The sequence below is a fragment of the Mobula birostris genome, unplaced genomic scaffold (genome assembly GCF_030028105.1).
Source record: "Mobula birostris isolate sMobBir1 unplaced genomic scaffold, sMobBir1.hap1 scaffold_807, whole genome shotgun sequence".
Lineage (NCBI taxonomy): Eukaryota > Metazoa > Chordata > Chondrichthyes > Myliobatiformes > Myliobatidae > Mobula > Mobula birostris.
Window position 1 is genome coordinate 47,849 of NW_027278524.1, and position 134,842 is coordinate 182,690.

Genomic DNA, 134,842 nt, shown 5'->3' on the forward strand with positions numbered 1-134,842 from the left:
GCATCATTTTCCAGTGGCCCAATATAAACTCTCACCTCCCTTTCACAATTTTATAATGGTTTATATTTTTGTCTAGTTTGCTCTCATATTTCACCTTTCCCCTTCATATAGCTTTTTGTTTAGTTGCTTGTTGTTGGATTTTAAAAGCTACCCAATTATCTAACTTCCGAATCACTTTTTCTACCTTATATGCACTTTCCTTGGCTTTTTTTTTTTACAGTCCTTATCTTCCTTTGTCAGCCACGGTAGCCTAGCCCCGCTGTTTGAGAACTACTTCTGCGGGACATATCTGTTCGGTACATTATGAACTATTCCCAGAAACGTCAGCCATTTCTGCTCTGGCGTCATCCCCACCAGTATCCTTCTCCAATCCACCTGGAGAATCACCTCTCTCATGCCGGTGTAATTCCCTTTGTTCCATTGCGATACTACGCATGTGACCTATGCTTCTCCCTCACAAATTGCAGTAGGAATTCAATCATATTATAATCACTGCCTTCTAATGGTTCCTTCACATTAACTTCCCTAATAAGATCTGGGTCATTACACGACACCCAATCTAAGATAACAGTTCCCCGAGTAGGCTCAACCATCAGCTGCTCTAAAAACCCATTTCATAAGCACTCAATACATTCCCTCTCTTGCAATCTCACACAAATCTGACTTTCCCAATCCTCCTGCAGATTGAAGTCAATTGTATCATTAAATTTAATACATAAATGCCTAACATTCAGGAGTATCTGGGGCAGAAGTGAGGATACATGCTTTTACCAAGGACAGAAGGTGTTTTGGAATCTGAAAGGCCTGAAGGTAGATAAGACTCCTGGACCAGAACGTGAACACCCCAGGGTTCAGAAAGAGGTAGCTGAAGAGATTATGAAGGCATTAGAGTCATAGAACACCACAACACAGGAAAATGCCATTCGGCCAATCTAGTCTGTGCCAAAGCTGCCGAGTTCCAACAACTTCCAACTGGACCATGGCCCTCCATATCCTTCTCATCCATGGACCAAAGCAAACTTCTCTTAAAGGTTGAAATCAACCCTACCATTTGCTCTGGCAGCTCGTTGCACACTCTCCCCGCCTCTGAACAAATAATTTCCCCCTTAGTTTTCTCTTAAAGTAATGAGTAATTATCTATACGAATTACTAGATTTTGGAACAGTTCTGGCAGACCAGAAAGTTGCAAATGTCACTCCACTCATTAAGAAGAGCGGGAGGAAGAAGAAAGAAAATTATAGGTCTGTTAGTCTGATCTCAGTGGTCAGGAATATGTTTGAGTGTATTAAGTGTGAAATTTTTGGGCACTGTAATTGGGGACGAATGATGATGGCAGTTATATACAGGACAAGGTCAGCAAGATTCCTTTAGAGGAAATCGTGTCTGACAAATCTCTTGGAATACTTTGAGGAAATAACAGGCAAGATAGATAAAGCAGAGACGGCGCATGTTGGTTGCTCAGACTTTCAGATGATCTTTAACAAGGTACCCCATGCAAGGCTTATTGAGAAAGTAAGGAGACAGGGGATCCAACAGGACATTGCTTTGTGGACTCAGAACTAGCTTGCCCACAGAAGACAAAGAGTGGTTGTAGATGGGTCATATTCTGCATGGAGGTTGATGACCAGTGGTGTGACTCAGGGATCTGTTCTGGGACCCCAAATCTTCGGGATTTTTATAAATGATCTGGATGAGCAAGTGGAGGGATGAGTTAGTAAATTTACTGATAACACAAAGGTTGGGGGTGTTGTGGATAGTGTGGAGGACTGTCAGAGGTTACAGCAGGATATTGATAGGATGCAAAACTGGGCTGAGAAGTGGTAAATGGAGTTCAACACAAATAAATGTGAGATAGTTCATTTTGTTAGGCCAAATATGATGGCAGAATATACTATTAATGGTAAGACTCTTGGCAATGTGGAGGATCACAGGGATCTTGACGCCGAGTCCATAGGACACTAAAAGCTGCTATGCACATTGACTCTGTGGTAAAGAAGACGTACAGTGCATTGGCCTTCTGTGGGATTGAATTTAGGAGCCAAAAGGTAATGTTGGAGGTTTATAGGATCCTGAATAGACCCCACTTGGAGTGCTGTGCTCAGTTCTGGTCACCTCACTACAGGAAGGATGTGGAAACCATAGAAAGGGTGCAAGGATGTTGCCTGGATTGGGCAGCATGCCTAATGGGAATAGGTTGAGTGACCTCTGCCTTTTCACCTTGGAGCGACAGAGGATGAGAAGTGACCTGATAGAGGTGTATAAAATGAGAAGCATTGATCGTGTGGAGAGACAGAGGCTTTTCCGAGGGCTGAAATGGCTGTCTCAAGAGGACACAGGTTTAAGCTGGAGGATGAGAGGTGACCTGATAGGGGTGTACAAGATGATGAGAGGCATTGATCTTGTAGATTGTCAGAGGCTTTTCCGAGTGCTGAAATGGCTGCCACAAGAGGACACAGGTTTAAGGTGCTGGGGAGCAGGTACAGAGGAGATTGTCAGGGGTAAGTTTTTTACACAGAGACTGGTGAGTGCATGGAATGGGCTGCCAGCAACGGTGGTGGAGACGGATACAATGGGGTCTTTTAAGAGACTCCTGGGCATGGAGTTTAGAAAAATAGAGGGTAGCCCCAGGTGATTTCTAAAATAAGGACATGTTCGGCACAGCATTACGGGCAAAAGGGCCTCTATTCTGCTGTAGTTTTTCTATGTTTCTAATTTCCATTCATATTTCTCTGTCCTCACTGACAGGAACATTGAAACAGCAGGAGGTGGCCATTCAGCCCCTCTAACCATCAACAAGATGACGGCGGCTCTCCCATCTCAGCCATGTGTTTCTGTCCGATCCTCATTTCCTCGAACCCTTCAGTCTCCACACATCTGCCCATCTCTATTTTATGTGAGGACGATCACTGAGTCCTCACTGCCCTCTGTGGTGGGGATTACAGAAATTCACCACCCTCGGAGTGGAGACATTTCCCCTCATCTCAGTCCCGGACAGTCCACCCCCTTTTTCAGAGACTGGGATCCCTGGTTCAACCGGTAATGATGTTGTGCATTTCAATGTGTTCACCTCTCAGTCCTCGATTCTCTGAATGAAAGGGTTATCGCATTTGATCTTTCTTCATATGATGACCCACCACTCCAGGGATCAGTCTGGTGAATCTTCATTGCACTCTCTATAACAAATACTCTCTAACCTCTTTGTTAACCCTCTATGGAATTAATTTCCATCTTGTGCAGCCCCGTGTTGCCCCAACCACTCACCTCCCACCCCTGTCACTATTTCCACCTTCCCATCTCCCCCTCACCTGGACCCACCTCTCACTCCCCAGCTCTTGCCCCATCCCCACCCCTCACCTCTTTTCTCGGACTATTTCCCGTCCACTCTCAGTCCAGAGGGAGGGTCTCGGCCCGAAATGTTGACAGTCCATTTCCCTCCACAGATGCTGCCCGACCCACTGAGTTCCTCCGGCAGTTTGTTCTTTGGTCTGTATAACCCGTGTTAGTGTGGGGAGCGGGATTTTACACCATATTCCCGGTACAATCTCAACAAAACACAAATAATTGTCACTTTGCCCGGACCATCGGCCCCGCTCGCAGGACAACAGTCTGCCGGTGTTTGCCCCCAATGTGGTGAATCGCCACCACCGTGGGCTCAGACATTTCCACAGATGAGCCCCTCCTGTCCCCACCGGGACAAACATCCTGTCCGCCCCCTCTCTCACCGTCTTCATCCTCTCCCTCCCCGGGGAACCGGCATCAAACCGACGGGCCGAGCGGTCTCCTCCTACCTCTCAGCGATACATCAGACTCCGGCCGCAGGAGACGCTTCACAAACGCCCCAACTTCCCTCGGAGGGAAATGGAAATAAATCAGAAAGCGGACATTAACTTTGGGATTTGTTCCGCTTTAACGGGGTAACGCCCTCTCGGCTGGTCCGCCTCCACTATTGGGTGTAACCAGTGATTGACATCGTTTCGCACCAATGGGAATAGCGCAGCTCTGCAATCAGTTCAATTCCTCTGCTGACTGCTCGGGGGGGGGGGGGGCGTGGCTCGTGCTCAGTAGCTCAGCCGTTAAACCGAAAAAGCTCGAGCACAGCAGCGCGTGTGTGACGTAAGGCACCGTGCTTGTGACAGCAGATGCAGATACGGGGAGACCATGGGTGACGTCAGGCGCGTGGGGGAGGGGCTGCTGTGTGACGTCACGTGAGGGGGAGCGCTTCAGTTTTAAACACCTTTTGTTGGGTCCGATCTGGAACAACAAAATAAAATTCGGGTTTCATCGGGAGCGGATCCGGTGTTGTGAGATGTGTCCGGCTGTGCCGTGTTGTTGGTGGAGTGGGCAGCGGGGTGTTTGTCTCCGGGCTCTCCTCAGCCCCGGTTTTCACTTTGCGACCGAGCCCGGGCCGTGGATCAATTCCTTGTGGTTCTGCAGGGGGTTTGGGGCGAAGGGACAGTCTGTCTGTCTGTCTGTCTGTGTGGGTCGGGGTTATGAGTGGGTCCCGGGACACATTAACTTGTAAACACCGGACCATCTGGTGAATTGGATCAGACAGCTTCGCTCGCCTGTCCTTTCAGGAAACAACAATTCTCTCTTCATATTAATGACTGTCTAAACTTGCTGTGAACAAGATTCTGTGTTACAAGATTGTGAGTTACAGAGTCTAGGACAGCTGTCACCGTCATGGGCTGCGAGTGCAGACAGGGATTGGGGTCACTGAGCTGTGCATCAGAGAAGGACACGGGTTTGTACAGCCTCCTGTGGGGTAGAAATGTCCACACGGTGAATTCGGATCTGCTGGCACATCGGGAGTCTGAAAGGGAAAGGGAATAGGGAAGGGGCTGAGCAGAGAGTTTTAACAGGGGAACCTGTTCAGGGGTGGAGGGGTACAGGAGCTGTCTGATAGATCGTTTTAATTGTTTTTTATAATCTCACAGATGGTGACTGAGGAAGAAGCTTGTTGACGGAGGATACCCGGAGGCGAGCAGCTCAGATACGGAATCAGGAATTGAATGAAATTGACTTTATTTCTTACATCCATCAGGAGTAAAAATCTTTATGTTACGTCTCTATCTAATTATGCAACGTGCAATCATAGTAATTTATAATTGTTTATAATAAATAAAACAGACAATGTAATATAGAGTACACTCAAATCAGCGTGAGTTCATTAGTCTGACAGCCTGGTGGAAGAAGCTGTCCCGGAGCCTGTTGGTCCTGGCTTTTCTGTTGCGGTACCGCTTCTGTTTAAATCTGTGCCCTCTGATCAGTGACACCTCTGTCCCAGGATCGTGGCCGACATGGGCATCAGTGAGGCCTTTGACAAGGTTCAAAATGGTAAGTTGCTGTGGAAAGTTAGATCACATGGGATCCAGGGAGAGCTGGCTAACTGGATGCACAGTTGTCTTGATGGTAGAAAGCAGAGAGTGATGGTGGGAGGCTGTTTATTGGACTCAAGGCCCGGCCCAGTGGGGTTCCCCAGGGTTGCACCACATTGCTGTCATTATTCATTGATATGTAATTATATTTGCATTTACACAGTTTGTTGAATTCTCTGCTCTACTTGATCTTTCACTGATCCTGTTACTATTCTATAGATTTGCTAAGTGTTCCTGCAGGAAAAAGAATCTCAGGGTTGTATGTGGTAACATATGTACTCTGATAATAAAATGTACTTCGAGCTTTTAACATTGCTACTTGTCATCTCAATCAATAATTTGGTTGAGAATGTACAGGGTATGGAGAGTAGGTTTGCAGCAAGTAAGTTTAAGCAAGTATTTTTTCTGAAAGATATTAAGTATAAACTCTCCGCTGTGTTTCCCTCTCCGCACTCGACCACCTCCTCCCCTTACTGTCTTCCCTCTCCACCCCCACATTGGACATAAATTCAGGGTGAAAGTGAATTCTTTTAGAGGAGTTTGAAGGGGAATTCTTCACTCAGAGGTTGGTGGGAGTGTGGAATAAGCTGCCAGTGGAAGTGATGGATGTGGGTCCAATTGAGACACTAAAGAGAAATTTGAGTGATGACATGGATGGGAGGTGTATGGAGGCTATGGTGCAGGTAGTTGGAAATAGGCAGTAAAAACAAAAACAGGTCAGCATTGACTAGAAGGGCCGAAGGGCCTGTTTCAGTGCTGCTGGGGTCTGTAACTCTAATAACATTCTGATCTGTAATTTCAACAGTCAGTGTTTTGCTGCTAACTACTGAACCCAGAATTACCCAAGCAAGAATTGAAAAACTCTTAGCTGGCAACAGAAAGTGTTTACAAGCTGTGATACTTGCCAAAGGGGGTGTTACTAAGTACTGACCATGCAGGTTGTCCAAACTTTCACTTCGGGCCCCTTTCCTTTTTCATTATTTTGAAACTGTAAAAGATGGAAATAAAAATGTAACGTTGCTTAAAATATTAAAGAAATGTGCCATGTTTAACTTTATGCCTTTTGGAAATCAGGTCATCTTTTACTCACTTAGCTATTCACAGTAACAGAAATTTTAACCAGGGGTGCCCAAACATTTGCATGCCACTGTATATATCCTGTGTCTTCTGAATTGCTTCCAGAAATTCCTGCCATTGCTGCTCTGTTTTCATCCCTGCCCATGTTCTTTCCAAATCAATTTCGACCAATTTATCTCTCATGCCTCTCTAATTCTCTTTATTCCACATCTGACTTTACCTTCTCCTTCTCTAATGTCAGGGTGAATTTGATCATATTAAGATCACTTGCCCTGAAGGGTTCTTTGAACTTCAGTGACCTAATTAATTCTGGTTCATTACAACACCCAATCCAGAATAGCTGATCCCCAAGTGGTCTCAACCACGAGCTGCTGTAAAAAAGCACCTTGTAGGCATTCTAGGAATTTCTCCTCTTGAGACCAACACCATCCTAATTTTCCTAATCACTTGCATGACAATCCCCCATGACTATTGTAACATTGCCCCTTTAGCATGCATTTTCTATCTCCCATTGTAATGTGTGGATCACATACTCACTACTGTTTGGAGGTCTCTATACAATTCCCACCACAGATTTTTTTTACATTTGCTGTTCCTTAATTCTACCCACAGGTTCTAGACCTACCAACCCTATGGCACCTCTTTCTAATGATTTTATTTAATATTTTACCAACAGAGCCACACAACCCCACTACCAGCTTGTTCTTTCAAGAAGCATGAAAGTATCTGATAAGCAGTTGTGATAAGAAAGACAGGCTAGAAAATTTAAATGAGAGGCCAACTCAGAAAAATGAATCATCACCATGGAAGAAAACATTAACCAGTGGAATAAGTATGACCCTCCATGGGAGACATCCCAATGATCTGAGCAGATGAGATGGTGACAAGGAAGCATCGAGCACCTGACTGAGAGTTGGAGACCTCTTCCCAGAAACAGAGGGGTTCCTAGCAAAAATATAGGTTTCCCCTGCCATCCGAAGGTACAGCATTCCTATGGAACGGTTTGTAAGCCGAAATGTCGTAAAGCGAAGAAGCCATTACCATTTATTTATATGGGAAAATTTTGTGAGCGTTTGCAGACCCAAAAACCACCTACCAAATCATGCCAAATAACACATAAAACCTAAAATAACAGTAACATATAGTAAAAGCAGGAATGATATGATAAAAACACAGCCTGTATAAAGTAGAAATACTTTTCCACAATCATTGCCAGCACTGTTCTCCGTAGTGAAAATCTCACACAAGCGCTCTCGGGAGAAAATCTCATGCAAGTGCTGTTGGCAAGAACACTCTCTCCAGTAACCTGTAAACTATGAAGCTGCCAAATCATACCAAATAACACCAAAAATACACAGCCGATATAAAGTAGAAATAATGTCTGTACAGTTTAGTATCACTCATCAGAATCGGGACAGCGCCGAGCACACTGATGGTGCTGTGTTAGGCTGAGTCGTCGCAGGTTGGGATGGTGCAGTGGCCCCCACACTCCGGGCCGCTGACCGATATATTGCCGCGAAGAATGCAGCAGTAGCCAGGAGGCATCTAGCACATCTTTAAGAAAAAAAGCCGAAATAAACATGCAAATTAATTAGGTGCCGCCCGACACGTAATTGTCGGCCCAGATCAGTGCCGATTGCATCGCCTCTGATCTGGGTCAACAATTATGTGTCGGGTGGCACCTAATTAATTAGCATGTTTATTTCAGCTTTTTTCTTAAAGGTGTGCTGTGTGCCTCCCGGCTACCGCTGCATTCTCCGCGAATCACTATCTATCCGCGGTCTGGGGGTTGGGGTGGTGGGACACTGGGGTGTCGTCTGTTTCCATCAGGCAGGCAGCTCATCTTCTCCTATGTCTGCCCACCTCGATGTCGAAGGTCGAGGTTCGTTGTCTGCTGTGGCTGATGTGGAAGGCTTGCTTGGCTGCTGAGCCTCGCACCTTTTTAGATCATACAGTTCTTTGTAAGCACTCAAATCATCCTGCAAATATCCCCTAAACCGACGTACCCTTTCAAAATTAAAGTCGTACTTTATCATTGCAGCAAAAATCTCACGCAGTTGCTTCACGTTTATTTCACTAATGAATTCGGTTTTGATTGTGATCCTTCCCTCTTCCAATTGCATCAGCTCTTCATCTATCAGTTCTTGGTCATGGGATGCCAAAACCTCTTCAACATCATCTTCGTCAGCTTCCACAAGCCAAACTCATGTTGTCCTTACTTCGTTCACCATGATCAAAACGCTTAATTATGTCTAATTTTACCTAAGTGTAACACCCTTATGAGCTCTTTCAGGCTTTTCCAATACCTTAGAACTCATCTCGCTAACGGCTGCTCAATGCAACGTATTTAAGCAATGCCAGCGAGAATGCCGTTCCGAATCCGGAGGGAGAGCGGCCGCTCGGGGCGCACGCTGCCTTTTATGGCTCGCTGATTTTTTCGTGCACTGATTTTTCTGTAACAGTGAAAACACCGTCTGTTAGCGAAAACAGGGAGCTAATGTAGGTCTTTTGTAACAGTGAGGTTTCATAAAGTGAACGTTTGAAAAGTGGGGTACACCTGTACAGGACAGGATGGTTAACAAAAGGAAAAAAAAAACAAAAGTAAATGAAGTACAAACAAACAAGGCAGTAAGTGCAGAAAATGCCAAGAAAAACCAGAAACAATCCAACACATTTCAGAATCCTGCAGCAGTTTAACTCAATGTGATAACTTACAAAGGTACAATCAAGTGGCAAATATCATTCACCAAAATCTTGCTTTAAAATTCAAACTCATGAATGCCCTCCATCACTTCATAAAGGCACCATAAATTCAAGCCTGATCCAGTTTTATAGTCAAAATCTTACAAATTATTTGATAATCAATACATTATTACAGATAGGATAATCCATAATAACCATCTGGATATAATATTACAGGATAAACAAGCAGGAACAACTCCCTCAATAAATAAAACCATTCCCAACACACATGTTCCTCGACCAGTGGAGCACCTCACCACAAGTATTGTTTGTGTCATCAGATAGACAACCGAAAGATTTTCTCTGTCAATCAGTTTCCAAATGTTGCTACTCTGTCATTCGTTGCCACGCCCCACTGCTGATTCCCTTCTCCTCGACTTCTTCAGTCTGCAGAAAGTTCAACGGAATCCTCTTCACCCACAGAGTGGTGACTGTTTTGAACTCATCACCACAGGGAGAGTGAGAGATGAACAATAGGGGAGGATTGAAAAGGACTGTTGTGGAACTGAATCACTGGCAGGGTCCAGCCGGCCTGAGTTGACTCTCTACTGTACACTAGTTGTGTTATAAATTCACTAAGTACCATAGACAGAGCTTAAAATAGAACTGATTTATTTGTCTCTTATCCAGAATATTAAACTCCAGTCCCATTAAAGGTGAATAGGCTGCAGAAGAAACTCCTCCCATGCCCAGTGACCAGGGTGCAGAACTGGGTGTGGTGAGCAGCAGCAATAATTGCAGAGTTCAGCACCGACAGTCACTCTCGAAATTGCAATCAGCAACGGTGATGGACAAATATCCAGCATGCAGCTTATTGAAACTTTCTCCCCAGTGTGAACCCGGTAGTGCGTCACAAGCTGTAAGGTTTCACAGCTAATGTAACGATCTCTCTGTAACGTTTCACTGCTGAGGTAATGGTTTCTCTGTAGCAGCAATGTTTAGGTTACAACTAGAGATAACAGGGTTTTGGAGTACAGGGTTATCCAATGACAGAAGTGTTCTTTCTTGTGAGTCTGGAAGAGAGATTTTCATGGTCTTTTGTCAGGGAGAGATGAGAAGACACGAATGGAGAGAGTGGGCCCTTTTATCTTTTTTTGTTTACTTCACTAACCACATAGTCAAAGTAAGAATTATAAAGCTCAATCACTTAATCACATATTGTTTACTGTTTGTTATTTTGGAGTACTGATTTGTAACAGGGAACACATCACACAGCATCCACCAAAACAAGATTTCTTAAGTTTGGCCAGGCTGAGGGACTATCAGCCCCTATATTAAGCAGCTAGCCGAAGCGGGGGTTATATAAGGTTAGATGACTAAGTGAATCGCTTCCCACAGTCAGAGCAGGTGAACGGCCTCTCCCCAGTGTGAACTCAATGATACACATTTGGTTGATTTGGCTAGGAGAATCTCCTCCCAAAGTCTGAGCAGGAGATCGGCCTCTATCCAGTGTGAACTCGCTGATGTCTCTGTAGTTGACATGACCGAGTGAATCCCTTCCCACATACTGAGCAGGTGAACGGCCTCTCCCCAGTGTGAACTCGCTGATGTACCTTCAGATGAGATGACATAGTAAATCCCTTCCCACAGTCTGAGCAGGTGAACGGCCTCTCCCCAGTATGAAATCGCTGATGTATCTTCAGTTGAGATGACAAAATGAATCCCTTCCCACAGTCTGAGCAGGTGAATGGCCATTCCCCTGTGTGGGTTGACTGGTGTGTCACGAGGTGAGATGACCGATTGAATCCCTTGCCACAGACTGAGCAGGTGAACTGCCACTTCCCAGTGTGAACTGACTGGTGTCTCTGTAGGGAGGATAATTCAGTGAATCCTTTCCCACAGACTGAGCAGGTGAATGGCCATGCCCCGGTATGAACTAACTGGTGTCTCAGTCGGTGAGGTGACAAAGTGAATGTCTTCCCACAGACTGAGCAAGTGAACGGCCTCTCCCCAGTGTGAACGTGCTGATGTACCTTCAGTTGAGATGAGGAAGTAAATCCCTTTCCGCAGTCTGAGCAAGTGAATGGCCTCTCTCCAGTGTGAAGTCTCTGATGTACCTTCAATTTAGATGACCGCGTGAATCCCTTTCCACAGTCTGAGCAGGTGAACGGCTTCTCCCCTGTGTGAACTCTCTGATGTACCTTCAGTTTAGGTGCTGAAATGAATCCCTTCCCACAGTCTGAGCAGGTGAACGGCCACTCCCCGGTGTGAACTCTCTGGTGTCCCATTAGGTCAGATGACTGAGTGTAACTCTTCCCACAGTCTGAGCAGGTGAACGGCCTCTCCCCTGTATGAACTCGCTGATGTACCTTCAGTTTAGATGACGAAATGAATCCCTTCCCACAGTCTGAGCAGGTGAATGGCCACTCCCCGGTGTGAACTGACTGGTGTCTCAGCAGTTGAAATGACAAACTGAATCCCTTCCCACAGTCTGAGCAGGTGAACGGCCTCTCCCCAGTATGAACTCGCTGATGTACCTTCAGTTGAGATGACGAACTGAATCCCTTCCCACAGTCTGAGCAGGTGAATGGCCTCTCTCCAGTGTGAACTCGCTGATGTACCTTCAGTTTAGAAGAGTAAGTGAATCCCTTCCCACAGTCCGCGCAGGTGAACAGCCGATCCCCAGTGTGAACTCGCTGGTGAGCCATTAGGTCAGATAACCAAGTGAATCCTTCCCCACAAATTCAGCAGATGACCCGCCTCTGCCCAGTGTGAACTGACTGGTGCATCCACAGGTGGGAAGACCGATTGAATCCCTTCTCACCCACAGAACTGGTGAATGGCCTTGCCCAGTGTGAAATTGCTGATGTACCTTCAGTTGAGATGACCGAGTGAATCCATTCCTGCTGTCTGAGCAGATGAATGGGTTCACCCCTGTGTAAAATGACGGGCGTGCCAGTTGGTCAGATGATCAAGTGAATCCCTCCCCACAGTCTGAGCAGGAAGGATGATCGAATGAATCCCTTGCTCCACTTCTTAAATATCTGGACAGAGACAGCAAAACTGGCGTGTTGTGTTCAAGATTCCCGTAGACAAATTCCTCGTCGTTTTTAACCTGTAAAAAGATTTACAAAATCCATCAATAGGTGAAGGACAACATTTCAGATGAGATCACTTGAGTTGTCAAGGTGTGATCTGGCATCACACTGTTACAGTGAATTTCAACCCAATTTGGAGAGAGAAATCATCTTCTAACTGGGCACAGTGCTGGTATATGGAATGACCATCAAATTCTCTGATGCTCTTTCTGTCTCTATGAGAATGGGGCATTTCTGCCATCTCCAGTCTGTGACCTGGCTCAGTTTGACTCTCTCCATTGGTATTATTCCCTGTTCCCACTGAGCTGCATGGGTGCCTGGCCCCACAGTAACTGAAACACTCTCACACAAATAGCCTTTGTTGACGTACAGCTGGGATTTTCTTTTATGTTCTGTTAATTTAAAGTGCCACAGTTTTAACACCATGTAAATGACTCCGACTCAGATGTATGGTTGGTCTGCACAGCTGTTAAAAGGAATTAGAGTGAATATTAGTATTATTTTAGGTTCTTGTCACAGTCATAGAAAAGTCCAACACAGAAAGAGACCCTTCGGCCTATCAAGTTTGTGCTGAACTATTTAAACTTTCTACTCACATATCCCTACCATCCAGGTACCTACATAAACCTCTTAAATGATGAAATTGAGCTTGCATTCACCAATTGTACGGGCTGTTCATTCCACATGCGGATGTTCGTCTGTGTGAAGAAGTTTCCCATCATGTTCCCCTTAAAATTTCACCTTTCACACTTAATCCATGGCCTCTGGTTGTAGTCTCATCCAATCTCAGTGGAAAAAGCCAGCTTGCATTTACCCCATCTATAATCCTCATAATTTTGGTACACCTCCATCAAACCTCCCCTCAATCATTTATATTCCAAGGAACAAATATCAGCAACAAACATCTTGTTCTGGATGCTTTTGAGGGGGATGACCTGACAGGGGACGCCCATGGTGACCGGGGTCTCTGGCACTGAGCTTGGCGCTGTTGTGCAGGAGAGAAGGAGGGAGAAGAGAAATGCAGTAGTCGTAGGGGATTCCATAGTCAGGGGAACAGACAGGAGATTCTGTGAGCCTGATAGAGATACCCGCATGGTGCGTTGCGTCCCAGGTGCCAGGGTACGGGATGTCTCGGATTGGGTCCTGAATATTCTGAAGGGGGAGGGTGAGCAGCCAGTAGTCTTGGTACATGTTGGTACCAATGACATAGATAGGACAAAGGAGGAGGTCCTGAAGAGAGATTTCCAGGAGTTAGGAAGGAAGCTGAGAAGCAGGACCTTCAGGGTAGTAATCTCGGGATTGCTACCTGTGCCACGAGCTAGCGAGGGCAAGAATAGTAGGATCAGGCAGATGAATTCGTGGCTGAGAGACCGGTGCAGGGGGCAGGGCTTCAGATTCTTGGATCACTGGGATCTCTTCTGGGGGAAGTATGACCTGTTCAAAAAGGACAGGTTACACCTGAACCCGAAGGGGACCAATATCCTGGTGGGAAAGTTTAACAGAGCTGTCAGGGAGGGTTTAAACTAATTTGGCAGGGGGGTGGGAACCGGAATAACAGAGCGGAGGAAGGGGAAAACAGAAATAAATCTAAGATAGTGAACAGTAAAGATGTCAGGAAAGACAGGCAGGTGATGGAGCAAATTTGTAGCCATTGGGATGAGTTGCAGTGCAATAAAGTTGCAGTGAAATCAAAGCAAAAAGTATCAAATACTGGTCTTAAGGTGTTGTACTTAAATGCACGCAGCATAAGGAACAAGGTGGATGATCTTGTCGTACAGGTACAGATTGGCAGGTATGATATTGTGGCCATCACTGAGACGTGGCTAAAGGATGCATGTCTCTGGGAGCTGAACGTCCAAGGATACACGGTGTATCGGAAGGATAGGAAGGTAGGCAAAGGGGGAGGCGTGGCTTTATTGGTAAGAAATGATATTAAATCATTAGAGAGAGGTGATATAGGATCGGAAGGTGCAGAGTCTTTATGGGTTGAGCTAAGAAATCGCAGGGGTAAAAGGACCCTGATGGCAGTTATTTATAGGCCTCCAAACAGCTGCAGGGATGTGGACTACAAATTACAACTGGAAATAGAAAAGGCTTGTCAGAAGGGCAGTGTTATGATAATTGTGGGGGATTTTAACATGCGAGTGGATTGGGAAAATCAGGTCAGCACTGAATCTCAAGAGAGAGAATTTGTACAATGTCTGCGAGATGGCTTTTTAGAACAGCTTGTTGTTCAGCCCACTCGGGGATCGGCTGTACTGGATTGGGTATTGTGTAATGAACCGAAGGTGATTAGAGAGATTGAGGTGAAGGAACCCTTAGGAGACAGTGATCATAACATGATTGAGTTCACTGTGAAATTTGAAAAAGAGAAGCCAAAATCTGATGTGTCGGTATTTCAGTGGAGTAAAGGAAATTACAGTGACATGAGAGAGGAACTGGCCAAAGTTGACTGGAAAGGGACATTGGCGGGAAAGACAGCAGAGCAGCAGTGGCTGGAGTTTATGTGAGAAGTGAGGAAGGTGCAAGACAGGTATATTCCAAAAAAGAAGAAATTTTCGACTGGTAAAAGGATGCAACTATGGTTGTCAAGAGAAGTCAAAGCCAAAGTTAAAGCAAAGGAGAGGGCATACAAGGAAGCAAAAATTAGTGGGAAGACAAAGGATTGGGAAGATTTTAAAACCTTACAAAAGGAAACCAAGAAGGTCATTAAGAGGGAAAAGATTAACTATGAAAGGAAGCTAGCAAATAATATCAAAGAGGATATTAAAAGCTTTTTTAAGTATATAAAGAGTAAAAGATAGGTGAGAGTACATTTTGGACCGATAGAAAATAATGCTGGAGAAATTGTAATGGGAGATAAGGAGATGGCAGAGGAACTGAACGAGTATTTTGCATCTGTCTTCACTGAGGAAGACATCAGCATTATACCGGACACTCAAGGGTGGCAGGGAAGAGAAGTGTGCGCAGTCTCAATTACGACAGAGAAAGTACTCAGGAAGCTGAATAGTCTAAAGGTAGATAAATCTCCCAGACCAGATGGAATGCACCCTCGTGTTCTGAAGGAAGTAGAAACATAGAAAATAGGTGCAGGAGTAGGCCATTCGGCCCTTCGAGCCTGCACCGCCATTCAGTATGATCATGGCTGATCATCCAACTCAGAACCCTGTACCAGCCTTCCCTCCATAGCCACTGATCCCTTTAGCCACAAGGGCTATATCTAACTCTCTCTTAAATATAGCCAATGAACTGGCCTCAACTCTTTCCTGTGGCAGAGAATTCCACAGATTCACCACTCCCTGTGTGAAGAAGTTTTTCCTAATCTCTGTCCTACAAGGCTTCCCCTTTATCCTCAAACTGTGACCCCTCGTTCTGGACTTCCCCAACATCGGGAACAATCTTCCTGCATCTCGCCTGTCCAATCCCTTCAGGATTTTATATGCTTCAATCAGATCCCCCCTCAATCTTCTAAATTCCAACGAGTATAAGCCTAGTTCATCCAGTCTTTCTTCATATGAAAGTCCTGCCATCCCAGGAATCAATCTGGTGAACCTTCTCTGTACTCCCTCTATGGCAAGGATGTCTTTCCTCAGATTAGGGGACCAAAACTGCACACAATACTCCAGGTGTGGTCTCACCAAGGCCTTGTACAACTGCAGTAGTACCTCCCTGCTCCTGTACTTGAATCCTCTTGCTATGAATGCCAGCATACCATTTGCCTTTTTCACCGCCTGCTGTACCTGCATGCCCACTTTCAATGACTGGTATATAATGACACCCAGGTCTCGTTGCACCTCCCCTTTTCCTAATCGGCTACCATTCAGATAATAATCTGTCTTCCTGTTTTTGCCACCAAAGTGGATAACTTCACATTTATCCACATTAAATTGCATCTGCCATGAATTTGCCCACACACCTAACCTATCCAAGTCACCCTGCATCCTCTTAACATCCTCCTCACAGCTAACACCGCCCAGCTTCATGTCATCCACAAACTTGGAGATGCTGCATTTAATTCCCTCATCCAAGTCATTAATATATATTGTAAACAACTGGGGTCCCAGCACTGAGCCTTGCGGTACCCCACTAGTCACTGCCTGCCATTCTGAAATGGTCCCGTTTATTCTCACTCTTTGCTTCCTCTCTGCCAACCAATTCTCTATCCACATCAATACCTTACCCCCAATACCGTGTGCTTTAAGTTTGCACACTAATCTCCTGTGTGGGACCTTGTCAAAAGCCTTTTGAAAATCCAAATATACCACATCCACTGGTTCTCCCCTATCCATTCTACTAGTTACATCCTCAAAAAATTCTATGAGATTCGTCAGACATGATTTTCCTTTCACAAATCCATGCTGACTTTGTCCGATGATTTCACCGCTTTCCAAATGTGCTGTTATCACATCTTTGATAACTGACTCTAGCAGTTTCCCCATCACTGATGTTAGGCTAACTGGTCTATAATTCCCTGGTTTCTCTCTCCCTCCTTTTTTAAAAAATGGGGTTACATTAGCCACCCTCCAATCCTCAGGAACTAGTCCAGAATCTAAAGCGTTTTGAAAAATTATCACTAATGCATCCACTATTTCTTAGGCTACTTCCTTAAGCACTCTGGGATGCAGACCATCTGGCCCTGGGGATTTATCTGCCTTTAATCCCTTCAATTTACCTAACACCACTTCCCTACTAACATGTATTTCGCTCAGTTCCTCCATCTCACTGGACCCTCTGTCCCCTACTATTTCTGGAAGATTATTTATGTCCTTCTTAGTGAAGACAGAACCAAAGTAATTATTCAATTGGTCTGCCATGTCCTTGCTCCCCATAATCAATTCACCTGTTTCTGTCTGTAGGGGACCTACATTTGTCTTAACCAATCTTTTTCTTTTCACATATCTATAAAAGCTTTTACAGTGATTTTTTATGTTCCCTGCCAGTTTTCTCTCATAACCTTTTTTCCCCTTCCTAATTAAGCCCTTTGTCCTCCTCTGCTGAACTCTGAATTTCTCCCAGTCCTCAGGTGAGCCACTTTTTCTGGCTAATTTGTATGCTTCTTCTTTGGAATTGATACTATCCCTAATTTCTCTTGTCAGCCACGGGTGCACTACCTTCCTTGATTTATTCTTTTGCCAAACTGGGATGAACAATTGTTGTAGTTCATCCATGCTATCTTTAAATGCTTGCCATTGCATATCCACCGTCAATCCTTTAAGTGTCAGTTGCCAGTCTATCTTAGCTAATTCACGTCTCATACCTTCAAAGTTACCCTTCTTTAGGTTCAGAACCTTTGTTTAGCTGTGGAGATTGCGGAGGCATTAGCGATGATCTTTCAAAAGTCGATAGATTCTGGAATGGCTCCGGAGGACTGAAAGATTGCAATGTCACTCCGCTATTTAAGAAGGGGGCAAGAAAGCAAAAAGGAAATTATAGACCTGCTCGCTTGACATCGGTGGTTGGGAAGTTGTTGGAGTCGATTGTCAAGGATGAGGTTACAGAGTACCTGGAGGCATATGACAAGATAGGCAGAACTCAGCATGGATTCCTTAAAGGAAAATCCTGCCTGACACACCTTTTACAATTTTTTGAGGAAATTACCAGTAGGCTGGACAATGGAGATGCAGTGGATGTTGTATATTTGGATTTTCAGAAGGCCTTTGACAAGGTGCCACACAAGAGTCTACTTAACAAGATAAGAGCCCATGGAATTACAGGAAAGTTACATACGTGGATAGAGCGTTGGCTGATTGGCAGGAAACAGAGTGTGGGAATAAAGGGATCCTATTCTGGTTGGCTGCCAGTAACCAGTGTTGTTCCACAGGGGTCCGTGTTGGGACCGCTTCTTTTTACATTGTACATCAACGATTTGGATTATGAAACAGACGGCTTTGTGGCTAAGTTTGCTGACGATACGAAGATAGGTGGAGGGGCCGGTAGTGCTGAGGAAACGGAGAGTCTGCAGAGAGACTTGGATAGATTGGAAGAATGGGCAGAGAAGTGGCAAATGAAGTACAATGTTGGAAAGTGTATGGTTATGCACTTTGGCAGAAAAAATAAACGGGCAGACTATTATTTAAATGGGGAAAGAATTCAAAGTTCTGAGATGCAACGGGACTTGGGAGTCCTTGTACAGGATTCCCTTAAAGTTAACCTCCAGGTTGAGTCGGTGGTGAAGAAGGTGAATGCAATGTTGGCATTCATTTCTAGAGGAATAGAGTATAGGAGCAGGGATGTGATGTTGAGGCTCTATAAGGCGCTGGTGAGACCTCACTTGGAGTACTGTGGGCAGTTTTGGTCTCCTTATTTAAGAAGGAATGTGCTGACGTTGGAGAGTGTACAGAGAAGATTCACTAGAATGATTCCGGGAATGAGAGGGTTAACATATGAGGAACGTTTGTCCGCTCTTGGACTGTATTCCTAGGAGTTTAGAAGAATGAGGGGAGACCTCATAGAAACATTTTGAATGTTGAAAGGCATGGACAGAGTGGATGTGGCAAAGTTGTTTCCCATGATGGGGGAGTCTAGTACGAGAGGGCATGACTTAAGGATTGAAGGGCGCTCATTCAGAACAGAAATGCAAAGAAATTTTTTTAGTCAGAAGGTGGGGAATCTATGCAATTTGTTGCCACGGGCAGCAGTGGAGGCCAAGTCATTGGGTGTATTTAAGGCAGAGATTGATAGGTATCTGAGTAGCCAGGGCATCAAAGGTTATGGTGAGAAGGTGGGGGAGTAGAACTAAATGGAAGAATGGATCAGCTCATGATAAAATGGAGGAGCAGACTTGATGGGCCGAATGGCCAACTTCTGCTCCTTTGTCTTATGGTCTTATGGAATATAGTCCTGACCCGTTCATTCTTTCCTTATAACCCAATTCCTCCAGACGTGACAACATCCTCGTGAATTTTCTCTGAACTCTTTCCACTTCTTTTACATCTTTCCTGTAGGTTGGTGACTAAAACTGTACACAATACTCCAAATCAGGCCTCACCAATATCTTGTACAATGTCAATATGACATCCATCTCCTGTACTAGAATGGTTGGGGGGTGGGAATCAAATTAAAGAGGCTAGGCGTGAGGAGGTTAGTTCACAACAGGGGGATGGGAACCAGTGCAGAGAGGCAGAGGGGTGTAAAGTGAGGGTAGAAACAAAAAGTACTAAGGAGAAAAGTAAAAGTGGCAGGCCTACAAATCCAGGGCAAGCATTAAAAAGGGCTACTTTTCAGCATAATTGTATAAGGGCTAAGAGAGTTGTAAAAGAGCGCCTGAAGGCTTTGTGTGTCAATGCAAGGAGCATTCGTAATAAGGTGGATGAATTGAAAGTGCAGATTGTTATTAATGATTATGATATAGTTGGGATCACAGAGGCATGGCTCCAGGGTGACCAGGGATGGGAGCTCAACGTTCAGGGATATTCAATATTCAGGAGGGATAGACATGAAGGAAGGGGAGGTGGGGTGGCGTTGCTGGTTAAAGAAGAGATTAACGCAATAGAAAGGAAGGACATAAGCCGGGAAGATGTGGAATCGATATGGGTAGAGCTGCGTAACACTAAAGGGCAGAAGACGCTAGTGGGAGTTGTGTACAGGCCACCTAACAGTAGTAGTGAGGTCGGAGATGGTATTAAACAGGAAATTAGAAATGTGTGCAATAAAGGAACAGCAGTTATAATGGGTGACTTCAATCTACATGTAGATTGGGTGAACCAAATTGGTAAAGGTGCTGAGGAAGAGGATTTCTTGGAATGTATGCGGGATGGTTTTTTGAACCAACATGTCGAGGAACCAACTAGAGAGCAGGCTATTCTGGACTGGGTTTTGAGCAATGAGGAAGGGTTAATTAGCAATCTTGTCGTGAGAGGCCCCTTGGGTAAGAGTGACCATAATATGGTGGAATTCTTCATTAAGATGGAGAGTGACATAGTTAATTCAGAAACAAAGGTTCTGAACTTAAAGAGGGGTAACTTTGAAGGTATGAGACGTGAATTAGCTAAGATAGACTGGCAAATGACACTTAAAGGATTGACGGTGGATATGCAATGGCAAGCATTTAAAGGTTGCATGGATGAACTGCAACAAATGTTCATCCCAGTTTGGCAAAAGAATAAATCAAGGAAGGTAGTGCACCCGTGGCTGACAAGAGAAATTAGGGATAGTATCAATTCCAAAGAAGAAGCATACAAATTAGCCAGAGAAAGTGGCTCACCTGAGGACTGGGAGAAATTCAGAGTGCAGCAGAGGAGGACAAAGGGCTTAATTAGGAAGGGGAAAAAAGATTATGAGAGAAAACTGGCAGGCAACATAAAAACGGACTGTAAAAGCTTTTATAGATATGTAAAAGGGAAAAGACTGGTAAAGACAAATGTAGGTCCCCTGCAGACAGAAACAGGTGAATTGATTATGGGGAGCAAGGACATGGCAGACCAATTGAATAATTACTTTGGTTCTCTCTTCACTAAGGAGGACATAAATAATCTTCCAGAAATAGTAGGGGACAGAGGGTCCAGTGAGATGGAGGAACTGAGCGAAATACATGTTAGTAGGGAAGTGGTGTTAGGTAAATTGAAGAGATTGAAGGCAGATAAATCCCCAGGGCCAGATGGTCTGCATCCCAGGGTGCTTAAGGAAGTAGCCCAAGAAATAGTGGATGCATTAGTGATAATTTTTCAAAACTCGTTATATTCTGGACTAGTTCCTGAGGATTGGAGGGTGGCTAATGTAACTCCACTTTTTAAAAAAGGAGGGAGAGAGAAACCGGGGAATTATAGACCGGTTAGCCTAACGTCGGTGGTGGGGAAACTGCTGGAGTCAGTTATCAAGGATGTGATAACAGCACATTTGGAAAGCGGTGAAATGATCGGACAAAGTCAGCATGGATTTGTGAAAGGAAAATCATGTCTGACGAATCTCATAGAATTTTTTGAGGATGTAACTAGTAGAGTGGATAGGGGAGAACCAGTGGATGTGGTATATTTGGATTTTCATAAGGCTTTTGACAAGGTCCCACACAGGAGATTAGTGTGCAAACTTAAAGCACATGGTATTGGGGGTAAGGTATTGGTGTGGGTGGAGAGTTGGTTAGCAGACAGGAAGCAAAGAGTGGGAATAAACGGGACCTTTTCAGAATGGCAGGCGGTGACTAGTGGGGTACCGCAAGGCTCAGTGCTGGGACCCCAGTTGTTTACAATATATATTAATGACTTGGATGAGGGAATTAAATGCAGCATCTCCAAGTTTGCAGATGACACGAAGCTGGGTGGCAGTGTTAGCTGTGAGGAGGATGCTGAGAGGATGCAGGGTGACTTGGATAGGTTGGGTGAGTGGGCAAATTCATGGCAGATGCAATTTAATGTGGATAAATGTGAAGTTATCCACTTTGGTGGCAAAAATAGGAAAACAGATTATTATCTGAATGGTGGCCGATTAGGAAAAGGGGAGGTGCAACGAGATCTGGGTATCATTACACACCAGTCATTGAAAGTGGGCATGCAGGTACAGCAGGCAGTGAAAAAGGCGAATGGTATGCTGGCATTTATAGCAAGAGGATTTGAGTACAGGAGCAGGGAGGTACTACTGCAGTTGTACAAGGCCTTGGTGAGACCACACCTGGAGTATTGTGTGCAGTTTTGGTCCCCTAATCTGAGGAAAGACATCCTTGCCATAGAGGGAGTACAGAGAAGGTTCACCAGATTGATTCCTGGGATGGCAGGACTTTCATATGAAGAAAGACTGGATGAACTGGGCTTGTACTCGTTGGAATTTAGAAGATTGAGGGGGGGATCTGATTGAAGCATATAAGATCCTAAAGGGATTGGACAGGCTAGATGCAGGAAGATTGTTCTCGATGTTGGGGAAGTCCAGAACGAGGGGTCACAGTTTGAGGATAGAGGGGAAGCCTTTTAGGACCGAGATTAGGAAAAACTTCTTCACACAGAGAGTGGTGAATCTGTGGAATTCTCTGCCACAGGAAACAGTTGAGGCCAGTTCATTGGCTATATTTAAGAGGGAGTTAGATATGGCCCTTGTGGCTACAGGGGTCAGGGGGTATGGAGGGAAGGCTGAGGCGGTGTTCTGAGTTGGATGATCAGCCATGATCATAATAAATGGCGGTGCAGGCTCGAAGGGCCGAATGGCCTACTCCTGCACCTATTTTCTATGTTTCTACTCAGTACTTTGATTTGTGAAGGCCAATGTGCCAAAATCGTTATTTCCATCCTGATTGAACTCTGACGCCACTTTCAGTGAATTATGGACCTGAATTCCCAGATCCCTTTCTTCTACAGCACTCCTCAGAGCCCTACCAGTCACTGTGTAAGACCTTGTTCCTACCAACATGCAACACTTCACACTTGTCCGCATTAAATTCCTTTTTCCGTTTCGCAACCCATTTTTTCAGCAGGTCCAGATCACACTGCAAGCCATGAGAGTATTTCTTGCTGTCCACTACACCACAAATATTGGTGTCATCCACAAATTTGCTGATCCAGTTAACCATGTTATCATCCAGATATCTGAAATAGATGACAAACAACAACAGATCCAGCACTGATCTCTGTGGCACACCACTAGTCACAGGCCTCCCGTCAGAGAGGCAACCATCTGCTACCACACTCTGGCTTCTCCCAAAGACAGCGTCTCATTCAATTTACTATCTCATCTTGAATCTGAGTGACTGAACCTTCTTGACCAACCTCCCATATGAGACTTTGTCAAGTGTCTTGCTAAAGTCCATGTAGACAACATCTACTGCCTTGCCTTCATCCACTTTCCTGATAACATCCTCGTGAGGCTCGATAAATTTGGTTAGACATGACCTACCATGCACAAACCCATGCTACCTATCCTTAATCAGTCCACATCTATCTAAATAATTGTATATCTGGTTCCTGCACATACGTTCCAATAACTTTCTCCCTACTGATGTCAAGCTCACCAATGTATAAATTCTTAGTTTGTTTTCAGAGCCTTTCTTGAACAGTGGAACAACATTGGCTGTCCTCCAATCCTCCAGTACCTCACCTATCACTGAGGATGATTTAAATATTTGTGCTTGGGCCCTGACAATTTCTGCACTTGTCTTCCGCAGGGTCCCAGGGAACAACTTGTCAGGCCCTGGTGATTTATCCACGGTAATTTGCCTTAAGACAGCAAACACTTCCACCTCTGTAATCTGTACAGGGTCCATGAAGTTGATGCTGCTTTGCCTCACTTCTATAGACCCTGTGACCATCCCCTGAGTAAATGCAGATGCAAAAATACTATTTAAAATCTCCCCCATCTATTTTGTCTCCTCATATGGATTACCATTCTGATCGTCCAGAGTGGGCATGTTTCTGTACTGACCTTCTCCATGTTTCTATGACAGAGAAGCTGGCCAAACTTGACTGGAAGGAAACTGGTAGGAATGACAACAGAAACTCCAGCCATTGCTGCTCTGGGAGCAATCCCGGAGCTGAGTGATAGATACATCCCAAAGAACTGGAAGCATTGTAAAGGCAGGAGGACACAACTGTGGCTGAAATGAGAAGCCAAAGCCAACGTAGAAACCAAAGAGAGGGCAAATATTAGAATAAAAAACATTGGGAAGCTTTCAGAAACAAACTGAAGACAACGAAAAAGAAATGTCAGATGAGCTCAGGGCATGGAATTATGATATTGTAGTCGCTAATGATCCTTGGTTGCACCCAACAGCCTGATGCATTCAGAGAAACAAAATATCCAGGGCCTCAATATCTCAGGAAAGCAAAGGTTCCCTGCACCAATTACCTTTCAACTTTTAGTTTGACGGGCACATACAAGCTCTACACCCTCGAAACTTCATTTCTGAAGAACTCCCGCTTACCAAGTAATCCTTTGCCAGAAACATCCTGTCCCAGTTCACACTTGTCAGATCCTTTCTGATGCCATCAAAATTGACCTTTCTCCAAGTTAGAATCTCAACTTGTGGTCCAGACCTCTCTTTTTCCATATTTATTTGGAATCTCATGGTATTATGATCACTAGATACAAAGTGTTCCCATACACTAATTTCTGTCACTAGCGCTGGATCATTTCCTGATAGCTTATTGCACACTTCTACTTTGGGAATTCTACTGGTTGAGAGCACATTTGACAAACTCTACCCCATCTGGTCCTTTTACAGTATGGAAGTCCCAGCCAATATATGGAAAGTTAAAATCACTTGGTATATCAATCTTTGTTTCTGGCATAGTCTTTGTAACTTTATTTCTCTCAATCCCTCAGACTGTTGGGGCAACCAAGTCCCAGTAATGGTAACAATATCATAATTCAATGCACTGAGCTCATCTGGCTTCCTGCATTTGATATACACAGTTCAGCACATTCGAAGCACCATGCTCAATCTTTTGATTGCTGACTTTGTCTGAAGTTTGACCAACATCTGACTGGTGTCAAGAAAACAACCACTTCCTCGATGTCACAGAAACAAAGAAGCTGGTTGTGGATTACGGAAGGAATGGAGACAGGCTAACCCCTATTGACATCAATGGATCTGGAATTGAGAGGGTGAACAGCTTTAAGTTCCTTGGCATACACATCTTCAAGGATCTCACACGGTCTGTACCGGCTGTGTGGGGAAAAAGGCACAACAGTGCCACTTTCACCTCAGACGATTGAAGGAGTTTGGAATGTGCCCCCAAGTGCGAAGAACTTTCTACAGGGACACAATTGAGAGCATCCTGACTGGCTGCATCACTGCCTGCTATGGGAATTGTAGCTCCGTCAATCGCAGGACTCTGGTGCGGACCGACTGCAAATCGCCATATAATGTCAACCCCAGCTAATGCTGGTGTTTCTCCTGTTTAAGTGGTGGTGAGGAAGGGACTGATCCCGGGGTCTGTGTAAATCGAGGGCCGATTGCATTGGGAAAGGGCTGGGACCGAGCCGGACAGCTGGGGGCTCCGGGCTCTCCAGCCTTGCATCCCTGGTTTTAGTTTTGTACCTGAGTCAGGTTTGCAGGATCATTTTGTTGTGGGTCCCCAAGCTGGGAGGGTGGATGGGGATGAAGCGGACCTGTCTGTGTGTCGGTGTGGGGCGAATGGTAAGAAGGGTGTGGGGCCACTGTGGGTTATCGGATGCAACATGACCTGGGTGGATGGGCATGGGGTAAATTAAGTTGTCAAAGAGGGTGGATCTGGTCCACTGGGTCAGACAGCTCAGCTCGCCTGGCCCTTCAGGAGGCCACAGTTCTCTTCATCTTAATTACTGACAAAACTTCCTGTTAACATTGACCTTGTCACAGATCCCCAGGGTCTGCAAACAGATGATTGGTAGGAAGCAGAGGGTTATGGTGAGAGGCTGTTTCTTGGACTCGAGTCCCATGCTTAGTGTTGTTCCCTGGGGTTACGCCCGTTGCTACTTGTCATCTACGTCAATAATTTGGTTGATAGAGTACAGGGTATGGGTAGAGAGTTTGCAGCAAGTTCAACAATTACTTTTTTCAAAGATGGTCAGTATAAACACTCCCCTCTCTTTCACTCAGAGCTGACCAAAATCTACTTCAGAGGATGCAAGATCTTGAACTGAGTAATCAGTGAGGGAACGGGAGTGGTTTTAAAGGGCTGGGCTGCTGACAGCACATTACCAGACCTGGAGTGATTGCAACTGGGTCTGACAGAGGCATAAATGGTTCATCTGGGCACATTCAGTCTCACTCCAACTATTTCTTACCTTCCTTTGTACAGGTATGTAATGTCTAAAGGACCAGTGTTTGAGTAAATGAGACTCACCAAACTTTCTCCTGACTGAATCACTGGAATCTCCAAGTCAGATGAGTTCTCTCCAGTTGATGCTCTCAATCCTCGGGCTGGTTCACTTGTTGCTGTTCCCTCGTCTTCAGTCGTGGTTTGCTTCCAGTTGGGGTTTTTCTTCCAATAAATCTCTCACCGCAGGTCTAACTTTAACATGAAAGATAATGAAGCACATTAACAATAAAAAGGGAAACCAAAAATTTCTGCTTAATGTTCCCTCACAGCCTAGTATCGGAGAGTGAAGACATTACCAGTGTTATTCGAACCCAAAGGATTGGGTAAAGTTAATATTCAGCCATTTGGGAGTGATCGAACTTTTTGTATCTTCTTTTGGGAAACTGTGGCATGCACGTTCGAGTTAAGCCCCTGCAAGGTCGGGAAAGTTTGTGCAGTGACCACCCTCCAGCCAAAAGGTCAGTTTCTTTAAGACACTTTATTTCTTTGTGATTTTGTCTGACAAGGCATCTCTCTGCTGTGGTTGACAGATTTGTCATTTCTTCGAAGGAATTGTTGTTTCGGGGAAGTCTCTCCTTAATGATTGTATACATCACTTGGACTTTTGAATTTACCACTTTAAGACTGTGCTTCAATGAGAACTGATTCTAAGTTTGACTGTTTGTTAGATATTGCCGCATAACTGCTAACTTCCAGTTATGTTCATCGTTTGTTTACTTTTCTATGTTTTTGAGCAGAGGTTAATAAATTTTGTTGTTTGTTTATAAAGCCTGACTCATTTTCATATCTATTGCTGCTGGTTCATAACAATACTGTACATAAAGCTGATTATTCCTGAAATTATTCTTATAAACCTTGTTATCAACAACGGTACTGAACACATTTCCAGGAATAACAAATCGGTACCAGAATAATTTATAGAGAAAAGTTGTGCTTTCTTTACTGTTCTACTAACACAAAACGAGCCATTTCCATTTCCAGATTAGATGAGGTCCATTTCAGGAAATATAAACCATTCCAGGGTGAATGTAATGAAAAGAAACTGGAATCACCAGAAACACACAGCAGGTGAGGAATAGGTGTGGGGAGAGGAACAAACTTTACAATTCAGGTTAATAACGTTTCGTCAGAATGACTTCAAACATTTTCATTTTTTAGTGCAGATCTCCAGCAATTTCAGATTCTGCTTGATTTCCCCACCGAGTGACAGACAAGTGACAGTGGAGGGGGGGGCGGTGTGGGTGGGATTTCCAAATACAGTTTGAACACCAAACTCAAGGGTCCAGTTCTACTGTTGTAAACACGGAACAGCCCAATTACTCACAGCTTCTCCCTGTGAGGATGGAATGGGAACTCATCCTCTCCTCAGATTAGCAGTCAGTGCTTCCAAAGGAACTCCAGAAACAAGCATCTGATCCCAGAACAGAAATACTTGCTCAACACCTCATAAGCCCAAGCAGCTCGATTCCCGGGTCCATTTTACCTGGATCAAAAACTGTGATATCCCAGGACCCAACCTCACAGAGTCACACAGCTGAATCTGCCACTCACCGACCCTGAGAGTCTCACACATTGTCCCCACATCTCACACTGGGTAGTGCAATCCGGGATTTCCCCACAACCAATGTCCAGCTGCTCGAAATTTCTGCTTCATTGCAGAAGGACGACCATCCAGCCCCATCTGTAGAAGCACTAACCAAAGTCAAAACCAAAACACCAACAGTTCCATATGCCTGGAATGTAGATCACAGGATTATAGCCCAAGCACCAACTCTCCCAGTACTCTTTGCTGCCAGTAAAATGCTACAGTGTGTCAGCCAGTCACAGTTCACAACTAGCACCTCCACACCAATGCACAACAGAACTGGAACCTGATGACCCTCTGGCATTCCAGCTAACAAAAACTGATTCTGGAAATAACTCAGTGAGGCCAAAAGTGTAAATGAACACTTCACAATGAAGACAAGGTTAGAAGAAAGATTGCTGATATATAACATTGAGGAGGTGGGATACAGGGTTGGCCGAGGTTGCCCAGATAGTTGGTATACATCACTGAAGTGGGGTTAGGAAAGTGGGCAGAGGTTGAACAAGATGGGCAGGAATGAGCAGATGGAACCAGGTGGGAGAAGGGATCAAGGACAATCACTGATGATCCTCCAACAATACACAGATATTGAATTAATCACACATACTACTGTATAAAAGATCCTAAAATGACCAAGTTAGAATAAACAATAAGAATTTTGGCATATGCTCTTTGACCCTCACCAAATTTTTATCAACACACCATAGAAAGTTTCCCACCCGGACTCTTCACACTTTGTATGGTAACTACTCTGCCTGTGACTGCGAGGAACTGCAGGGATCTTTGGATACAGATCAGCACATCACAGAAACCATTCTCCTCCCTGGACTTCCCAGTCCCTCGGTAAAGCAGGCAGTGAAATCAAACATCCCCACAGCCTGGGACGTTCTCCTTTCTCACCCACCCCAGTCGGGGAGAAGACACAACAGCCATAAAGCTCAAGGACAAATGTGAGGAGCCTCAGGAAGCCAGGCGAGTTAGGGGAAGTTAACGGGACTCAGGGGCCAACATCAGATTTCCCCAACACAACATGGAGGAAGCATTACCACCAATCCGGGGACTGAGAGCACACACCACATGATCTTGTGTCACAAAGCAGAGGGCAGGGCAGATCTGAGGCACACAGCCTCACGTGAGCTGTTGGCGGGACTCCCATTTCAATTCTGCGGAAATAGACAGCCTGGGCTCCTGGTTTGGATTGTTCAATGCAGATTAAGTGAAGTCGACACATTTCTGACGAGCCCAGATAACTGGGTACTAAATGAGTAATTGGCCCTCAGTTCAGGGTTCACGGCCAACATTAGATCCACTTCAGCACCACCCAGCCGGAGACTGTGAGCATGCGCGAAGAGCTTGTTATATCTGCAGTTAAATGCCAGGGGCAAATGGGATCATGTGACTGGTGGGGTCTCCCATCACCCCAGGCAGAGCACTCCAGCTACCCACTATTCATGTGGAAAGAAACAAACTTGCCGCTCACATCTCTTCTCACCTTAAATGTGTTAGACATTTCAACCCCCGGGAAAAACATACCATCTGTCTACTCCACTCGTAATGTTATAAACGTCCATCCAGTCTCACCCCAGCCTGCGCCACCCTGGAGAAAACAACACAAGTTTGTCCAACCTCTCGCTATAGCTCATGCCCTCTAATCTAGACAATATCCTGGCAAACCTCTTTTACACTCTCTACTATTATTCTGACATTTCACATTCTTAAAATAAAGTACTGATCCTAACTGACATAAGACTGGGAATGTTTTCTTGGATTAAATGTCAGGAATTGTGTAAAACTGAGTATTTGGCTATGGTGTATGTAAACTTCTGACTTCAACAGTAGCCATTAATATGAAAAAGAAAATTTGCTAGCATATCAAACAGAAAAAATGGCAAATTTTCTGTTCTCATTGATCAATCAACAAGCCTGAGCATTAAGACCACCCGAATAGTTTATTTGAAACGTGATAAGGAAGGTGATCCCCATTTTATGTTTTTAGATCTAATTGAACTGCCTGATCAGAAAGGTGCAACTATTGTTAAGCATCTTCTGAATTGTCTCAAGAACCATGGGTTTGATGACTCTTACTTGAAACAGAACCTTGTAGCATTTGCTAGTGATCGGGAGAACATAATGCCTGGTGTCAAATCTGGTGTTGCTACAATTCTCAAGGAACATTACCCTGATGTGACAAATTGGCGTAGTCTTAATAACAGATTAGAACTTGCAGTAGGTGATTCAGTGAGAGAAGTTCACGGAATAAATCATTTTCAATCATTTATGGATAAATTGTACTCTGTTTACAGTAGATCACCTCTAAATCAAAAGGAACTGTCTGAATGTGCCTCTCAACTAGAACAACAAATTTGCAAAATAGGCCGTGTTCTGGGCACCAGGTGTGTGGCTAGCTCATTTCGAACAGTTTCAGCAGTGTGACAAAATTATGAAGCACTGTGTTTTCACTTTGAAAAAGCAATGAAGAATGAAACAGGATCTGGGAGTGAGAGAAAAACCTATGAAGGTCTGTTGGAAAGATTCTTCAGGACAGTTTCTATTGGACTGAGCTCTAACGCATGACACGTTGCATGAACTTGGTTTACTGTCAGAGTGTTTACAGAAACACACTACTACGACTGTTTATGCAGACAAACTGACCCAATGGATCAGAAGATCACTGCATGGACTGAAAGACCAACCTGGTACAAGAACTCTAGAAGCTCAAGAGGCAGTTGAAAAGGGGAAATTTGGAGAAATTATCTTAACAAGCAACAACAAAATTGTCTCCATTAATTATCGACATTTTCTTACTCGTCTTATAAACAGTTTGTAGCACCTTATGTTCACGGCAACATTTTTGAAAGGTTCTCAAACTTCTAAACCTCAAAGTATGTATTAATTCCCAGCCAAATGAAATGTGTGTCCTTGATAAAGATAACTGGCCTGCTGAAATACTGCTTAATATTTTTTTTTCAAGGCAAGTCGTATCTTTTTGTCATTTCAACCATAAACTGCTGGTACAGTACACAGTAAAAACGAGACAATGTTTCTCCAGGACCCTGGTGCTACATAAAACAACACAAAACTACACTAGACTATGTGAGACTGCACAAGGCTACCCTAGACTACGTAAAAACATTAAAAAACTGCACTAGACGACAGACCTGCACAGGACAACATAAAGTGTGCAAAAACAGTGCAGGGCAGTACAATAATTTATAAACAAGACAATAGGCACAGTAGCGGACAAATAACAATATAATAATAAATGATGTGAATGTCAGTCTAGACTCTGGGTATTGAGGAGTCTGATGGCTTGGGGGAAGAAGCTGTTACGCAGTCTTGTCGTGTGAGCCCGGATGCTTCGGTACTTTCTGTCTGATGGAGAATGATGGAGAAGCTGCAATATCATCTCTCTGTAAGAGATTTAAGCTTTCTTCTTCCTCTGTAATAAATGCCTTCAGAGATTATGTGGAGGATCGTGGACGCCGCATCCCCCAAGATTTACGTCCATTACTGAGCTGTTCACAAGTTATTCCTATTAGTACTGCTGAGTGTGAGAGAGGATTCAGTCACATCAACTTGATAATAACAACAACACACTCAAGGACTCTCATAGATCATGTATCAGCACTTATGTTTGTTAAACTACACAGACCTCCTCTAGTTCAGTGGAATCCTGAGCCGTATGTCACAACATGGCTGCAGTACCACAGATCAGATCAGCAGATGATACCAGGACAAGAGTTGCTTCAGACCCCCGAACACATATTACGCCTGACCCTTTGTGGAAATTATTGTGAAACTTCTCATTGGTGGTGTTTGGTAAGTAGGTAATTACTTTTAAATTGGTAAAATACATGATTAGTGCCTTTTTCTTTACTCGCTTGATAATTGTATTTTACGATAAATTAGTGAGTGCAACTGAGTAATACTTTGTCATATTATTAGATTATTATATGTTTTATTGTACCAGTTATACACTGAAATGTACTGATAGGCTATACTCTTGTTAATGTTTTAACTATCACTATATTTCTGTGTAGCTCTGGAATTGATATATTTCTTTCATCTTGGTTTACCATTATAGCAGCGCCAAAGAAGAAGAATGTGGGCTGCCTTAAGGACTATTGCCCGGTAGCACTTACATCGACAGTGATGAAATGCTTTGGGAGGTTGGTTATGACTGAAATGAACTCCCGCCTCAGCAAGGACCTGGACCCACTGCAATTTGCCTGTCGTCACAATAGGTCAATGGCAGACGCAATCTCCACGGCTCTTCACACGGTTTTAGACCACCTGGACAACACAAGCACTTATGTTGGGCCGCTGTTCATCGACTACAGCTCCGCATTTAATACCATCATTCCCAAATCCTAATTGAGAAGTTGCAGAACCTGGGCCTCTGTAATTGTATTCTCATCTTCCTAACCAGAAGAACACAGTCTGTGCGGATTGGTAATAACATATCCTCTTCGCTGACAATCAACACTGGCGCACCTCAGGGGTGTGTGCTTAGCCCACCGCTCTACTCTCTGTATGCACATGACTGTGTGGCTGGACACAGCTCAAACACCATTTACAAATTTACCGACAATACAACTATTGTTGGTCGAATCTCAGGTGGTGACGAGGGGGCGTACAGGAGTGAGATATGCCAGCTAGTGGAATGGTGCCACAGCAACAACCTGGCACTCAATGTCAGTAAGACGAAAGAGCTGATCATGGACTTCAGGAAGAGTAAGACGGGGGAACACGTACCAATCATCATAAGAGTGATCATAAGTGGAGAGAGTGAGTAGCTTTAAATTCCTGGGCATCAAGATCCCTGAGGATCTAACCTGGTCCCAGCATATTGAAGTTGCTGGTGAACGCAGCAGACCAGGCAGCATCTCTGGGAAGAGGTACAGTCGACGTTTCAGGCCGAGACCCTTTGTCAGGACTCGGTCTGAAACGTCGACTGTACCTCTTCCTAGAGATGCTGCCAGGCCTGCTGCATTCATCAGCAACTTTGATGTGTGCTGCTTGAATTTCCAGCATCTGCAGAATTCCTGTTGGTTGTCCCAGCATATCGATGTAGTCATAAAGAAGGTAAGACAGCAGCTGTACTTTATTAGGAGTTTGAAGCGATTTGGCATTGCAACAAACAAGCTCAAAATCTTCTATAGCTGCACTGTGGGGAGCATTTGGACAGGCTGCATCACTGTCTGGTATGGAGGGGCTACTGCACAGAACCCTGAGAAGCTGCAGAAGGTTGTAAATCCAGTCAGCTCCATCTTGGGTACTAGCCTACAAAGTATCCAGGACATCTTACGGAAACGGTGTCTCATAAAGGCAGCATCCATTATAAAGGACCTCCAGCACCCAGGGCATGCCCTTTTCTCACTGTTACCATCAGGTAGGAGACACAGAAGCCTGAAGGCACACACTCAGCGATTCAGGAACAGCTTCTTCCCCTCTGCTATCCGACTCCTGAATGGACTTTGAAAGCTTTGGACACTACCTCACTTTTTAATATACATCATTTCTGTTTTTACACATTTTTAACAATCTATTCATTATGCATAATGATTTAGTTTTTAATTTATTATGTTTTAATTTATTTATTATCTATGCCAGAATATGTATTTATGTACTGCATTGAACTGTTGTTGCTGTCGAACAAATTTCACGTCAATTGCCTGTGATAATAAATCTCAATTTGTTTACCTGTTCATTACTCGATTGGGGCAAGGAGGTTGCCCAGTACATGAAATCAGCAGGTACACAAACTGGGTGAGAGAGGGGATATAGGAAATGGCAAGCATTTTGTCAGCTCCGGCACCTAAAACAATTAGCACTGCACCCCTGCTGAAAGGACATCCCACTTTCTAACAACCGCCCCCTTTCAGGCCTAGGGTCCCACATCTTTCCGACCACTCACCCCGACACCCACAGTCCACCCGTAACCTCTACCCACACACAGACAGATCCCCTTCACCCCAAACCCCCTCCCAGCCTGGGAACCACAACTGACTGATCCCACAGCCCGGGCTCGGGCGCAAAGCTAAAACCGGGGCTGCGGGACCGGAGAGCCCGGAGCCTGCAGCCGTCCGGCAGAACTGGGTCCCGGCCCTTTCCAACTGCAGCAAACCCCCGATTTACACAAACTCCAATATTCACCTCCCCGATAGCAGAACCGCCGGCGACAACTGTGCTGGGCACCGGGCCGACGTTCAGCAGGATATTCGCCGCAGCACCACCCGTGGACGGAGGTCAATGCAGCGCCGCTGGTGGCCGGAGGTCCATGCAGCGCCACCAGTGGCCGGAGGTCCTTGCAGCGCCTCCAGTGGCCGGAGGTCCATGCAGCGCCACCAGTGGCCGGAGGCGGGAGGGACAACGGAGATGTAAATCACAAACACGACAAAGTCTGCTGATGCTGGAAATCCAGAGCAACACAAACAAAATGCTGGCGGAACTCAGCGAGCCGGGCAGCAACTATCGAAAAGAATCAACAGTCGACGTTTCCAGTTGAACTGAGGACTGAGATGGAATGAGGGAAATATCTGAATAAAATCGGGGCGGGCGAGGAAATGCCGAGCTGGAAGGTGATAGGTGAAGCCAGGTTGGTGGGAAAGCTCAAGAGCAGAAGAAAATAGAATCTAATAGGAGAGGAGAGTGGAGAATAGGAGAAAGGGATGGAGCAGTGGATCCAGAGAGAAGTGTTCAGCAGGTGAGTGGACGTGAAAAGTCAGAGAGGAAGAGAGGGAGTGGGAGGGAGAGGTGAGGGGGAGATTTGTTCATCGGAAGGAGAAATCGATATTCATGCCATCAGGTTGGAGGGTACCCAGACGGAATATGAGGCGCTGATCCTGGACCCTGAGAGTGGCCTCATCTTGGCAGAAGAGGAGGCGATGGGTTGACACGTCGCAAAGGAAATGGGAATCGGAATGAAAATGTTTGGACACCGGGAAGTCCCGCTCGGAGCAGATAGTTCAAAGGTTAATTAATTATCAAAGCAGATATCCATAAACAGCTCTGAGTTTTTTTTTTCTTCTCCAGTGAGCCATGGAACAAAGAACATGAAAGTCGTTCAGAGAGAAACATCAAACTCCCATCCCACCCCCGCATAAAAAGGAACGGCATCCCGATCATCAACCCCCAAAACCCACCCCTCCCACAAATGGGAAAAATAACATCGATCCCCCCGAAAAAACAACCCGACCCCGCACAACTGCGGAGGAGCCGGTGTCACCGGTGTAGAGGAGCCGCATCGGGAGCAGCGGACACAACGGGCGACCCCGGAAGATTCACAGGTGAAGGGTCGCCTCACCTGGAAGGATGTTTGGACAACGGGGGGAGTTCGGCCGTCCGGCCCTTTCACTGTGACCCCCGAACTCACATCAAATCCGTCCAAACGAATCTGGGTGAACTTTAATGACCAATAAATATAATTCCTCTCTTTGATCACTGTCTGAGTGATTCCCTGACCCTGAGAGGAAGGGGTATCTATGATCCACATTGTCAGGGTGTTGAGTTTACCAGGAGACAAAGACTGCAGGGACGGGAGGTTTTCTGGTCACTAATACACTGTGTGTGGACCCCGCTGGCAATTCTGGTGTTGTGACCCGAATCGAGACAAACACCACGCTGCCCACTCCACCAACAACACGGCACAGCCGGACACATAACAGGGGAGTTTACATCTCACAACACTGGATTCAGTGATGAAACCCGTGATTAATGTTGTTGTCCCACTGAAATCATAAGAAATGTCCATTGAGGTGGTTTTGAATAAGAGCGCTCCCCCACAGGTGACGTCACACAGACGCACCCACGCGCCTGACGTCACACATGGGCTCCCCACACCGGCATCTGCCCTCACGTGGGCGGTGTCTTACGTCACCCACGCGCTGGAGAGCTCGAGCTTTATCGGTTTAACGGCTGGGCTACTAATCACGTGACGAGCCCCTTCCCCACCGCTGTCAACAGAGGATGCAGGAGCTGCGCTATTCCCATTGGTGCGAAGTGATGTCAATCATTGGTTACAACCAGTCGCGGAGGCGGACTGGCAGAGAGGGCGTTACCCCCACTGACCCCGTCGCCTGTCCGAGTGTCACACTCCTCATGAGAGCGGAGCAAATCCCAAAGTAAATGTCCGCTTTCTGATTTATTTCCATTTCCCTCCGAGGGAAGTTGGGGCGTTTGTGAAGCGTCTCCTGCGGCCGGAGTCTGATGTATCGCTGAGAGGTAGGAGGAGACCGCTCGGCCCGTCGGTTTGATGCCGGTTCCCCGGGGAGGGAGAGGATGAAGACGGTGAGAGAGGGGGCGGACAGGATGTTTGTCCCGGTGGGGACAGGAGGGGCTCATCTGTGGAAATGTCTGAGCCCACGGTGGTGGCGATTCACCACATTGGGGGGCAAACACCGGCAGACTGTTGCCCTGCAAGCGGGGCCAATGGTCCGGGCAAAGTGACAATTATTTGTGTTTTGTTGAGATTGTACCGGGAATATGGTGTAAAATCCCGCTCCCCACACTAACACGGGTTATACAGACCAAAGAACAAACTGCCGGAGGAACTCAGTGGGTCGGGCAGCATCTGTGGAGGGAAATGGACCGTCAACATTTCGGGCCGAGACCCTCCCTCTGGACTGAGAGTGGACGGGAAATAGTCCGAGAAAAGAGGTGAGGGGTGGGGATGGGGCAAGAGCTGGGGAGTGAGAGGTGGATCCAGGTGAGGGGGAGGTGGGAAGGTGGAAATAGTGACAGGGGTGGGAGGTGAGTGGTTGGGGCAACACGGGGCTGCACAAGATGGAAATTAATTCCATAGAGGATTAACAAAGAGTTAGAGAGTATTTGTTATAGAGAGTGCAATGAAGATTCACCAGACTGATCCCTGGAGTGGTGTGGTCATCATATGAAGAAAGATCAAATGTGATAACCCTTTCATTTAGAGAATCGAGGACCGAGGGGTGAACACATTGAAATGCACAACATCATTACCGGTTGAACCAGGGATCCCAGTCTCTGAAAAAGGGGGTGGACTGTCTGGGACTGAGATGAGGGGAAATGTCTCCACTCCGAAGGTGGTGAATGTCCGTAAATCCCCACCACAGAGGGCGGTGAAGACTCAGTGATCATCCTCACATTAAACAGAGGCCGGCAGATGTGTGGAGACTGAAGGGATCGAGGAAATGAGGATCAGGCAGAAACATGTGGCTGAGATGGGAGAGCAGCAGCCATCTTGTTGATGGTCCGAGGGGCTGAATGGCCACCTCCTGCTGTTTCTCAGTGTTGCAGTCCAGTGAGGCCAGAGGAATGTGAATAGAAATCAGTGGTTATAAACATGGTCTGATTTAAATGAAACCTGCACATTTCCTTTTTTGGTCTGAATTGTGTGTTGGATCAGGATGGGAATCGAACCCCTGACTCTGTGACCTGGAGGTGGAGGGAAAGGGACAGGGAAGATATGGAGGGAAAAGGTAACAATATATCTGGTGTATATATATATAATAATGTGGGAAATGCAGCGGATGGGTCGGGCAGCGGGTGAGGGGCGAGGAGCAGAGTCACCTGTTCAGGTGGGAGACCCTCCACCCGTCACCTGATCCCGTTTCCTGTTCACATTTCCCCGCAGATCTGCAGCATCTGCCGGTCACTGCTCAACGTGTCCGTGTAGCTTCATCTTCTGCCCATTCAGACAAGGCAGTGAGATCCAGATCTGTCACGTCCTCTCGTCGTGGGTGGACAATATGTTTTTATCCGCAATATTTTCAGCATGTTTCATTCCACTGTTTTTACCTGCTGAAGTGCAGCCAATGTTTCTGGATCTATGACCCATTTATGTGAGAATTTAGCTCATTTATCTATTTATCTGAGCGTCTCATAAATGTGTAGTTTAGTTAAGCTTCACTCCAGAATTTGCAATACAACAACCCAGTCAGTCAAATAGTTCCACACAATTAAAATAGTTTATTTTTATGTTGTACTACTTACATAATTTAACTATTTAATATGCATGTTCTTATTTTAAATCACAATTGTTAAAATCTATTGTTATGAATTAGGTTCTACTGCTGCTGCAGAGACAATGAATTTCATGATATATGCTGGTGCTATTAAACCTGATTCTGATATTGATATGGGAGACCCACACCGGTCACCTGATCCCAGTTACCGCAGATCGTAAAGCGAGATTGAAGCCTTTTCCATTTATCTGCATTCCTCAGAAATTACAACAGTTAAGTTTCCTTCTGTGGTTCCAGAGCAGAAGCTCAGTCTGTCTAATATTTCCACACAATTAAAATGGGAATTTGTTTGTTATCATCACGTACTGAGCTACAGTGAAATTCTTGCCTGACGTACCATCCACACAGATCGATACATTACTACAGTACATTGAGCTGATATACGACAAAACAATAACTGTAACAAAGCATTATGGCTGCAGAGAAAGTGCAGTGCAGATAAACATATGGTACAGGGTCACGTTGATTTACATTATGAGGTCGAGCCCATTTTATCATTCATTTGGCTTATAACCGCAGACAGGAAGCCGTCCTTGAGCCTGGTGGTTCGCGCTTTAAGGCTTTTGTATCTCTTTCCCGATGGGGGAGCGGGTTTGCAGCAAGAATGTCCGGGTTGTGAGGATCTTTGAGTACATGTCCTGCTTTTCCGAGGCAGGGGAAGTGTAGGAAGAGTCCACGGAGGGGAGGCTTGTTTCTCTGATGTTCTCCGCTCTCCAAAGTTCTCTGCAGTTCCTTGCAGTCATGGGCAGAGCAGTAGCCATAAGAAGGCGTGAAGTATCGACAAGAAGCTCGGAGACCTCGGCCCTCACCCTGCCTTGTGTAGCTGGATCCTGGACTTCCTGTCAGATCGCCGGCAGGTGGTAAGAGTGGGCTCCCTCACCTCTGTCTCTCTGACCCTCAGCACACATACCCCACAGGGTTGTCTCCTTGCCCCCTCCTTTACTCTCTGTGCACCCATGACTTGTGTAGCCACCCACAGATCCAATCTGCTAATTAAATTCACTGACGACCCTACATTGATTGGCCTAATCTCAAATAATAACTTTCAATCGATCAAATGCATCCTGACAAGGCTCGGTCCAGACAAACTTTTCAACCTTCTTTGTGTAAGTGAAAAGGGGGTTGGAGTATGGGATAGGAAGGGTTAAATGGTGTATGTGACCTGGAAAATATAGCAGGGGCAGGAACTAGACAACAGAACCGGGCACGGTTAGGGTGTTGCAACTGCATGCTCATCTCTCAGAACAGAAGCGCTGACTGACCTGTACCTCTGCACCTGAAGCTGTTGTGACCCTGATGAAATTGCTGACCACTAAACCGTCATAAGCGTGGACAGGGGAAACAGCTGCTGACTGAAACCTTTCTTTTGGATATAAATGTAACCTTGTACTCGTGCTGGGCAGAGCTGACTGCCAGACGCTGTAGAAGCGTATGGTGGTTACCTCTGCTCGGATCAGGTTGAATAAAGAATTGATCGTGGTCTCTGAGTGAATGGTGAATTGATAAGGACAACTTGGCGAGCCAGCCAGGAGTCCCAACGGGAGCCTCCAGCGGCCCTGGTGTTAGTGAACTAGCGATCCACTGGACGCCGCTGAGACGGGCGGGCCCACGGGGTGACTTTCCCCCGGTCCTCTCACGGTCTCCTTTGGTTGCTTGTTCCCCTCAGGGTTCCTGCTGAGCTGCTCAGCGGACTCCACGGACCACAGTCGGTAGAGGCCACGAGGGGAAGTGGTTTTAACGTTGACGGATTTCTGTATGAGAATCTGTATGAGAAATAGTGTCTGAGAAACAGGGAGTCCGGGACTCCGAGACCAGGGGCCGACACGCAGTGAAATAGTGTCTGAGAAACAGGGAGTCCGGGACTCCGAGACCAGGGGCCGACACGCAGTGAAATAGTGTCTGAGAAACGGGGAGTCCGGGACTCCGAGACCAGGGGCCGACACGCAGTGAAATAGTGTCTGAGAAACAGGGAGTCCGGGACTCCGAGACCAGGGGCCGACACGCAGTGAAATAGTGTCTGAGAAACAGGGAGTCCGGGACTCCGAGACCAGGGGCCGACACGTAGTGAAATAGTGTCTGAGAAACAGGGAGTCCGGGACTCCGAGACCAGGGGCCGACACGCAGTGAAATAGTGTCTGAGAAACAGGGAGTCCGGGACTCCGAGACCAGGGGCCGACACGCAGTGAAATAGTGTCTGAGAAACGGGGAGTCGGGACTCCGAGCCCAGGGGCCGACACGCAGTGAAACAGTGTCTGAGAAACAGGGAGTCCGGGACTCCGAGACCAGGGGCCGACACGCAGTGAAATAGTGTCTGAGAAACAGGGAGTCCCGGACTCCGAGACCAGGGGCCGACACGCAGTGAAATAGTGTCTGAGAAACAGGGAGTCCGGGACTCCAAGACCAGGGGCCGACACGCAGTGAAATAGTGTCTGAGAAACAGGGAGTCCGGGACTCCGAGACCAGGGGCCGACACGCAGTGAAATAGTGTCTGAGAAACGGGGAGTCCGGGACTCCGAGACCAGGGGCCGACACGCAGTGAAATAGTGTCTGAGAAACAGGGAGTCCGGGACTCCGAGACCAGGGGCCGACACGCAGTGAAATAGTGTCTGAGAAACAGGGAGTCCGGGACTCCGAGACCAGGGGCCGACACGCAGTGAAATAGTGTCTGAGAAACAGGGAGTCCGGGACTCCGAGACCAGGGGCCGACACGCAGTGAAATAGTGTCTGAGAAACAGGGAGTCCGGGACTCCGAGACCAGGGGCCGACACGCAGTGAAATAGTGTCTGAGAAACGGGGAGTCGGGACTCCGAGCCCAGGGGCCGACACGCAGTGAAACAGTGTCTGAGAAACAGGGAGTCCGGGACTCCGAGACCAGGGGCCGACACGCAGTGAAACAGTGTCTGAGAAACAGGGAGTCCCGGACTCCGAGACCAGGGGCCGACACGCAGTGAAATAGTGTCTGAGAAACAGGGAGTCCGGGACTCCGAGACCAGGGGCCGACACGCAGTGAAATAGTGTCTGAGAAACGGGGAGTCGGGACTCCGAGACCAGGGGCCGACACGCAGTGAAATAGTGTCTGAGAAACCGGGAGTCCGGGACTCCGGGGCTAGGGGCCGACCCGCAGTGAAATAGTGTCTGAGAAACAGGGAGTCCGGGACTCCGAGACCAGGGGCCGACACGCAGTGAAATAGTGTCTGAGAAACAGGGAGTCCGGGACTCCGAGACCAGGGGCCGACACGCAGTGAAATAGTGTCTGAGAAACAGGGAGTCCGGGACTCCGAGACCAGGGGCCGACACGCAGTGAAATAGTGTCTGAGAAACAGGGAGTCCGGGACTCCGAGCCCAGGGGCCGACACGCAGTGAAATAGTGTCTGAGAAACAGGGAGTCGGGGACTCCGAGACCAGGGGCCGACACGCAGTGAAATAGTGTCTGAGAAACAGGGAGTCCGGGACTCCGAGACCAGGGGCCGACGCGCAGTGAAATAGTGTCTGAGAAACAGGGACTCCGAGACCAGGGGCCGACGCGCAGTGAAATAGTGTCTGAGTAACAGGGAGTCCGGGACTCCGAGGCCAGGGGCCGACACGCAGGATTTGTTTTGGAGGTCCAGGACCTCAGTGAGGGGCTAGAATCCCCGATGAAGTATTATGAGTATTAAAGCCTGCCGGTGCTAATAAATTGGGCAGCGGATCATTGGTAGTGACCTATTACATTTTTCTTTGAGTGTGTTACAGCAAATTGGTCAGCGGGTTAGTGGCAATATCCTATTACATTTTGAAGCTGGTAACCATTCTAATTGGCGTAGGAGGGGACGGGGCGTGTAGATTAAATTGATCAGCACAGGGCAGAGCAGACGTTTGGCCAAACACAGGGGAAGTGGCTCTCCCCTGCAGTCCATCCGGATGCTGGAGCAACGTTTTAGGTACACTTGTGAACTAGTGGAAATCTCGCTTTTCTACGACTGACCGAGTTGGGGTCGCCTCGCACACGAGTACTGCAGTAAAAGATTCGGGGAGGGACGGGTGATATTTCACTGAAACTGCATCCAGCCTCAGACCGGTTGTCAAGAGGAGAAATCTCCCACGCGAAGGTCAGGACCTTGAAGTGGATTTGGGAGTAAAGTGATAAACATGGGTCAGACTGTGGATAAGGGGGACATTACCACCCCACTCGGAAAGATGTGTAAGGAAAATCCGGAGCTAGAAAAGAACCTAAGACGTCTTAGTGCGCGCTTAAATAAAAGATTGGTGGTGGGGGTGGAAATTGGCCGTTGGGGGGAACTTGGGACATGGACAAATGCAAAAAAACAGAGACTGAAGTCTGGAAGCAAAATTGCTCTTAATAATGGAAAGATTTGATTACAATGTGGGTAAAAGTAGCGGACAGATTAAATAAGCGTTCCAGACAGACATCCTGGGAAGAAAATGCCAAAAAACGAAACATCCCTATTACCGATGATCAGGGCCAGGTCCGACCATATGTGGTTGTAAAGGCCTTATGTGAATTATTTGATAAACAACAAATTAAATCAACCGGGAAAGATGCACCTTTGGATATGTCAGGACTGCAGATTTCATTTGACACCGTCGAAGAAACCGACAATGAGGATGTAATAATTCCTTCAGCCCCCTGCAGGAATCCCACTCCCTCCCCCACCCGGTTTACCAAATCCTTCAGGTCAGGTCTCGAAACCACCCCCTATTCTCCTTCCCCCACATCAGCCCCCGTGACGGCCCCCGTCCCGGCATCCTCCGTACTTCCCGGGACTATTACTGATGGCAGATCAGGTACCCCACAATTTTCGGACTATATTGCTACCCGAACTCACTGGCGGACCACACAGCTTCCAGTCCCAAAGCCCCGGCCGAAGCGCAACGCGGTGGCTCGCCCAACTGACGGACTGTTGGGCCATGGTCCCACCCTGGATCCCCAGGACCCTGATGATCCAGACCCCAACTCTAATTTTGATCATGAGTACGAGAATGACTGGCCTCCGTGACCCGACAATTCCCACTTAGGACTGTACCTAATCCCCAGGCAGGCCAGCATAAGCAGAGACCAACTATTGAGGTATACACTCCTTGGAAGCCTCGGGAAATGACCATGATAATGCAAGGGGCCCCCGACAAAAAGACCGATCCCGAAGGGTTCATAGATCACCTACTACGCGTAATCCGAATCTATCAGGCTGCTCCCCAGGACCTTTATTGCCTCTGTTACATGGCCCTTAATCCTGTGGAACAGGAGAAATGGCGTTAGGCCCAAGGGGGCCATGCAGATTGGGCGGCTTTTAGTGCCGCTTTCCCCCAGGGCCCGGACCAGATCCAACGCATTGGAGACACCCTGAGAAGGGCCTTGTCCCAACCAATGGATCTGATCAGAGTATTGAATTGTAAACCTCGGAAAGACGAGGACGGTCCCGAGTTTTTTGACAGGTTTGCTTCCATTTACGCCACGTATGCCGGGGATCCCAACTTTGCTCAGGGAAACGCTTCCCCCACTTTAATGCCCTCCTTATGCAGTGCCTGCCGGAGGAGGTCTGTCTGAATGATCTCCGGCCACCGGTGGCGCTGCAGGGACCTCCGGCGACTGGTGGCGCTGCATGGACCTCCAGCCGCTGGTGGCGCTGCATGGACCTCCGGCCACTGGTGGGATGAGCAGACCTCCGGCCACCGGAAGTGCTGCGGAGAACCTCCCGCTAAACGCATGCGCAGTTGCCGGTGTGTGCCGTCCGGGCGGCGGTGAGTAAGATTTCCTCATGGTTGTGTAAATCTGGGTTAGGGCATTGGGAAAGGAGCACTATTCTACCGGACGGCCGGAGCAGGGGTGCAGTGGCAATTTTTTTAGGTGCCGGAGCTGTAAGAGGGGTGATTGATAAGTTCGTGGCCTAAGTTAGAAGGCCTAAAGTTATACAGCACTCGTTACATGCACGTGTAGTTCAACTCTTTGAGTGATTATGCTGAAAGTTTGGAGTTAATAACTCTTGCGGTATTTCTGTTTCAGATAATTGAAAAATGGTAGTTTTTCTGAAATTGGCTCCTTCCACCTCAGGTCACGAACTTACCAATCACCACATGGCATTTCAGCAATGATCAGCTTTATGTATGAGGAGCATTTGATGGTTCTGGACCTGTGGTCAATGGAGTTCAGAGGGACGGTGGGGGTGGTGGGGGGGGATGTATGGTTAAGTAAACCTACCGAATGCTGAAAAGCCTGGATACACTGGACATGGAGAGGATGTTTCCATTATACAGAGAGTCTGTAATCTCACAGCAGAGTCTCAGGATAAAGATGCTTCCCTTAAAAACTGAGATGAGAAAAAAAATTTAGCAAAAATATGTCTGATCTGTGGAATTTGTTGCTGCAGAGGTTGGTTGAAGCTGCCATTTGGGTATATTTATGACAGAAATTAATATGTTCATGATTGCTAAGTAGCTTCAGTGTTACAGGAGGAAGGCAGGAATATGGTGTTGGAATAAAAATCAGCCATGGTTGAGTGATGGGGCAGACCAGATGGATTGAATCACCAAATTCTGTTCCTGTGTCTTATGTCTTACCATGACTGACTGATGGCTCCTTCTTATCACATATCGTTTTGTGACGTGTGAGGGACAATAAAAGATTGTTCACTGAGATCATTATATTTGCCTTCAACGTTTAAATTTCAGTGAATTTTGTTCTTAGAAACATGAAGCAGATATATTTGGTTCTCCTTTTTATTGTTAATGTGCTTCATTACATGTTAAAGTTAGACCTGCGGTGAGAGATTTATTGGAAGAAAAACCCCAAAAAGAAGCAAACCACGACTGAAGACAAGAGAACAGCAACAAGTGAACCAGCCTGAGGATTGAGAGCATCAACTGGAGAGAACCCATCTTACTCGGAGATTCCAGTGATTCAGTCAGGAGAAAGTTTGGTGAGTCTCATTTGCTCAAACACTAGTCCTTTAGACATTACATATCTGTACAAGAGTAGGTAGGAAGCAGTTGGAGTGAGACTGAATGTGCCCAGAAGAACCAGTTATGCCTCTGTCAGACCCAGTTGCAATCACTCCAGGTCTGGTAATGTGCTTCCAGCAGCCCAGCCCTTTAAAACCACTCCTATTCTGTGGAAGTCGAATCCGGATAAAGTCACTCAGAGACCGTTTAAGTACAAACTCTTTATTCCAAGCACCTGGGGCTGACTCAGTCTAGGACTGTTCCTGCCCAATCCACCAACTGAGTATCAATTCCCCTTGCACCAGAGATATATCTGTCCAGATACCCCCCACACAAGACAGGCTGGAGCCAAAGTTATTTACTACATGACAGCCCCTAAAGACAAATTACAAAATAGTCATAATGGCTTTCACACACAGAACAGACTGAAGCTGTCCTATATCTACACATGAGTGCACAGGGAGATAAGCATCCTGAAACCCCAGCTAGCTACCCTGAAGAAGAAATATGGCTCAGCATGGCTCAGCACATCTGTTGATCATCAGCAGTTTCTTTCAGAAAAACAGGCTGCTATTGTTTAACGAAGTGTTAACCCTTTTACATACTTTATCACTCCCTCCTTTTCATCATTACATCATCAACAAAGCAGTAATATATTACAGAGAAAGCAGCTGAGTACAGCACAGACTTATCAGTGGGTAAAAACAGCAGACATCAGTAACTCTAACAATGATATGTACAACTATTAGGCCATAATGCAATATCATGCTCCACATATTACCGAACAGACCTTCAAAGACCACCATTTCGACCCTTCAATGAACCCGTGTAAATCCTGCCCTACTTTCTTGATGCTGTCAATCTCCTTGGCAGTGTGATCGGAGAGGGATCTACTGTTAGTAGACTCATCAGGAATATAGGTGCAGCATTCTGTGTCAATAATAGCACAGGTTCCCCCTTTATCAGCTAGGATAAAATCTAAAGCCATACGATTCTGTGGGACTGTTTGCCAGATTGCAATCATTTCAGTGGATATTTCTGTTACTTGGGCCTGTGTTTCTGTCAGAGCCCCTGCAGTATCGTGGCCAGCTCCTCAAGTGTTGTAGCCAAATTGATTATCTCTCGAGAATTCCTGGCTACTCCATAGGAGAGAAAAGCGATCATCCAAAATCGCTCAGTCTCAGCTTCTCCGCTGCTGGGCACCTGCAAGTATGGCCAGGATGCATGTTTCCCAGTATAGGAAGTTCTGTTTGAGAGATACCATCCCTCAAAACACTGACAACCACAGTCATCTCTGACTGGACCACAGTTCCTCACCTCACTTCCCTGGGTGTTATTTGAGAAAGCCCAGGCTGAGAGTTCCTCACTCTGGCTGAGTGGGATTACTGTTACGTAACCGGCAACAATGAATATTTACCGAGACAGGTTTTATAAAAACAACCGAACATTTATTAAACACGTATAAACGATAAGGAAGAAAAAACAAAGGAAAACTTTAACCGGAGGTTAACAGGAACGCAGTTGATCACCAACTCCACTCGGCTCTGGTTCTTAAAGTGTTAAATGCTGAAAACAGTTCTTAAAGCGATACAGTCAGATACAGTTCTTAAAGCGATAACTTCAAAAGTCCAACAGTTTTACACATTCAATTGGGAGAGACTTCTCTGGAGAACGATTTCTTCACCGACGCACCTTTACTGCCGGTTCTGTCCACAGGATTCCCGATGCCAAAAATAAACAGTTTAAGTCAACTGACCTCAAATTCCTTTTAGAGAGAGAGAGCGTTTGTGCATGAACTCATTACGCTATTGCAAGAGTTATCTCAATGCAGGTTCTCTCCAATGAAGACTCAATAAGGTCGATTCTTTATTAAACTGCCAACCGATGCCGACTTCTCTCGATCCTTCACTTAGATGAATTCTTCACTCTCCCTTCAAAACTGTCGGAATTGAGTAAATTGGCACTTCCAGCCTCAAATTCCCAGCTCAAATACAATCTCTTGTAAGAGAACACACCTTCTGTTTTAAAAATGAAACTGCATCACAAAAACAAACACGTAACAGAAACGGAGGCACAACACGTTCTACCTGGAAATCCACAAACTCAAAAACCCACTGCGTCACCTGAGTCAACCCTTATTTCGTCACGGGGCACATGTGACCTCACATCGGCGGGAAAATCACATCAGGTGACCTCCAAAAGACCATTACCGCATTCTCACAAAAAACACAGATATCCTTAAGCATGTAACATTACTGACATTGGGATCATAGTTTTACCATGCTGGGGAATTTCACCACAAACCCAGCAGGCCCCTAGTTCCACCTGTTTGGCATAGGTGTGACGCAGAGACGGAAAGGTGTTAACATGGGGGCCCCCAGATGCTGGGGTGAGCCCTCTCAAAGACATAATCACGAACACCACTATCAACCAGTACATTTTCCTTTAGTCCGAGAGTTCCTTCAGTAACACGTTTGTAGTCTGTTCGATGTATCCACCGAGATTGCCCCTTCAGTTTCACAGCTGTGGGAGTGGTCAGTAACACCTGATATGGTCCCCTCCACCGAGGTCCGAGATTCCCTCAATCCCAGATCTTGATCAGGACAAAATTCCCAGGTTCTGTGGTGAGATAGTCACTCCTCTCTGTGGGGTAGTTCTCTTCATTGTAAGCCTGTTGTACCTGTGAATGTAATGCTTGGAGAATTTTGGTTAGTTGGCATATGTATTTACCCATCTCTTCTCTTAGGGTATGCATATCAAATTTTGCTGGTAGACTTTCTGGGAGCAATGGTTGACAAGGTCTTGGTCCCCAGGGTGTCCTCATGGGCCGTCCATAAATGATTTCAGCTGGTGACAACCCTGTTTTCCCCTGTGGGGTAACCCTCATGTGGATTAGGGCCAGCTTCAACCAAGTGAGTCCAGTCTCCGCTGTTAGTTTGGCCAATTTACTCTTCAGAGTGCCATTGGCTCTCTCCACTATGCCAGCGGCCTGTGGGTGGTGTACACAGTGGAATTGTTGCTTGATAGCTAGTTTATTACAAACCCCTTTGTTTACTTTCGCCACTAAGTGTGCGCCATTGTCAGAGCTCAGCATCTCTGGCAGGCCGTACTTGGGAATCATTTCCTGTAATATACCTTCACAACAGTCATAGCAGCATTACTGGTAGTTGGAACAGCTTCAATCCATCTATTAAACAAGTCTATAATAACTATGCAGTATCTATAGCAATGCACTCTAGGCAATTCAATAAAATCAACTTGTAGACGTGAAAAAGGTTCGCCTGTCAAGGGAGACGTACCCGGTGTACAGGGTACAGGTTACCAACCATTCCCTTCCTTTTCGGGATGTGTACAATATTGGTAAAAACTGTGCAGGAACACAAACCTGTCCCACTGGGGTGATCCAAAAACCTATATCGGGGTCTTTCTGGCACCCTATCTGGGACACAGTTTGCGTTCCTCCTCAGAGGCATCCCCCTGAAAAGTACGTACCTCCCGCATGTCTAGCAAATCCATTCTGCTTAAGTCACAGAAGGTTGCTTGAAGGAAACATGAGGGAACTACAACTACCAAGGGTTCGACCGCACTTTTGGCTGTCTTATCCGCTAAAACATTGCCTGTAGTGACCCGGTCGGACATGCGGGTGTGGGCCGCACATTTAATAATAGACAAGACTCGAGATAGCTGTGGAGCGGTGAGGAAGTTGTTTACAAAGGTGGCATTACTAATGGGGTGGTCAGAGGCAGTCAGGAATCCCCATGTTCCCAGAGGACCCCGTAGTCATAGAAACATAGAAAATAGGTGCAGGAGTAGGCCATTCGGCCCTTCAAGCCTGCACCGCCATTCAGTATGATCATGGCTGATTATCCAACTCAGAACCCTGTACCAGCCTTCCCTCCATACCCCCTGATCCCTTTAGCCACAAGGGCCATATCTAACTCCCTCTTAAATATAGCCAATGAACTGGCCTCAACTGTTTCCTGTGGCAGAGAATTCCACAGATTCACCACTCTCTGTGTGAAGAAGTTTTTCCTCATCTCGGTCCTAAAAGTCTTTTCCTTTATCCTCAAACTGTGACCCCTCGTTCTGGACTTCCCCAACATCGGGAACAATCTTCCTGCATCTAGCCTATCCAATCCTTTTAGGATTTTATACGTTTCAATAAGATCCCCCCTCAATCTTCTAAATTCCAACGAGTATAAGCCTCGTTCATCCAGTCTTTCTTCATATGAAAGTCCTGCCATCCCAGGAATCAATCTGGTGAACCTTCTTTGTACTCCCTCTATGGCAAGAATGTCTTTCCTCAGATTAGGGGACCAAAACTGCACACAATACTCCAGGTGCGGTCTCACCAAGGCCTCGTACAACTCCAGTAGTACCTCCCTGCTCCTGTACTCGAATCCTCTCGCTATAAATGCCAGCATACCATTCGCCTTTTTCACCGCCTGCTGTACCTGCATGCCCACTTTCAATGACTGGTGTATAATGACACCCAGGTCTCGTTGCACCTCCCCTTTTCCTAATCGGCCACGATTCAGATAATAATCTGTTTTCCTGTTTTTGCCACCAAAGTAGATAACCTCACATTTATCCACATTAAATTGCACCTGCCATGACTTTGCCCACTCACCTAACCTATCCAAGTCAACCAGCATCCTCTTAGCATCCTCCTCACTGCTAACACTGCCGCCCAGCTTTGTGTCATCCACAAACTTGGAGATGCTGCATTTAATTCCCTCATCCAAGTCATTAATATATATTGTAAACAACTGGGGTCCCAGCACTGAGCCTTGCGGTACCTCACCAGTCACTGCCTGCCGTTCTGAAAAGGTCCTGTTTATTCCCACTCTTTGCTTCCTGTCTGCCAACCAATTCTGTATCCACATCAATATCCTACCCCCAATACCGTGTGCTTTAAGTTTGCGCACTAATCTCCTGTGTGGGACCTTGTCAAAAGCCTTTTGAAAATCCAAATATACCACATCCACTGGTTCTCCCCTATCCACTCTACCAGTTACATCCTCAAAAAATTCCATGAGATTCGTCAGACATGATTTTCCTTTTACAAATCCATGCTGACTTTGTCCGATGATTTCACCGCTTCCCAAATGTGCTGTTATCACATCTTTGATAACTGACTCTAGCATTTTCCCCACCACCGATGTTAGGCTAACCGGTCTATAATTCCCCGGTTTCTCTCTCCCTCCTTTTTTAAAAAGCGGAATTACATTAGCCACTCTCCAATCCTCAGGAACTAGTTCAGAATCTAAAGAGTTTTGAAAAATTATCACTAATGCATCCACTATTTCTTGGGCTACTTCCTTAAGCACTCTGGGATGCAGACCATCTGGCCCTGGGGATTTATCTGCCTTTAATCCCTTCAATTTACCTAACACCACTTCTCTACTAACATGTATTTCCCTCAGTTCCTCCATCTCACTGGACTCTCTGTCCCTTACTATTTCTGGAAGATTATTTATGTTCAACTCCAAATGCATAACGGAACTCTGTGTAAACGTTCACACTTTTGTCTGTTGCTAGGATACAGGCACGAGTCAGAGCAAACAGCTCAGCCTTCTGGGCGGAGACAGCTGCTTCAAAAGAGGCTTGCTCAACTACTTCACTGTCCGTCACTATCACATAGCCAGAATATCGTTTTCCTGCTGGATCCACAAAAGAGTTTTCATCCTCATAAAACGTTGCCTCGGGCTTGAGGGGGTATTGCAGAATGGATGGGAGAGTCTGTTCTTCTTTCACGGTGATCTGGACAGGGAGGCAGTTGATGCTGCCGACTTCATGGCCTGAAATTTCCCAGAGATGGGGTACAACGTCTTGGATTCAGTCAGTATTAAAAGAGTATCTTACCAGATGTCACGTCTTCACCTCCGACTCCTTCCAGTATCGGAGTTGGCCCACAACCAAGTCTTGCCAGTCTCCCTTGGTACTGGGGGCTTGTTTCGTCAGGGTGTAGGCAAGGAACCTCGGCTCTTTGGCTTGAACCCAGGGCAAACCCTAACGGTGATATAGGGAACCACCGGTCCTGTCTGTCACCAAAGGAAATCTGGAACTTCAGCCAGTAATGCTCTGCCCTCTTTTCCTTTAACTTCTCCAATCACCGTGACTGGGAACTTCTGTCCCTCGAGGGATGCATAATATTGGCTTTCCTCAGTTGAGCACCCCGTAGGCTCATAGCACAGAGTCACATGGGGGTCAACCACTGGCAGAAGGGGTTCAAACGCAGTGGAGTCCAGATTAAGTTCCCACCACTGGGGGGGTCGGTAACTGGGGACGCTGTCGGTTGTTTGCTATTCCCAGGGTGATACCCTTGTCTGTGCATGGAATATTGGCTTCCAACTGACAGAGCATGTCTCTTCCTGCTAGATTACACCCCTGACTAGTGGTGACTGTAAATGAAACCACACTGGTTCCCCAGGAATTCCACCTGCAGTGGCTGGGTACGTGGATACGTATGTTCTGTGCCTTCGAACCCAGACAGAGTGATTGTATCGTCTGATAGCTGGAATCGCTTTTCAGACACTATTTCCTGATCGAGAGTGGTTGTGGTTGCCCCCATATCAATCATAAACGGAATTGGAATTCCAGCAACTTGCAATATTACATTGGGCTTTTTCCGAGGGGTGGTACTCATGGTAGGAAGCATCCTTGCTTGTCAATTTCTAAATGGGTTGTTGTCCCCTCCTGTCCCTTGGTAGGTTTTTGTTCCCATTTCTGATCCCCAGATATAGTCCGCTCGTGTCCTTCCCACTGAACATATTCACCTTTAATATTAGTGCCCTTCGGGGCTGATCAGGATTCGAAAGTCGGCTCGCAATAGTATGTCAAAGCTCATCGCATTCGATTTTGTGCACTGTCAGGCCAATCCATATTACTTGTTTTAATCATGTTGGCTAACTTGGTTGGTAAGCATTGGAACAGTAAGGTATTAAACTGGGGGAATGGATTCCCATCATTAAAGGCTTGGTCTCCTGCGAAAGTGCTGTAGCAGGCCACAAATCGCTCCCAATAGTCTGGTCCCGATTCCCCAGGCTTAGCTTTGCATTCAAGTACTTTAGTGATGTTCACAGGTTGGTGTAGAGCTGTTTCCAAGGCTTGAATAATCCCGTCTGTCTCTTTATTCTCATTATGGTTTCCCACTTGTAAGTCCTGATAGGTTTGGTAGCTCAATTCTGCCTTCCATTTCAGCCCTTCATCAGCTGAGAGAATCATGCAGCAGAGACAGAATAAATCTTCCCAGGTCGCATTATACATTTGTGTAGTACTGCGGACATACTGAGCAAACTGTGCTAGTTTTTCTTTTCTATCTGGGGCCTGATTCATGATCATTATCATTTCCTGAGGCTTCCAGGGTGCATACAGAGGAATCACTGAGGTCCCTCCTCCTGCTCGTGGATTGGGCAGCATTCGGGTGGGCAATTGTCTTTGTGGAGCCATTAACTCTGGGGTTTTATTGGATTCTTCCCTCCCTGTCTCGGAATAATCCTTTGTATTCCCTTTCTGGATCTCAGGGTATAGAGACCTCCCCTCCCCTGTCGCCGCTGTCTACCTGAGCGGCCACTGTATCTGAGTACCCCGAGGATTGGGGTTCAGGGGCACTGGGTGCACTTGGCCCCTGGTAAGGTGGGGGTGTATGATGGGTGCCCACTCCTCATCACAGTGACTGCCCTCAAACAGGGTCAGTATGCCAGACATGGGTTCGGGATCCCTTGTTTCCCTATCAGTTCGAACTTTAGACTGACATTCCTGCCCTTCTCTCCTATCATGGCCAGCCTTGGTTTGCTTACATTGTTTTTCCTGCTCTCGTTTCCGGTGCCCATCCACCCATTTACACTCCGCTTTTTAGTGTCTCCCAACCTTTGGCGTGCCTTCTGCAGTACATACCTCGATCCCTTTGTCACATGCATTATTCCTCCAACTTGCTAATAATATACTGTTCCACTTTACATCTGCCTTTTCCTTCGTTCCCTTTTTAACAATTTCCACTTCTTTCCACAGTTCTTTTTCCATATCGAATTTACTGCTTGTTCTCATGAGGTAATATCCCAGGTTCCCCCCACCCCCCAGTGGCCACATTTTGTCCCCAATTTCTTATTCAGCTCTGCACTCAGCATTCACAAATCCTTTTCCTTGTCTGGAAAACTCTCACACATATTGTGTAGGGCTGCTCCTGGCCCACTCCTATCAATCGACTGCAGTGGATCCATGTTCTCCAAGTAAATTACCCAGCACATCTACCTCCTGCCCACTCAGTAAAATTTACCCAGTACCGCCTCCTGCCCACTTTTGCCTACCCTTATACGAGTCTCATAGAACCATAGACACTACAGCACAGAAACAGGCCTTTTGGCCCTTCTTGGCTGTGCCGAACCGTTTTCTGCCTAGTCCCACTGACCTGCACACGGACCATATCCCTCCATACACCTCCCATCCATGTATCTGTCCAATTTATTCTTAAATGTTAAAAAAGAACCCGCATTTACCACCTCGTCTGGCAGCTCATTCCATACTCCCACCACTCTCTGTGTGAAGAAGTCCCCCCTAATGTTCCCTTTAAACTTTTCCCCCCTCACCCTTAACCCATGTCCTCTGGTTTTTGTTCTCCCCTCGCCTCAGTAGAAAAAGCCTGCTTGCATTCATTCTCTCAAAACCCATCATAATTTTATATACCTCTATCAAATCTCCACTCATTCTTCTACGCTCCAGGGAATGAAGTCCTAACCTATTCAACCTTTCTCTGTAACTGAGTTTCTCAAGTCCCGGCAACATCCTTGTAAACCTTCTCTGCACTCTTTCAACCTTATTTATATCCTTCCTGTAATTTGGTGACCAAAACTGAACAGAATACTCCAGATTCGGCCTCACCAATGCCTTACACAACCTCATCATAACATTCCAGCTCTTATACTCAATACTTTGATTAATAAAGGCCAATGTACCAAAAGCTCTGTTTATGACCCTATCTACCTGTGACGATACTTTTAGGGAATTTTGTATCTGTATTCCCAGATCCCTCTGTTCCACTGCACTCCTCAGTGCCTTACCATTAACCCTGTATGTTCTACGTTGGTTTGTCCTTCCAACGTGCAATACCTCACACTTGTCAGTATTAAACTCCATCTGCCATTTTTCAGCCCATTTTTCCAGCTGGTCCAAGTCCCTCTGCAGGCTCTGAAAACCTTCCTCACTGTCTACTACACCTCCAATCTTTGTATCATCAGCAAACTTGCTGATCCAATTTACCACATTATCATCCAGATCATTGATATAGATGACAAATTACAATGGACCCAGCACTGATCCCTGTGGCACACCACTAGTCACAGGCCTCCACTCAGAGAAGTAATTCTCTACCACCACTCTCTGGCTTCTTCCATCGAGCCAATGTCTAATCCAATTTACCACCTCTCCATGTATACCTAGCGACTGAATTTTCCTAACTAACCTCCCATGCGGGACCTTGTCAAAGGTCTTACTGAAGTCCATGTAGACAATATCCACTGCCTTCCCTTCATCCACTTCCCTGGTAACCTCCTCGAAAAACTCCAACAGGTTGGTCAAACATGACCTACCACGCACAAAGCCATGTTGACTCTCCCTAATAAGTCCCTGTCTATCCAAATGCTTGTAGATTCTGTCTCTTAGTACTCCCTCCAATAACTTACCTACTACTGACGTTAAACTCACCGGCCTATAATTTCCCGGATTACTTTTCGATCCTTTTTAAAACAACGGAACAACATGAGCCACTCTCCAATCCTCCGGCACTTCACCCGTAGACAGCGACATTTTAAATACATCTGCCAGGGCCCCTGCAATTTCAACACTGGTCTCCTTCAAGGTCCGAGGGAACACTCTGCCAGGTCCCGGGGATTTATCCACTTTAATTTTCCTCAAGACAGCAAGCACCTCCTCCTTTTCAATCTGTACAGTTTCCATGGTCTCACTACTTGATTCCCTCAATTCCATAGATTTCATGCCAGCTTCCTTAGTAAATACAGACGCAAAAAACCTATTTAAGATCTCCCCCATTTCCTTTGGTTCCACACAAAGCCGACCACTCTGATCTTCAAGAGGAGCAATTTTATCCCTTACAATCCTTTTGCTCTTAATATACCTGCAAAAGCTCTTTGGATTATCCTTCACTTTGACTGCCAAGGCAACCTCATGTCTTCTTTTAGCCCTCCTGATTTCTTTCTTAAGTATTTCCTTGCACTTCTTCTACTCCTCAAGCACCTGATTTATCCTCTGTTTCCTATACATTTCATAGAACTCCCTCTTCTTCTTTATCAGAGTTGCAATATCCCTTGAGAACCAAGGTTCCTTATTCCTATTCAATTTGCCTTTAATCCTGACAGGACCATACAAAGTCTGCACTCTCAAAATTTCCCCTTTGAAGGCTTCCCACCTACCAATCACATCTTTGCCAGAGAACAACCTGTCCCAATCCATGCTTTTTAGATCCTTTCTCATTTCTTCAAATTTGATCTTCTTCCAGTTCAGAACCTCAACCCTAGGACCAGATCTATCCTTGTCCATGATCAAATTGAAACTAATTGTGTTATGATCACTGGAACCAAAGTGCTCCGCTACACAGACTTCTGTCACTTGCCCTAATTCGTTACCTAACAGGAGATCCAATATTGCATCCCCTCTAGTTGGTCCCTCTATATATTGATTTAGAAAACTTTCCTGAACACATTTTACAAACTCTAAACCATCTAGATCCCTAACAGTATGGGAGTCCCAATCAATGTATGGAAAATTAAAATCCCCTACCACCACAACTTTGTTTCCTGCAGTTGCCTGCTATCTCTCTGCAGATTTGCTCTTCCAAGTATCGTTGACTGTTGGGTGGTCTGTAATACAATCCCACTAATGTGGCCATACCTTTCCTGTTTCTCAGCTCCACCCATAAGGACTCAGTAGACAAGCCCTCTAATCTGTCCTGCCTGAGCACTGCTGTAATATTTGCCCTAACAGGCAATGCTATTCCCCCACCTTTCATTCCTCTGCCTCGATCACATCTGAAACATCGGAACCCTGGAATATTAAGCTGCCAGTCCTGCCTCTCCTGTAGCCAAGTTTCACTAATTGCTACAACATCATAATTCTGTCTTCCGACAGATTCTGTCCCAATCCCGTCAAGATATGCGATCAGCCTTGGGCGAGGGACCGTACCTCCAAAGGAACTAATGGAGAGCGACTAAAGGGCGCCCAGTTGGCCTACGGAGTCCCCAGAGTGGTCCAGCTGCTTACTCAGTCCGTCTGCTTGGCACTCCCTATATTGGAATCCTGTTCGTGACGCCAAGTGTTAAACTTGAATCTGAGTAAAACTCGGAAGACCAGCTTCTTATCGTCACCACAGTTTATTGTGCATTCTCCTGCAGGAGTTTGAGACCCAGTTGTCAAAGGGAAGGCAGGTAAGAACTGCCACCATCTGACAATTGGACTGACTTAGTTGGGTTACAGCCGTATATTTATACATAGTGAGCCCCATGCATTAATATTGCAAGATGTTATTTGAACTGGTACGCCCACCAAGTCTGTTGGTGCCAATCTTAATTACTTAGATAAGGGAGTTCGCTAAATCATGGTTTTATTTACAGATGTATGTGCTGTCCAGTCCTTATCAGTTATTCTCTTTGCAAGGCCCTGATTTAATTACAGACAGATGTTCATTCCTGTCCTTATCGGCGAGTCCTCCTCCCTTTACTCAAACGAGGGTACAATGTATAATGTTATCAGCTCTCAGTCTGTCTCTCTGCAAGCCGCAGAGAACTGGTAATGAGCCTGTCTTAGCTAACTGCTGATGACAGAGTTTACTTCAGTTCAAACGTTCCTATTCAGTCCCAATTATTCTTTTAGCCAGTGGTCACATCGGTTCAAAATGATGTTTTTATATATCCTCAATTCCTCAGGAGGGTTCAGGGGAAATATTATGTCCAATATAGAAACTGGTGTCCCCTGTGTGCATTGTGGAGATGCAAAAGTTGCTGGAGAAAAGGCGTCACATCAGTAACTTATCAGTCTTGTGCACATAATATTTTCATACGTTGGAGCTCACGCCTCCAATTCCATCCACAGAGTCCTTCCGAGTCTCCGGCCACCCTCTGAACCCCCGAGGTCCGGTATCTACCGCCCTGGAACTGCTGTCCGTTCCCCGCCTGTCTGTCCTGTCTGCTCGCCTCCCGAAAAAAACCCGCGCTCCTCAACTCAGCACACACATACAAGATAACAGGACATGACTTCCATTGGTTAGCAAATGAGTGCAATTTCCATTATAACTAAGTATAACCCAAACATGCGGTTACAGAGAACCCCTTGCTCAGCAGTTAATAGTGCGAGAAGCCATTTTAGTATCACACTTCCGAGAAGCCATTTTGGTAATAAGCAACTACCAATTACTGAGAACCCTAGACATAGAAATCAATTAATCAGTCTGATGGCCCGGTAGAAGATGATGTCCCGGAGCCTGTTGGTCCTTTTGCTGTGGTACTGTTTCCTGGATGGTAGCAGCAGGAACAGTTTGTGATTTTTGTGAATTGAGTCCCAATATCCTTTGAGCCCTTTTTACACACCTGTCTCTGTAAATGTCCTGAATAGTGGGAAGTTCACATCTACAGATGCTCTGGGCTGTCCACACCACTCTCTGCAGGTTCCTGTGATTAAGGGAAGTACAGTTCCCAGACCAGGCAGTGATGCAACCAGTCAGGATGCTCTCAATTGTGTCCCTGTAGAAAGTTCTTCGGACTTGGGGCCCCAGACCAAACTTCTTCAACCATCTGAGGTGAAAGAGGTGCTGTTGTGCTCTTTTCGCAACACAGCTGGTACGTACAGACCATGTGAGATCCTTAGTGATGTTTATGCCCAGGAACTTAAAGCTGTTCACCTCTCAACCCCAGATCCATTGATGCCCATAGGGGTTACCCTGTCTCCAGTCCTCCCGTCGTCCACAATCAGCTCCTTTGTTTTTCTGACAGTGAGGGAGAGTTTGTTTTCTTGACACCAGTCGGATGTTGTTCAGACCTCAGATAGAGTCAGCAATCAAATGGTTGAGCATGGTGCGATGAATGTGCTGAGCTGTGTATATCACAATGCAAGAAGCATCATAGGAAAGCCAGATGAGCTCAGGGCAGGGAATTATGATATTGTAGCTATTATCGGGACTTGGTTGCACCCAACAGTCTGAGTGATTTAGAGGAACAAACTTGCAGACAGATCACAGACCATGCCTGGAAACAAAGATTGTTCCTGTAAGTGATTTTAACTTTCAGTATATTGACTGGGACTCACATACTGTAAAAGCACTAGATGGGGTGGAGTTTGTCAAATGTGCCCTTAATCAGTACATAGAAGTGTGCAATGAACTGTTAGGAAATGATCCAGAGCTGGTGACAGAAATTAGTGATCATAATGCTGTGAGATTCAAAGTAAATATGGAAAAAGGGAGGTCTGGACCACGGGTTGAGATTCTAAATTGGAGAAAGGTCAATTTTGATGGTATCAGAAAGGATCTGACAAGTGTGGGTTGGGACAGGCTGTTTTCTGGCAAAGAAGTCCTTGTAAGTGGGAGGCCTTCAGAAGTGAAATTTTGAGGATGCAGAGTTTGTTTGTGCCTGCCAAAATGAAAGTTGAAAGGTAACTGGTGCAGGGAACCTTGGTTTTCAAGAGATATTGAGGCCCCGGATATTTTGTTCCTCTAAATACTTAAGACTGTTGGGAGCAACCAAAGCCCATTAATGACTACAAGATCATGATTTTATGCACTGAGCTCATCAGACTTTTTTTGTAGTTGTCTTCTGTTGGTTTCTAAAAGGTTCCCAATAGATTTTGCTCTTTTGTTTGCCCTCTCTTTGGCTTTTATGTTCGCTTTAGCTTCTCATTTCAGCCACGGTTGTGTCCTCCTGCCTTCCCAATGCTTCTACTTCTTTAGGATGTGCTGATCACTCAACTTCTGAATTGCTCCCAGAAACTCCAGCCATTGCTGCTCCATTGTCACTCCTACCGTATCCCTTCCAAACAAGTTCGGCCAGCTTCTCTGTCATAAAAACATGGAATAGTTCAGTACAGAAGTGGGCTATCTGGCCCATCTAGTCAATGCCAAAAAACATTTAAGCTGTCTAATGCAACTACCTGCACTGGGACCATCGCCCTCCATACCCCTACCATCCAGGTACCTATCAAACTTCTCTTAATGGTGAAACCGAGCTCATATTCACCACTTGCACTGACATCTCATTCAACACTTTCACAACCATTTCTGTAAAGAGCTTTTCCACATGTTCCCATTAAATTTTCACCTTCCCCTCTTACCCATGACCTCTGGTTGTCATCCCACCCAACCTCAATGGAAAAAGCTGCTTGCATTTACCCTATCTATACCCTCATAATTTTGTATATTTCTGACAAATCCTCAAAGCAGTGTATAATTTCCTTGTTTATATCTAGTGCCTTTTTTAGGTGTATAAAATGATGACGGGCATTGAGTATTTGGATAGCCAATAGGCTCTTTTAACAGCCTCTTAGATAAGTACATGGAGCTTAGTAAAATAGAAGGCTATGCACTAGGGAAATTCTAGGCAGCTTCTAGAGTAAGTTACATGGTAGGCGCAACATTGTGGGCTGAATGGCCTGGAATATGCTGTAGATTTCTATGTTCTATGTTGAACAGCGAAATAACTTCTTTTCTTTAATCTCTACAGGGTCCACCATTTTAATGCCGCTTTTCCACACTCCCACACACCCTTTGTCCATCTCCTGAGTAAATAAAGGTGAAAAAATATTTAAGATCTCCCCCCATCTGCTTTGGTTCCACACGTGGATTGCCATTCCGGTCTTCCAGCGGACCAAATTTGTACTTTACAACCCTTTTGCTCTTAATCTATCTCTAGAATCCCTGAGGATTATCCTTCATCTTTTCTGTGCCAGCAACCTCATGCCTTCTTTCAGCCATCCTGATTTATTTCCTATCTGTTCCCTTGCATTTCTTATACTCCATAAGAACCTACCTGCCTATCCCTGTTATGCAACTCCATTTTGTGCTTTACCAGGGTCTCAATATCTCTTGAAAACCAAGAGATACAGTTTCTAACTTTACCTTTTATTCTGACAAGCACGTACCTGCTTTGTACTACCAAAATTTTGCTTTGAAGGCCTCCCATTTACCAAGCACACCTTTGCCATAAAGCAGCCTGTCCCAGTCCACAGTTGCCAGATCCTAGTGTCATAATTCCAGTGTTGTTCCATGCCGTGAACACATCCGCCTTTCCTACGCTGCTCCCTGTATTGAAATATACAGGGCTCAGCATGTTCACTGCACCATGGCAACTTTTTCATTCCTGACTTTGTCTGATGACTGAACAACATTTGTCTCCACAACCCCTCCACTATCTGTTCTGTTACTCAGGCTCCAATTCCCCCTGCAACTTTAGTGTCACCCCCTTGCCCCCACCTTCCACTACACAGCTCTATCACCCCTTTGGCTTTCATTTCCCAGATCAATAAAAAGGAGGTGCATACCAGGTACAGGCAGATAGGAACAAATAGAAATACAGGAAATTCAGGTGAACACTTATGAAAGAAATAAAAGAAGGCATGAGGTTGTCCAGCAGACAAGGTGAAGGAGAATCCTCAGGGATTCTGCAGATATGTTAAGAACAAAAAGATTGCAAGGGAAAAAAATTAATCCTGTGGAAGATCAGAATGGTAATCCATATGAGGTGACAAAATAGATGGGGGAGAGTTTTTCTGTATGTACACAGGAGATGGGCACAGAGTCTATAGAAGTGAGGCAAAGCAGCATCAACTTCATGGACCCTGTACAGATTACAGAGATGGAGGTGTTTGCTGTCTTAAAGCAAATTAGTGTGGATGAACCCCCAGGGGCTGACAAGTTGTTCCCTGGGACCTTGCCAAAGACAAGTGCAGAATTGTTGGGGCCCAAGCACAGATACTTAAATCACCCTTAGTGACAGGTGATGGATTGGAGGACAGCCAATGCTGCTTCACAGTTTAAAAAAGGCTCTAGAAATAAACTAGGAAATTATACGTTGGTGAGCCTGAATCAGTAGTGGGAAAGTTATTGGAATGTGTGTGCAGGAGCTCGATATACAAGAATTTGGATTGGTGTGTTCTGATTAAGGATAGGCAGCCTGGCTTTGTGCATGGTAGTCATGTCTAACCAATTTTATAGTGCCTCTCGAGGAAGCTATCAGGAAAGTGGATGAAGGCAAGGCAGTGGATGTTGTCTACATGGACTTTGGCAAGGCACTTGACTAAGTCAGATATGAGGGGTTGGTCTAGAAGGTTCAGTCACTCAGTATTCAAGATGAGATAGTAAATTGGATGAGACACTGTCTTTGGGAGAAGCCAGACTGTGGTAGCAGATGGTTGCCTCTCTGACTGGAGGCCTGAGACTAGTGGTGTGTCACAGGGATCAGTGCTGGATCTGTTGTTGTTTGTCATCTATATCAGTAATCTGATGTTAACATGGTTAACTGGATCGGCAAATTTGTGGATGACACCAAGATTGGGGTGCAGTGAACAGCGAGGAAGACTATCATGGCTTGCAGTGCGACCTGGACCCGCTGGAAAAGTGGGTTGAGAAATGGAAAGTGGAATTTAATGGTGACAAGTGTAAGGTGCGTTTTGGTAGGACCCGGGTCTTACACAGTGAATGGTCGGGCACTGAGGAGTGCGGTAGAAGAAAGGGATCTGGGAATATAATTCACTGAAAGTGGTGTCACAGTTAGGTAGGGACGGAAAGAAAGATTTTGACACATTGGCCTTCATAAACCAAAGTACTGAGTACAGGAGATGGAGGTTATGCTGACATTGTACAAGACAATGGGTAAATACAAGCTAGCTTTTACCACTGAGATGGTGTGGGAATGCAACCAGAGGCCATGGGTTAAGGGTGAAAGGTGAATCGTCAATGGGAACATGAGGGGAAACTTCTTCACACAGACTGTCATCGGGTGTGGAATGAGCAGCCAGCACAAGTGGTGCATGCGAGCACGATTTCAACATTTCAGAGGTTTGCATAGGTACCTGGATGGTAGGGGTCTGGGGGTGCGCAGTTTAAATAGTTCAGCACAAACCAGATGGCCCAAAGGGCCTGTTTCTGTGTTGTACTTTTCTACAAGAACCTGAAATAATACAAATATTCACTCTTAAGTCTTCTTAACGGCTGTGCGGACCAACCATTCATCTCGGCAGGAATGTTTTATGTGGCGTTAAAACTGTGGCACTTTAAGTTAGTAATACATAAAAGAAAATCCCTGATGTATGTCAAGAAAGACAGTTTGCGTGATACTGTTTCAGTTACTGTGGGGCCAGGCACCCATGGCTGCTCAGCAGGAGCAGGGAATAATACCAATGGAGAGAGCCAAACTGAGCCAGGTCACAGATTGGAGATGGCAGAAATGCCCCATTCTTATAGAGAGAGGAAGAGCATCAGAGAGTTTGATGGGCATTCCAGATACCATCACTGTGCCCAGATAGAAGATGATTTCTCTCTCCAACTTGGGTTGAACCTCAGTGTAACAGTGTGATACCAGATCAAACCTTGGCAACTGAAGGAATCTCATCTGAAATGTTGTCCTACATCCATTGATGGATTTTGTAAATCTTTCTACAGGTTAAAAAGGAGAAGGAATTTCTCTCCTGGAATCTCAAACACAGTATGCCAGTTTTGCTGTCTCTGTCTAGATATTTAAGAAATAGAGCAAGGAATTCAATGGACCATCCTACCTGCTCAGACTGTGGGGAGGGATTCACTTGGTCATTTGACCGACTGGCACGGCCGTCATTTTACACAGGGGAAAGACCATTCACTTGCTCAGACTGTGGGAATGGATTCACTCAGTTATCCCAATTGAATGTACATCATGTTCACACTGGACAAGGCCATTCACCTGTTCTGTGTGTGAGAAAGGATTCAGTCAGTCATCCCACCTGTGGACATACCGGTCAGTTCACATTGGGCAGAGGCTGGTCATCTGCTGAATATGTGGGGAGGGATTCACTCGGTCATCTGACCTCATGGCTCACCAGCGAGTTCACAACGGGGAGAAGCCGTTCACCTGCTCAGAATGTGGGAAGAGATTCACAGTCTTCCACCCTACACAGACATCAGCTAGTTCACACTGAGGAGAAGCCATTCACCTGCTCAGAATGTGGGAAAGGATTCACTCAGTCATCCCAACTACTGGCACACCAGTCAGTTCACACAGGGGAGAAGCCGTTGTTATGAATCCCGAGGTTTTGTTTGCTGTGGACTGTCATTTTAGGGGAGAGAGAGAGAGATTGAGAAGGTGAATCAGTCTGACTTGCAGCTTGTTTACATCGCTCGCAGCTTGTTTAGATTTAACCGAGGACACAGACACTCAGAGTCAGACAGAGATGAAGGATGAAAACTGGAAGGATCGAAACCAGGGAACTGGTGGCCAAGGGTCACTGTTTAGAAGTTTCCTAATGCCCACAAGGGTGGGTTAATTATCGATTCAGCGAACATCGAATATGTGGTGTTCACCTCGTTTGATCCATAGGAGTGGATCTGATTTGGGGTATCCTGTGAAGCCCACTTATGTGTTAACCCTTGCCTGGGTGTGGGTGTGGTTATTCACTTGAAGACGATACCCCTTGTGACAAGTCACTTTCGGTTATAATTTGTATGTGGATTTGGAACAACAATGGATAAAATCTACAGCGACTGTCCTCTCGTTTTATCACCGTGGAACCTGTGGAATTCGACAAAATTGCCTTCTCTCGACATTTACCCTGGATTACAAATACCTCTCTTCACCTATTCTGGTTGAACTGAACTTCATAATTTACCCGGAGCTCAATAGTTTGGGAGTTATATTTAAACCCATATATACGTGTAATACTGTTAACTTTTGTTTATCCTGCTTAAGTTACTATATTATAATTAGATAGTGGTTTTACCATCAAAATCAGACTCCAGGTGTAGTCTATTGCTGCTGGTTCTTCACAAGATTGGGGCCTGAGTCCGGGATATAAACAGATTTCGGGGTGTATTGATTTATTATCGATTTCATTTGGGAAATCCCTTTTGATTTATTTGTGTGTGGAAAATCAGCAGCAGTGGATGTTGATAGATTTCTCGAAGCGCCAGCCGCTGAGGCATGAGAGGACGCTAGAAGGATTGAGTTGTTGAGTATTGCTAAAAGGTTAGAACTTGCTAAGGTGAAATCGACAATGAGGAGGGCATAGATGCAGAGGACAATAGCTGAGCATTATGTATCTGAGGATGTGTTTAAAGTGGAGGAGTTGGAGTTTCCTGAAAGTAAACCTAGTGAGTTTGAGCTCCAGAACAAGTTAGAAAAATTAAATATGGAGGCTGCGGAAAGGCAGAGGCAGTTTGAAGCCAGAGAGGCAGAAAAACAGAGGGAGAAAGCAGAAAGACAGAGGCTGTTCGAGCTGGAAAAGATAGAGAGATTGCAGCAAAGTGGTCTGGCATCAGACTCTGGTGATAAGTTTGAGGCCAGTCGGGAAGTTAAATTAGTACCTCCATTTAATGAGGCAGAGGTTGATAAATACTTTCAGCATTTTGAGAAGGTTGTTCAGAGTTTAAAGTGGCTAAAAGAGGGTTGGCCTATTCTCTTACAAAGTGTAATTAAGGGGAAGGCTTAGCAAGCCTATTCTGCTTTTTCAGTTAATGAAGCAGCTGATTATGACATAGTGAAACAGGCTGTGCTCAAAGCTTACAAGTTGGTCCCAGAAGCATACAGGCAAAAGTTTAGAAATTAGAGGTAAAATGTGAACCAGACATATATGGAAGTTGCTTTTGAGAAGTTTGTGTGTTTTGACCACTGGTGCACATCTAAAAATGTAAATGATGATTGTAACAGCTTGGAAGAGTTGGTTTTAATTGAAGAATTCAAAAAGTGCACCCCTGATGACATAAAGACGTATTTAGATGAAAGGGATGCTGCCACTTTGCAGAAGTCTGCTCGATTAGCAGATGAGTTTGCTTTAACTCATACGGTTAATTTCACTCCGAATAAGAGCTTCCAGAAAAGTATCAGGGATAACCAGGGTAAACCAGAAATTAAAGCTGGGATTAGTAACAAGAGTAAGGATGAAGGGAAACAGTTGAAGGAGAAATATTCTGGTCTTACTTGTTACTATTGTAAGAAAGCTGGTCATAGGTCATATGATGGCTAATTCTTCCGCCCTGAAGATTAGTTTAGATTTTGTTTATTGCCATTTAGAAATGCATGCATTAAAAAATGATACAACGTTCCTCCAGAATGATATCACAAGAAAACATAGGGCAAACCAAGACTAAAACTGACTCGCCAATGCAGCGTCATTGGAAGCAACCGACCGCAGCGGACTCTGAGTCCGTCTGAAAACTTTGAGCCTCCGCCCAGCTCTCTGACACAGCCTCTCCGAGCACCACCCTCTGCCGAGTACTTTGACCACATCCCGGCCACCGAGCAACAAGAAAAGCCAAGTTCTTGGGGCCTTTTCCTCCAGAGATTTTGGACCATAGAGCAGCAGCAGCGAAGCAGGGATTTCAGAAGTTTCTCCAGATGTTCCTCCATGCCCTCACGTCCGTCTCCATCAAATCAGGATTGTGCATGGCACCCTACTTGACAAATAACAGACATCACCACCGGAGTGGCCGCTGCGAGCTGCGTCGCGCCACCATCTTCTTCAAGACCCAAGAAAAAGAAAAGGAGGCAGTCCCGAATGCCTGTGATCAGTATGTTGAAGCACCTATAAACACACTGGGTTCTGAACATTCTGCTGAGGCTCAGTTAAGGACTGAAAGGTCTGACCGAATTGAGAAGGGATTCGATCATTTTATGTCAGATGGGTTTGTATTAGTAAAGGAAGGGTCAGCCCCGGTACCAGTGAAAATTCTTCGAGATACTGGGGCTCTCAGTCACTTATGTTGGACAGCGTTCTAAAGTTTGGTGATGAGACGGACATAGGTGAGGTAAATCTTATTAAAGGCATTGGGGGTGGCATGGTTTCTGTGCCACTGCACAGGGTAACTTTACAGTCAGGTTTGGTTTCGGGACCTGTTAAATTCAGATTATGCTCCAGTTTACCGGTGGAAGATGTTACTTTGCTGTGAGGGAATGGCCTGGCAGATGGTGAAGTTGTTCCTGCGGTGCAGTTGACAACTAAGCCAACCACTGACGACCCACGGATAGACTTTAACATTTATTGTAGTAACTCGAAGTATGGCTGAAAAGTCTGCCAATGCAGACGGTTCTGTGCAGCATGATTCTGATACCCATGATAGACAAAATCGGGATTCAGGTTATGATGACTTGTCGGGGAATTTTCTCCCTTTATTGTTTCAACAGGATTCAGGTAGTAAGTCTGATAAGAAAGATTTATTCCTGTCTAGGAAGGAGTTTATAGCAGAACAGAACCGAGACTCTGAGGTTGAAGCTTTAAAAAAATAAATAGCTCTCTCAGATGATGAGATTAAGAAAGGGCCAGTAGGGTATTATCTCAAGGATGGAGTGTTAATGAGGAAGTGGAGGCCACCTGCTATACCTGTGAGTGAGGAATGGGCAATTGTTCACCAAGTTGTAGTCCCTAAAGTTTATTGGGCTGAAATTTTAGCTTTGGCCCACAGTATGCCCTGAGGTGGCCATTTCGGAGTGAATAAAACTGTAAACAGGATCATGAAGGAACTTTACTGGCCTAATTCGAGGAAAGATGTTGTGACCTTTTGCAGAACCAGTCACACTTATCAAGTTGTGGATAAACCTAATCAGGTCACCCCAGTGGCCCCACTCTGGCCTATACCGACATTCAGTGAACCCTTTTCCAAAGTTATAGTGGTTTGTGTTGGCCCATTGCCGAAGCCTAAAGCTGGCCATCAGTATTTGCTCACTATTATTGGTACTGCATCCAGATTCCCAGAGGCAATACCCCTCAGAAATATTAAAGTTAAAATTGTGGCAAAGGCTCTTACCAAGTTTTTTTTTAACTTTATCTGATTTGCCGAAAGAAATCCAGTCTGATCAAGGAGGTAATTTTACATCTGGATTATTCCAGCAGGTAGCTTATGAACTGGGAGCTAAACAAATTACAAATTACATTGTCTGCGTACCATCTGGAATGACAAGGGGCTTTAGAAAGATTTCATTCTACACTCAAACCAATCATTAAGACATAATGTGTTGAAAATGGAAAAGACAGGGATGAAGGAATTTATTTGCTTTTGTTCGCAGTAAGAGAGTCGGTACAGGAATCACTGGGTTTTAGTCCATTCGAACTTGTATTTGGTCAGAGAGTGAGGGGACCTTTGACCTTGTTAAAGGAACAGTGGATTGATGGGGATGTACACGTTAACTTGTTAGACACAAAACCGGCCCTCAACGTCGTCCTCCTATGAGTAGCTGGCGCCGAAGAGAGATTAAGTCATGGATGGTGTGCCTCTTAAATTTGTGTCTGATGACAGTCATTTCTGACCTTACTTGTCCCAGGAGAGCTGAATGCGGAAGCAGGACCTCGCTGGGAATGAAAGGCTTGACGTGACCGAGGACGATTCGTTGCGTGGGAGCTGTCACTAGTTATATCTGTAAAAACTGTCTTTGACTGTGATCTGCCTACTAAGAGCCTGGCACAGCAACTCATTATTCCCCAGGTAAAACTTTGCCTTCCTGAATTCTTTCTCGGAGGCCAAAATACCGCCCTCCCGAACCAAGTCCTCCATCGACTCCGCACACTATTCCAGGATGCAAAATACATAGCACCCCGCGTTCATCTTCCACCGACCGAAACAGGGCATTGTACGAGAGTGGAGAGGCAGCCGCCTTTGCTAAATCCCCGGAAGCCTGCGACTTCCTGAGTCCGGTCCGGCATGCTGGCACTATGTCCGAATCGCCAAATATGTGGTGTTGCCGGTGATAAAGTCCTGGAGTGAGTAAAGTAGAGTAACTGGATGGAAAAGTTTGCACGTCCCGCTATTCGCCCGCTCCTGCAGCGCCAGCAGTCCTGTCGATATGGCCGTTTCAACGTCTTCGTTCCCGAACAGCCGGAACTTGTTGCAGACGGTTCAGAATCCATTTCAATGGCTGGAATGGAGAGGATTCCTCTGTTGCTGGGGCAGTAGGAAGGCGCCCAGCCCTCAACAGAACCTTACTGGCTCGGCGCCAGAAATTCCAACGCCAGGAACGTCTCCGTCATTCCTGAAGAATTCCCGGGCCATAAGAGGTTGAGACGTCTGAAGAATGTTCCGGCTCCTACACCAAAGGAAAATCACAATGACAAAGGATGAAGGATGTTGTCCTGATGTTAGTGGGGGAACAGCGGCGTTTATGTCCTTGTTTTCGGTGCTAAATGCCTTTCTGTGCTGGCGAGTTGCCAGCGGCCGCAGCTGGGAGTACGCAGTTAGCAGCCGCCAACAACCCCAGTCCAAACTGGCAGAAAAACTCCGAACGAAACCTCCACACTAAAACAGCCACTGACGCAGATATTCAAGAGACCCTTCAAATTCCCTCCGAAGTATCTCACGAACTTTATGCAACAGTTTTCCTCGATGTTTCCCAGCTCAGTCAGAACTATTCCACCCTGGGAGTCGGTGATGGGACGGTGTGGAGGCAGACTCACCCTGTCTGAAATGGGAAGTTCGTAATGGGTCAATGTGCAGGGAGCTTCGCTCTGTGCCTGATCTTGGCAGTGCGTGATGGGACCACATAGCGGGCGCTTAACTCTGTGTTTGAGCCCGGGAGTGTGTGATGAGACGGTGCAGAGGGAACTTCACTGTGTGTCTGATCCTGGGAGTGTGTGATGGGATGTTGTGGAGGGGGCTTCTTCCTGTGTCTGTTCCCGGGTTTGTGTGTTGGGTCGCCTTGGTGTGAGCTTGACCCTGTGTCCGACTCTGGAACTGTGTGATGAGACGGTGTGGAAGGAGTCTCACTCTAGGTGTCCTCCAGAGATTGTGTGATGGGGCGGTGCAGAGGGAGCTTATCCATATGTCTGATCTCAGGTCTGAGCAATGGAATGGTGTGAGAGAGCTTCTCTCTGCGTCTTACCCTGCGTGTGTGTGTGATGGGATGCTGCGGAGGGAGATTCACTCTCTTTCTGTCCCGCAGTGGCTGTGATGATACGTTGCAGGGGGGATTTCGTCTGTAACTGGCCCCGGATGAGTGAGATAGGATGGACAGCTTCATTCTGTGTCTGACCTGGCAATAGTAGGACGGGACAAAGCAGAGGAGTTTCTCTTTGTGTCAGACCCTGAAGTGTGTGATGGGAAGGTGTACAGGACGATGCAGTGGAAGTTTCACTGTGTGTCTGACCTCAGGAGTGTGTGATGGGATGGTGTGGATGATGCTTCAGTGTGTGTATGACTTTGGGTTTGCGTGCTGTGACGGTCCGGATCGAACTTCTTTCTGTGTCTGACGCTTTTTTTTTCACAAAATTCTTTATTACAAATATCGGTGCTGTACAATATATACAAAACAGTGACTAACACAATTACTTCACTACAAATAGACAATACAAACTAAACCAAAATATTACCATCTCTATCAGTGATGGCAATTAACTCCCGCGGAGCCCAACGTTCCCGGAACGCCTCAGTGGTCGCCGTGGACAGCGCGTGTTCCTTTTCAATATTCACCCGAGCACGAACATACCCCCTAAACATTGCCAGGCAGTCTGCCCGGGAAGATCCTCCTGCCACCCGTTTCCAGCAGCCACGGATGGCTGTTTTCGCCAGCCCCAGGAGCAAGTTGACAAGGACATCCTCATCCCTCTCTGCCCCCCCTCCTTACTGGATGACCATATATAAATAGGGTGGGGCTAAAATGCAACTGGAAGACGAGAAGCAGCCCACACAAATACGCAAAAAGGGGCTGCAGTCTCGCACACTCTGTGTACATATGGTACACGGTCTCCTCCAGCCCGCAGAAGTGACATACGGCTGGGAGGTCCACGTACAAACTAAAAAACTTATTACAGGGCACCGCTGTATGCAGCACCCTCCACCCCAGGTCCTCAAGGTGCATGGGAAGAACCCCCTCGTAAAGGGACTTCTATTGCGGACCCCCTCACCTCCAGGTGGAAAGACTGACCGCCATGGCATGTCGGGACGGTGGACAAGGGCTAGGAAGAGGAGGATGTGGAGCAGCAGTCCATACAGATACCTCCTACTTGCATTCCTGAACAGGATTGTGGGTGTCGAGGGGAGACGGCTCAAGTTGTGTGGACTCGGCTCTCGGATAAGATTGCGGGGCCTGGGCCTGACAAGCAGCTCAGCCTGAGTCGCTCCACCCACCTGAGCCGCAGCGACATCCGTTGAGGTAGGGTTAGGGTCGGCCAGGATTCTACCCTCTGCCAGAGAAGGGGATTCCTGGCCTGAGGCAACCATGTTCCAGACTCTCAGTAGGTCCTGATAGAAGCCAGGCAGCCTCTGCAAAGCAGCACGGCTAACGCTCGCCGGTGGTAGCTGCATATCTTCATGAAGACAGCAGCCCCTCCAGAGGAAGAAAGTTGCCAACACATGTCACCTGGTAGGGTGCTCGGCGTACAGGGATTTCTGCACAGTCCTGAGGCGGAGAGCTGCCAGTCGCGTACATGCGCACACCAGCGACTGTCCGCCCTTTCCCACTGGGAGACTCAAGACCGCTGCGGAGACCCAGTGTTTTCTGTTGCCCCAGAAGAAGTCCACTAACTTCCTCTGCATTCTCGCGACAGAGGGGGCAGGAGGGGACAAGATAACCATCCGGTACCACAACATGGAGGCCACCAGCTGGTTTATGACCACCACCCTGCCTTGATAGGAAAGCATGCTGAGAAGGCCTGACCAGCGCCCCAGCCGGTCCATGACTTCCATCTCTAGGTCCGGCCAGTTCGCCTGCCAGGTCCCCCCAGAAGGACTCAGGTAGGCTCCAAGATAGAGAAGACGACTGGTGCTCCACTCAAAAGCTCTCATCTCCTTCAGCAGTGAGTCCACCTGCCATTGGCCCACTAAGAGTCCAGAACATTTCTTCCAGTTTATCCGAGCGGAGGATGCTGCCAAGAAAACTTCTTGGCGGTCACGCATCCTCCGCAGGTCATTGGGATCTGTCATCATGAGGAGTACATTATCGGCGTAGGCCGGGAGGACGACCTCCATGTCCGGTTCACGCAGAACCAGACCTGTCAGCCTTCGCCGAAGAAGGCTAAGGAATGGCTCGACACAGATCGCATACAACTGACCGGACATGGGTCACCCCTGACATACCCCTCTTCTGAAAGGAATGGGTGCTGTCAGTGATCCGTTAATCTTAACAAGGCACTCTGTGGCAAGGTTTAGGAGCTGAACCCGGGCCACTAAGTGTGGCCCAAGCCCAAAAGCCTGCAGACTGCCCACCAGGAAACTGTGGTCTACCCGGTTAAACGCCTTTTCCTGGGCAAGAGAAAGAAACGCTGCCGGGGACCCAGTCTTCTGGAGCAGGTGGATCAGGTCCGTACTAGGTGGACATTGTCCCGTATGGAGCGACCGGGGGCTGTGTAAGATTGGTCAGGATGTATCACCTGTCTCATTACTGAACCAAGACGGTTGGCTATTGCCCAGGTGAAGATCTTGTAATCCGCACACAAGAGGGAGACCGACCGCCAGTTCTTTAGCAGGTGGAGGTCTCCCTTCTTGGGCAGTAGAACCACGACAGCTCTCCGCCATGAAAGGGGCATTTCCCCGGTGACCAGCCTCTCCCCCAAGACAAGCCTGTAATCAACCCCAAGGATATCCCAGAAAGCCTGATAAAACTCCGCACTCAGTCTATCTAAGCCAGGGGACTTACACCTCCGGAGTGGCCGTCTTCGGAGCGTTAGATAGCCCCTCTGGAGTCAAGGGAGCGTCCAGACGCACTGCGTCCTCTGGGCTGACCTTAGGGAAATCTTTCCAGACCTCATTGCACTCCTCTGCATTTGACGGATCTGGCGAGAATAAGGACCGATAGAATGAGCGGACTTCAATGTTAATTCCGTGAGGGTCCGTGATGGAGGAGCCATTAGCAGCCAGCAACTCCACTAACTGCTTTTGAACTCCCCAGCACTTCTCCAACAAGTAGAAGAAAGGTGAGCCCGGTCCAAATCTTGCAGCATTTGGATCCGTGACCTCACGTACGCACCTCGGGACTGCTGGAGTTGCAGATTCCTTAGTGCATCCTTCTTCTCCTGGTATTCCTGCCACAGCTGTTGGTCTCCAGTGGTCGGACCAAGACAGGATTGCAGGTCATGTAACATTCTCTCAAGCCGCTCAATCTCAGCGCCCTGCCTCTTTGACGACCCCCTCGTGCACTCCGGATATAAATTCCAGATGTGGGCTTTGCCCACATCCCACCACAGCCGTAGGGACCAGAACTCTCTCCGTATTTCTCTCCAGGTGACCCAGAACGCTCGGAGAGAATCCCAGAATCGGCTGTCCTCCAGCAGGCAGTTGTTAAAATGCCAGTACCTGGATCCCACCCGAGGGTGCAGAGGAGTAAATTCCATCCACACAAGGTGATGATCCGAGCACAACGCTGGCCGCATGGAGGACGCCGACACGCGAGGGATGTAAGCCAGAGAGATATGCAGGCGGTCTATCTGGGACCCTCCCTCTCTAGATCTTCTCGAGAAGGCACTAGAGTCGGGGTGAAGATTCTGCCAGCTGTCCACCAAGTCAAAGGAGCCGACTAGCTCCTTTAACTTTTTTGCCAATGCTGGGTCGCGTTGGAGGCCCGAGCGGTCCTCCACCTCGAGGGTACAGTTGAAATCTCCCCCGAGGATAACGCAGTCCCCAGGATCGATGGAATTCAGCAGAGTGGACAGCTGACAGAATAGGCATGTCTGTATCACACCGCGCCTCGGAGCATACACATTGATAAAATGCAGGGGTACACCATCCGGGCGCACAGCCAGGTGGAGCAGATGGCCAGGCACAATATCTTGGACTCTTACGATTTCTGGCTGGAAGGTTGGGGCCAACAGGATCGCCACCCCGCTAGAGTTGGAGCTGAGGTGGCTCATGTAGACCCCGTCCTGCCACTCCAGGAGCCAAGCGGACTCCTCCCCCGGGATGGTATGGGTTTCCTGCAGGAAACTCACCGCATATCTTCCACCCCTGAGGACTGAGAATTCTCAGTCTTCCTAACCCATCCCGATAAAATCAGGCCCACAAGCCCATGTAGTACACTAGGCCTCAGCACCAGTACCCTTCCCGGTGAGAGCGGAGGCGCCCTCTACCACACTGTCCCGAAAAAAAGTTGGAACATGTTTTTGCTCTCCAGGCCCGACTGGTGCCAGGGCTATCCTGTGGCCCACCATCTCTCGAAGAAGCGAGGCTGCTTCTCACTCTGATGTCCCTCACCAGGTCATCCAGGAAGGATTTCAGTTGTTGCCTGTCATTCCCCGACACTGCATTCCTCTTCCCGTTCGCCTTCCGTCTGCCGATGAGTCGCAGGGACTTCATCAGCTTCGACATGCTAGACCAGCGAAACGAGGATAGCTTCGGCCGATGCTTTGCACCCTCAGAGATTAGAGTGAACTCTAGATTTGATTCACAGGTATCAATGGAGAATTCTCGGGAGGGGTGAGGATGTCCAATGTCTCACTATCAAAGGACTCTCCCTCCAATCCCTCACTGCAAATAGATCCCCCATCTTCCTCCCCGTGTGTTCCAATAGATGGCTGTAGTTGTAACCCACACTGTGCAGCGGGTACCTCACTCATACCTGCTCTCTCCACCGTCGCATCAGACTTATCCACAGTTATGACAGTGGAGGGATAATCCCCAGGGTCTCCCTGCAGGCTATAAGTTGATGGGGTCGGCATGTACACCCTCCCTAGGGGACAGGTATAGAAACATAGAAAATAGGTGCAGGAGTAGGCCATTCGGCCCTTCGAGCCTGCACCGCCATTTATTATGATCATGGCTGATCATCCAGCTCAGAACCCCACCCCAGCCTTCCCTCCATACCCCCTGACCCCCGTAGCCACAAGGGCCAGATCTAACTCCCTCTTAAATATAGCCAATGAACTGGCCTCAACTGTTTCCTGTGGCAGGGAATTCCACAGATTCACCACTCTCTGTGTGAAGAAGTTTTTCCTAATCTCGGTCCTAAAAGGCTTCCCCTCTATCCTCAAACTGTGACCCCTCGTTCTGGACTTCCCCAACATCGGGAACAATCTTCCTGCATCTAGCCTGTCCAATCCTTTTAGGATCTTATACGTTTCAATCAGATCCCCCCTCAATCTTCTAAATTCCAACGAGTACAAGCCCAGTTCATCCAGTCTTTCTTCATATGAAAGTCCTGCCATCCCAGGAATCAATCTGGTGAACCTTCTTTGTACTCCCTCTATGGCAAGGATGTCTTTCCTCAGATTAGGGGACCAAAACTGCACACAATACTCCAGGTGTGGTCTCACCAAGGCCTTGTACAACTGCAGTAGTACCCCCCTGCTCTTGTACTCGAATCCTCTCGCTATAAATGCCAGCATACCATTCGCCTTTTTCACCGCCTGCTGTACCTGCATGCCCACTTTCAATGACTGGTGTATAATGACACCCAGGTCTCGTTGCACCTCCCCTTTTCCTAATCGGCCACCATTCAGATAATCTGTTTTCCTATTTTTGCCACCAAAGTGGATAACTTCACATTTATCCACATTAAATTGCATCTGCCATGAATTTGCCCACTCACCCAACCTATCCAAGTCACCCTGCATCCTCTTAGCATCCTCCTCACAGCTAACACTGCCACCCAGCTTCGTGTCATCCGCAAACTTGGAGATGCTGCATTTAATTCCCTCATCCAAGTCATTAATATATATTTTAAACAACTGGGGTCCCAGCACTGAGCCTTGTGGTACCCCACTAGTTACCGCCTGCCATTCTGAAAAGGTCCCGTTTATTCTCACTCTTTGCTTCCTGTCTGCTAACCAATTCTCCACCCACACCAATACCTTACCCCCAATACCGTGTGCTTTAAGTTTGCACACTAATCTCCTGTGTGGGACCTTGTCAAAAGCCTTTTGAAAATCCAAATATACCACATCCACTGGTTCTCCCCTATCCACTCTACTAGTTACATCCTCAAAAAAATCTATGAGATTCGTCAGACATGATTTTCCTTTCACAAATCCATGCTGACTTTGTCCGATCATTTCACCGCTTTCCAAATGTGCTGTTATCACATCCTTGATAACTGACTCCAGCAGTTTCCCCACCACCGACGTTAGGCTAACCGGTCTATAATTCCCTGGTTTCTCTCTCCCTTCTTTTTTAAAAAGTGGAGTTACATTAGCCACCCTCCAATCCTCAGGAACTAGTCCAGAATCTTACGAGTTTTGAAAAATTATCACTAATGCATCCACTATTTCTTGGGCTACTTCCTTAAGCACTCTAGGATGCAGACCTTCTGGCCCTGGGGATTTATCTGCCTTCAATCCCTTCAATTTACCTAACACCACTTCCCTACTAACATGTATTTTGCTCAGTTCCTCCATCTCACTGGACCCTCTGTCCCCTACTATTTCTGGAAGATTATTTATGTCCTCCTTAGTGAAGAGAGAACCAAAGTAATTATTCAATTGGTCTGCCATGTCCTTGCTCCTCGTAATCAATTCACCTGTTTCTGTCTGCAGGGGACCTACATTTGTCTTTACCAGTCTTTTCCTTTTTGCATATCTATAAAAGCTTTTACAGTCTGTTTTCATGTTCCCTGCTAGTTTTCTCTCATAATCTTTTTTCCCCTTCCTAATTAAGCCCTTTGTCCTCCTCTGCTGAACTCTGAATTTCTCCCAGTCCTCAGGTGAGCCACTTGCTCTGGCTAATTTGTATGCTGCTTCTTTGGAATTGATACTATCCCTAATTTCTCTTGTCAGCCACGGGTGCACTACCTTCCTTGATTTATTCTTTTGCCAAACTGGGATGAACATTTGTTGCAGTTCATCCATGCAACCTTTAAATGCTTGCCATTGCATATCCACCGTCAATCCTTTAAGTGTCATTTGCCAGTCTATCTTAGCTAATTCACGTCTCATACCTTCAAAGTTACCCCTCTTTAAGTTCAGAACCTTTGTTTCTGAATTAACTCTGTCACTCTCCATCTTAATGAAGAATTCCACCATATTATGGTCACTCTTACCCAAGGGGCCTCTCACGACAAGATTGCTAATTAACCCTTCCTCATTGCTCAAAACCCAGTCCAGAATAGCCTGCTCTCTAGTTGGTTCCTCGACATGTTGGTTCAAAAAACCATCCCGCATACATTCCAAGAAATCCTCTTTCTCAGCACCTTTACCAATTTGATTCACCCAATCTACATGTAGATTGAAGTCACCCATTATAACTGCTGTTCCTTTATTGCACACATTTCTAATTTCCTGTTTAATGCCATCTCCGACCTCACTACTACTGTTAGGTGGCCTGTACACAACTCCCACGAGCGTCTTCTGCCCTTTAGTGTTACGCAGCTCTATCCATATCGATTCCACATCTTCCCGGCTTATGTCCTTCCTTTCTATTGCGTTAATCTCTTCTTTAACCAGCAACGCCACCCCACCTCCCCTTCCTTCATGTCTATCCCTCCTGAATATTGAATATCCCTGAACGTTGAGCTCCCATCCCTGGTCACCCTGGAGCCATGTCTGTGTGATCCCAACTATATCATAATCATTAATAACAATCTGCACTTTCAATTCATCCACCTTATTACGAATGCTCCTTGCATTGACACACAAAGCCTTGAGGCGCTCTTTTACAACTCTCTTAGCCCGTATACAATTATGCTGAAAAGTGGCCCTTTTTAATGCTTGCCCTGGATTTGTCGGCCTGCCACTTTTACTTTTCTCCTTAGTACTTTTTGCTTCTACCCTCACTTTACACCCCTCTGTCTCTCTGCACTGGTTCCCAGCCCCCCGTTGTGAACTAACCTCCTCACGCCTAGCCTCTTTAATTTGATTCCCACCCCCCAACCATTCTAGTTTAAAGTCACCTCAGTAGATATTAGAGGACGTTTTTTTTTACTCAGAGAGTGGTTGGTGCGTGGAATTCACTGCCTGAGTCAATGGTGGAGGCAGATACACGAGTGAAATTTAAGGGACTACTAGACGGGTATATGGAGGAATTTAAGGTGGAGAGTTATATGGGAGGTAGGGTTTCAGGGTCGGCACAGCATTGTGGGCCGAAAGGCGTGTACTGCGCTGTATTAATCTATGTTATATGCGTCAGGGGTTAGCTTCGGACAGACTCGTTCAATGTTTGTGTATGTTTAACTAAAGGCGGAAAAAGAGTCAAGGGAAATTTCAGCACGGCTCCCAGCTGCTCCCGAAATTTAGATTGGGTCGCCACATAAATGTAGGTGTTACTGCAGCAGCTCAGATACATGAGCATGTATCCGGTTTCAGCGGCGATGACTTCCCGAGAGTTGTAATCTGCTCGCCAGTACACAGACATACTGCCGAATACGGCCAGTCCCAGCCATAGGATCACATAGCTGCCCGAGACAGCGAAGAGTAGATTTATTGACTTTTTCCTGTGTTTAATCTCTGGGTCGGCCTGATTCGCACCGTCTTTTCTCCGCAGAGCCCTGCGGGACTGATTGGCCGCGATGATTCGTTTTACTGTCAGGCAGTTAATCAGCAATATTGCAAGAATGCTAACCCACGGAATTAAAATGGGCTTTGCCTTCATATACACCGCATCAATTGGAGTGGAATAGAACTCCAGTCTGGGGCGGGTGCCAAAGGATATATCGTTGATTATTTCTTTGGGTTCATATGCGAATAGATTTGGAATGAACCACAGGAAAACCAGAATGGAAACAATTGTTAGAACAGCGATCGCCGTGCGCACTGTGCAATATTTAGTTTTAAATTTCAGGCTACTGATGGCTACAAATCGGTCAAACGTGAAGAAGACGGTATAATTCACCGACAGTCCCACACTGACACTACTAAGGTACAGAGTGACTATACGGACGGAAGTGTGGGATAAAAGCTGAACTCTAAGGATCGGCATGAATATCTGATAAAGCATGACGTTGCAAACCATACCCAGTCGATCGGCTGTTGCCATGGCCACCATGTAGACGGAGATACGTTTTGACAGGCCGCAGTTTCCTCTGGGGTGTATTGAGATGGTCAGGAGGTTCACTGAAAGACAGACTGTCAACAATTAGAAATGAGGGATCGTGGGCAGACGTTCACACAATGACCACGCTGGGGAAAAATAAACAACAACAACAGCTTTCTTTTCACACTTAAGTAATCAAATCAAAGCGTGTTGTGAAATATGTTAACTTTGCCTTAGCAGTACAATGTAATACACAACAATAGGGAAATAAAAGGAATTATTGTAAGTAATTCATGCATCTACGGTGAGGCAACCAGACAGGAAGCTGTCCACGTTACATCTGCAGAAATTTGCGAGTGTTTCAGGTGACATAACAAATTTCTTAGAATTCCCAATGAAACATAGTCACTGTCTTGCCTCTTTATCGCTGCATCAAAATATGTTGGGACGAGGTTAGTTCCTCAGGGACATTATCATCAAGGAACTCGAAACTACTCAGTCTGTCCACTTCTGATCCCTCTGTGAGGACTGGCGTGTTTTCCCTCGTCTTATCTTTTGTAAAGTCCATCATCAGCTCTTTGGTCTTATTGACGTTGAATGTAAGGTTGCTGCTGCGACAACACTCAACTAGCTGATAGATCTCGCCCTCTCGTCACCATCTGAGATTCTGCCAACAATGGTTATATCATCGCTATTTAATTGATGGTGTTTGAGCTGTACCTAGCCACACAGTCATGGGTGTAGAGAGAGTAGAGCCGTGTTCTCAGCACACATTCCAGAGGAGCGCCGGCGCTGACTGTCAGCGAGTTGGAGATGTTACTTCCAATCGGTAGCGATTGTGATCCTCCGGTTCGAAAGTCGAGGATCCAGTTCACAAAGAGAGGTACAAAGTTTTTTTTTGCTTTCCTAACGGGATTTCAGGACTGGTGATGTTAACTGCTGAGGTGTTGTCAATAAAGAGCATCCTGACACAGGTATTTGCATTGTCCAGATGATCCGAGACCCCATGCAGAGCTACTACCATTGCATCGACCGTAGAACTAACGTGGCGATAGACAGATTGCAGTGGGTCCAGTTCTTTGCTGAGGCACGAGATGATTACAGCCACGACCAGCCTCACGAAGTATTTAATAACCCTAGATGGGAGAGCTACTGGAGACAGTCGTTACGGCAGCTCACCCTGCTCGTCTTGTCCACTGAGGAAATGGTTGCCCTTCTGAAGCAGGTGAGAACTTCCGAGTGTCGCAATGAGGTGTTGAAAATAAAAGTTTGCAATGGGCGGGTGGCGAATCTTCAACAAGCTGCCACAATGGGACTTCAAAACATTTATCGGGAAGTTGAAAGAATAAGAGTAAAGCAGGCATCTCAGCTCAACCCGGGACTGTTGCTTTGGCCGATTCCCGAACTCTTTCGGATGCTGCATGTTAACAAGGTGGGAGGTGTGAAACCCTGACATTATTTGCATTGAAGACAACGGCAAGAGAGATAGGATGCTTGTCGTTTTGCCATGTGCATTTTGGAGTTGTCTTTCTGATAATCTAACTGAATTCTTTACCGCAATTCAGTGAGGGATATATGTGCCCTATTGTGTTTTGTTACCCCTGCTACAAAAATACTCTTAATCTTTCTCATATATATATTTCGTTCATGATCTTAAATCGAGGCACTTATACGCATCCCTGTTTCCAGAGAAAACAAGACAAGGGTATGTCATTCCCCGCCTCCGCCCACACCCAGATCAGAATTTCTCCACCCTAAGCATCGTACTGGTGATTCCCCACTGCTCTCGTCGTAGGACAGCCACCTCCTTCCTGTTAAGTAGCTACCGGAACAAAACACAGTTTGCCTCACCTCATTGATTCACAACGCTGCATCATTGCCTGGAGAGATGAGGAATCTATGAATCTCCCTTGCACCAGCAGAATAAAATACCAGGCAGTCCGGGTTAAAAATATAGCTGTCAGGAACTGGAAGATCACGGACAGGTATAGAGAGACAAAGCTTCTTCCTAGCCAGCTGGAAAACTTATTCATGACATGCCGAGATACAGAAGCAGATCATCAATGGTTGACTGTGTAATTATACAGCTTCAATAAACACAATTATTGAAGATCGCTCCTATCTTTGTCAAAGAGACGAATGTCATAACGTTCATGACGTTGCTGTGGGAACATGACCCATACGCACACGGTGTGCGGAGCTGAAGCTGGATGTTAGTGGTTATTGTCGACCCAGTATAACCGTGAGAAATAAAACGGGAACCGAGGATCTCTGCGGAGATAGCGCGTTAATCTATCTGTTAATCTGTGGTTTAAAAACACAGGGTTACGTCGATCCTAGGGTTATGGTGGGCTATGGTCGCCATCCAGCTCGATGGGAGTAGGCAGCTGAATTGGTTCAGCGCAGAGCAGATGGGATGAAGGGCCTGCTTCGGTGCTGTACTTTTCTATGACTCCGTGGCGATAAACACAAATCCGTACCGTAACTTACCGGGAACGCAAATGACGACCATGATGGGATAGTAAACGTCTTTTATCTTGTTAATCAGGGCCCGGCCCATTTCCTGCAGTGGTGCGTATTTGCCGTCGACCCAAAATCAATGTTGCTTTAACAGTACGAGATCGGGGAAGCGATTCTTTCCAAATCTCTGTTCCAGACCAGTGTTTCGCTGTTTCTATCAATGTTCTTCCACCTGCAATCTGCACAGCGGTAGATGTCAGTGAGCGTCTGTCTTCAGCTCGCTGCACATGACCCGAGTGTGATTGCACGTTGATAGTTTCCCATTTATATAAGGAAATGTTTCATGATTCATGCAAATTGGAATAAGAAATTGGATTACACAACGTATGACATTAGTTCCAGTCTCTTAACAAACAAAGAGTGAATTTTTGCTTCAGTGGGTCGGGGCACAACTGGAGAGATTATTCCATTCTGGTATTAAAATTAAGGCGTTGCCTTCAATATTCGTTGATTACGGATGATCCCAAAGGAAGCGCCCCTTCTTCACATTACGTCCATACATTGGTGTGGATAAGACGTTGCATCGCTGTTTTCAAGTATTTGGAGGCACATGAAAAATTGACTGAAATCGGCATTCCTTCTTTAGCCTAAATATCGCCTGAAACTTGAGTAGGAATCCTTTGAGAAAATACGCAGACAAGACAGCAAATGACCGTTAGTGGAAGTTGATTAGTTGGATGTTCACAAGCCATTTGCATGGTGACACGTAGAAGACTAGTAAACAAGATTAGGGCCGGTGGAGTTAGTATGAATATAAGTTTGGTTGACTGTCAGGAGGGCAGAAAATGGGAATACATGAAACCTTTCTGTTGGCTTCCGTTGGCCAAAGTGTCCAAAGGGGACATTTCCAACTTTCATTTCCAAGTTTTTTGTCTATGATTTTGGCGGCTTTGTGGCCAGGTTTGCTGACGTAAGGTGAAAGGGCGGGTTGGTTGAGGAAGAAGGGAATCTGCAGAAGTTCTTAGACTGGTTTGGAGAATGGACAAAGAAATACCAGGCGGAATACAGTGTATGGAAGTTTATGGTTGTGTATTTTGGTATAGGTGTAACCCTCAGGGTCGGCTGGCGGCGTTAGACCAGGGGAAAACAGTCTCAGGCCCCTCCAAACTTGTGAAATCGCGTTTCTGTGAATGCTGCGTGATGTTTTCCCTGTACAAATCAGTACCACGAAATAACAAACAGTACACCAGATGAAATTGAGCGACTGAACTTCATAATTCTTTATTTGACTATAGCGTTAGTAAAGAAAACAAAAAAGAAAAAGGGTCCAATTTAATGAAACAGTCTAATGTGCACGTTGGAACTCACGGTTTTCCCGTCCGTCTGATCGCCATTGATTTCCCCTGGGCGTTGTCGACTCCCGACCCCATTCCGAGTCCACTCTGCCCTGCCGTCTACGACCTCTCTATTCTTCTCTCTCCATCTTCCGCCGAATAAAAGCCCATGAATCCTCGCTGTCGGGCACACAAGATAGAAAACACTCCCCTCCTTGGTCGCCGCACATTCCAAAGCCCCCGTTATCTCTAGTCATAACCCAAACACTTCTGCTACAGAGAAGCCATTACATTAGCAGTGAAACCTTTCCCAGGACGCTTTCTCTCCCCCCTACCACCCCATCCCCCACCAAAGTTAGTAATGTGCTCATGACTTTGACATAATTTGCCAACACTTCCTGCAAAACACAAAGTTCAACTGTGGAGTAAAACGCAGTGACGTAGCTCCCCAAAGCGGTCGTGGACACTCTCTGATGCCCCCGGAGCTATATAGGCCAGCTCTCTGGTGGTTTTCTAAATCTCCGAGACTCCGTGCTCCTTCATATAACTCTTCATGTTCCAGCACTACTGAGGATACTTCTGGACTACATGGCGAAACCTCGCCCGGCCTATCACACGTGCCCACCTGCACATCGGACCCCTCTGTCCTTTGGCTAAGCTCCGCTACATCCCTTGCTGGGTCCCGCTACAATCCAGGCTTTCCACATAGTTCCCGTCACCCCTGATGTCACCTGATTCAGAGAGAGAATTGTTGGGAGTTTCTTCTTCAATCAGAGGGGAATTAGCGAAAGGTAGCATACACCGCACACCCATATCCTTATCCTCCGAATTAGAATCCCACTCAGAGGCAGCGACCGGGCTAACCTCTCCTGCTGTTGGTCCTGAAGTCGTCTCGCGTCGCCGTAGAGTCCACTTACTGCGTTTATGCTCTGGATCGGGCTGTGGGTCAACCTGGAACTCTTGTGCCAGAGGCAGAAGGCGGTTCTGATGGAGAATCTTGACAGGTCCATTCTTACCCTCTGGTTTCACCCCGAAAAAAAGGGTAGGATTGGCATCTGACTCTCCACAAGATAGGGCGTATAGCCGCCCAGCGTTTGGCCAACTTATGTTTCCCAGGTAGCCGTAAATTCGTTATGAGGATACTGTCTCCCGACATGAGTTTGGAGAACGTAACCTTTTGATCACACTTCACTCAGAAGTCAGTGTGAGTGTCAAAAGAGTTTCCAGAGCAAGTGGTGGATGCAGATTCAGTTGCAGCGTTTAAGAGACATGGATAGGTGCATGGATGCGAGGGCTATAATCGGATCCGGTGCTGGTGCAGGTCGATTACACTAGCCAGTAAACACATCGTCACAGTTGGGAAGAGCCAACTTGTCTGCTTATGTGAGTAGTCTTCAACAACTCTGCATCCTATCCTGAAGGATCCTCTCCAGTAACTTGCGTACAGCAGACGTGAGGCCAGCGAGTCTATTGTTTTCCGGGATTATCCATTCCGATTAAATAATGGAATAACATTGATCATCGTTTTATTTTTGATCTGCTTGTGCCTAGAGATAACACAAGTATGTTGGTCACGTCCCCAGTAATCTCATCCTCTGATGCTATCAATATTCTGCAGCACAACCCTGTCACGGTTTGGTTAATTATCCACTTTACTGCTCTTTTAGAGAGCGAACACTACCTCCTTTGTCGTCCTGTACTCACAGAGGTTTAAAAGACGTGATGGATTAAGCGCAGGGTAGGGAAGTCTGAGTTATTCATTCTTACAGCGGGGAAAGAGGCCTTCAGCCTCCGCGCCCATGCGACTAACACGTATATCCAGGTTAATTCGTCTCCCAGATCAGATGCAGGTCGATGGTACTATCTTGATGGACACCTGGTCGGCATGGAAGGAGTGAATCGATGGCCCTTTGTCAATGCTGTAATGGAAGTGCCTCGGCCGAAACATCGACTCTAGTCTCTCAATAGCTGCTGCGTGATCTGCTAGGATTCTTGAAGTGTTTTCAATTCAGTTCCGGATAGGATTTATTTCAATGGATGCATTGTTCGCGAAGACTGCAGAGGAAATTCACCAGGAATAGGGAGGCGTGTGTCACAGTGCAACAGAACCTGTCCGCTGGAAAACTCAGATGAGCAACTTGCCCAAAATGTCCTTCTTCAACATTTCCCTATCGTTCCGCGGTACCGGACAATACCACATACCCAGCGACATACCAGGAGGCACCACACCGTATAGACAAAGGCACTATCTACTTAGCGGGGATGAGGGGAGGTGGGGTGACTTGGGCCATAGAAATGGTAGTAACCACCTTGAGCTAGGAAACTTGTTATTTCTGGTGGATCGTCAGTGATGATGGCAGGCGGAAACTATATGACATCTTGTTGGCAGCCTTCTCCACTGAAAACGGTCCCACGAGGAGCGGTGCCAATCTGCGGCTCTCAACTTTCCGGAAAAGATCCCATGATGCCAACAAGAGCTCATCTCTTGGTAGGAACCGGGCATGTTGTCTCTGGGCGCGCAGCAAAGAAGCCCTTGCTCGTCCCCAGGAGTGCTTGTAGCGCTGGGTCAGCTGTTCAGCAGCAGGGACTCCTATGTCAATCTCTTAACCAGCGAGGAGCGGGGGCTCAGTTCGTGCCTGTCGTTGAAAGGGAGACCTACTCGTGGAGTCAGACTGGTAGTCATTGAGGCCGGAATTTGGCCAAAACAATTGTGAGCTCCCGAGCGTATGGTTGGAAGAGTAAAGTTAGCGCAGGCTTGACTCCCACTCCTGTTTATCTCTCTCAGTGTGACCATTGGATTGAGTCTGAAAACTAGACGAGAGGTTGGCCGTGGCGCATGCAAGACAGCAGAAAACCTTCCAAAGGCGGGAAGTGAACGGTGGTCCAAGATCAGTCGCGATGACAGCCGATGGGAGATTGGTGAGGGTTGGCTGGTCAAAGGCAGTGGACATAACAGACACGCAGGACGCTGGCGTGATGTTTTGTTCCGATTGCAGGTGGGTGAAGCAACTTCAATAACTCCAAAAAACTGAAGTTTGGTAAAATACTGAAAGACTTTTATTCGCTGTACAATACGACCTCCATGATGAGTGTCTGCCCCTGGATTGAGGGGGAGGGGCAAGGCGAAATCACCTTTATACAGGAATCTGTGGGAGGAGCCACAGGGGTAGTCAGTAGAGGGGCGTGTCCAGACAGTTAACCCAGTTACAACATATATACATGGTTTGCCACATTCACCCCTCCTTTTTAAAAAGAAGAGTTCCGCGGGGTGAAGTGACTGACAATATTTGAAACAAGTATATTTACAGGTCAAGTCTATCAGGCTGTCGAGTCCGTTGCTGTGATCTACATAGCACCAGTGGTGGTTGCATTGGTGACGGCGGTTGTGCTGGCTCCGGCCTGTCCTGAGATGCCAGCACGTTAGGCGTTGTTAATCCCTCTTCTGTGTGCGTCACGCCCGCTATGGGAGTGTCGTGTGGTGCCTGTGTAGGGCTTGGAGTGCGCGGTGTCTCGTGGATACATACATCGCTGGGTACGGGGTCAATGGTCACTACAGAGTGTTCAGGGTAGGGGCCCGGTTGCTCCTGCGGGCGCCAGGTCGCGGATGGAGACCGTGTCCTCCCGTAAAACCACATAGGCATACTGAGGGTTCGCATGAAGTAAGTGAGCCCTCTCGACTATCGGGGAGTATTTATTGCTCCTCGCATGTTTCCGGAGCAGCACTGGCCCCGGGGACGTCAGCCAAGTTGGTTGGGTGGACACAGTGGTCGACTTTCTGGGAAAAAGAAAGAACCGCTCATGAGGGGTGGCATTGGTGGCCGTGCATAACAGGGAGAGGATGGAGTGGACTGCCTCGGGAGGACCTCCTGCCAGCGAGAGACTGGCAGTCCCTTTGATCTAAGGGTTAAGAGTGTGTCTTTCCACACCGTGCCATTCTCCTTCTCTACCTGTCCATTCCCCCGGGGATTATAGCTCGTGGTTCTACTAGTTACAATTCTCCTAGCCAGTAGGTATTGGCGCAGCTCGTCACTCATAAACAAGGACCCTCTGTCACTGTGGATATAGCACGGGTATCCGAACAGAGTGAAGAGCTTACGCAGGGCTTTTATAACTGAAGTGGAAGTGGTGTCGGGGCAGGGGATGGCCAAGGTGAACCGCGAGTACTCGTCGATAACGTTAAGGAAGTACACATTGCGGTCGGTGGAGGGAAGGGGGTCCTTAAAGTCAACACTCAGTCGCTCAAAGGGGCGGGTGGCCTTGATGAGTTATGCCTTTTCGGGTCGGTAGAAGTGCGGTTTGCACTCTGCGCAGACTTGGCAGTCCCTGGTCATCGTCCTGATCTCTTCAAGGGAGTAATGCAGGTTCTGGGCTTTCACGAAGTGGAAAAGCCGGGTGACCCCCGGGTGGCAAAGATCTTCATGTAGGGCGTATAGCCGGTTGATCTGCGCGCTGGCACATGTTCCCCGGGATAGGGCATCGGAGGGCTCGTTGAGCTTCCCAGGCCTCTACATGGTGTCATAGTGGTAGGTGGAGAGTTCGATTCTCCACCTCAGAATTTTAACATTTTTGATTTTGCCCCGCTGTTGGTTATTAAACATGAATGCGACTGAGCACTGGTCAGTCAGCAGGGTGAACCTTTTGCCGGCGAGATAGTGCTTCCAGTGCCTAATAGCTTCCACTATGGCCTGGGCCACATTCTCCACTGCGGAGTGCCGAAGTTCAGGACCTTGAAGGGTACGGGAGAAGAACGCCACTTGTCTTCCTGCCTGGTTGAGGTTAGCGGCCAGTGCGAAGTCGGAAGCGTCACTCTCTACTTGGAAGGGAATGGCCTCATCCACCGCATGCATTGCTGTTTTGGCAATGTCCCCTGTCCTCGGCTGACAGGGGGAATGTGGTGGACTTGACCAGGGGGAAGACCTTGTCTGCGTAGTTAGAGACCCATTGGGCATAATATGAAAAGAAGCCCAGGCCCCTTTAGAGGGGTCTGAGGGTGTTGAGAAGAGGGAGTTCCAACAGCTCGTCAGATATGCGATGAAATTGATCAGTTTGTCTGATGGTCAGAGACGGACAAACAAGGATAATTATCGTCCATGGATGACAAGGGCTGGGAGATTCACAAAGAGTGACGGCGTTCTCGTGATGTAGAGAAGAACAAGAAAACGGATGTTCAAACAACAATAACGTTTTCAGATGCCGGTTGATAACGTGGTGTTGAACACGTTCCGATTGTTTGCCTTCACTGACCGGAAAGGTCAAGACATAATCATATATAATATTTCACAAGCAAGGGAAATTCTGCAGATGCTGGAAATCCAAGCAACACAAACAAAATTGCATATGTAATAATTGTCTGATTAGGGATCTTAACGTTCCTCTTGTGAATGCAATGGAGCCGATGCACAGGGGTTTCACCAGGAAGGGCCGAGCATGGAACATTGCAGATATCAGTGAAGGAACTGTCATCCTCTACTTGATGCGGAGGAGGAAGTGATGCTTCATACATAAGTTCAAAAAGTATTAGCGAGGTACATGTGTTTAGAACGTTACGTACCCCGTAACGGGTTAAAGAACCAGTAGGAATGGAACACACCTGGGCTCTGGTTTTGCTCTATACTGACACTATTTTCATTAGTATCTCCGCAATGCAGTCATATAGAACTAGTTAAATCGAACAGGTTAGCAGAGCTTATGCATATATAGGTGTGGAAATATAAAATCCAAACTTCTTCAAGCTTAGCTGGTAAATGATACTGTCTTACGATAGTAGGTAAACGAAGTCAGTTCAGTTGGTGTTATTGAGTTGAGTTGAGTAGAATTGAGGGGAAAGAGAGGTGGTTTGTTGTTCACGTAAGCCGCTGACGTCGATTCTTCCCGTCGTCCTCTGAAACTTCCAAGTTAGCCAACCTTGACCAACTTAAGAGCACCGTCTTCAAGTGATAATCTACCAACTAAGGCAAGGGTAAGAAACACCGGTAGACTCCAAAGGGTCGCTCTTTCATGCACTAATAAACATAGATCGATACCACTTAATCGATCCTCACTCCCACACTCGTGGGCACCTGAAAGTGTAGTGGTAATTTCACAACACCTTAGTGCGTCTACGCGTCCCTTCTTCTGTGCGTCCTGTGAAACAAGCAACTACGCTGGTTTAAATACTGTTGCGCTGAGCACCGGCTGTCCATCAAGTAGCTCGTCCTCTCTCTCTCTCTCTCTTTGTAGGCTCTCAGAAGCTGGCAGTATCCTTGCAGAAATCCCAAACAAACTGTGCAGTAACCGCCCCCCCTCTCTCTGTAACAAGTTGTTTGTGCTGTACAGCTTTCTCTTTCCGATAGGCAGGGTTCTTAAAGGCACAGTCTATAATGAATAACTTAGGATCTCATCACAAGTATTGCAACAATTTCTCTAAAGCGATGGACGTAGATTTAGTGGAAGTGTAATTTTCAGACTATGTTCGGGTAATGTGTTGACTTTCTTTGTTTCATTCTGACGAAATGCAACGACGCGACGATTTAATTGCACATTTGCCGGCCGAGGTTAATGAGTTGGGCTGCTCAATACTTGTCCAAACGATTAATCCCGATTTCCTGCTTAATGTTGAATCCACTGACATCAGGTTTTTAATCTCCGTCTGCATCCTGCTCCACTGCCACAGTGAGGAACAGCATAAATGGAAGTAACGGCACTTCGTCCTCACCTTGAATGTTGCTGTTGCCTCGATTGGGAAAGAACTGTGGGTTTTTGTTCTTGCACCGGCTGAATTGCCCTCTCGTTTTATGGTGAATCCTGTCATGGTCTTGTCCGTGAAGTCCACATTCCAGTTCACAGTCCGGTCCGTCGGCTCCTTAATCCGGGTTTTCCCGTTTTCCCTTGTTCTATTTTGTGCCTTTATTGAGACACCTGATTTTAGTTTGGGCTGGCACATAAATATCTCTACAAATACCCTGCTGGACTGTTTCCTTCCCTTCTGCTTCCTTCTGAACCTCTGCTGGCAACCTTGTCAGCATCCTCATCAAGTTCAGCCGCCGGACTGAGACCGAAGCCTTGCCACGCTAGAGAATGAACTATCTATCGTTGAGTTTGGAACTGCCTCCTTGTGTCCCCGTGTTTAGTGTCCGTGTTCTGTGTACGAGTCCCGGTACTACGTCCTGTGCTCCCCAAGGAGGGGTCCCATGTCTGTGTTCTGTTGTCCTGTGCTCAGGTCCAAGGCTCTGTGTTCCTGTGTTCCAAGACCAAGTCCAGGCGCAGTGTTTTAGTCCATTACAAATCTGAGCACCGGGTACTCGCCCAGCCCAAGAGTACCTCGCCAAATCCGGTGCTGGAGAATCCTCATCCCGTGCTCGATCATCTCCATCCGTATCCTCGGCTGTCATCCCAGCCCTGCGTCCAATTAAGGGTTCCGGCCCTGCGTCGTGGAAAGTTTCCTGGCCCTGCGTCCTAGAAGGGGTCCAGGGCTCCGTACCCAAGAGCCTAACCAAGCCGAGTCCAAGCGCCGAGCCAAACCGAGTACAAAAGCCTGGTCCTGCCCTGGAGGAACCTCGTCCTGCCGCGCAGCTTCTTCTTCCAGCGCTAGAGGTTCCTTGTCTTGTCCTTGCCAAGGTCCTAGTCCCCAGTCTTCGCCAGCATCCTAGTCACGAGTCCTTGCCAAGATCCTAGTCCCGAGTCCTTGCCAAGATCCTAGTGCCGAGCCTTTGCCAGGATCCTAGTCCCGAGTCCTTGCCAAGATCCGAGTTCCGAGTCCTCGCCTAGAGCTGGGTTCCGATCCGAGTCAAGACCAGGTTCTAAGTCCCAACCAAGACCAGGTTCCGTGTCCTTGTCCAGAGTCTGGTTCCGGAGTTCCGAGTTCCTAGTCCAGGATCATTGTTCCTAATTCCATGTCCGGGTCACGTGCTTCTAACCCAGGCCCTGAATCTTCGTCTCGTCCAGGGCCTGGGTCAATGTCCTGCGACGTTTCTTCCCTTGCTATCTTGATAAACCAAGTCCTGTTCCGAGAACTTCAGGATCTGTGCCTTACTTTTGGGTCCGCCACCAGCGTGCCTTATAGCAGAACAGTCCAGTCAAATATGGACCCAGCGACACAGACACTGTTGTTTAACTCTCGCCATTCAGGGTTCCCTCCTGTTGAATGTCGTCCTACCCGGCTGTGTGGTCCCTAATCTGGAAAGGCCTTCTGGGTCGCCAGGAGGCTCCCATAGGGTGGCGGGGGGTGGTGGGGTTACTGTCTTGATCCGGTCCGTGAAGTCTGCATTCCAGTTCACGGTTCGGTCCGTTGATTCCCTATTCCGGGTTTTCCAATTTTCCCTTGTTCCATTGGGTGCCTTAATTGAGGCACCTGATTTTCGTCTGGTCTGGCACATAAACAGTTCTACAAATACCCTGCTGGACTGTTCCTTTCCTTTCTGCTTCCTTCTGAACTTCCACCTGCAACCTCGTCAGGATCCCCATCAAGTTCAGCCGCCGGACTGAGACCGGTCTCTTGCCACGCCAATAGAGTGAACTATCTATCGCTGAGTTTGGAACTGTCTCCTTGTGTCCCGGTGTTTAGTGTCCGTGTTCTGTGTACGAGTCCCGGCCCTGCGTCCTGTGCTCCCTAAGGACGGGTCCCTGCTCCATGTTCTGTGTTCCTGTGCTCAAATCCAAGGCTCTGTGTTCCTGTGTTCCAAGGCCAAGTCCAGGCACCGCGTTCCAACCCTGTATAAAGCTGAGACTCGTCTCCTCGCCCAGACCGGTGCTGGAGATTCCTCATCCTGTGCTTCATCGTCCCCGTCTGTATCCTCGGCAGTCATCCCGGCCCTGAGCCCTGGAAAGGGTCCCGGCCCTGCGCTTCAAGTAGGAGTCTCGGCCGTACCCAAGAGCCTAACCGAGCCGAGTCCAAGAGCCGAGTCAAATCTAGTCCAAGAGCCATGTCCTGCCCTGGATGTTCCTCGTCCTTCCCTGGAGATTCCTCGTCTTGCGCTGGAGTCCTTGCCAAGATCCTGGTCCCGACTCCTAGCCAACACCTGGGTTCCGATCCGAGTCAAGACCCAGGTTCCGAGTCCTAACCAAGACCAGGTTCCGAGACCTTGTCCAGACTCTGGTTCTGGAGTTCCGAGTTCCTAGTCCAGGCTCCTTGTTCCAACTTCCACGTCCGGGTTCCGGGTTCCGGGTTCCTAGTCCAGGCCCTGAATCTTAGTCTCGACCAGGGCCTGTATCAATGTCCAGCGTCGTTTCTTCCCTTGCTTTCTTGACAAACCTATGCTTGTTTCTAGAACTTCAGAGTCTGTGCCTTGTATTTGGGTCCGCTACCAGCGCACCTTATAACAGAAGCCCATGTCCCTTTCTCACCCCGATGCGATAAAACCCTGATGAATGACAGTATTTCACGCCCCACAAGCTCCATGGTCTAATTCATCTTTCTACGTCCCGCACTCTTCATGTTGACAATAGTCACACGTACAGTCTTGCCGCAGGTCCGAGAGTGATTGTTAACCATGTTGACAATAGTCACACGTACAGTCTTGCCGCAGGTCCGAGAGTGATTGTTAGCTTATTTCACTTCCTATGGGATCTGTTTCACTGGGCGAGATCTACTGGTCTATGTTTCTGTTTATGACCTTCAACTAATATCTGCCACGTTACTCACGCTGAGAAAATACTGGGCCATAAATTACCCAATGCCCATGGCCAAAACCGGCCGATCATTGAATGGAGTAAAGCTGAGACATTATTTGACGTGCTCTAACGGCAGGTGAATCACGTCTAAAAATGTGTGAGAGTTCTGGGATGAGCTGTACATTGTCGAAAGTGGCCGGGTATAAATGTTGAGTAAATGCCTATGTGTACACCCACTAAGTTTCCCTTATGCTCCACCAACAAAAACAAAACAAGCTTATTGAGTGCACTTGTAGTGTATCTGATGCCATCCCTGAGTAACAATCTCCATCCCCAAGTAACAATCTGCATCCCCGAGTAACAATCTGCATCCCGAGTAACAATCTCCAGCCCCGAGTAACAGTCTCCACCCCTGAGTAACCATCTCTACCACTCTGTGAGAATCTCCATCTTTGAGTAAGAATCCCCATCCCCATGTATCAATCTCCGTCCCCGAGTAACAATCTGCATCCCCGAGTATCAATCTCCATCCCCGAGTAACAACCTGCATCCCTTGAGTAACAGTCTCCACCCCTGAGTAACAATCTCCACCCCTCTGTGAGAATCTCCACCTTTGAGTAAGAATCTCCAGCTCTGAGCACGAATCTGCATCCCTGAGTAAGAATATCCATCTCTGAGTAACAATCTCCACCCCTCTGTGAGAATCTCCATCTTTGACTAAAAATCTCCATCTCTGAGCACGAATCTCCGTCCCTGAGTAAGAATCTCCACCCATTGCCATCCTCCCGACAGAGAAACGGCTGCCATCCCAGTTTCGGCTTTCCAGTTTCCCCGGAGTACAGTGAGATGCTGCTGTCCCTTTAAGACTTGGACTGACAATTATTGCCTGCCAGATTCCTCCATGGAAATTAGGGGGTAGTAGAGGTATAATTTGTCCATCAGTGCTAATCACCCCATCCTTGACCTTAGCTGTTCCACCATGAGCACGATCTGTGATGAGTCAACATGATGCGTTCAGATCAGGTCATGCACAGCACATACCTCCGCCGCACCGCTCGGGTGTGTTTCTGGGGTACGGGGGCTAACGACCCTTGTGCTATTCCTATCGCTGAGCAGCAGTGAACCATCTGACTGGCCTATCAGAGTTCTCTTTGGGAACTAGTTGACTTGATCAGCATTTCTTATCTGGCTATTGTTCACGATTGCACTTAATAAAACAAAAAGTCTACTTACATGTCAACTACTCAGTTGTGCTCAGTTGTGAGACATTACTCTGCATTGGGGTTCATTACCATCCATAGCTCTCTGGTTACATCCGCAGGATTATAAGGCCCCTCAGCCACCGTTTTACATGATCCATGTGACGTTTGTGCTACAGCTGAAACAACTACGGAAGCAACAGCAACAAGGTCGAATGGCAAGCCACTGTAATATTGATTGTTCTTTACGTCCTTTCACACACTTACGGCATCTTTTCCTGCTCTTTTTGTGAGTATATTTAAATTATCTAAGCGAGAGGCGATTCTTTGCTAAACGCATGTTGTTACAATTCTCTACATCATTTGTGATAGGAGTGTATTTTGATGAATGATTTGTGGTTTCTCTTTAGGGTTTTACATGAGGAGATTTGCAAGGACGTTGCCTGGATTGGAGAGCATGCCTTATGTTGAGCGAACTTGGCCTTCCTCCTTGAATCGAGGGAGGATGAGAGGTGACCTGATAGAGGTGTATAAGATGATGAGAGGCATTGATCATGTGGATAGTCAGAGGCTTTTCCCCAGGATTGAAATGGCTAACACGAGGGTGCATAGTTTTAAGGTGCTTGGAAGAAGGTACAACGGGAATATTGGACAGAGTAATGGATGTGTGGAATACACTGCCAGCGAAGGTGGTAGAGGCGGATACAATAGGATCTTTTAAGAGACCCTTTGATAGGTATATGGAGCTCAGGAAAATAGAGGGCTATGCGGTAGTTAAATTCTCGGCAACTTCTGGAGTAGGTTTCATGGTCGGCAAAACATTTTTGGCCGAAGGGCCTGTAATGTGCCCGAGACTTTCGATACTTATATATGTTTCTGTCAAAATTCTGTCATTCTTTCAAGATTTGTAAGAAAATTGCTGGTATCTATTAATGCACCATGAAGGAAACTAAGGTTTCATACCAATACCAATGGAAGTTATCAGTTCCAGAAAATTTCAATTTGTTGCTATTTCTTATAATTACATTCAGCAAATAGATTGTAACTTTAGGTATCACAATTTTCCACCCGAAGAAGAAGAAAAGTTGTATACCTTTGAACCTCAAGTTTTACCCTCTTGAGATGAAAACGAAGAACAATAAGGCGGTTGATCGATCAACCTTGCTTTTGTCAGATAAAAGTTGCTTTTGTCAGTCGAAATATGAAATTCAAAAGTGAAGAGGTTATGTTGCAAATTTCTAAAACTTAGGGTAGGCTATTTCTGTAGTATTGCATACAATTCTGGTCGCCCTACTGTAAGAAGGATGTTGAAGCTATGAAGAGGGTTCAGAGGAGGTTTACCTGGATTAGAGGGCATGTGTGTTTATGAAAGGTTGTATTAACATGGTTTGTTTTCTCTGGAGCACCGGGAAGTGAGGGGAGATCTAGCAGAGGTTTAGCAGGTTTGAGAGAAAGTGATAGAGTAGACAGGGAGTGTCGGGTTCCCAGGATTGAAGTAACTAATACTGGACGCCATGCATTGAAGATGAGAGGAGGTAGATTCTAGTGAGATGACAAGGTCAAGCTTTTTAAATCTGAGTGCTGGATGCCTGGAGTGCACTGCCCGGTACGGTGGTAAAAAGAAAAACATTAGCGGCTTTAAAGAGATCGGAATCAGAAAAAAAAAGAATCAGGGTTATTATCACCGGAATGTGTCGTGAAATTTTGTAACTTAGCAGCAGCATTTCAAAGCAACACATAATATAGAAGAAGAAAGTTGATAATTAATAAATCAATCAATCAATCATTTACAGGATATGTATGTCAAATTGATTAAAAATCGTGGGAAAAAAAACAGAAATAATATATATTTAAAAAGTGAGGTAGTGTTCACGGGTTCAATGTCCATTTAGAAATCGATGGCAGAGGGGAAGAAGCGTTACTGAATCGCTGAGTGTGCGCCCTCAGGCTTCTGTACCTGCTGTCTGACGGTAACAGAGAGAAAGGGGCCTGCCCTGGGTGCTGGTGGTCCTTAATAGTGGACGCTACCTTTCTGAGACACCGCTCCCTGAAGATGTACCGGGTAATTTGCAGGCTGGTACCCAAAATGGAGCTGACTAGATTTACAACCTTCTGCAGCTTCTTTCTGCTCGGTGCAATAGCCCCTCCCCGCCCCCTCCACACAATACAGTGATGCAGCACGACCTCCAATGCACATCTCTGGAGGTTTTTGAGTTATTGGTTGACATACCAAATCTCTTCAAACTCCCGATGAAGTTTAGTCGTTTTCTCGCCTTCTTTACAACTGCATCGATATGTTGTGACCAGCTGAAGTCCTCAGGGATCTTGACATCCATGACCTTGAAACTGCTCACCGTCTTCACTTCTGATCCCTCTGAGCATTGGTATGTGTTACTTCGTCTTATCCTTCCTGAAGTCCTCAATCAGTTCTTCCGTCTTACTAACGTTCACCGCAAGGTTGTTGTTGCGACACCACTCCACCAGTTGGCATATTTCGTTCCTGTACGTCCTCTCGTCTCCATCTGAGATTCTACAAACAATGTTTGCATCATCAACAAATTTATAGGTGGTATTTGATATGCACATTTGATGATTCGATATGCACATGGATGTAAGGAAATCGAGGGATATGGGAAAGAGGGATTCGAGTTTGAATGTTTTTGACTTGTTTTTTACTTAGTACGGTAATCCATTGTGGGCCAAACGGCCTTTCACGTATATTTCAATGCTGTATGATCTATGATATATGAATTCCTTCTAATTTTCTTTCTAGATATTTAAAAGCACGTGTTTGCAGCGCTGGGCTCTAGTGGCGCAATAGGTTAGCGCGCGGTACTTATATGGCAGTACACGGCGGAGAAATGCCGAGGCTGTGAGTTCGAGCCTCAACTAGAGCACTTGTGATTTTAATGCTTGCAACGCCCAGGTGACTGGGCGTTTCTCAAGCTGAGCATTCAACTGATATGTTACATTTAATCTTCGAAAGCGAATATTGAAACTTCCTGATTGTTTAACCTTGACACGGCGTGAAGGAATCTGGGCCAAATTTACAGAAGTTAAAAAGAAGCGAGGCCAAGCTTCCGTGGGCGGTGGCAAAAGGGAGTCGAGAAGGAGACGAAGACATGCAGAAAGGGGAAATAAATTCGCTTTCGAGTTTGAAACCTGTAAATGGACAGAGGTGGAGGTAGCAGGATTCGTTGTGTAAGGGGAGCGCCAGAATAAAGGTGGCGGGAATCACTATCACTGAGAAATTCGCCGAGGTATCGAGGCTTTACCCATCAATCAAATCCCTGATGGTGGCCGTTTTATATTAATCGCTCTAAAGCTCCCTCGGCGTTCAGTTGACAATGCCTGTTTCCCAGATCCTGCTCTTCTCCCAGTACCGAGTACAGTACCCTTTCAACAAGCATGCACTCCTTTGACGCATCTGCGAGTTGTACTTTACTATTTTTAAATCTCCAGAAATGTGCTATCTGAAAAGTTTGGTTATTCTCAGTTTCCAGCTTATCTCTACCCTGAGGACCGTGGAGCAGAGAGACAGTAATTCATTTATTATCTTTGCTTGTTTCCCAGTGAATTTAGTGGCGATGGTGATCCTGTCCCGGGGAAAGTGCGGCCTCTCCACCTGCACCACTCTCCACCCGGTGGCCACGGCAGCGGCGGATCTACTGACCATCGTGTTTGCGGTGATATTGTGGCGGGTCAGTTATTATTACTTCCCCGGGACTTTCCTGGACATCACCCCCGTGTGCAGTGTGATCTCCGTCCTGGGAGAGGCAGCAACAGAAAGTTCTGTCTGGTTCACCGTCACTTTTACGTTTGATCGGATTGTCGCCATATGCTGCTCGAAGTGGAAAACAAAGTATTGCACCGGGAAAACTGCGGCTGCGGTTCTGACAGCCACCGGCGACCTTCTCTGTTTTAAAAATATGTCTAACTTCTTTTTCTATCGTCCCGCGAAAGTGATCAACAATATACCCTGGGACTGTATTCGAAAGCCGGGCCACGATACGGATCCCGGGGGGTAGGATATAGCTGGTTTTCTACCGTCCTAACGCCATTACTCCCGTTCGTGCTTATACTCCTGTTCAACGCTCTGACAGTCAGACACATTTTAGTGACTAGTCGTGTCCGTAAGGGGCTGAGGGGTCAGAGCAAGGCGGAGAACCGCAGTGACCCGGAGATGGAGAGCAGGAGGAGGTCTGCGATCTTACTTCTCACCATCTCCGGAAGCTTCAAAATCCTGTGGTCGGTGAGTGTTGCTGAATTTCTTTACTTCACCATTGCCCGATTGGATCCAAGTAATTACAACTATTCGGAATACATATTTGAACAGTCAGGAGACATGCTGATGATATTAAGTTGCTGCACAAACACTTTTATTTTTGGAGTAACTCAGTCTAAGTTCAGAGAGCAGTTCATCAGCGCAGCGAAATATCTGCTCACGTCAATTGTTAAACTAATTAAACAAAATATCTAAGTTTGTCTCCCTGGCAATCACAGTGTTTTCCATCTTGACACTGCAACACTGCCGGTCACTGGAGAACGTAGCAGCGTGAGAATAAAACTGGCTGAGTGGCCGAGAGAGACACAGCACGAGAACGGACCCTTCCGCACCCGCAGCCCACGACATCCACCTCCTACCAGTTATTAAACTCATCCAAAGTTTAGATTTATTTGTTCACCATACTCCCGCTCTCGTCACCGCTGCACCTCCCGACAATGTATCCTGCGGCTATCGTAAATGCACAGCCGTCAATTTTCCACCGCAAAGTGAACGGGCGGAATTCTCAGTGATCTGATCGAGCCTGGTACGTGCTGGGAGAGATGAGACAGCGCCGCAAAAAGATTTAACTGATTGCATCCAACATACTATGAAAAGGCCACATCCACGTATACAAATATCCTAACTTCAACTGACGGTGTCCAATGAGCTGGCATCAAAATCGTGGTGTGTTTACTCGCACAAGCAATGACTGTCCAGGGTCCAATTAGCATCTGCATAAAGTCTATTTCTGAAGGTCTATTGATGTCCTTGTGAGAAAGGCGCCTTTCTTCCTTGGACACTCCCAGGGTGTGTTATACCGGGTAGGAAAGACGTTCAATGAACGCAACGCGGTAGGAGCTCTCGTTAGGCACTTTATCAATACTTTGAGAAAAGGGATCATTGTTAATTAACTCGGCCGAATGACATGAGATAAGACCATTGGACCGAAGGATAATTGGGTCATTAGTTCCTCTGCCGTTCTTTCCTGGGTGACCTGTTTGTCAACCCCAGTCTGCTCGCGTCCTCCAGAAACCGTTAACACTCTGAACATCAAGAACTATTCAACTTTTTTTTTCTTAAGTACAGAGAACTTACGCCCCACACGATCAGTGGAATTTAATTTGATCTCACTTGAAATACAAGCCAGCATTGAATTTACTTTCGTTACAGCCGAAATAACCTTCCCGGCATCCGGAAGTTGAACTCATAAGTCAATGTCCATCTCGTCTTCCTGAGTTTTCCCTCCGGTTAAAAAAAAACCTTCAATCCATTACTCCGAAGTGCATGTCCCACTCCCCTGTTACGTCATTGCCTACTCTGTCAAATTGAACATCTTTCTGTCATCTCACTGCAAGTAAACTTTGTCATCTGAATCCCATCATGAGCTGACTCATGTCCCAATTGTTCCCCGGCACATCGCTGCATCCCTTATATAACGTCAGCTGCCTCCTGGCCTTTCGATTCCCTGCTCTTCGATCAGGGCAAAACCATCTCCGCTGTAGTTTTCCAAAACACCCTCGGCTAGGGCAGGTCAGGATCTGACGGCATTCAAGACCAAATCGGTAATAAAAGCAACTCATTTGTTATTTCAGTCTTTTGTATAAGAATGAAACAAAAAAGAGAATTAGCAGTCTTCACGAATTTAGAGTAAGCCTTGCACATGCGCTTCGCTTTAGATAAACCTGTTGTGGAGAAATGCTTAGCACTACAGGGATGGGGAAGTGACCGTGAAGGGAGAGACAGTGCAGAGAGGGAAGGGGGGGGGGAGGGAGAGGGAGAGAGAGAGAGAGAGAGAGAGAGAGAGAGAGAGACTGGGGTGAGCGAAAATTGGAGAAGAGAGAATCTGGGGGAGAGAGATATTGGTGAGAGAATGAGAGAGAGACTGGGGAGAAAAACGTGGGAGAGGGACGGGAAGTGTGGAAAGCAGAGACTGATACAGGGGCGAGAGTTTAGGTGAGGATAAAGGGCAGAGGGCGACAGACTAAGGGAGAGAGAGAGATAAACTGAGTGAGAGAAAGAGCGAGACTGTGGAGAGACAGACTGTGGGATAGAGAGAAGGGAAAGAGGGACGAGGACATTCGGAGTGAGAGAGACCAGGGCTTGAATGGTCGAGGGTGACAGAGTGGGAAAAGAGAAACTGAAGGCAAGAGACAGAGTGGAAGGAGTGTGGGAGAATGGACTGAGAGAGACAGCGGGAGGGATTGGTAGAGAGCGACTGGGAGTTAGGGACTTCGGGAAAAGTAAGAATAAGAGAGAGTGGGAGGATAGCGAGAAGGGGGTGGGGTGGTGGCACAACGAGGGACCAGGGTTGGAGAGTGGGCGTGGAGAGATTGACAACGGGAGAGAGACACATGCAAAATGCCGGAGGAGCTCAGCAGCCCAGGCAGATCTATGGGAAAACGTACAGTTGACGTTCCGGGCAGAAACCCTTCGGCAAGACTGGAGTAAAAAGTGCTGAGGAGTGAATTTAAAAGGTAGGGGGGAGTGCGGGGAGAGAGAAACACCGGGTGACAGGTGAAACCTGAATGGGGAGGGCTGCAGTAAGGAGCCTGGAAGTTGATTGGTGATAGTGACACCGGGACATTGAGGAATGAAAGAGACAGCAGGAGCACAACAGGGAGGCAGTGGGCTGGCAAGAGATAAGGTGAGAGGGGGGAAACATAGAAACATAGAAATACAGAAACATAGAAAACCGACAGCACAATACAGGCCCTTCGGTACACAAAGCTGTGCCGAACATGTCCTTACTTTAGAACTACCTAGGCTTACCTATAACCCTCTATTTTTTCCAAGCTCCATCCAGGAATCTCTTAAAAGGCGCCATCGCTTCCGCCTCCAGCACGGTTGTCGGCAGCCCATTCCACGCACTCACCACTCTCAGTATATATATATATAAAACTTACCCCTGACATTTCCTCTGACCTAAAGAAAGGGGATGGAGAACGGTGAAAGCCGGCCGTGGGCATTGCCAGAAGTTTGAGAAATTGATGTTCATGCGATCAGATTGGAGACTATCCAAACGCAATACAAGGTTTTGTTCCTTCAGCCTAAGTGTGGCCTCATCGCAACAGTGGAGGAGGCCATAGATGGACATATCGGGATGGGAATGGGACGACGAATTAAAATGGGTGGCCACTGAGAGACCACGCTTGATCTGGCGACGAGAGCATAGATACTAAACAAAGCAGTCTCCCAGACTATGTTATATGTCACCGATATGCAGAAGGCCACACCGGGCGCAATGGACACAGTAACTGAATCCAACAGAATCGAAATGTTGCCTCACCTGGAGGTACTGTTTCAGGCCCTGAATGGTAGTGAGGGAGGAGATGTATGGACAGGTGTAGTGCTTGATCCGCTTGCAAGGATAAGTGGCCAGAGGAGATTAGGGGAAGGGGCGGGTGGACAAGGGAGTCGTGTTGGGAGCGATCCCTGCGGAAAGCAAAAAGTGGGGAGGGGTTGTAAGGTAAAGAATTGCTGAGGGCCTCCAACTTCTTTCAACAATCAACATCCCAGCTTCTTACTTCATCCCTACCCCTCCAGGGTTCACCTATCAACTGGTATTTCTCTCTCACATCCCCCACCTTTTAAATCTACTCCTCAGCTTTTCCCCCACTCCTTCCGAAGGATGTCGGTCCGAAGCAACCGCTGTACTCTTCTCCATAGGTGCTGCCTGGCATGCTGAGTTCATGCAGAATTTTGTGTGTGTTATTCCGATTTCCAGCATCTGCAGCTTTCCTCTTGTTTGTGAGCGTAGAGAAAGATTGTTTTAGAGGCGGGATAGAGTGGAAATATCTGGGGGAAACAGGAAGACGAGAGATGGAAAGACTGGAGAGGGTGATAGACACTGCGGGTTGAGAGAGAATGGGATGAGGGAAGGTGGGAAATGTGAGTCGAAGAAAAGGCTTACGTACCTTGAGTGTCTCGAGGGCTTTCTGGGATTTGCATTTCCACGATTCTAAAGTCCTTCGGAAACATTCAACCCTTCCTGTCTCGCTAAACCCTCCATTCCAGTCTCGTCGAACCCACAGCTTCCCAAACCGTATCCTTGCTCTGCCTCCTGCCAGCCCGTCTTCGTGACCATCACCTCCCTTCCCCTCTCTGTTAACTCCTACTTCCTCTCCGTCATTAGAAGGCCAGGTCTTGGCGAGTAGGATTATGAAAACCCCCAAGACGTTGTGAAGAGGATGAAGAGAGTGAGGATAGTTCGGGTCAGGGATAGAAGATAAAACATGCGCTGGAGTCGGCGAGGTGGGGCAAGTCCTTAATGATGACTTTACTTCCGTATTCGACCGTGAGAGTAGTCTTGAAGTTTGTGAAGGCAGCATTATATCCTCTTGCGGGGTCAGGATATAACCCAGATTAATGCTGGAAGAGGAGTAAAAGATTATGTTTTAAAGCAAGATTTTCGTGAATGATGATTTCCACTTGATTATCCTTGTGTAAGTAATCGGAATGAGTTTAACTACTACAGGATGATGTAATAAGCTTGACTGTTCCTTGTTTCTGTTGGAATTTTATGCATTTATTGTCTCCAAGTCTTAGACTTTTATTATGTTTTTTTTAAATATATTTTTTTTGAGTGTAGAGTTCTCACTGTGTCAGAAGGCTGCGAGTGGCGGGGGGTCCGCGAGAAGAGGGGTGGCCGTTAGCGTGTGCTATAACTGCGGTAAAGAGGGACATTTTTGGAGAGAATGTGAGTGGCACGGGGTGCGCTATAACTGTGGGGAAGAGGGTCACTTCCAGCAGAAATGTGGGCAGCAGGGAATCCCTCCGAGGGGGAGTCCCCGGGCATCCAAGCAGGGAGAGGTGTCGGGAAATTTAGAGCAGACCCAGTGACGGAACGGTCTGGTGTCTCTGGGAGAACACGTTCCCAGCGATGTACCAAGGAACCCCGAAAGCGAAAGACCCGATTCCAGAAGGAGTAATGGGTCCCCGATCCAGCGTGCCGCTATACGGGGTCGCAGGTCGCGTTACTATACCGTTGGTTTTACAACCAGTGGTTAAAGCATTTGTCCGTGACCCCATTCAGTGCACTGGAGGACTGGCGCGTCAGTGCTGGTGATTATGCGTATGACGCGTATTTGTCAGAGAGACTGGAGTTTTCAGTAACCAATGTGGGGTTGTCCGAAGTTCGGGAGACATTAGTGCTGGTTTGTCCGGACCCGGTTGAGACGGGGGGTGCTTCAATTCTTGTGGGGACCAACACCCCTGTGGTGCGGAGGCTCATGGGGGCCTGCCAGGAAAGGGTAGGTGAGAACTTTTTCGAGACCCGGTCTGTGCACCCAATGTTTCGAGCTGCTTTTGTGGCAGTGCGGAGCCACCCTGGGCCGGATACTGAACGTAAGCGAGGGACTGTGTGGTCTACCCAGTCGAAGCCTAAGGCAATAAGGTCTGGGGAAGTAGCGAGGGTGATGGGAACCCCCAGATTTCCCTGTGTGCTTGATGGTGAGGCCTTTTAGTGGACCTCGAGGGGGAGTAAAGATTTCCGGCTGGGGTGCTGGTGAGGCCCGAAGTGCAGAGGCTCTCCGTGGTACAGGCGAACAGGATTTCTGTGATTGTCAGAACAGCACAATGAGAGAAATCTCCTTTAAGAGAGGGTTGCCGCTGGCACATTTGTTCCCGGTAACTGTAATGTCGAGCGCCCCCTTGAGGCCTGCTGGAGGGATACGATTGGAAAACAGAGAAGCTGACTGCTGAGGCTTTTAACTTTGGGAACTCGCCGGTGCCGCCGGGTTGGAAGAAGAGGCTGGTGGAGAAGATGTTGCAGCTGGAAGATGTTTTTTCCCTTGGCGATTTCGATGTGGGTTGTTTCAAGAGCACTCGCCGCACCATCCGGGTGACTGAGGACACGCCGATCAGAGAGAGGTCGCAGCGATTGTCCCCTGCCGATGTGGAAAATGTGCGCCAGCACCTGCGTAAGTTGAAGGAAGCAGGGATCATCTCTGAATCACGAAGCCCTTATGCATCTCCAATAGTAATGGCCCGGAAGAAGAACGGAAATGAACGCATGTGTGTGGACAATAGGACTCTAAACCGGCGCACTGTCCCCGACCAGTATACAGTCCCGAGCGTCGAAGATGCGCTGACCTGTCCCAGTGGAGCGAAGTGGTTCAGTGTTCTGGATTTGAGGAGTGAATACTACCAGATCCGGATGAGCGATGCCGATAAAGAGAAGACGGCATTTATATGCCCTCTGGGATTTTCCCAGTTTGAAAGAATACCCCAGGACATATCAGGAGCCCCTGTCACTTTCCAGAGGGTCATGTGGAAGAAGGTGGGGGATATGAATTTGTTTGATGTGTTGGTGTACTTGGATGACTTGATAGTATTTAGATACACCTTGGAAGGGCATAAAGCGAGGCTACTGAAGGTGCTAAGCCGACTGAATGAGGAAGGGTTAAAACTCTCCCTGGACAAGTGCCAGTTCTGCAAGACGTATGTTAGCTATGTTGGGCACATAATCTCGCGAGATGGAGTAGTTAATACCCGGCTAAGATAGAAGCGATGACAACGTAGCCGGAGATTCGTGAACGGCTACGCCAAAGTGAGTCACCCCTTGAACCAGCTTCGACCTGGTTACCCTCCCTTGGGGCAGAAAAGGAAAAGGGGAATGCAGACCAGAGATTATCTCTACCGAGCGGAAACTTTCGGACAGAGGTGGGATGCAAAATGTAAGGAGGCTTTTAAATTGCTGAAAGAGTTGCTGACCCAGGCGCCGGTGCTGGCTTTTGTGGAACCCCGGTTACCTTATGTACTACACACCGATGCCAGCCGAGAGGGATTAGGGACTGTCTTGTATCAAGATCAGGGTAGCCGGTTGAGGCCTGTAGCGTTTGTCATCCGGAGCTTGTCGCCCTCCGAGAGGAACTATACCGCCCACAATTTGGAGTTCCTACCGTTGAAATGGGCATGGTCGATAAGCTGAGTGACTGTCTCTACGAGGCCAAGTTTGAGATGAAGACGGACTGTTGTCACATGGTCACTTTACATCCTGACGTCCGCGAATCTGGATGCTGCAGGCCATCGGTGGTTGGCGGCCTTGTCGTCTTATGATTTCAGCCTGAACTACCGGCCGGGGAGCCAGAACGTCGATGCCGACGCTTTGTCCCGACGGGTGCATCAGGAACTGGAGAGTGACCAGGAGTGGGAGAGCGTTACTGACCCTGCGGTGAAGGCCATGCTTCAGTTGGCTATGACAGTGAAGGCCGACGAAAAGGAGATGCCGGTTCGCGCAGTGGACCCACTGGGGGCTTCTGACGACGCCCTACCCCCTGTTTACTGTGACCTGACTGCTCTGAAGACCAAGCAGCTGCTGGAATTGAGTCTGGGGGAAGTGGCTGCTGCTCAGCGAGATGGTCCGGGCATTGGCATCGTTTGATACGCGGTAGATAAGGGGGATATGGCCTGGGCGGTGAAGAAGAAACACGTTTCAGTGCCTCCGTTACTGAGGGAGTGGCCTCGGTTGAAGTTGAGGAAACAAATTTTATACCGGGTAACGTCATCCTCGGACCGACCTCGGTGTTGGCAGTTGGTCCTGCCTGAGAAGTATCGGAAGATTGCCTTGAAGTCACTGCGCGATGAGTCTAGACATTTGAGGATGGAGACCTATGGGTTACTATAGGACAGGCGTTACTTGCGTCGAATGAAGTCGGAGTTTTAAGAGTACTGCAAGTCGTGTATTCGCTGCATACGCCGGAAAACACTGCCAGTGAAGGCTCTTCCTTTCTCACTCTTGCAGAGTGCAGGGTCCTTGAACCTGGTGTGTATGGATTTTCTGTCTATAGAACCCGATGCCAGCAACACGGCGAATGTCTCAGTCATCACGGACCACCACACCAGATATACTCAGCTCTTCCGACCAAGGACCAGAGGGTGACTACGGTGGGAAAAGCGTTATGGGTGAGTATTTCTTGCATTATGGCCTACCCCGGCGGATACACAGTGATCAGGGACGGGACTTTGAGAGTAAGCTCATCTATGAGTTACTGGGCATGCTGGGAGTTGAGGAATCGAGGACCACGCCTTTTCATCCGCAGGCCGGTCCCCAAGCGGAGAGGTTTAATCAGACCTTGTTAGACATACTCGGGACTCTGGAGGTCAGCAAAAAGAAATGAAGGAGTCAACATATTGGACATTTGTTTCACTGTTACAACTGTACAAGCAATAAAGCTACTGGGTATTCGCCCTGTTATCTGATGGTTGGGCGTGAGGCGAGGCTGCCCATTGACCTCTTTTTCGGGATTGACGCGGGTGAGGTGTAGCCGAAGTCTTATCTGAAGTATATGTCTGATATGAGGAGAGAGCTGAAAAGGGCTTACGAAATAGGCTGGGGCGGCGGCCGCCAAGCAGAATCGGGAAAGTAAGAGGAGGTATGACCAGTGTTACGTGGGCGACAACAATGGATATGGAATTGAGACAGGTTTTTATAAACAAATATAAACTTTTATTAAAGACTGATCAAAAATAGTGAAAATTTAAAAAAAAGAACTAACTTTACTGGAAGTAAACTGCTCTACGGCAATTTAACAAACCGCCAAACTCTGGAATTGTCCTTACAGTGGTAAATGCGAACACAGTCTTAAAGTGGCAAATTAGGAAGTTCGAGTGATTTATACAGTCAATTAGGAGAGGCCTCCCTGAAGTACAGAATTCCTCGAACACGTGACGTTACTGCTGATCCCAGCAGAAATATGTCTTGTACGAAGGATTCGCAACGAAGGAAAATAAAACGGTTTAAAGGAACTGACCTTCTTCTCTGGAAGGTGAACACTGCACCAAACTTTCCTGCTCTTGCAGATGTTATCTCAGATGCAGGCCACTATTGTTGAACGAAGATTCAATAAGGTCGATCCTTTAGAAAACTACCAAACGACAGCAACTTTCCCCAGTCGTTCGGGTTCCCGTACATTGGTAAGGTTTTCACTCTCCAGTACTGGACTGTAAAGGCGAATCAAAGATGCTACAAACAAAGACTGGCAGCGATTGGTGAAACTGCCAGCAGCAACCTTTCCATCTTAAAATATGAAGTAAAGCTCCGTTTTGAAGTGAAACTGCGTCATGAGACGAATACGCAGCAAAACTAAACACCGACGAACCAACCAACACAAAACTCTTGCGTCACAGCAAGGTTTTCCCGGTTTATACCTGTTGGAACAGGCCATCACGTGACTTCACACCGGCGGGAAAATTGCATCATGTGACCTCACACTGGCGGGAGAATTACATCACCACACCATCACAGGGCCATTACATCATGCTCACAAGATACTCTATTACAACATGGTCCTAGAAGAGGCGATATCTGCCATTGGTCACCTAGTTTCATGCCACTTCCCATTCCCATTCCAATATGTCAATCCGTGGCTTCCTCGACTATCGCCACGAGGCTATACTCAGGTTGGAGGAACAACACCTTATATTCCGTCGGGGCAGCCTCCGAGCTGATTGCATGAAGACGATTTCCCAAACTTCCGGTAATGGCACTCCCACCTACCTTCACCAAGCCCCATCCCCTTTCCCGTCTCTCTCCTTATCTCCTTGCCCGCCAGTCGCTTCCCTTTGGGGCTTCAACCTGATTTTCTTTCTTCCATGCTCTTCTATTCTCACCTGCCATACTTCTCCAGCTCCGGACCTCTTTCACCAATCAGCTTCCGCAGCTATTTATTTCAACCCTTCCTCCCATGGTTTCACCTATAACCCTGTGTTTCCCTTTTTAAATCTACACCTCACCTTTTTTCTCCAGTCCTGCTGACTGGTCTCGTCCCAAGACGTCAACTGTCCTTTTACCGATGTTGAGATCTACCAGCACTTTTTACTTGAATTTCCATCGTCTTTATTTGTGAGAGGGAAGGAGGAATTTTGTTAGTCGGAGGGTAGTGTATCTGTGGAACGCTCTGCCCCAGACTTCGTCGGAGGCACAGTTTCCGTCTATATTTTTGTGTATAATCAAGAAGTTGATCATTACTTGATCGGTTAGGGCATCCAAAGATATGGCAAGGTGTAAGGGATTCAGTGTGGGATCTAGGATCAGCGGAGCAGACTAGATGAGCTGAATGGCATAATTCTACACCCAAGTCCTCTGGTCTTATCGTATTATGGAACAAGCCCCCACATTCATGATGAATCTTCTCTGCAGTCTTACAGCACAAAAGATCCTTTGCACAGAATACTAAGTAGAAATTAATGAAACTGTTGAAGAAACTTGGCAGGTCAGCCAGGATCTATTGAGAGGAATAGAGTCACTGTTCGGAGGAAACTTTCCTTTACAGCGTTGACACAGAATCTTCGGCCCAACCGTTCCATACCGTACTGCTGTCCATTTAAATTAGTCACATCTGCCTGCCTTTGACCTAGCACTTCTGGGACATGAATTAGTTTGAATGTACATCTAGATCGTAATGGCATACACTCTGAAGGGTCTTTTCCCTGCTGTAAAAGTCTGTGAAGAAACGTTTCCTATGCTGTACTTAACAAAACTGATTCGTTTTGGAAGCTCGGGGCCAATGAAGAGATAGTGCTAAAGAGCAGTGAGCTGGGTAATTTTCAGGGCCCACTGGGCTCTACTGCATATTATTCCGAGAAGCAGGAGTTGAGATTACTGCGGTCTAGACCAGTATATTTGCATTCTCTGCAGCCACAAACAAGACCCTAGAAAAGCTGTGATAAATATTAAGACGTGGAATTGATAATGCAGGAAAATATAGACGAGTGAGTTTCACGTCAGGGGTTGGAAAGATACTGGAAAGGACGCTTTGGGTTAGGACGTAGAGCTATCGAACACCACACACATAAGTAGACCGCCTCACTCTTCTGATTTGTGACAGCATATTGTCTGGCCCAGTCCCATTTGCCTGCACAAGAACCGTCGCTTTCATTCCATTCGCATCCATGTACCCATCAGCGGGTCTTCTGAATGTTGATATTCAACTTGCATTTACTACTGTTTCTTACAGCTCATTCCAGACTCCCACTGACCCCTCCGTGAAGATGTTTCCTTTCACGTTCCGCTTAAATATTTCAACTTTGTCCATTAGTCTATGATTACTTGTTTCAGTGCCACCTTACCTGAGGAAGAAAAGCCTCAGTTTGGATGAGACTAAATCTTTTAAAATATTTTTATTAATTTTCAAAATTATAAACTTAATAACAAAGTTGGTACAAAGTTATTGGAATAATCTTAATCAGCAAATACAAAACGGATTTTAAGTAACATAGATATAAAAGACTTCAAAACTCATAATGAAATTAGTCATTAAAAAAAGAAATAAAAAGAAAAAAATATATATGAACAAAAAAATCCCCAAAAAAGAACAAAACAGGGCTAGACCAATATCTTGTATCAGACACGTTCAGTAATGCCGTCAACTTCACTCCTCTAATCATATAATTTAAGTTTAAAAAAATGATTCAGAAGGGTCAGATTGTATCATATGAAAATGTTGAGACTAAATCTATTGAATTATTCTCTCTAACGCTGGCCATCAAATCCTCAGAAAATCCTGATACGTGACGTTTGTTTTATTCTTCTCTCTCTGTGGAAAGGGGTGAAACCTCTCTCTGTTTCTAAGATTGGGAACATGAGACATGCCGATATTACCAGATGATTAATAGGTTTGTTTACCTCCGTCACTTCGTGGGGTTTGCTGTTACTTGTTTGTTTGTTGGGTGGTCAGCCCTGATGCTTCCTGAAGGAGCAAGTGAGGGGGTGGGGGCGGAAGATGGGGCTGGTGATATTTTTCGTGGTTCATTATTTTTCCAGGGTTTTCTTCTGTTTCGAGGATGTATGCGAAGAGCAAGAATTTCAGGATGTACATTCTCTGATAATACATGGAGCCATTAGACCTGTCGGATGCCAAAAGGACTCGATGGAGTTTATCTGGCGAGGACGTTCCCGCGCTGGGGGAATTTCGGACCAGAAGACGATACCTCAGAGCACAGGGCCAACTATTTAGAATGCAGAAGAAGAGGATTGTATATAGGCCGAGAAATGAACCTCTAGACTGCGTTGCCACAGGCGGCTGGAAATTGAGAATATTCAAGACAAGAGTTTATAAACATATAAAGGATGATGGGGAGAAGGCACGAGTCTGAGGCTGAAAGGGTAATGGATCAGCGGGAAACAAATTGCGAAGTCGTCTCGCTGGACGGAATGGCCAAATTCTGCCTCTACATCACATGGCCTTATGGTCGTATGGCATCCAGGAATATTGAGGGGCCACCGCTCCTCTCGCCTCGCTTTGCCCGCAATATCCCAGAGTGCCTCACTGCAATCCTGACACGCGGTTCTGTCGGCTTATGTACGTATCCACCTATCCACCTATCTATCTATCTATCTGTCTATCTATCTATCTATCTATCTGACTGTCTATCTATCTATCTATCTACCTATCTATCTATCTGACTGTCTATCTATCTATCTATCTATCTATCTATCTATCTATCTATCTATCTGTCTGTCTGTCTGTCTATCTATCTATCTATCTACCTATCTATCTCCATCTATCTCTCTATCCAGACATGCTGTGCGGAACAGCACCTCCCAACCCTGACTGACGTCGAGAACAAGGTAATGTGGTAGTGGAGAAGCTGAAGTTGGTGATTTTACGAAACGGTGTGAAAACTTTGAGTTACCATTACAATCAGGTGCGCGTTCATGATTTAAAAGGTGGAACTTCGAGGGAGCATTTCAGATTTTGACTGTGATCTTTTCTATCAGGTCCGCTCTCAAGTTTTAAAAGACAGAACTTTTCGGAGTTGTACTGAGGCCAATAGTTGAGCGGGATTCATTAGAAACGTTGAGTTAAAATAGCATAATTTTGCGGGGCGGCCATTCTGGGAAAGGGCATTGTTGCGAGTGGGCCAGTGTTTGGAGTGGCTTTGGATCACCAGGCTCCGCGAGATCAGGTTTAGGTGAACTAATTATCTGATCGATTTCTCTTTTTCTCCCTAATTTTTCATTCCTCGTCCATGAGGGTACAGCGGTGCAGAGAGAATGTCTCCGGTGGCAGAGTTTTGTTCCGTGCTTCAGATATGGTCTTCCGGATAACCAAATTAACATCAGAAACATCGAGCTGTGGCTCCCCCGTGAACACATTAAGCAACTGGCGCTGTCGCTCGATGAATTTTGGCTCACAAAAGCGACTGTGGACAGGTAGGAGCTGCAGGGAGGCCGGTGTCTCTAGATTGCAGGAGGGAGGCAACTGGGTTTTTGTCAGCAGAAGGAAAGGAAACAGGAGCCAGTGCGGAGTTTTCTGTGCCCTTTCCCCTCTCTATTAAGACACTGTAAATACCATTGATGACTGCCTACAAGAAAGGGGCGGGGGTCGCTGTGGCCCGGTTTCTGGCACTGAATCTGCGGCTGCTGCTCACAAACGAAGAGTATTGAAGAGGACTACAGGTTTTGAAGGAGGTTGAAACGTCCGAGGAGCAGAGTCGAGATTCTGTAGGCGCGATAGAGACTCCTGGATGATATGTTGACTCTCAGCTCCCAGGATCAGGGATGTCTCAGATCAGAACCATAATATTCTGACGTGGACCAGTAGGCAGCTAGGTGTCTTGGTACCTATCAGTACCAATGACATCGATAGAAAAGATAAAGTGGTACTGAAGAGAAATGTTAGGTTGCGAGATGAAAACGGAAAAAACAGGACATCCACTGGTCGGGAAATCGGTGTACTGAGGGTTACAGTCTGCGTTTACTTCCGCGCCCCTCATGTGTTAACGGGCGGCGAACCTCCCAAAACCGCAACTCTTCCCTGAGCTTTCAATTATCACCCGGCGGAACTTCCATCATTTCCACAGAAAATATATATTAAAAAAAACCCGCAGAAATCTCAGCCAAGTGCATCACAGGAACCAGCCTCTCAGACATCGAAGGCATCTTCAAAAATAGATGATTAGAAATGGGGCATCCATCATTAAAGATATTCAATCCTGGACATGCGCTCTTCTCATTGCTGCCGTCAATGAAGAATTGACGGTGCCTGAGGCCCCACACACCAAGTTTCAGGAAGTTTATTTTCCTCCAGCACCAGATTTCTAAATGGACAATGTACCCCTCTACACTACCTTAATATTTACCCTCTGTTTAAGAACTACATATTTACCTTAAAACACTTATTTTAGGAACACATTTCAGTATTTATTTTACTGAACGACTGCCGTAATACTACAAATTCCAAACATAGGACTGTGATATTAAGCCTACTGCTGAATGCGTTCTCCTCCACGCCCCTTCCCCCGTCCCCCGTAAGCTCGATGGCCGTTCTCTCTGAAAGCCATCTATCCGCATGAGTCACCTCTATAGTCACCTCCAGAAATGCCACCCTCTACCCACCCTCAACGACCCTTACTTTGGTGTCAAACGTTTCTCTCCACCGCCCAGTCATTTATCCCTCCTCCCACCCTCACACTCGGCATCCTTCTGCTTGTCCTGCAGTGAATGCTCCACTCCCCACCGTGACCATTAATATCCCTGATTCCCACACACCCGACTGCCATGTCTTCCATCCCTGGTGTTACTGTCTCCGAGCGATAGGGGTTCAGTGACGCGCCCCGCGGTGATTTACAGCCCTGGGATTGGAGGGGGAGAAGCGTAGGAAAACCGTCTGCCCGGAGTAGGGGAGACCCTGTCCGTCACCCGGCTAACACCCACCTGCAGTCTGCCCAGCTCAGCCATCGCTTCAGACCAGAGTACTTCCACGCCAAGTGATATCACACCGACGGGAGTTCGTTTTGCCTATCGGACCCAAGAGAGTAATGCCACTGGTGACAGTCCCTGCGTCGGTGTGCCGCACCATTTCCTCACCCTCACACACCAGGCGGCTTCACCAGCAGCTTGCAGTTGCCTCAGAGTGACTCGGCATTGGGAGGGAATTGGGATGGGCTGTTTCAGGCCACTGCATTGTCTACTCTGGGAGCAGGCTGCTCTATGCGTCCGGTGGGGCTGCACAGACCTTCTTAATGGCCCGCCGGTACCGAAGGCAGCGAGCTTTTAGCAAGAGACGGAGACCAGTTTAATGCAAACAGCGTCAGTTTTATTGAGTCATGCAGCTGGATGGATTAACGGTTATACGACGGCAGAACAGCGATCAGCGGGATAGTGTATAGTCAGTATCGATACCAGAGAGTGTGAACACCGGAAAACTTTAACCCCTTCCCATAATCAGAGTACAGGAGAATTATTGCAGTTACATGGAGACAGGAGGTGGATCATATCGAACGTCCACTGCCTGTTCTGCCCAGTGTCTGTAACGCTCCAGCGCCGACAACCCGTGCGGCCAGACAGAAGTGGTCTGTGGCCTTCATCTTCCCCAGTGCGTTCCCCGAGGAGACACAGACATCCCCTCCAACCCCAAGCGTCAACCTGCGTGGCCCGGGGTTTTTGATGTATTTCCGATCTCACTCTTTCACCAGGAATGCAAAAGAGCCCGGGGAAGGACTCATCTGAATGTTCACCGTGATGCGGCGCCCCACACCAACATGGGCAAAGTTTTCTCAAGGCTGCTTCCCTTATCAACGCGGCCCGATGTTCTTGGGTCAGTGGAGGATCATGGTGGCCGGAAGTCCTAGAACTGAGCTCCTCAGCCAGCCACATTGCGGTTACTGTGGGGGTCGGTGATGATCGGTTACGTGTTGGTTATCGGGTGCCGAGGCCAGGCTGGGTGAATAGGCCAGTGCTTTGATTACTGAATAACGGTATGGGAATGCGTTATTAGCGGAGTGCGTGCCGAAAGCGGTGATTGATACGAAGCAAGGTGGGGGATCCAAATCGATTTCCGTCGTCCTCACATACGTGGGCAATCCGCTCTGCCAGTGGCAACGAACCAGATCTCCTCACTGAAAGGTGTAAGAGAAAGATGAGGAGAAACTTCCTGAATGCAACCGCTGTCCCTTTATTGACGGGATCGTCCTCATCAGCAGAGAACCGGCCCCAAAAATCGGCAGTGCTTGGCCGGCTGAGTGTGGAGAGCCGGCGGCACAGATGCGCTGAGAAACGCATTCCTACCGTTAGAGAGCATGGGATCTACGATCAGACAGGGTAACAATATCGCCAGCAAGGAGACTAAATATCCAAGGTGTTTTCCACGGATGTGGGGAACTGAAGGATTACATGTGTCAGGACAGGACTGATCAGGAATAACAGAGCCTGGTGAAGGAGAGGTAGGAAAGGTCCTTAATGAATATTTCTCTCAGTATTCATGATTCAGAAAGACCTTGACAAATGTGAGCACAACTATAACAGGCTGATATACTTGAACAGGTCAATGTTAAGTAGGATGAGTGCATAGAATGGACGATCTGACAATTTAGCTGCAGATTGGCCAATATGACGTTGAGGTTATCTCTGAAACTTGGCTAAGGGATGGCTGCCATCGGGACCTGAACCTCCAAGGATATAAGGTATATCGGAAAGATAGGTTAGTAGGCAGAGGGGGTGCTGTAGCTCTGTGTATAAGAAATAATATTTATCATTAGAAAGAGGTGACATAGGATTGGAAGGCGTAGAGTCTCCATGGGTTGAGTTAAGAAATAGCAAGGGTAAAAGGACATTAATGGCAGTTGTATACAGGCCTCCAAACAGCAGCCGGAATGTGGTTTACAAATTACAGCAGGAGATAGAAGACTCATGTCAGAAAGGCAATGTCATGATAATCGTTGGGGATTTTAACATGAAAATGGATTGGGAAAACTGGGTCAGTACTGAACCTCGAGAGAGAATTTGTGGAATGTTTAAGGGATAGCATTTTAGAAACCGTTTGTTGCTGAGCCAACTAGCGGATCGGCTGTGCTGGATTGGGTGTTATGCAATGATTGGAGGTGGTAAGAGAGCACAAGGTGAAGGAGCCATTAGGGAACAGTGATCGCAATATGATCGAGTTCATATTGATATTTGAGAGGGAAAATAAAATCTAATGTGTGGAATTTCAATGGAATAAAGGATATTGCAATGGCATGGAAGGGAAACTGGCTGAAGTTGACTGGAAAGGGACATTTGAAGGAAAGACAAAGAAGAAGAAATTTCAAGAAGAAGAAGGGCAGGACCGCGGCTGCCAAGTAGAGTCAGAGCCGATGTAAAGGCAAAAGACGGGCCATAAAATAAAGCCACAGCTAGTGGGAAGATCGAGCATTGGAAAGCTTTAAAAAACTTGCGGAAGTAAACTACGAAGGTCATTAAGAAGGAAAAGATGAATTACAAGAGGAAGCTGGAGACTAATATCAAAGAAGATACCAAAAGCTGTTTATTGTACATTCAGGGTAAAAGAGAGTCGAGGGCAGAAATAGGATCAATACAAAATGACGCCGGAGATACTGCAATGAGAGATGTAGAGATGGCAGAGGAACTGAATGCGTATTTTGCATCAGTGTTCACAATGGAAGAGTCAGCAGTGTACCGAACATTCAGGAGTGTCAGGGAAGTGAAGCACGTGCTGTGAAAATTACGACTGAAAAGGTGCTCAGGAAGTTTAATGGTCTGAGGGTGGATAAATCTCCTGGACCTGACGGATTACACACCCGTGTTCTGAAAGAAGTAGCTGGAGAGAATACGGAGGCATTAACGATGATCTTTCAAGAATCGATAGATCCTGGCATGGTAGCGGATGACTGGAAGATTGCAAATGTTACTCCTTTATACAGGAAGGGTGGGAGGCAGCAGAAAGGAAACTATAGACGTGTTAGCATGACATCAGTGGTTGGGAAGTTGCTGGAATTGATTGTCCGGGATGAGATTACGGAGTACGTGAAGGCACATGACAAGAAAGGTAAAGCCAGCATGGTTTCCTGAAAGGAAAATCCTGCCTGACAAACATACTGCAATTCTTTGAGGAAATTAAAAGCAGCGTAGACAAAGGAGATGCAGTAGACGTGGTGTACTTGGATGTTCAAAAGGACTTTGACAAGGTGCCGCGCATGAGTCTGTTTAGCAAGATAAGAGCCAATGGAACTACAGGGAAGTTACTAGCTTGGTTACTAGTCTGATCGACAGAAAACAGAGAGTGGAATGAGAGGATCGTATTTTGGTTGGCTACGGGTTACCAATGGAGCTCCACAGTTGTCACTGTTGGGACCGTTACTTTTTACGATGCACGTTAATGATTTTGACTACAGTATTAATGGATTTATGGCCAAATTTGCCAATGATACCAGGATAGGTGGAGGAGCGGGTAGTGTTGAGGAAACAGAGAGCCTGCAGAGAGATGTAGGTAGTTTAGGGGAATTGGCAAAGTATTGGCAAATGAAATACAATGTTCGAAAGTTTATGGACTTGCACTTTGGTGGAAGAAATAAACGGACAGACTATTATTTCGATCGGGAAAGAATTCAAAATGCAGAGCTGCAAGGGAATTGGGACCTCATGTGCAGGACACCCTAAAGGTTAACCTCCAGGTTGAGTCGGTTGTTAATCAAGGCGATTGCTATGTTGGCATTCATTTCTCGAGGCACAGAAACACAGAATCATAGAAAACCTGCAGCACGATATAGGTCCTTCGGCCCACAAAGCTGTGCCGAACATGTCCTTACCTTAGAACCTCCTAGGCTTACCCATAGCTCTGTATTTTTTCGAAGCCCCATGTACCTATCCAGGAGCCTTTTAAAAGACCCTATTGGTTCCCTCTCCACCACCGCCGCCGGCTGCCTATTCCACACACTCGCCACTCTCTGCATAAAAAAAACAAAAATACCCCTGACATCTCCTCTGTCCCTACTTAAAAAACACCCTAAAACTATGTCCTCTCGTACTAGCCACTTCACTACTGGGAAACAGCCTCTGACTATCCACATGACCAATGCCTCTCATTATCCTGTACACCTCTATATGGTCATCTCTCATCCTCTGTCGCTCCAATGAGAAAAAGCCCCAGTTTACTCAATTGATTCTCATCAGGCATGCTCCCAATGAAGGCAACCTCATTATAAAACTCCTCTGCATCCTTTCTATGGTTTCCAGGTCCTTCCTGCAGTGAGGCTACCGGAATTGAGCACAGTACTCCAAGTGGAGTCTGACCAGGGTCCTATATAGCTGCAACATTACCTCTCGGCACTTAAACACACGGCCAATACATTGTATGCCTTCTCAACCGCACAGTCAACCAACGTAGCAGCTTGAGTGTCTTATGGACTTGGAACCCAAGATCCCTCGAATCCTTCACATTGCCAAGAGTCTTACCGTCAATGCAATATTCTGCCATCATTATTAACCTACCAAAATATACCACCTCACACTTATCTGGGTTGAACTCCATCTGCCAATTCTCAGCCCAGTTTTGAACCCTATCAGGGTCCCGCTGTGACAGCCCTCTACAAGATCCACAACAACCCCAACATTCGTGTCATCAGCAAATTTACTAACCCATCCCTCCACTTCCGCATCCAGGTCATTTATAAAAATCACGAAGAGTAGGGGTCCCTGAGGCAAACCACTGTTCAACGACTTCCATGGAGAATATGACCCGTCTACAACCAATCTTTCTCTTCTGTGGGTAAGCCAGTTCTGGATTCATAAAGAAAAATCCCCTTGGATCTCATGTCTACCTACTTTCTCAATAAGCCTTGCATGGGATACCCTATTAAAATGCCTTGCTGCAATCCATACACACTACAGCTACGGTCATACCTTCATCAATGGGTTTGATAACATCCTCAAAACATTCAATCAGGCTCGTAAGGCAACGACATGCTGACAACGGCATGCTGACTACTCCTAATCATATTATGCCTCTCCAAATGTTCATAAATCCTGCCTCTCAGGATCTTCCCTATAAGTTTACCAACCACTAATGTAAGACTCACTGGTCTATAATCTCCTGGGCTATCTCACCTCCCTTTCTTGAATAAGGGAACAACACCCGCAGCTCTCCAATCCTCCGAAACCTCTCTCGCCGTCATTGATGATGCAAAGATCATCCCCAGAGGCTCATCAATCTCCTCCCTCGCTTCCCACAGTAGCCTGGGTGCATTCCTTTGGGTCCCGGTGACTTATCCAACTTGATCTTTCCAAAAGTTCCAGTACATCGTCTTCCTTAACATCTACATGCTCAAGCTTTTCAGTCGGCTGCAAGTCATCCCTACAATCGTCAAGATCCTTTTCCGTAGTGAAGCAAAGTATTCATTAAGTACCTCAACTGTCTCCTCCTGTTTCATACAAGTTTTTCCACTGTCACACTTGATTAGTCCTATTATCTCACAACTTATCTTCTTGCTCTTCACATACTTGTTCAGTGCCTTGGGGTTTTCCTTAATCCTTTCCCACAAGGCCTTCTCATGGCTCTTTCCATCTCTCCGAATTTCATTCTTAAGCTCATTCCTGCTAGCCTTATAATTTTCTAGATCTCAATCACGGTCTAGTTTTTGAACCTTTCGCAAGTTCTCCTTTTCTTCTTGACTAGAAGTATAACTGTCTTTGTACACCACGGTTCCTGTATCCTACCATCCTTTCCCTGTCTCATTGAAACGTACCGCTGTAGGACCCCACGAAAATATCCCTTGAACATTTTCCAGAATTCTTCCGTACGTTTCCCTGAGAACATTTTTTTTCCAATTTATGCTTCCATTTTCCTGCCTGATAGCCTCATATTTCGCCTTGCCCAATCAAACCTTTCCCTAACTTGTCTGTTCCTATCCCTCCACAATGCTGTGGTAAAGGAGAGAGAATTGTGATAACTAGCTCCAAAATGCACTTCCACTGTGATACTTGACAACTGACCAGTTTCATTTCCCAATACCTGAATAAGTACAACCTCTCCTCTGGTAGGCTTATCTACATATTGTGTCAAGAACCCTTCCCCAACACACAACTTCATCCCATCTAAATCCTTCACTCTAGGAAGATGCCAATCAATATCTGGGAAATTAAAATTTCCCACCACAAAACCCCTGCTATTATTGTACCTCACTTCACTTGGAGTATAAGAGCAGGGATGTGATGTTGAGGCTCTATAAGGCACTCGTGAGACCACACTTGGAGTATTTTGGGCAGTTTTGGACTCATTATTTTAGAAATATATTCTGACATTGGAGAAGGTTCAGAGAAGCTGCACAAGAATGATTCCAGGAATGAAAGGGTTACCGCATGAGGAACGTCTGGCAGCTCTTCGGCTGTATTCCCTTGAGCTCAGGAGAATGAGGTGGGATCTCGGAGAAACATTCCGAATTTTAAAAGGCGTGAAAAGATATGGCAAAGTTATTTCCCATGGTAAGGGACTCCAGGAAAATAGGGCACGATTTCAGGAATGAAGGACGTCCTTTGAGAACTGAGATGCGGACAAATTACTTCAGTCAGAGGGTGGTAAATCTGTGGAATTTGTCGCCACCAGCGACTGTGGAGGCGAAGTCGTTGGCAGTATTTAAGGCAGTGATAGATAGGCTCTTGATTAACCAGGGCGTCAAAGGGTATGGGGTGAAACCGGGCGAAAGGGGATGACTGGAAGAATTGGATCAGGTCATGATTGAATGGCGGAGCAGACTCGATGGGCCGAATCTGCTCCTGTATCTTCTGGTCTTATGAGCTGAATCCTTTCAAGAACCTGAGGATAGTTAAGTCTCTGGTGCCGGGGGAGATATACTCCAGTTTTCTAAGGGAAGAGCAGTAAGGTCTTTAGGCGCTTTTGGCGATGGACTTTGCGTCCTACTGCCCTCTTCAGTCGTACCGGCGGATTGCAAGGAGTAAATGTTTATTTTTTGTTCAAAGAATCTAATGGGGATAATGGCGGGAATCATAGAACAGTAAAGCTTATGCTATTGTGTGTAAAATGCTCCAGTAGATATCCAGGCAGTATATACAGGCATTTGAAGAAATAGAGTCTGGTTAGAGATGGTCAGCATGGTCTTGCCAGGTGCAGGTCATGTCTCAAGAATGTGATTGAATTCTTTCTGATGCTGCAAACCACGTTAATGGTTTGTAGGAGGATGGTGTATACATGAATTTTATTAAGATGTTTAATAAGATTCCTCATTGTTGGCCCACTCAGAAAGTCATGTGATAGGGGATCCAGAGAATCTTGTCTGTGTAGGTAGGACGGGCGTGCCCAAGAGACAGTGGGCTAGCAGTTGGAGATTATTGCACCTGGAGGTCAATGAGATGCTGTGATCCGTAGCGATCTGTTCTGTGACTCCTGGATTTTCTGAATTTTACAAATGAGTTGGATGAGGAAATGGATAGACATAGTAAACAGGCAAAACATGGATGCTGTTATGGATCATGTGGTGGGTTATCTCAAGTTACAAACTGGGCATTGATAGATGCAGAGCTGGGTTGAGATATGGCAGGTCAAGTTGAGTATGGGAAGAGTGAAGAATTACACTTTGAAAGGCCGTATTTGATTGCAGAATCCATGGTTAATGACAGTTTACTGTAATTGAAAATATTGAAGAGCAGAAGCACTTTCAACGTTGACGTCCATTATCCCTTAATGTTTCCGCGCCATTAAATAGAATGGTTCAGAGTGTCTATGGATGGTTTAGGATAAACCGCTCGGGGAACGAGTTCAATAGCCGCGAGGTAATGTTGCAGCTCTATAAAACTCGAGTTAAACCACACTGGGAAATTGTGCTACACCCCAGATTGGAAACATCTGAAAAGGGGATGGAATTTTAAAGCAATTTTTTGGTAATGTATAGGGGCTGCCAAAAGTGTGTTTTAACGCATAGTAGTGAGTGTGTGAAACGCAGTATCAATGGTGGTAGTATAGACACATGCATTAGAATCAATTCAGAGATTTTCTTAGCACATGGATAACGGAGCAATAGACGGCTTTGTCGGAGAACAAGTTTAGAGGCGCTAAAACATCAAGGTCCAAAGGGGCTACAAAAACCTGCACTGTTCAGTGTTTTCTTATCTATGTACAGGATAAACTAGGATGGTCCGCACAGTTTATAATAGAGAGGATCATGCCTGGGCAATGTTTCAGGAGCTCAGGGTAGGGACAGAGATCAGTGACCACACCGGGGTCGTGGAGACATTACAGGAGCCGAAGGAAGCTGTTCAAAACCGTTCCTTCCCTTGAAAGAGCAAAGTGAGGAGAGTTTCTTCTCTTTCTCGCCGCTTCGCTCCCCGCCCGACCGTGCATGAGCACAAGGCTGGTACTGTAACGTCTCTGGTTCATTAACTAACGCAATCACGGACAGAGCATTCGGATGCCACTTACCCTGACAGATTCGAGCTGAAGTAATACGGTACCCTGATGGAGAGGGTGGAAAAATAAGAAAAATAATTAATGCTCCGACATCGTGAAGTTAATTGTCACCCACAATCCACATCTCACTGACACTCAACACTGATCCCTTCCCGATATGCTCAGAGGCAGCACCGGGACATCAAACTACCTTCCCTTTGGACACGTTGACCCTCCAGCTTCAACATCAAGTTCAAATTTTCCACCAAACTCCTTTCCTCCGTTTGCTCCAAACCGTGGAGCCCTACTGCGGTTCGCTGGGGCACCGGCCCAGCTTATCTCCCCTCTCACACAGACACACACAATGCAGCAGTCACACTTTATCAGTTCTTGGAGGAGTAGCGTGACGACGGAGGCTTCTGGAATAGAAAGCGTACGATCACACTGACTGGTTTGCACTACAGGCTCTGCAATAGCTGCTAGAACATTAATGAACAGCCATGTAATGTGAATAACAACATGTGTAAAATTACAAGTTTGATCTCATGGGGATCTTCAACTTCCCCGGTACAAAAATGTACATTCTCAGTGCAAGAGTAATAGACGGGGAGAATGTATTAAATGTATCCAGGATGCTTTATTAAATCCAAACGTGCACACTCCAGCGAGAGGAGGTGCTGGAGTGAAAAAGCAAACGTATGTAAAGCTCCCTAAATTCGGATCAAACGGTGGAAATCGAGAGTATAACGAAGCCAGTAAAGAACGAAAAATGCGAACGAGGAAAACCAAAAGGGGACGTGAAAAGTCCCTGGCAAGCAGGATTAAAGTGAATTTAATTAAGCAGTATTCAATAGAAACATCAACAGCAAATGACTAACTATGGACAGTGTATAATCATTTCACTTTGGGGAGCTAGGGAAGGCTATGTTTGCTTCAATGCGGAAAATGTAAGTGAAGTATTCACTGAGTATTTTGCTTCCGTATTTATCAAGGTAAAAGACATGGAGGAGCAACAGATCGGAGCTCAGTGTATAAATATGTTAGGTGTTTAGAGGTGAAGTAGGAGAAGGAAGTGTTGAGCCTCCGAATGAATTTTCAGGTGGATAAGTCTCCAGGACCTGATGGAATTTCCACAGGTTAGAGAAGGAAGAAAGAGAAGGAATTGCACGGTCCTTGGCAAATATCTCCTCCCTAGCCACGTGAGAGATCCTAGAGGACTGAATACTGGCTAACATTTTACATCTACATGAAAAGGGGAAAAAAGAGAAATGCTGGAAACTATTTACACGTGAGTCTCACGTTAGTTTCTTACAAGAGAGAATTAGTTGCTGAAGGGCCTTTTTGAATCTGGAGTTCTAATTAGTGAAGCTCAGCAGGGATCTGGGCTGGGACCCCTTCTGTTCGTGATGTGAATAAATAAGCGGGATGCAAATGTCGACAGATTTGTTAGTAAGTTTTCGGATGATACCTAGATTTGTGGAGTTGTGGATAGTTTAGGAAAAACTTGCAAAACGTACAGCGCAACATAGATCAGTTGCAGATATAGACAGAAAAATGGTAGAAGGAGTTTAACCCCGATGAATTTGGAATGTTGCACCTTGGTCGGGCAAATGCGAAGAGCAAGTACTCTGCTATTGAAAAAAAACCCTTAATTATTTTGCTGCATAGAGAGATCTTGAAGTCCAAGTACATAGCACCTCAGAAACAGTTACAAAGGTCGATAAGGTGGTTAAGGAAGCTTATGCAATGTTTGCTTTTATTAGTTAAGATATTTAGTACAAATGGCAATAGGTTATGTTATAAATTTATGAAAATCTAGAGTATTGCATATAATTCTAGTCATGCCACCGTAGGAAGGATGTTGAGGGTTTGGGTAGAGAGCAGAAGAGGATTACCAGGATGCTGCCTGGTTTAGAAGCCATGTGCTAACATTAGACACGACAACTTTTGTTTGCTTTGGAGCGAAGGAAGCTGACTGGAAATTGTGAGAGGCGCAGATAGAGTACACAGGCAGTTTCTTTTTCCCAGGGTATATATATCTAATAACAGAGGTCATGGATTGTAGATGAGAGAGGGTATGTTCGAAGGCGATGTGAGGGGTAACTTTTAATCCAGAGAGTGGTGAATGTTTGGACTGTGCTGTCTGGCGTGGTGGTAGAGGCAAATACATCAGAGGTTTTAGGAGATGGTAAGATAGGAAACCCTGTGATTGTGAGGAAGACGGAAGAATATGGGCATTGTGTAAGTAAGAGGGATTCGTTTGGCGGGGGGTGTGGTTCATTTACTTTCCAGTTCGGCACAATATTGTTGACCGAAGGGCCTGTTCCAATGCTGTATTCTTCTATGTTCTTTGTTCTCTCCCTCCCACCCTTCCGGCAGCATGAAAGCACACCCAATGTTGCGACGGGCCTGGTTCATTTAACGCCTCCAGACAAACACAGCTTTCGAATTCCACTTACCAGCCGATATTGACTTGGTTTATCCAGAACCATCTCCTATTTGAAGAATATGAAGAAGATACAAAAGTTGGTTATGTGAAAAACTCTCTGAGAAACGGTGCAATGTTCACTCAGCCTTCTCTTTGTGCGCACTATGGGTTGAGGTGCTATTTTAAGTGGGACGGTACAGAGGGTCCATATGTTACCGACACTCAGCACTAAAGTGAGGTGAGGGACTGTAGGATGTGTGAGGCCGAACAGATTGTAAGCATTTTCGTAACACTGCATATATTGTTATTACGTTTTCTTTATTTCCATAATTCATTGTGAGTTATATATAGGAGGTACCTGAATGGCATACGCCATTATGGCAATACGTTATATGTGAGTACCTCACGAATAGAACAATAAGTAGACAAGTTACCCCGGACATCTCTGTATTTCATTGGATTATTTTCCAGAGTTAGTGAACATAACAGCACGGGAAACGAAGGCGTCAATGTTTTGGGCAGAGTGGGGGAAGGATATCCTGGGTCAGATCTCCTTGTTCTCATAAAACAGGACAAAAGTGTGAGCACATTTCCCGTATAGTATCTGCAGGGACTGGGAGTGTTGGCTCTAATAACCAGGCGAGACTATAGCTGCGCGACGTGTACAGACAAGGGGAGCACAACATTTCCAAGAAGACCATATTTTAAGGTATAAGGAGAACAAACGAGAAATTTCAGGGCATATTGGACCAATTGAAAGTGACTCTCCACCTCATATTCTCGATATTGATATTTATTGCTTATTCAGCTATTATTATTATTTCTTATTTTCCATTTTGCCTTCCAATACTTTGTTGTATCTGGTACATTGGTCGCCAATACCATAAAATCAGAAGAGCTTAGGATCATAAGACATAGGAGAAGGATGCGGCTATTTGGCACATGAAGTCTGCTGCACTATTTTATCATAGCTGATCCATTTTTTTCCCCTCTCAGTCACAATCTCCTGCCTTCTCAAGTATCCTTTCATGTCCTGACTAATCAGGGTTCAATCAAGCTGTGCCTAAAATATACTAAATAACTTGGCCCCACAGCTGCCAGTGGCAACAATTTCCACATATTTACAATTGTCTAGCTGAAGACATTCCGCCACATCCCCTTTCTAAAGGACATCCCTCTATTCTCCTGTTGGCTCTGGCCTCAGATTCCCGCACAATGGGATGCAAGCCTTCCAGAGTTTCCCTATCAAAGCCATTCAGCGTTGCAAGGGCTTGAATTCTAGACAGTAGAGGCCGAGAGCCATCCAATCTTCTTCATATGATAATCCTTCCAATCCTGGACTTGTTTTCCTGAACCTCATACATCCTCTGAATTTTCAAAAATGTCAGCACATCCTTTCTTAGAAAAGGGGCCCGAAACTGTATACAATCTCTAAGTGAGTTCTCATCTCTGCTGTATAAAGCCTTAATAATACGTCTTTGCTTTCTTTTATTCTACTCCTCTGGAAATAGATGCCTAACATCGTATTTGCCTTCCTCACCACCGATTCAACCGGGAAACTTAACTTCACATTCTTGCCCGAGGGCACCCGAAATCATGTGCTCCTCAGATTTTTGGTTTTGTTTCTGCGCTTGGAAGATAATCTGCCCTTTTATTTCTTCTGCCAATTGCCTGACTATCAACCTTCTGAAAAGTACTCCATCTGCCACTTCTTTGTGCATTTCCCTACTCTGTCTAGGTCTGTCTGTGGGGTCTCATCCTCCTCCAAACTTTCTGAAACTTCACCTATTTTCGTATCATCTGCAAATTTTCCCCGAAAGAAAATGACAGTTACCTCATCCAAAATCATTGACATGTAACGTAAGAAAGAAGCTGCCCCAACCCAGATCCCTGAGGGCAACCCTAGTCACCGGCAACCAAACAGAAAAGTCTCCCTTCTTTCCCACAATTTGCCTTCTGCAAATCAATGCTAGTGTAGTTTTTGTAATACCATGGACTCTTACATTATTATGCAACCTCACGAGCGGTACTTTCTGAAGACTCATGTACACAACATACCGTTTTTCTATCCTGCTTGTTAGTTTCTCAAATTATTCCAACAGATTTTCAGGCAAGAGGTTCCGTTGAGGAAACCATGCTGACAAGTGACTATTTTACATGCGCCTCCAAAACGCCAAACCACATCCTTATCAACTTACTCCAACATTTTACCAACCACTGATGTCTAACGAACTTTCCTACAATTTCGTTAGTTGTGCCTCTCCTGCTTCTTGACGAGGGGTATGACATTTGCAATTTTCCATTCCTTCGCAACAGTGCCAGGATTTCTTTCTTGAAACATCTCAACTAATGCCTCTACCATCTCTTCAGTCACCTTCTCAGAAGCCTGCAATGTATGCCATCCTGTCCAGGAGACATCCACATTAGACCTTTCAGTTTCCAAGAACTTTCTCCCTTGAAATGGCAACTTCTGACATTTCTGCCCACAGAGACTCTCTATCTGCTGGAGTTTCCATAGTAACGTTTGATGCAAAATATATATTCAGTTCGTCTGCCATTTCATTGTCTCCTATTACTAGCTCTCCAGTATCATTTCCCAACAGTCCGATATCCACTCACGTCTCTCTTGTACACATTATGTATCTGAACAAACCTTTGACATCGTCTGTAATATTATTTAGTAGTTTGCTACGCATTCCATATTTTCCTTTTTAATAACTTTTTATTTCTCTTCTGTTGTTTTTTTTAAAGGGCTTCCCCATCCTCTAACTTCGCACTAATTGCTTTTGTGCTAGTTTTGACATCTCTTTTCAGCCAACGTTATGACGCATTTCCTTTATAAGGCTTCTTCCACTTGTGGTTGTATACATTCACGCCTTCCTGATTGTTTCCAGAAATTCCAGCATTGATTCTCTGTCTCCAGCCGTCCCAGTGGTCTTTTCCAATTAATTTTAGCAAACTCCTTTCTCATGCCGCTGCAATTCCCTTTACTCCACTGTAATGATGATACATTTGACTCTAGCTTCTCCGTCTCAAATGCCAGTGTAAATTCTATTATAGTATGATCACTTTCCCCATGACGGCTATTACCTTAAACTCTCTGATCTAAAGAGCAATCTTGCAGCCATTCTAGAAATGTCCACTCTAGGATCCTGCACCAAAATGATTTTCCCAATCTATCTGCATATTGAAATCCCCTATGACTATTCTAACATTCCATGTTTTGCATGCATTTTTATCCCGTTTTCCTTTGTAGACCATATCCTTACCGCCCAAGAGACAGTTTGTATCGAAAGGGCTTGCCAGTCTGTATATCAGCTTTTTTTTTCACCCTTGCTGTTCCTCAGATTTACCCACAACGAATCAAAACATTCAGACCCTTTGGTAACCCTTTCTAATTAGTCGATTTGAGTTTTTATCAGCAGAGGTATGCCACCCCCTGTGCCTACCTGTCTGTCGTTTCGATACAACCTGTGTCTTGGATGGTAAGCTCCAAGCTGTCATCTTTCAAAAAAAGATTTAGTGATGCCATAACGTCATACGCGTCAACTGTGACACAGGACCATCTCACTTATTCCGTATATCACCTTCAATACGGAATTCACCCTTTTACAAACGTTTGTGCATTGCAACTCATGTTGTCCACTGTCATTCTGTCGCATCGTCAGAGCACTCCGTGCTCGCAGTCTCACTGCATACTGTCTCTGTCTGGAAACCAAATACCTCATGTTCGGCACTCGCACTCTGGCTGCCATTTCTTTGCCAAATTAGCTGAAACCGTTCATAAATCTGAAGGACTGACTCCTACACCAATTCCGCAGCCACGCATTCACCTGTCAAGTCATCGTATTCTTCCCCCACTGGCGATATCGAGACATTAATCACGCTATTACTATCCTGCAGGTCCTTTTTTCAGCTTTTTATCCAGCTCCCTCAATTCTCTCTTCAGGACCTCCTCACTTGTTATAACTACGTTATTGGTGCCAGAATGCTGACCTTCACCCCGCAGAATGTCTTGGACCTGATCAGAAACATCTCTGATCCTGTCAGCAGGGAGGAAACATACCATCCGAGTCTGGCTATCGCGCCCACACAATCTTGTCTCTGTTCCTCCGACTATGGATTCTCCTATCACCACTGCAGTCTCCTCAGCTCTCTTATTCTCTGAGCCACAGCACCAAATACAGCGCCAAGGGCCGGTCAGTGCTGCTCGTCCACGCTCTCAACAGCATCCAAGTTGGTATACTGTTCATTAGGGGAAGCGACGACACTTCCTTTCCTTCTCCTGACAGTCTCCTAGTTGCCTTTCTCCTGCAACCTCAGGGTGATAAACTGCCTATAGATCCTAGCTATCAGCTTCCCATTCTCAAGTTTGAGTCGAAGGTCATAGACCCGCAGCTCCAGTTCGTTATGACACTGCGGATCTGCAGCTCGGTTCTCCTGGTGCAGATGTGCACCGGGAGACTGGGGATCTCCCAGAGTTTCCATCTCGCACATACCGTACGAAACACTGCCGTGCAGCCATTCCCGCTATTGTTCCATAACAGACGGGAAATCAAGAATTAAGTATCAAAGAGAATCTTGCGAACAAGAGGAAGGTTCTGGAATCCAAGAAACACACACAGAATACTGGACGAATTCAGGTGAGGAGGCAGCATCTATACAAAAAAACGTGCTCTCGAAGCTTCAGGCTGAAACTCTTCGGCAGGACTGGAGGGAAAAAAAAACTGAGCACTAGATGGAAAAGGTGTGTTGCGGGGAGTGAAGGACAGAAAGACAATGTGATAAGTGAAACAAGGGGGAAGGGTGAAGTGCAGAGCTGGGAAGTTGATTGGTGAAAGAGAAATAAAGCCATTGGGGAATGAAGGTGGTGGAGGGGTGATTTGTAGCTCCAGAGAGAGGCGACGTGTGGCAAAGGACATATGTTGCGAGAAGGAAAAGGGCATTGGAAGTGGTAACGAAACCATTTTAAAATCACCATATTAACAGCGGAGGTGGTGAGGCGATACATTCTGAAAGTTACAGGCTTGTGACCCTTATTTCAGTCGTTGGTAAAATGTTGGATGCTGCTATTACGAGTGCGCTTTTGATGTACTTGGACTCACGTTATCTGTTAGGCTCAATTCAGCATAGTTTCCTTCAGGGGAATAATGACTGAAAAATCTGTTAGTATGTTTTGAGGAAATAAAGGAAGGCTTGATCATAAGACAAGAAAAGCATAAACATATAAGACACATGAGCAAACTTTGGCCATTCATCTCACCGAGTCTGATCCACCATTCCATAACGGCTGATCCCGGACCACACTCACCCCATAAACCGGCCTTCTCAATATCCTTTGATGCTCTCACTAATCAGGGAAAGATCAACTTTCGCATGAAAATCGCAAGAACTTACCCATATTGGGTTCTTTGGGTTTGTCTGGCAGTTTCCCGTTGCAATAGCTATAGCACTCATGCCTGCTCCTTGGCGCTCACGGACCACTGGAACATTGCTGGTGTCTTCGTCAATGAAGCGGATGTAAACCCAAATTCAGTCCGTCTGCCATTGATTTGCCTTCCATTTCTACATCACCAGCATAATTTTCCAGTGGCCCACTACCAGCTCTCAGCTCCCTTTTACTCAAGATAATTGAAAAAAAAGAAGTTTTCATATCCTACAATATATTATCGGCTACTCTGCAGTCAAATTTCATCTTTTCCCTTCTCATCACTTTTTAGTTGCCTTTTGCTGGATATTTAAATAAGAAATTTACCAAACATCCAACTTCCCGCTCACTTTCGCTACCTTATATGTGCTTCCTTTTTTTAATACAATCCTACCGCCGTTTGTCAGCCACGGTTGCCTATCTCTGCCGCTTGAGAACACTTTCCTCTGCGGCACATATCTATCCTGCGCCTTGTGAATTATTCCCAGTAATTCAGACAACTGCTCTGTTGTCAACCCCGCCAGTATCCTCCTCCAATCCACCTCGGCAAAGTCTTTCCTCCTGCCCCTGTATTGCGATATTGATTCATGTGAGTCATGCTACTCCCTCTCAAATTGCAGAACTAATTTAATCATATTATGGTCACTGCCTCCTAAAGGTGCTTTACATTAAGCTCCCGAATGCGACCTGTGTTATTACAGAACAACCAATCCAAGATTGTCTTTCCCCGACTAAACTTGAGCACAGGCCGCGAGAAAAAGCCATCTTGTAGGCGATCAACAAATTCCCTGTGTTGCAATCCGACACCAATCTTTTTTTTTTCCACAATCCCCTTGCATATTGCAGTCCTGCATTACAAATGTGTCATTACAATTCTTACATACCTTTTCCAGCTCATTTTGCAATCTGAAGCACACATCTTGGCTACTAATTTGAGGCCTGTATATGATTCCCACAATATTTTTTCCCAGTTTTAGTTTCTTCACTCCAGCTACAACGGTTCAACACACTTTGACCCAATGTCACCTCTTTATAATGATATAACACCGTCTGAAAGCAACAGATCCACAACATCGCCGATACCTTCCTTTCAGTACACAGTATATCATTTGATGTTAAGCTCCTAGCTATGCTCTTTTTCCGCCACGACTTACATATTACATCCCTAATTGCGCTACGAGTTCGTCCACCTTATTTTGATTGCAACGTGCAATACGTACAGCACCTTCAGTTCAGCAGTTTTAGTCCTTTTGAATTTTGCCTCTGTGGCAGAATTTAACTCTTTGTTCTGTCTACATTTCTACCCAATCATTAACTTCTCCTCCATTACATGCCCGTTAAACCCATCATCTGTATATAAACCCGCGGGATCATGCTCAACAATACATCTTGCTTTCCGTTACACTGCCATGTTGTTTCACACCACTTTCGACAGCTCCACTAAATCTGAGAAAGTCAATTGCTGTTGCTTTCTTAGATTTTCAGAAGGCCTTTCACAAGGTGCCGCACATGAGGCTGCTAAACGAGCTAAGGTCACATGGTATTACTGGAGCACTCCCAACCCTTCTGTCAGCTTGAGCACCCACCCAATACAGCAGCTCTTTTGGCTCACTTATCGCCCCGCGCACAGTCACAATCTTCAATATCCACTTACCCGTGACGATACGCTTCCGGAGATGAAGGAATTGCTTTTACGCCGTACCTGTGTTCAAAAATAGAAATAATTATATCCCGGCTCATCAAACCATTACTTCGTTCGTTTCCCGATCCTGCGTGAGCGTCCTACTGGTGTGATTCGCTTTAAAAACTTTCGAGCATGTCAGTTTGAAAATAAATGAGTTTGAAGAATGTGAGGAAAACAAAGAATTAGAGGACGTGCCAGCAAAGCAGGATGCTCAGCGATGCAACACTACGACGGGCAGGGTGCAGAGAGGCGAGTTCGGAGCTGGTGCAGAGAGAGGAGCTTGGAGATATTCCAGAGCTCGGGTGATTATTAAACAGGGCAAAAGGCTGAGCACATGAACTGGGTTGAAGAGCTGGCCGTGAATGATCACGTGAGATCTCAGCACTTCACTTTGTGCGATTTAGACGGAAAAAGAAAAATAACCCTGGAAAAACTCTTTTGTGGATAAGGAAACAATAAGCGATAGGGGAGAAGGGACAAAACATTCAAATTGAACATAATGCTGGAGAGGTTTGAATATGATTCAGGGAAATGATCCATGATCGCAATAAATACTTTGCATCCGTTTTCACTGCAGAAGGCACCAGTAACTTGACCAATTTTCAAGGGGAATGCATTGTGTGGCCTTTCAATCAACAGAGGTGGATTCATTAGAAAAGGCAGAAAATTCAAATTCAGGTGTCACGACAGAATATTTGAGTGTGCTCTGCTTTAAATAGCGCCAGTCTAAGATCCCCAGGCTCAGGCGAGGGCAAAGCATCTGACAACTTTATCATTGTGTTCCTATTTCTCCATTCTGTTGGCGAGAATTACTACATGGGCAGTGTTCTGTGTTTGCAATGCGGGAAATTAGAAACACCAGGATAATCAAGTCTGCCCCGGTGCACAGAGCTGCAGCTTCTGAGGGAAAGTTTGACGGAACTGGAGCAGCAGTTAATGATCCACAACTCATTCGGCAGAGATGTCTCAGCTCGGGTGCAAGGGATCCCCGAGGGCAAGCGTGAGCAACAATGACAAGGTGAGGAGGACCAGAGAGAGTTTCTAGGGAGCTCGATATAAAGCTGACAAACCGAACCTCCAGGGCTGCAATCCCTGCACAATCCAGTGCGTGAATAGAGATAGCTTTTCATCAGTGCGACTGAGACTTTGATTGTAGAGTTTCTCGTCAGTTGTTTATGTTTTCCGAATCGAGGAGCGACCAATCAGCAAGCGGTAGTGCGTCAGCAGTGATACTTTTCAGTCAGGGACAGGCAAAAGATTAAAAATGAACATATTTTCCAGCCATTTTTTCCTGAGGACAGGGGCGCAGCAAAAGAGTTTTTATTTAATCCGGTGACGATTCAGATTTTGAGGGAAGTCTGTCTTTTTTTTTTTCAGGCTTTTTATCTGATTTTAGGAGCAACCACTCAGAAAGTGGGATTCATTGGAGAAGGGCCAGAAGACGACGTGATCGATCGGAGCTACCGGTTTGGAGAACTAAGCGCACCAACAAGTTTGCGTGTAGCACAGCAGTGGTTGATCTCCCCTAGGGAACTAATATCCTGGAGGGGAGGTTTGCTAAGGCTATTGGGGACAGTTTAAGTTAGAATTGCTGGTGGGTGGGAACAGAACTGAAGGGATGAATAAAAGGGAGGTTGGCTCACCAATACAGAAAGCTTGGAGAGTGTGTGAAAGGGAGGATAGGCCGGTGATAGAGAAGGAACACGCTCAGACCGATGGTTTGAGATGTGTCTATTTTACTGCTAGGAGGATTATGAATAAAGCGGATGAGCTTAGAGCATGGATCAGCACTTGGAGCTATGATGTTGTGGCCATTATAGAGACTTGGATGGTTCAGGAGCAGGAATGGTTACTTCAAGTGCCAGGCTTTAGATGTTTCAGAAAGGACAGGGAGAGAGGCAAAAGAGGTAGAGGCGTGAAAATATTGATCAGAGATAGATTCACGGCTGCAGAAAAGGGGGAATTCAGGGAGGGGTTGACAACGGAGTCTCTGTGGTTGGAGGTTATGAATTGTAAGGGGTCAATAACTCTACTTATGCCATGGTCCGGATCGGGGTCCCTTTAAATTTACTTTGTTTACGTTACGATGCGGACCGCTGACTCCCTGTTTCCCTTTGGTTCCCAGTTTTCCCGTGTCCCTCAGGCTTGGTGATACGAGGCAATTTACTCTCGGCTGAACCGGCAGTTTATAGTCTCCGGCTTTCTGCCGTTCGTGCGAGAGCGTTTGCAAAGTCACTAAAGGTCCGGCGCGCCAACGTCATCTGGCCGGAGCAAGCTTAGTCTCCGCCCGAAGCGAGTGCCAGTAAGTCGCCTTTCCTCACCGGAGCAACCCTGTCAAGTTACCTCGCCAAAGCGAGCCTGCAAAGTTTCCTCATCGAGGCGGATCAGTCCCTTAACCCGCCGGAGGGAATCAAGAGCCGCTGTCTTCTGTTCCCGGGCCGAGTCTAGAGCTCGCCACTACCCAGAGGCTCCAAGTACCACGTCCTGGTCCTGGCGGCATCCAAGTACCACGTCCTGGCCCTGGCGGCATCCAAGTACCACGTCATGGCCCTGGCGGCGTACAAGTACCAAATCCTGGCACCGGCGGCATCCAAGCACGAAGTCCTAGCACAGGCGGCATCCAAGCACCAAGTCAAGTCCTGGTCCTCGCGACATCCAAGTAGCAAGTCAAGTCCTGTCCCTGGCGGCATGCAACTACCACGTCCTGGCCCTGGCGGCATCCAAGTACCAAATCAAGTCCTGGCCCTGGCAGCATCCGAGTCTCATGTCAAGTCCTTTCCCTGGTGGTCTGTGATTCCGAGTCCTAACCCAAACCCTTAGTCCCGACCTGCTAGACTCAAGAGCCAAGACCCCAGCCTGCTAACCTCTCAAGATGCTTCTTGCATTTGGGTCCACCCTCGTTCCCAACGCCCCCTATTGTGACAACTGGATGTTTTTTATAGACGACCCAATAGTCGCAGGGACATCGTGGAGCAGGTAGGGGACAGATTCTGAGAAGGAGTAATAATAACAGGGTTGTTGTGGTGGGAGATCTTAAATTCCCAAATATTGATTGGCATCTACCGACAGTGAGGGGATTAGATGGTTTGGAGTTTGTTAGTTGTGTTCAGGAAGGTTTCTTGACAAAATGGGTCTCTAAGCCTACAAGAGGAGAGGCCGTGCTTGATCTGCTATTGGGAAATGAACCTGGTCAAGTGTCAGGTCTCCCAGCGGTTGACCATTTTGTAGATAGTAATCACAATTGTACCTAGTTTACCGTAGTATTGGAGAGGGAAAGGAAAACACACGTTAGGGAAACGTTTAATTGAAATAAGGGAAAACATGAGGCTATCGGGCAGGAACTTGGAAGCATAAATTGGAAACAGATATTCTCAGGGAAACGTGCGGAAGAAATGTAGAAAATGTTCAGGGGATATCTGCGTGGGGTTCTGCATAGGTACCTTCCAATGAGAGAGGGAAAGGGTAGTAGTGTACAGAAACCGTGGTGTATAAAGGCTGTTGTTAATCTCGTCAAGAAGAAAAGAAGAGCTTACGAAAGGTTCAAAGAACTAGCTAATGGTAAAGATCTAGAAGATTATAAGGCTAGCAGGAAGGAGCTTAAGAAAGAAATTGGGAGACCCAGAAGGGGCCATGAGAGTGCTTTGGCGGACAGGATTGTGGAAAACCCCAAGTCATTCTGCAAGTATGCGAAGAGCAAGAGGATAACATATGAGATAACAGAACCAATCAAATGTGAGAGTGGTAAAGTGTGCACGGAACCGGAGGGCACTTAATGAATACTTTGCTTCAGTATTCATCAAGGAAAAAGGATCTTGACGATAGTAGGGATGATTTGCAGCGGGCTGATAAGCTTGGGCATGTAGATATTAAGGAGACGGGTGTACTAGTGCTTTTGGAAAGCATCAAGTTGGATAAGTCCCGCGGACCGGATGAGATGTACCCAAGGCTACCGTGGGTAGCGAGAGAGAAGATTGTTGATCCTCTAGCGATGATCTTTGCATCATAAATGGGGATGGGAGAGGTTCCGGAAGATCAGAGGTTTATGATGTTTTCCTCTTATTGAAGAAATTGAGTAGGGATAGCCCGGGAAATTACTGACCATTGAATGTTACTTCAGCGGTTGACACGTTGATCGAGAAAATCCTGAGAGTCAGGATTTACGAACATTTGCAGAGGCATAATATGATTAGAAATAGTCAGCATTGCTTTGTCATAGGCAGGTCGTGCCTTACGAGCCTCATTGAATATTTTTGAGGATGTGACTGAACACATTGATGAAGGAAGAGCAGTAGATGTAGTGTATATGGATTTCACCAAGACATTTGATAAGGTACCACATGCAAGGTTTACTGAGAAAGTAAGGAGGCATAAGATCTAAGGGGACATTGCTTTGTCGTTCCAGAACTGGCTTGCCCAAAGAAGACAAAGAGTGGTTGTAGATGGGTCATGTTCTGCATGGAATTCGGTGCCTCAAGGATCTGTTCTGGGACCCTTACTCTTTGTGATTTTTATGAATGACCCAGATGAGGAAGTGGAGGGATGGGTTAGTAAGTTTGCAGATGACACAAACCTTGGATGTGTTGTGGGTAGTGTGGAGGGCTATCTGAGGTTGCAGCGGGACATTAATAGGATACAAAACTGGGCTGAGATGTGGCGTCCGGAGTTCAACCCAGATAAGTGTGAAATGGGTCCGTTTGGTAGGTCAAATATGATGGCAGAATGTAGCTTTAATGGTAAGGCTCTAGGCTGTGTGGAGGATCAGAGGTTCCCTGGGGTCCGAGTCTATAGGACGCTCAAAGGAGCTGTGCAGGTTGACTCTGTGGTTAATGCGTACGGTGTATTGGCCTTCATCAATCGTAGAATTGAAATTAGGAGACGAGAGGTAGTGTTATAAGACCCTGGTCAGACCCCATTTGGAGTATTGTGCTCAGTTCTGGTCGCCTCACTACAGGAAGGATATTGAAGCCATAGAAAGGGTGCAGAGGAGATACACAAGAATGTTGCCTGGATTGGGGAGCATGCCTTATGAGAATAGGTTGAGTGAACTCGGCCTTTTCTCCTTGGATCAACGGAGGATGAGAGGTGACTTGACAGAGGTGTATAAAATGATGAGAGCATTGATCGTCTGCATGGTAAGAGGCTTTTTCCCAGGGCTGAAATGGTTGCTACAAGACGACACAGGTTTAAGCTGCTGGGGAGTAGGTACAGAGGAGATGTCAGGGGTAAGTTTTTCACCCAGAGAGTGGTGATTGCGTGGAATGGGCTGCCGGCAACGATGGTGGAGACGCATACAATAGGGTCTTTTAGGAGACTTTTGGATAGGGAATGGAGCTTAAAATAGGGGCTATAGGTAAGCCTAGTGATTTCTGAGGTAGGAACATGTTCGGCACAACTTTGCGGGGCCAGATTGCTTGTATTCTGCTGTAGGTTATCGATGTTTCTATGTTTCTATGACTAAAGTGTGGATGGGAGATTCATCACTCAGTAGAACAGAAACCATATTTTGCTGTCGCTCTAGAGTCATCCGAATGGTATTTTCCCTTCCTGGTGTCACAATTAGGGATGTCTGGTGTCGAGTCTAAGGTATTCCCACGGGACTGGATTAGCAGCCAGTAGTCCTGTTGTACACCGACACCAATGACATAGGTAGACAAGGTGAAGAGGTCATGAAGAGAGTTTTTAGGCAGCTATGTAGGAAGCTGACAAACAGGACTTCAAGGGTGATCAGCTCTTGCTCCCTGTACCACGTGCCAGTGAAAGTAGGAACAGACTGATTTGGCAGGTGAATGTGTGGCTGAGGAACT

The 134,842-nt window shown here is 46.5% G+C and overlaps 1 protein-coding gene, 1 long non-coding RNA gene and 1 other non-coding gene across 3 annotated transcripts; 2 read left to right on the plus strand and 1 right to left on the minus strand.

Moving 5' to 3' along the window:
• Positions 1-9,788: 9,788 nt before the first annotated feature.
• LOC140193753 (uncharacterized) lies at positions 9,789-33,771 on the minus strand. Its single transcript, XM_072250919.1, has 4 exons — positions 33,698-33,771; positions 29,075-29,138; positions 25,981-26,148; positions 9,789-12,252 (listed from the first exon to the last, which is right to left on the minus strand). Exon 4 carries the CDS (start codon positions 11,843-11,845, stop codon positions 10,640-10,642), a length of 1,206 nt encoding a protein of 401 aa, XP_072107020.1. The 5' UTR covers positions 11,846-12,252; positions 25,981-26,148; positions 29,075-29,138; positions 33,698-33,771; the 3' UTR covers positions 9,789-10,639.
• A 9,487-nt stretch (positions 33,772-43,258) lies between these two features.
• LOC140193755 (uncharacterized) lies at positions 43,259-93,834 on the plus strand. Its single transcript, XR_011884931.1, has 5 exons — positions 43,259-43,281; positions 44,289-44,456; positions 55,621-55,916; positions 92,240-92,406; positions 92,528-93,834. It is a non-coding gene; the product is annotated as an uncharacterized lncRNA (long non-coding RNA).
• A 1,086-nt stretch (positions 93,835-94,920) lies between these two features.
• Positions 94,921-95,014, plus strand: trnai-uau (transfer RNA isoleucine (anticodon UAU)). Its single transcript has 2 exons — positions 94,921-94,958; positions 94,979-95,014. It is a non-coding gene; the product is annotated as a tRNA-Ile (tRNA).
• Positions 95,015-134,842: the final 39,828 nt, after the last annotated feature.

Coding starts and splice junctions, on each gene's coding strand:
- LOC140193753 (XM_072250919.1), bottom strand. CDS start 11,845: ATGGCTCACCAGCGAGTTCACACTGGGGATCGGCTGTTCACCTGCGCG.